The sequence below is a fragment of the Bufo bufo genome, chromosome 8 (genome assembly GCF_905171765.1).
Source record: "Bufo bufo chromosome 8, aBufBuf1.1, whole genome shotgun sequence".
Lineage (NCBI taxonomy): Eukaryota > Metazoa > Chordata > Amphibia > Anura > Bufonidae > Bufo > Bufo bufo.
The window spans coordinates 6,274,255-6,387,964 of NC_053396.1; the positions used below are offsets into that span (position 1 = coordinate 6,274,255).

General features: G+C 47.7%; 7 protein-coding genes across 15 annotated transcripts; 4 read left to right on the top strand and 3 right to left on the bottom strand.

Annotated features, from left to right (window-relative positions):
- Nucleotides 1-7,706: 7,706 nt before the first annotated feature.
- Nucleotides 7,707-11,213, top strand: PHPT1 (phosphohistidine phosphatase 1). The gene is made up of 3 exons (XM_040405720.1): nucleotides 7,707-7,888; nucleotides 8,700-8,827; nucleotides 10,749-11,213. Exons 1-3 carry the CDS (start codon nucleotides 7,741-7,743, stop codon nucleotides 10,839-10,841), a joined length of 369 nt encoding a protein of 122 aa, XP_040261654.1. The 5' UTR covers nucleotides 7,707-7,740; the 3' UTR covers nucleotides 10,842-11,213.
- Nucleotides 11,214-13,887: 2,674 nt separating this feature from the next.
- Nucleotides 13,888-37,876, top strand: MAMDC4 (MAM domain containing 4). 6 transcript variants are annotated; one of them, XM_040405605.1, is made up of 28 exons: nucleotides 13,888-14,262; nucleotides 15,005-15,100; nucleotides 15,290-15,463; nucleotides 16,253-16,378; nucleotides 16,524-16,666; nucleotides 16,760-16,844; nucleotides 19,041-19,160; nucleotides 19,337-19,453; nucleotides 20,672-20,754; nucleotides 21,099-21,254; nucleotides 21,691-21,775; nucleotides 22,874-22,942; nucleotides 23,771-23,842; nucleotides 23,990-24,121; nucleotides 24,225-24,355; nucleotides 24,658-24,760; nucleotides 25,309-25,416; nucleotides 25,493-25,627; nucleotides 30,406-30,527; nucleotides 31,197-31,416; nucleotides 31,753-31,890; nucleotides 32,045-32,181; nucleotides 32,764-32,854; nucleotides 32,957-33,106; nucleotides 33,562-33,696; nucleotides 34,018-34,145; nucleotides 34,221-34,332; nucleotides 37,623-37,876. In XM_040405605.1, exons 1-28 carry the CDS (start codon nucleotides 14,076-14,078, stop codon nucleotides 37,823-37,825), a joined length of 3,558 nt encoding a protein of 1,185 aa, XP_040261539.1. In that variant the 5' UTR covers nucleotides 13,888-14,075; the 3' UTR covers nucleotides 37,826-37,876. The 6 variants fall into 6 exon arrangements, with proteins under 6 accessions (XP_040261539.1, XP_040261541.1, XP_040261542.1 ...); XM_040405607.1 differs by having other exon boundaries at nucleotides 34,221-34,329; XM_040405608.1 differs by having other exon boundaries at nucleotides 34,221-34,329; nucleotides 37,626-37,876.
- Nucleotides 37,877-38,382: 506 nt separating this feature from the next.
- EDF1 (endothelial differentiation related factor 1) lies at nucleotides 38,383-54,690 on the bottom strand. The gene is made up of 5 exons (XM_040442380.1): nucleotides 54,535-54,690; nucleotides 50,226-50,277; nucleotides 49,960-50,120; nucleotides 39,406-39,499; nucleotides 38,383-38,875 (listed from the first exon to the last, which is right to left on the bottom strand). Exons 1-5 carry the CDS (start codon nucleotides 54,610-54,612, stop codon nucleotides 38,814-38,816), a joined length of 447 nt encoding a protein of 148 aa, XP_040298314.1. The 5' UTR covers nucleotides 54,613-54,690; the 3' UTR covers nucleotides 38,383-38,813.
- A 276-nt stretch (nucleotides 54,691-54,966) lies between these two features.
- COQ4 (coenzyme Q4) lies at nucleotides 54,967-59,754 on the top strand. 4 transcript variants are annotated; one of them, XM_040442378.1, is made up of 8 exons: nucleotides 54,967-55,288; nucleotides 55,493-55,669; nucleotides 56,588-56,684; nucleotides 56,883-56,985; nucleotides 57,119-57,248; nucleotides 57,327-57,420; nucleotides 58,364-58,517; nucleotides 59,571-59,754. In XM_040442378.1, exons 1-8 carry the CDS (start codon nucleotides 55,210-55,212, stop codon nucleotides 59,607-59,609), a joined length of 873 nt encoding a protein of 290 aa, XP_040298312.1. In that variant the 5' UTR covers nucleotides 54,967-55,209; the 3' UTR covers nucleotides 59,610-59,754. The 4 variants fall into 4 exon arrangements, 3 of the variants coding, with proteins under 3 accessions (XP_040298312.1, XP_040298311.1, XP_040298313.1); XM_040442377.1 differs by lacking the exon at nucleotides 59,571-59,754 and adding an exon at nucleotides 58,766-59,274; XM_040442379.1 differs by lacking the exon at nucleotides 59,571-59,754 and adding an exon at nucleotides 59,432-59,546 and having other exon boundaries at nucleotides 54,968-55,288.
- LOC121009331 lies at nucleotides 59,684-82,257 on the bottom strand. The gene is made up of 17 exons (XM_040442375.1): nucleotides 82,212-82,257; nucleotides 79,640-79,852; nucleotides 77,869-78,049; nucleotides 71,471-71,702; nucleotides 71,105-71,199; nucleotides 67,579-67,775; nucleotides 66,929-67,007; nucleotides 66,022-66,200; nucleotides 64,063-64,764; nucleotides 63,547-63,738; nucleotides 63,408-63,480; nucleotides 62,515-62,655; nucleotides 61,794-62,014; nucleotides 61,095-61,171; nucleotides 60,832-61,017; nucleotides 60,532-60,616; nucleotides 59,684-59,846 (listed from the first exon to the last, which is right to left on the bottom strand). The coding sequence occupies exons 2-17, from the start codon at nucleotides 79,843-79,845 to the stop codon at nucleotides 59,720-59,722; spliced, it is 2,973 nt and encodes a 990-aa protein (XP_040298309.1). The 5' UTR covers nucleotides 79,846-79,852; nucleotides 82,212-82,257; the 3' UTR covers nucleotides 59,684-59,719.
- A 2,500-nt stretch (nucleotides 82,258-84,757) lies between these two features.
- PAXX (PAXX non-homologous end joining factor) lies at nucleotides 84,758-89,177 on the top strand. The gene is made up of 7 exons (XM_040404857.1): nucleotides 84,758-84,887; nucleotides 86,737-86,797; nucleotides 86,921-86,967; nucleotides 87,224-87,414; nucleotides 88,105-88,179; nucleotides 88,384-88,471; nucleotides 88,741-89,177. Exons 1-7 carry the CDS (start codon nucleotides 84,787-84,789, stop codon nucleotides 88,772-88,774), a joined length of 597 nt encoding a protein of 198 aa, XP_040260791.1. The 5' UTR covers nucleotides 84,758-84,786; the 3' UTR covers nucleotides 88,775-89,177.
- Nucleotides 89,178-92,131: 2,954 nt separating this feature from the next.
- On the bottom strand, nucleotides 92,132-111,161 carry CLIC3 (chloride intracellular channel 3). The gene is made up of 6 exons (XM_040404856.1): nucleotides 111,010-111,161; nucleotides 103,483-103,592; nucleotides 100,955-101,080; nucleotides 100,390-100,496; nucleotides 99,991-100,166; nucleotides 92,132-93,092 (listed from the first exon to the last, which is right to left on the bottom strand). Exons 1-6 carry the CDS (start codon nucleotides 111,043-111,045, stop codon nucleotides 92,931-92,933), a joined length of 717 nt encoding a protein of 238 aa, XP_040260790.1. The 5' UTR covers nucleotides 111,046-111,161; the 3' UTR covers nucleotides 92,132-92,930.
- Between the last annotated feature and the right edge of the window lie 2,549 nt (nucleotides 111,162-113,710).

Sequence of the window (113,710 nt, forward strand, 5' to 3'; positions counted from 1 at the left end):
TTCTTTTTATGCCAGTAGGGGGAGCCCCACTTTTCTTTGTTTTAGACCCTCCCTCCTGACTCTATAGGTCAGATCAGCACAAAAAAATAAATGGCTGCCTCCATTGTACGCAGGCGAAGTGCACTTTAAGTCCATTCTTGACTCTTGGGACCGTAGATAATGGAGGTTTTACTATAATAACCAATCAGCTTAAATTTTGTCAGGACAAAATGGAAGTCGTCAGTCATATTTTATCGCCACGATTCTGAGTTATATCATGTGTTATACTCTAGTCACAGCCGAAGCAAGAATACAAAAAAAAACTTGCAGTGCTGCTCTATATGAATAGGAGCCAGCAGAATTATGGTTACAGCTTTGGCTGTGAGTAGAGTATAAGAGCGTATTCACATATGCGTCATTCACATCTGTTTTTTTACCATCCGAAAAACCATGGCGGGAAACTTTATGTTTTATAACCTTTATGGGTTTTTTTGGCGATCTTGCTTCATATTTTATATCACAGCGATTGACAAGCCTCCCCCCCCCCCACTCCTGCCATTACACCCAGGACCATTGCGTGATGCCGCACCCTTTCACGCCACACTTTTACGCATGAGGCTGGTTTGGAGTGCCGTGGCTGCCATGTACAAGATAGCTTCCACCAGCGATAATTTTATTTCACTACCACTCAGAGAGCGCTGGTAACAGAACATTGCTCCCTTGGGTCACGTTACCACACAAAATGGCTGATCAGCGGCACAGTACATCCGGTAACAGCATTGCGGTAAAACAAACTTCAGACAGGAGACGGACGAATTTCCTCGCCGTCTTAAAGTAGAACGTCCCCTCCCCCGTTCAATATAGATGCCTCTCCAGGGTGTTGTAGAAATGGGGGCAGGAAGCAATGGTGGCAGCGTTAACAGAATATGGAGCAATACTTAAAGGCGATGATGGCTTACACGGCTCCATCATGGGGTTTGTGTGGTGCCTTTCGGTGATGGACACGTCCAGCAGACCGCCATGTGACAACCATTGATAACAGCGCACCAAAGAAACCGAACCTACTTTACCTGACAGATTTGCAATCATCGAAAGAGCACCTGTCCTCTACATACTGGGTGGAGGCAGCCATTTTGTAGCACTGGAGTCCTAGGTCAGAAAGAGGCCATGGAAAGCAAACATGGCTGACCATGTCCTTTTGAGATCCAACGCCGGTCAAAATGGCTGCGACCGCTCTACATAGATGACAGCTGAGGGTCACGTTCATCTTGGACATGCAGTTTCATTCCCGCTTTCTCCATATCGCTGTGGTTTACGTTAGCGCTCCTTTCACGTTGCATTTACCGTATACTGGTTAACCACACCTCCGTGTGCATGAACATTTAGTAGAAAATATACTCATGGCCCGGGAATGATTGGGGGGCTCAGTCACAGAAGTGGGGGCTGCTCTCGTCTCAGGTCAGTGGTTAGATAGCATGCAGAGCTCTGTATTTCTAAGATTTTTCAGCATTACGCGGAAGCACTCGTGTTTCTTCATATTTTGTTGTAGAAAAAAAAAATATTTGACAGAAAAGAAATTGGAAATAAAAGTTTTAATGGATTATAATAAAATATAAACTTGAATGTACCAGGGACTGTTGTCATCATTCCTGTGTGATGTCAGATCCGTTATTCTCTATACCTCCCAAGGCCCATAGTGGTTTATTGGGGGGGGGGGCTTGTCACAGAGTGGGGTTTGCCAGGATATCCATTTGTTTCCGAATATTCCTACCTTCTCTAATTGTAGACATGTTCTTCCCCTTTCTTCTCCATCCAGCCCAGGCTGTTATGATGACTTCTCCTGATTACTGCCGACATCTTTGGCCATTTCCAGCCTCCACAAAGTAAATTCAGCCCCATACAAGAACCTAGATTACATTCAGGCCCCAGACCAGACCCTTAAATGAATTGCAGACTGCAGATCCCTAAAAGTCTGCCAGTACTCAGCAGTGAAGAGGCCTAGAAACTCAAGCTGCAAGTATAAGGAGAGGTGACTGCAGTCTGGTCTTGGGTCTGTATTAGTTTAGGGTCCTCTGGTCTTGGGTGTGTATTAGTTTAGGGGGTCTGGTCTTGGGTATGTATGGGTTTAGGGGTTCTGTATTAGTTCAGTGGGGTCTGGACTTGGGTATGTATGGGTTTAGGGGTTCTTTATTAGTTTAGGGGGGGGGTCTGGTCTTGGCGGAGTATTGGTTTAGGGGTCTGTGTTAGTTTAGGGAGTCTGGTCTTGGGTGTGTATTGGTTTAGGGGGTCTGGTATTGGGTGTGTATTGGTTTAGGGGTCTGTGTTACTTTAGGTGCGGTGTCTGGTCTTTGGTCAGTATTCGTCTGATCTGTACAATTTAAGGGGGTCTGGTCTGGGTACTGTTTAGTTTAGGGCAGGTGGGCACAACCTTTTTTGGTTTGAGGGCCACATTATCACATCGCTGTATTTCAAGGGGCTCCAAATAAAAAAATGTCGATTGGCGCTCATTTGCATCGGCCTATTATACAAGTCAATACGAAGATTCATACTTACCTGCTCCCCACCGCTCCAGTCCTTCGCACTGTCCCTGTGGCCTCCATCTTCCGGTCCCTGTGCTACATAGTCACATACACCTGTGCCCCCTCCATAGTAATAAAGCCCTCTGTACCCCCTCCATAGTAATAAAGTCCTATGTGCCCCCTCCATGGTAATAAAGTCCTCTGTGCCCCCTCCATAGGAATAAAGTTCTCTGTGCCCCCTCCATAGTAATAAAGCCCTCTGTGCCCCCTCCATAGGAATAAAGTCCTTTGTGCCCCCTCCATAGAAATAAAGTCCTCTGTACCCCCTCCATAGTAATAAAGTCTTCTGTGCCCCCTACATAGTGATAAAGACCTCTGTGCCCACTCAATAGTAATAAAGTCCTCTGTGCCCCCTCCATAAAAAAAAAGTCCTCTGTGCCCCCTCCATAGTAATAAAGCCCTCTGTGCCCCCTCCATAGTAATAAAGCCTCTGTGCCCTCTCCATAGGAATAAAGCCCTCTGTGCCCCTCCATAGTAATAAAGTCCTCTGTGCCCCCTCCATAGTAGTAAAGTCCTCTGTGCCCCCTCCATAGTAATAAAGCCCTCTGTGCCCCCTCCATACTAATAAAGCCCTCTGTGCCCCCTCCATAGGAATAAAGTCCTCTGTGCCCCCTCCATAGAAATAAAGCCCTCTGTGCCCCCTCCATAGTAATAAAGTCCTCTGTGCCCCCTCCATAGTAATAAAGTCCTCTGTGCCCCCTCCATAGGAATAAAGTCCTCTGTGCCCCCTCCATAGGAATAAAGGCCTCTGTGCCCCCTCCATAGTAATAAGGCCCTCTGTGCCCCCTCCATAGTAATAAAGCATTCTGTGCCCCCTCCATAGTGATGAAGTCCTCTGTGCCCCCTCCATAGAAATAAAGTCCTCTGTGCCCCCTCCATAGAAATAAAGTCCTCTGTGCCCCCTTCATAGTAATAAAGTCCTCTGTGCCCCCTCCATAGTGATAAAGACCTCTGTGCTCACTCAATAGTAATAAAGTCCTCTGTGCCCCCTCCATAAAAATAAAGTCCTCTGTGCCCCCTCCATAGTAATAAAGCCCTCTGTGCCCCCTCTATAGTAATAAAGCCCTCTGTGCCCTCTCCATAGGAATAAAGCCCTCTGTGCCCCTCCATAGTAATAAAGTCCTCTGTGCCCCCTCCATAGTAATAAAGTCCTCTGTGCCCCCTCCATAGTAATAAAGCCCTCTGTGCCCCCTCCATACTAATAAAGCCCTCTGTGCCCCCTCCATAGGAATAAAGTCCTCTGTGCCCCCTCCATAGAAATAAAGCCCTCTGTGCCCCCTCCATAGTAATAAAGTCCTCTGTGCCCCCTCCATAGTAATAAAGTCCTCTGTGCCCCCTCCATAGTAATAAAGTCCTCTGTGCCCCCTCCATAGTAATAAAGCCCTCTGTGCCCCCTCCATACTAATAAAGCCCTCTGTGCCCCCTCCATAGGAATAAAGTCCTCTGTGCCCCCTCCATAGAAATAAAGCCCTCTGTGCCCCCTCCATAGTAATAAAGTCCTCTGTGCCCCCTCCATAGTAATAAAGTCCTCTGTGCCCCCTCCATAGTAATAAAGTCCTCTGTGCCCCCTCCATAGGAATAAAGGCCTCTGTGCCCCCTCCATAGTAATAAGGCCCTCTGTGCCCCCTCCATAGGAATAAAGATCTCTGTGCCCCCTCCATAGTAATAAAGCATTCTGTGCCCCCTCCATAGTAATAAAGCCCTCTGTGCCCCTCCATAGTAATAAAGTCCTCTGTGCCCCCTCCATAGTAATAAAGTCCTCTGTGCCCCCTCCATACTAATAAAGCCCTCTGTGCCCCTCCATAGGAATAAAGTCCTCTGTGCCCCCTCCATAGAAATAAAGCCCTCTGTGCCCCCTCCATAGTAATAAAGTCCTATGTGCCCCCTCCATAGTAATAAAGTCCTCTGTGCCCCCTCCATAGGAATAAAGTCCTCTGTGCCCCCTCCATAGGAATAAAGGCCTCTGTGCCCCCTCCATAGTAATAAGGCCCTCTGTGCCCACTCAATAGTAATAAAGTCCTCTGTGCCCCCTCCATAAAAATAAAGTCCTCTGTGCCCCCTCCATAGTAATAAAGCCCTCTGTGCCCCCTCCATAGGAATAAAGTCCTCTGTGCCCCTCCATAGTAATAAAGCCCTCTGTGCCCCCTCCATAGGAATAAAGTCCTCTGTGCCCCCTCCATAGGAATAAAGTCCTCTGTGCCCCTCCATAGTAATAAAGCCCTCTGTGCCCCCTCCATAGTAATAAAGTCCTCTGTGCCCCCTCCATAGGAATAAAGTCCTCTGTGCCCCCTCCATAGTAATAAAGCCCTCTGTGCCCCCTCCATAGGAATAAAGCCCTCTGTGCCCCCTCCATAGTAATAAAGTCCTCTGTGCCTCCTCTTTATTAAAAACACAGTAACTACTCACCTTGTCCCGTTCCTGAAGCTCACATACCTCTCTTCCCTGCAGGCATAGATCGCTCTGCAGCACTGTGTGGAGCGGAGCTTATGCAGATTTCCAGGCTACTGGCTCCGCCCACACAGGCCAGCAGCGCGATCCGTGCCTGCAGGCTGAATGGTGGAGCGGGCAGAAGTCGTCCTGCTTCACCATTGTGTGCGCTGCCGGCCTGAGGGAGGGGAGCTGAGCGGTGAGTGACAGGACTGCAGCGCTCCAGGAATGAGCACTTCCATCTGTATTGATGGAAGCGCTCATTGCTTCTGGCCTCTGGCAGCTGTGCTGTGGGCTCCTGCAGGAGCTGTGGGCCAGGGCACTTGCCCGGGTATGCTGGGTGCTGACGCCAGCCTTGAGCGTGTCACTGCTGAAGCCAGCCATTGACTGGAGCGGTGTATGTGACTGCCAGGTGTAAACAGCGCAGTGACCGGAAGATGGAGGCAGTGCGGAGGATCGGAACGGCGTGGAGCAGGTAAGTATGAATCTTCTATTTCAGGGGCCATGATGCAGGAACTTGTTAAAAAATAATTTTAACCGGAAAAACACTTTCAGTGGCGACATTTCCTTCCATCCTGCCTCCTATTCATAAATAAGCGCTTTCCTTCACCGCAGAGGACGGCGCTCACTGGTTATTACCGCCTCCTGCCCTCGGTTATAGGGGCCCTTCAATAACCAGTAAGCACTTTACCTTACCAACGGGGAAAGCGCTTATTGGTTAACACTTTAATGACCAGGCCTGAAAAGGCCTTAACTAGGGATGAGCGAATCGACTTTGGATGCTTCATCTGAAGTCGATTCGCATAAAACTTCGTTTTAATACCGTACAGAGCAGGAGCCCCGTACAGTATTAGAATGTATTGGCTCTGATGAGCCGAAGTTATTACTCATGAGACTTCGTGCAATAACTTCATAAATTAATTTCTACTGTTTTAAACCTTGGTACCGAAGTGGAACCTTGGAACCAAACCCGAGTTCGGTACCAAGGTTTTTTTACAGGACGGGGGCCACAAACCTTGGCTCTGTGGGCCACATGCGGCCCACCTGTTCTGCACCCCTGGTTTAGGGGGTCTGTGTTAGTTTATGGGGTCTCGTCTGGGGTCTGGTTTAGTTTAAGGGGTCTGGTCTAAGGCCTGTATTACTTTATGGGCTCTGTATTAGTTTATGGGGTCTGGTCTAGGGTCTGTATTAATTTAGAGGGTCTGGTCTGGGGTCTGTATAAGTGTAGGAGGTCTGGTATTGGGTCTGCATTATCTTACGGGGTCTGGTCTGGGGTCTGTATTAGTTTATGGGGTCTGGTCTGGGGTCTGTATTAGTTTATGGGGTCTGGTCTGGGGTCTGTATTAGTTTTTGGGGTCTGGTCAAGGTTCTGTATTAGTTTTGTGGGGTCTAGTCTAGGGTCTGTATTAGTTTATGGGGTCTGGTCTGGGGTCTGTATTAGTTTATGGGGTCTGGTCTGGGGTCTGTATTAGTTTATGGGGTCTGGGGTCTGTATTAGTTTATGGGGTCTGGTCTGGGGTCTGTATTAGTTTATGGAGTCTGGTCTGGGGTCTGTATTAGTTTATGGGGTCTGGTATGTGGTCTGTATTAGTTTATGGGGTCTGGTCTGGGGTCTGTATTAGTTTATGGGGTCTGGTCTGGGGTCTGTATTAGTTTTTGGGGTCTGGTCAAGGTTCTTTATTAGTTTTTTGGGGTCTGGTCTGGGGTCTGTATTAGTTTATGGGATCTGATCTAGGGTCTGTATTAATTTAGAGGGTCTGGTCTGTATAAGTGTAGGAGGTCTGGTATGGGGTCTGCATTAGCTTACGGGGTCTGGTCTGGGGTCTGTATTAGTTTATGGGGTCTGGTCTGGGGTCTGTATTAGTTTTTGGGGTCTGGTCAAGGTTCTTTATTAGTTTTGTGGGGTCTGGTCTGGGGTCTGTATTAGTTTATGGGATCTGATCTAGGGTCTGTATTAATTTAGAGGGTCTGGTCTGTATAAGTGTAGGAGGTCTGGTATGGGGTTTGCATTAGCTTACGGGGTCTGGTCTGGGGTCTGTATTAGTTTAGGGGGTCTGGTCTGTATAAGTGTAGGAGGTCTGGTATGGGGTCTGCATTAGCTTACGGGGTCTGGTCTGGGGTCTGTATTAGTTTATGGGGTCTGGTCTGGGGTCTGTATTAGTTTTTGGGGTCTGGTCAAGGTTCTTTATTAGTTTTGTGGGGTCTGGTCTGGGGTCTGTATTAGTTTATGGGATCTGATCTAGGGTCTGTATTAATTTAGAGGGTCTGGTCTGTATAAGTGTAGGAAGTCTGGTATTGGGTCTGCATTAGCTTACGGGGTCTGGTCTGGGGTCTGTATTAGTTTAGGGGGTCTGGTCTGTGATCTATATTTAGTTTTAAAAAAACTTTGTGCGTCAGTTAACCCATCATTTCTCAAAATATCCCTGATGCCGCTTCTAATAAGTTGTCAGGTAGTGCAGTATGTCAAATATTTCACACATTAATATTAAAATGATTTGGTAGACAAAGATTACATTTTATAAACATGAGTTTCAATTGGCCAATGGTCAGATCACAGAACATAATTTACAATAATTATAATTTATTGAAAATCTCCACTTTAGCTGAGAACACGTCTCTATGGTAACGCTGTCAGAGGAAGTGATGTAGCGACGAAAGGGCGTTCCCTCTGTCAGTGTTCTGGATTCTCATTGGCCGAGCGGCAGGCGAGGGCGGGATGATAGCTGATTGGCTGCTGTGCTCTCCCTGAGAGAAGATGGCGGAGCAGGGTCTGGAGAGGGTTCCTGTGGTGGATATAGACGCGGACGGCGTGTTTAAGTACGTGCTGATCCGGGTCAGTGTGCGGGAAGGCTCGGACGAGTACAAGGACATTGTGCGGGGCTACGGCTGGGCGGAGTATCACGGTGAGCTGCCCGCCATGTGTGACTGAGCGCCCCGCCCCCGTCTGACGGGAGACCTGGGGGAGGTTACCTCATAAACTTGGGGTGAGAGACGGGTAGGGGGAGCGTGGTAACGAGAGTACTCCCAGCACTGGGGCAGTATGAGTAACGAGAGTACTCCAAGCACTGGGGGGCAGTATGAGTAACGAGAGTACTCCCAGCACTGGGGCAGTATGAGTAACGAGAGTACTCCAAGCACTGGGGGCAGTATGAGTAACGAGAGTACTCCCAGCACTGGGGGGCAGTATGAGTAACGAGAGTACTCCCAGCACTGGGGGGCAGTATGAGTAACGAGAGTACTCCCAGCACTGGGGCAGTGTGAGTAATGAGAGTACTCCCAGCACTGGTGGAGTGTCAGTAGTGAGAGTACTCCCAGCTCTCGGGCTAGTATCTGTAATGAGAGTACTCCCAGTACTGTGGAGAGTATGTTCAGTGGGGTTACTCTGCTTTCAGAGACAGGAGTACTCCCAGATTTATATGAATCCGTCCTGTACACTGAGGTGCAGTAGTGCCCCGCGGCTCCTCACCATCCCCCCAGTGTATGGCACTGTATTATGGTGGTACCAGTTGTGCCTGGATCAGGCAGAGATCTGTGTGAACCCTGCCTTGGGAGCGTGACTAGGTATGTCGGCACAGGGGCAGGATCCTGGTGAGAGTGTATGTACAGAGGTACTCCCAGCGCTGGAGTATTATGTGTAATGAATGCGTCCAGGGGAGGAGGCCGAGTCCATGATTGTATGTAAAAATAACCTCTGACATTTACTTCTCTTTGCAGCTGATATCTATGATAAGGCGGCTGCAGAGATCGAGAAGGGTCGGGTCTACGACTGCGAGTGTCTGGGAGGAGGCAGAATTAACCACTCCAGCAGCAACAAGAAAATCCACATTTATGGGCACTCCTTGGTAATCAGTCCTCACTGTCCCATGTACAACTCAGTGGTAGAGTTAATGTACACCCGGTATTATACTCCAGAGCTGCACTCACTATTCTGCTGGTGCAGTCACTGTGTACATACATTACTTATCCTGTACTGACCCTGAGTTACATCCTGTATTATACTCCAGAGCTGCACTCACTATTCTGCTGGTGCAGTCACTGTGTACATACATTACTTACCCTGTACTGATCCTGAGTTACATCCTGTATTATACTCCAGAGCTGCACTCACTATTCTGCTGGTGCAGTCACTGTGTACATACATTACTTATCCTGAGTTACATCCTGTAATATACTCCAGAGCTGCACTCACTATTCTGCTGGTGCAGTCACTGTGTACATACATTACTTATCCTGTACTGACCCTGAGTTACATCCTGTATTATACTCCAGAGCTGCACTCACTATTCTGCTGGTGCAGTCACTGTGTACATACATTACTTATCCTGTACTGATCCTGAATTACATCCTGTATTATACTCCAGAGCTGCACTCACTATTCTGCTGGTGCAGTCACCGTGTACATACATTACTTATCCTGTACTGATCCTGAGTTACATCCTGTATTATACTACAGAGCCGCACTCACTATTCTGCTGGTGCAGTCACTGTGTACATACATTACTTATCCTGTACTGATCCTGAGTTACATCCTGTATTATACTCCAGAGCTGCACTCACTATTCTCCTGGTGCAGTCACTGTGTACATACATTACTTATCCTGTACTGACCCTGAGTTACATCCTGTATTATACTCCAGAGCTGCACTCACTATTCTGCTGGTGCAGTCACTGTGTACATACATTACTTATCCTGTACTGATCCTGAGTTACATCCTGTATTATACTCCAGAGCTGCACTCACTATTCTGGTGGTGCAGTCACTGTGTACATACATTACTTATCCTGTACTGATCCTGAGTTACATCCTGTATTATACTCCAGAGCTGCACTCACTATTCTGCTGGTGCAGTCACTGTGTACATACATTACATTACTTATCCTGTACTGATCCTCAGTTACATCCTGTATTATACTCCAGAGCTGCACTCACTGTTCTGCTGGTGCAGTCACTGTGTACATACATTACTGATCCTGAGTTACATCCTGTATTATACTCCACAGCTGCACTCACTATTCTGCTGGTGAAGTCACTGTGTACATACATTACTTATCCTGTACTGATCCTGAGTTACATACTGTATTATACTCCAGAGCTGCACTCACTATTCTGCTGGTGCAGTCACTGTGTACATACATTACTTATCCTGTACTGATCCTGAGTTACATCCTGTATTATACTCCAGAGCTGCACTCACTATTCTGCTGGTGCAGTCACTGTGTACATACATTACTTATCCTGTACTGATCCTGAGTTACATCCTGTATTATACTCCAGAGCTGCACTCACTATTCTGCTGGTGCAGTCACTGTGTACATACATTACTTATCCTGTACTGATCCTGAGTTACATCCTGTATTATACTCCAGAGCTGCACTCACTGTGACATTGTGCAGTTTTTAGGTCTGTAATGATGTGTTGATGGGTGCAGTGCGGTATAATATACTGTGTTATGGAGAGGTCATGACCCTGAGATACTCTATTATATCCTCTTAGGCTAGGTTCACACTTGCAGGCTGTTGCAGCAGACGATGCCAGGTAACTGCACCACACGGCGGTTTGTGTCCGGCTGATTCTCCGCATTGTCTGCCACAATGCGGCCGGATCTCTCCTGGACACCAGTGCCGGATCTGGTGCAGACTGTTCTCTGCCGGCATTCGCACCGCAGATGTGAAACTAGCCTTATAGAACTTAAAGGGGCACTCCAGGTAACTGACTGATCCTCTCGGTCCGGCTCACCTCTGGCTTCTCTGTCTGCTCTGCAGGGTTTCGGCCGGGCTAGACACGCAGTGACCATGGAGTTAGTAAAAGCGAAGTATCCGGACTATGAAGTGACCTGGTCAGATGATGGATACTGAAGAAACCCCGCAGCAACCTACCGCGTGTGGAACCGAGGAGCTGTGCCTCTGCCTTATGTCCACAAGGGGGCAGCGCTGTGTTTGTTATCTAATAGATTTGTTATTACCATGGAACTGTGATCGGGGGTGGTGTGAGTATAGCGGGCGCTGCCGCACCAGGTGGTATGGTGATGGATGAGCGCAGCGCCACCTGTTGGCAGCAACCTAAATACTATTTACACTGCACTGACCGGTCACTTTGTCAACCCCCCCCCCCCCCCCCAGCGACTACTGTGTGCCCCATGTCGCCCCCTATCGCCGGCAGTTCCATATCTGTTGTTTGCCTGATGCTTAAATCCTATGTAAATAAATGAGCGTGTCGGCAATGTACAATGGGGCTCGGCGTCATTACTGCGCGAATTATAGGAGAACGCCACCGGCGAACGGAAAAATCGGAAGCTAAATCCTTATACTGCGAGGAGTCGCTGTTCCGTTCTGCATGGTTTCTCCTCCATTCATATCTAAAGCAAAAGTCGTCATTCTGCTGGTTTGCAGAGAGCAGTGCATTATGGGAGCTCAGATGAGGTCACATGTCTGACAGATGGGATCAGAATGCTGAAAACTGCTTTGGATGTGAGTGGAGAACAAGAAGCAAAATAAACTGCAATCTGTACGAAGCTGGTCAGGGATGCATTATATGTTACTGAAAACTCAGACAATGATTAACTTGCTCACTTTCCTTTAAAGGGCTCGTGTCTGCTCCCCCACCCCCCTCTGCTGGGGGTGGGCAGGTCAGTGACCACCACTCCGAGTGTAAGGCCTGTGTCGGTGTAGAGCGAGCAGATGGTGCCATGTCTGTGGGTATGTGCCGCCCTGTGGTACTGCGACATCAGGCGGTCTGGTAGGAGATCCCCCGTCATGTGGGTGTGAGAAGGCAGTAAGAGACCAGAGGGAGCGTGACGGTTATATACTCGGAGTAGAAGACAGTGAGCCTTATCATACATATCCTGAAATACTCTGTGCTGCTCAGTTGCCCTGCCCTCCAGGTGTCACTTACTGCCCATCCACACCTATTGTCATGACCATATTACCGTACATAAATCCTTGCCCTCCTGAGGGGATCGGTCATCCTTCCTCCTCTTCTGAAATACTCTGTGCTGCTGGACTCCTGCCTTCCACTCGTCTCCTCATGGCGCTGTCCTGGTCACGTTCTGTCCTGTCCTGGTCACGTTCTGTCCTGTCCTCGCGGACTGGTTATTGTCTCTCTCAGGACCTCTGGCTCCTGAAATACTCTGTGCTGCTCTGCTCCTGCCTTCCACTCGTCTCCTCTTTACATCATGGCGTTGCCCTGGTCACATCCAGCCCTGTCCTCACGGCGTGAGCGGACTGGTTATGGTCTCTCTCAGGACCCCTGGCTCCTGAAATACTCTGTGCTGCTGGGGACTCTGCTATGTAACTAAGTCCCCCATTGCCCCTCCACCTCTCCTGAAATACTCTGTGCTGCCTGGAGACCCTGCTCCTGTCACTGCTTGTGCTAATGGGAGCGCTGATCTGTGAGGATGATGGGGGTGTTAGTTCTTGCGATTGTCCGGCTAGCCAGATCATAAATTCTTGGCGCTCGTTTTTATGGCTTAATAGCCTCGATCAGCAGAGTGTGGTGCTAAGGTCAGGTGCTCGCCGAGTCAGCCGTGGCGGGTCGCCCCGTGCGCTGTGTGTGCAGATTTTACCACGTATCGGCTGCCCCGTAATTAACCCTTCACTATCTGAGTCTGCAGTCGCAGCATTACTTGCTGCCAATATACCCCTTCCAATTCCAGAGACCCATTTAGCCTTGTTTATGAACAGCAAGACAGAACTGCAGTGTATACTGACACAGTGCCATCTGTGGTCTGAGTCCAATCAAAAATGTTAATTCTGTTCAACTTCGCGCAGGGACGTCGGTGTTTTTTCTGCAGCAAATCCGCCCTGAGTGAACATAACGTAACTTAATATTTGGGTGACGACCCATATGACCATCGGTTAAGCTCCCCTAGGGGTTGTCGGTCGGATTTCCGAGACTTCTGAGCGTCAGGTCTGTCCAGTTATACACTGATCCGTCCACTTCCCATTGAAGATTATTCTAACCCTCGTTCCTGCACTGATACATTGTAACAAACTGTCAGGACAGGTGAGAGATCTGTACTGCTGATGTGTTCCCTCGACAGAGGAGGAGGGTCTAGACTGGATGCATTGTAACAAACCCTCAGCTGTGAGTCCAGGAAAGCTGTATGTAAATGAGAATGGTTCCTGTTCAGTGACAACAAGCAGAGATCTTGACAACGGTGAGGAATTGTAACCAAGTTGTTACAAAAGTTCTCACTGAACATTGATCAGGCTTAATGGGTCCTGTTAAAAGGGCGGCCACTGTAAAGGATGTGCGCATGCACTGGGTGCCTCCAGCACCTGCGCAGAAGTGGATGAAGCCAGGAATAGTCACCACCGGCGAGGAGACCGCCGGGGTAAGATGGGCATATACATGTCCTAGTATTGTCCGCATAACGGACAAGGATAAGGGCTCATGCACACAACCTTTTTCTTGCGTTTAGTATACTGGCCGTTTTTTGAGTCCAGTATGCGCTACTTATACTGAACCATTCATTTCAATGGGTCAGCAAAAAAATTGAAGTGTCACCGTGTGAATTCCGTTTTTCCGTTCCGTTGAAAGATAGAACATGTCCTATTATAGCCCGCAAATCACCTTCCGTGGCTTCATTCAAGTCAATGGGTCCGCCAAAAAAACAGAACACATATGGAATGTACTCCGTATGTCTTCCGTATCCGTTCCGTTTTTGCGTAACCATCTATTGAAAATTTTATGCCCAGCCCAATTTTTCCTATGTAATTACTGTATACGCCATACGGAAAAACAGAACTGAACCGGAAACACTACTGAAACAGAAAACGGATACGTTAAAAACCGGCCCGCAAAACACTGAAAACGCCATACGGTCGTGTGCATGAGCCCTAAGACTGTTCTATTAGGGGCCAGCTGTTCTGTTCCGCAAAATACAGAATGCACGCGGACGTCATCTGTATTTTTTGCGGACCGCAAAATACATACGGTCGTGTGCTTGAGCCCTTCTAACACTTCATGGCCGTTTATGATTTTTGCTATGGGAACACCTGGTAGAATTTTCCACCATTCTGATCTTCTAGGTGGCGCTCTTGAGTCGCGCTGTAGCGGTGCCAGCGCAGGCGAAGGTTTTGTGCCCTTTAATGCTTCCCCTTAGGTCATGGTTTCTGCTTCTTGCTCAGAGCCTGGGTGCTACATGGCCTGCGTACCTCCAGAGGGGTGAAAGTCCACTTCCCTTTTCCTCAGCACTTTCCTGCGGTATTCGGAGCGCTCTTGGGATCATGCGGAGCTCGCGCCTCTCCCTGCTCCTGCTCGCCTTCTTCAGCTCTGGTAAGTGCAGACGGTCAGGGCCTGGTTTGGGGGGTTAGTGGTCACCTGACGGCCGCTTATCACCATTAGAAATTCTGATTTACGCTGGCAGGTTGTTCCCACGTCTCAGTTCACACTGCGTGACGCTGACGTGATCCAGAACTGCAGCTGTACGGTATGGGGGATGGACCCAGTGATCGGGTCCGTTAATAATATGCTCCTGGTTCTGTACAGGATAGCCATGTTCTAGCCGGCCATAAACCACCACATAATAAGCGGAGGCAGATGAGTGGCTTCCAGGCACCTCTATCGCCGCTTATCCTTAGAAGGCGCAGGGATCAGCAACCTCTGGCACTCCAGCTGTTCTGAAACTACAACTCCCAGAATCCTCCTGTCACAAGAACAGGCGAATAGTTGTGCATGCTGGGAGTTGTAGTTTCACAGCAGCTGAAGTGCCGAAGGTTGCTGATCCCTGTGCTACATTCACAAAACCGTATCATCTGTCCTCGTCCAATCCAAATGTTTTGCGGACCGATTCATTTTGACCGGGATGTCGTCAGTGTGCCGTCCGCATCTGTGCCGCAAATGATAGAACGTGTCGTCTGTTTTACGGATAATAAGAATAGGCTTTTCTACAATGGGGCGTGCGGGATGCACATGGACCGCCTCTGTGATTTGCAGACCTGTTAAGGGATACGGTTGTGTGAATGTAGCCTTATACAGGTCTGATTGTCTTTAGTAATCTGCTTGCTTTGTCTCCTAGCCGTTCGCCCCACCTCCGCGTCCTGCGACGGCTCCACGGAGAGCCGATGTAACTTCATATGTGACTGCTGGGACTGCTCCGACGAACGGGACTGCGGTGAGTCAGAGCCAGCCTCGCACACATGGCAGGAACTGGCTTCTCTTAATTTATTTTATTTCAGCACCTCTGCTTGCTGTCAGTGAAGGGAAGCAGTGCTCCATGTTTCCTGACTATGTATAGATATGGCTTCTCTCCTCGTAGTTCAGGAGTGGGGTGCACATCTGATCGTCTTCTCTCTCCCTGCAGGTTATCACCGAGAGTCTCCAGTTTGGAGGAGACCCTTCAGCTGCGACTTTGAACATGGCGATTGTGGTTGGAAAGACATAAGCACTTCCGACTACCGATGGGTGCGAGACCAGAGGGGCTCTCCTGTTTGGAGGTCACGACCCCATGCCGATCACACCCTGGGGAACCGATGGGGTAAAATCTCAAATTTAGTTTCAGGCAAAAAAAAATACCCAGTAAGGCCTCATGCACACGACTGTATGTATTTTGCGGTCTGAAAAAAACGTATCCGCCAAAAATACGGATGACGTCCGTGTGCATTCTGTATTTTGTGTAACGGAACAGCTGGCACCTAATAGAACAGTCCTATGCGGACAATAATAGGACATGTTCTATTTTTTTTGCAGAACGGAATTACGGACATACGGAAACGGAATGCACACGGGGTAACTTCCGTTTGTTTTTTTGCGGACCCATTGAAATGAATGGTTCCGTATACGGTCCGCAAAACAAACGTAACGGACACGGAAAGAATATACGTTCGTGTGCATGAGGCCTAAGGCGGAGTTTACATCACCGTTCAGCTTTCCGTTCTTCTGATTCGTCAGAAGAGAGAGCGGAAAAAGATCCTGTATTTTTTTTTTCCCCTCTAATGGATCAGAAGAACGGAAAGCTAAACGGTGATGTGAACTCGCCCTAAGGGGGCGTTCACAGAACCGTATTTTCGCTCCTTATCCAATATGCGGACAGCAAAACGGATACAGTTATGTGAATCCCTCTTTAATAGAAGCCATTGGGCTGATGTCACGTTGAGAAGAACTCCATTCAGCTGTATCTAAGCTTCTGGGAAAGCTGGGTGATAAAATGGCTGCCAGCGCAGCCCCCACAGGGGATATAGTCCAGTTTTTCCCAATCCACCGTTATTCACTGATGCAATAGGAAGATTCTGGACGCTTGTGAAAAACGGTCGATTTGTTCTCACAGGTTGGTTCATGATGGCAGAAGGTCAGAGCAGCAAATCTGCTGCATCTGCGCGACTGCGGTCCCCGGTCCTCAGAGACGCCGCTGCTACGTGTGAAATCCACATCCACTACCACATGTATTCCTCAGGTAGGCGTGGGTTAATGACCAGAAACTGAAGGACTCCTAAACCCCCTGATGACTTTGTGTATTCTACCGCACACGTCAGCCTGCAACTTTAATCAAAATGGTTTTCCTATCGGACATTTAAAAAAAATACGGTGTACATTTCTAGATTCTCCTCAGGTGAACGGGAGTCTCTCGGTGCATCTGGCAGACCGTACCCAGACATACAGCTTGTGGGAGAGCACACGGAGCAGCGCAATGTCATGGAGGCGCCTGGTCGTGTTCACTGGCAGGATCCCCGGAGAGTTCCAGGTGAAACCTAGACCCATATAACCCCTGAACCAACCCCCCCCCCCCCACCCCTCTTACACGTTTATTGTGCGTTTACATGTGTGCGTTCTGCAGATCATTGTGACTGCCTCCCGGGATGCTCTCAGCCAGGGAGACTTTGCTGTGGACGACCTGGAGTTCCGTCACTGCGGCCTTCAAGGTATTGTGTTACTTGACGTTCTCTCAAAGCCGTAATCAATTTATGTATATATGACAATCTAAAAATAAAAGGATATCAATAAATGTACTGCCTGCTATGTACAAGAATATAACTACTATAATACTGCTCCTATGTACAAGAATATAACTACTATAATACTGCTCCTATGTACAAGAATATAACTACTATAATACTGCTCCTATGTACAGGAATATAACTACTATAATACTGCTCCTATGTACTAGAATATAACTACTATAATACTGCTCCTATGTACAAGAATATAACTACTATAATACTGCTCCTATGTACAAGAATATAACTACTATAATACTGCTCCTATGTACAAGAATATAACTACTATAATACTGCCTCCTATGTACTAGAATATAACTACTATAATACTGCTCCTATGTACAAGAATATAACTACTATAATACTGCCTCGTATGTACAAGAATATAACTACTATAATACTGCTCCTATGTACAAGAATATAACTACTATAATACTGCTCCTATGTACAGGAATATAACTACTATAATACTGCTCCTATGTACAAGAATATAACTACTATAATACTGCCTCGTATGTACAAGAATATAACTACTATAATACTGCTCCTATGTACAAGAATATAACTACTATAATACTGCCTCCTATGTACTAGAATATAACTACTATAATACTGCTCCTATGTACAAGAATATAACTACTATAATACTGCCTCGTATGTACAAGAATATAACTACTATAATACTGCTCCTATGTACAAGAATATAACTACTATAATACTGCCTCCTATGTACAAGAATATAACTACTATAATACTGCTCCTATGTACAAGAATATAACTACTATAATACTGCTCCTATGTACAAGAATATAACTACTATAATACTGCTCCTATGTACAAGAATATGACTACTATAATACTGCTCCCTATGTACAGGAATATAACTACTATAATACTGCTCCCTATGTACAGGAATATAACTACTATAATACTGCTCCTATGTACAAGAATATAACTACTATAATACTGCTCCTATGTACAAGAATATAACTACTATAATACTGCTCCTATGTACAAGAATATAACTACTATAATACTGCTCCTATGTACAAGTATATAACTACTATAATACTGCTCCTATGTACAAGAATATAACTACTATAATACTGCTCCTATGTACAAGAATATAACTACTATAATACTGCTCCTATGTACAAGAATATAACTACTATAATACTGCTCCTATGTACAAGAATATAGCTACTATAATACTGCTCCTATGTACAAGAATATAGCTACTATAATACTGCCTCCTATGTACAAGAATATAACTACTATAATACTGCTCCTATGTACAAGAATATAACTACTATAATACTGCTCCTATGTACAAGAATATAACTACTATAATACTGCCTCCTATGTACAGGAATATAACTACTATAATACTGCCTCCTATGTACAAGAATATAACTACTATAATACTGCTCCTATGTACAAGAATATAACTACTATAATACTGCTCCTATGTACAAGAATATAACTACTATAATACTGCTCCTATGTACAAGAATATAACTACTATAATACTGCTCCTATGTACAAGAATATAACTACTATAATACTGCTCCTATGTACAAGAATATAACTACTATAATACTGCTCCTATGTACAAGTATATAACTACTATAATACTGCTCCTATGTACAAGAATATAACTACTATAATACTGCTCCTATGTACAAGAATATAACTACTATAATACTGCCTCCTATGTACAAGAATATAACTACTATAATGCTGCCTCCTATGTACAAGAATATAACTACTATAATGCTGCCTCCTATGTACAAGAATATAACTACTATAATACTGCCTCCTATGTACAAGAATATAACTACTATAATACTGCCTCCTATGTACAAGAATATAACTACTATAATACTGCCTCCTATGTACAAGAATATAACTACTATAATACTGCCTCCTATGTACAAGAATATAACTACTATAATACTGCTCCTATGTACAAGAATATAACTACTATAATACTGCCTCCTATGTACAAGAATATAACTACTATAATACTGCTCCTATGTAGAAGAATATAACTACTATAATACTACCCTCTATGGGGGTTACATTCATCCTGTGTACATTGTGTCTCGTCCTGTCTCTCAGGTGTGCAGGCAGAGTGCGGGGCTGATCAGTTTCGCTGTGGCCGTGGCGGTTGTATAGAGGCAGGCGCTCGCTGTGACGGTTCTGATGACTGTGGTGACGGTTCTGATGAGGTCGGCTGTGGTGAGTTCCTGTAGTTCAGCACTTACAGGGTCCCTTGGTTTTGATGTCTCCTCCTTGGACCCCCTTTCAGGGGCCCGTGCAGTGGAGCCGTCCGGCCGGGGTCTCTGTACGCAGCACAGTCGCTGGGGGGGGGATGTACTGATGGTTGATCAGTGTCTTCCTCCGTCTTCTGTCAGACGCCTTCCTCTCTTGTGACTTTGAAAGTGATCGGTGCGCGTGGAATTCTTCATGGGAAGGAGTCACCGGATACGAGTCCAAACCGGAGAGAGACCACACCAAGAACGGCCGGGCAGGTGATGGCACCAGGAGAGAGGTGGTGTGATAATGGGATTAGATACACAGCTCAGCAGACAGTATCACACAGGATAGGATTAGATACACAGCTCAGCAGACAGTATCACACAGGATAGGATTAGATACACAGCTCAGCAGACAGTATCACACAGGATAGGATTAGATACACAGCTCAGCAGACAGTATCACACAGGATTAGATACACAGCTCAGCAGACAGTATCACACAGGATAGGATTAGATACACAGCTCAGCAGACAGTATCACACAGGATAGGATTAGATACACAGCTCAGCAGACAGTATCACACATGATGGGCTTAGATACAGTGACTCAGCAGACAGTATTTGACGGGCTTAGATACACATCTTGGCAGACAGTATCACACAGGATTAGGATTAGATACAAGGCTCAGGAGGCAGTATCGTACATGATCGCCTTAGATAAGACTCTAGAGATTATATTAGGCAGTAACGGCACGTGATTGGGGTTGTAGTGCTGGGTGATTCTCAGATGGGGGTTGTAGTGCTGGGTGATTCTCAGATGGGGGTTGTAGTGCTGGGTGATTCTCAGATGGGGGTTGTAGTGCTGGGTGATTCTCAGAGGGGGGTTGTAGTGCTGGGTGATTCTCAGAGGGGGGTTGTAGTGCTGGGTGATTCTCAGAGGGGGGTTGTAGTGCTGGGTGATTCTCAGATGGGGGTTGTAGTGCTGGGTGACTTTCAGATGGGGGTTGTAGTGCTGGGTGATTCTCAGAGGGGGTTGTAGTGCTGGGTGATTCTCAGATGGGGGTTGTAGTGCTGGGTGATTCTCAGAGGGGGGTTGTAGTGCTGGGTGATTCTCAGATGGGGGTTGTAGTGCTGGATGATTCTCAGATGGGGGTTGTAGTGCTGGGTGATTCTCAGATGGGGGTTGTAGTGCTGGGTGATTCTCAGAGGGGGGTTGTAGTGCTGGGTGATTCTCAGAGGGGGGTTGTAGTGCTGGGTGATTCTCAGAGGGGGGTTGTAGTGCTGGGTGATTCTCAGATGGGGGTTGTAGTGCTGGGTGATTCTCAGATGGGGGTTGTAGTGCTGGGTGATTCTCAGAGGGGGGTTGTAGTGCTGGGTGATTCTCAGAGGGGGGTTGTAGTGCTGGGTGATTCTCAGAGGGGGGTTGTTTGGGGGCAGTTGATCTTATATTTCTTATTTCAGGTTACGATGTGTTTTTTCCTGCACTTTTCAGGGCATTTCGTGCGAGCCTCACAGAACGGCGGCCACAGATTATCGAGTCCCACCCTGAGGGTCGATGAGACGCAGCCGTGCTATGTACGTCACTTACGTATTCTGCCCTCCTGTCACCGCTACGGTCACAACATGGCTGCATCGACTGAACACGGTCTAACATGGCTGCCCCCATATACAGATCCTGCCAGACCGTGACGGCTGATGACAGGACTGACAGATTAGGATCCTGTAAAAGCAGAAGTGTGAACAGCGCCTGATCAGGAAAGTCCTCTGCGGGACCCCCGCCCAGGAGGCTCCTGTCAGATTTATAGCGTATGACCTGTCGGCCATAGGGGTGGTCCATGGCGGTCTACAGATGAGATCTGACTGATGATCGTAGGCCCAGATCTCGTTTCCTTGCCCTGATTGTTCCTTTGTCTCCACAGCTCGTGTTCTATTACTACATGGACGGCTCCGACGCCGGCTCATTGTCTGTGGGCTCATCTAGGAGTGACGTGGCTGCACTAAAGCTGCAGGGCCAGAGGGGCCCCACCTGGCTCCGGGAACGGGTCTTCTTCTCTCAGTCCAACGATTCATTCCAGGTAACGTGCGGTCGGCCAGTAAATGGTGATTACCACACGGGACAAATGGGCCCCAACTGGTGAACGCTCTGATATGTTGCACGCTGTGATATCGGCATGGCGAATTATATAACGCCAGTGTATCACCGCCTGTGTGAATTCCTCCAGCATCCAGTAACTGGAGCAGCGACGTGTCCTGTTTTATGGTTGCAGTTCTGTACAGAGCATGATGGGTGATGTAGTCTTTATCCCCGGCCCCGTACACTAGTCCTGTGTGACGAGTGCACCAGCCTTCCAGTGCTTGTGCCATAGTCAGGGACGTGCACGTACGGCCATGAGATGGCGGCAGAAAGTAATTATAGTTATCATTTTACGTGATGTCACAGGCGCCAGATTTGCGCTGAATTACCTCACTTGCTCTCCGTATGTTCAGTGCCGCTATTTCTCTCCGTCCCAGATTTTCATTGATGGCTCCAGTGGCGGAGTGCCGGGAAGCGTCGCAGTTGATGATCTGATCCTTTCTCCTGGATGCAAAGTGCACAGTAGGTTCTGCTGCTTCCTTATCGGGGAATCTGTTCCTCGCGCTTAAGACGGGCACAGCGCCAGTCCGCATCCCTTCAGAGCCATGACTAGTTCCCAAAATTCTCATCTACAGCTGCCCCTTCCCCACACATGGGACCAGCTTTCCTAACTCTACAGGATGAGGTCTTCTCTCTTTCTTGTCCCTACATTTACAGATCCCGTGCACAGCCATATTCATATTTGCTATGCCGTCTGTGGTGGCTTTTTACATATGTTGAACCAAGGGCGGACACAGACAGGAAAAGGGGCCCCTGTGAAAGATCAGCAAAGGGGCCCCTTGCTCTCAATCCGCTGACTATAGAGCACCTCAATACCTCTCTAGCCATCCACAGATACCGGAGAATGAAATTCCCTAGCTCGGTCCATTACATGCAGCCTAACTTTTAAGGTGACTTTGGCCCCTACCCCCTCGGTCCGCCCCTGTGTTGAACCCCCTGAGACTCAAGAACCCAATGAATGCAAACCATCCGGTATGGACTGATTATAGCACTGCATGCCGGTCCCGATTCACCCCAGTGGTGCCCACGTGCACCTAGTCACCCCAGATAGCCACGGACTACCTCAGCCTGTCTAAATTGGAGCCTGCAGCCCAATCTGTGGCCCCAATGACGAGCAGCCCTGGGGTAAGGCCCATGTTGTGCCCACTGTGGCCTGTAAACCACTGCAAATATGGCGGGGTCACAAATCGCTACATCAAGGGCAAGGTGGGAAACTCGTCTGTCCTATAAGCCCCTTCTTTGCCCGTCCCCGCTCACTCCCTAAGACGCCAACAGCCATGTGGCCAGTGCAATTGTCCCTAACCCACTCCCCACGTCCCAGCATCTGGACGTTACCCCCCCCCCCCCTCTTGTTTAGATTGCACGCTCTTGAGCTCGTCACTTATGTAATTTTACAAATGCTGCAGTTTTTCTGACATGTAATAATGCAGCACAATGGACAGTTAGATTCTGGGGGTGTTTTTGCAGCCCGTGAGGGCACAGACACCCAACCTAATCCCCCCCCAAGCAGAGGATCCTGTAGAGGTGTCGCCCTGTAAAGACGCCATTTTATTTTTGCAGATGGATCTAGAACATTCTCACCCAGACCGGACGGCGTGATCAGAAGTGTGAGAGAAACCTATGCACCAGGTAGGACGAGATATTACTTAGCTACCAGGTTATATACGCTATGCCAGTGATGCCCAAGCTGCGGCCCTCCAGCTGTTGTAAAACTTCAACTCCCAGCATGCCCTGCTGTAGGTTGATAGCTATAGGCTGTCCAAGCATGCTGGGAGTTGTAGTTTTGCAACAGCTGGAGGGCCGCGGGTTGGGCATCCCTGCACTATGCTATAAGATTATCTTTACTTCGCTATCTAGTATTTAAAGGGTTTAAAGCCCCCCCCAAAATGCCCGGGCACCTCACACAGATTATACTTACCTGCTCCCCGGCACCCACGTCGCACCTGATGCCCACACAGCTGCCGCTGCATCTCCCCGTCACACAAATCAAAACATTTTAGGGGGCAATATAGGTGTTGGGTAACCCCTTTAATTTCTTCATTTCTTATACTCCGGTCACAGCAAGAGCTGCACTAAGTATTCTGGTTTCCCGTAAGCTCTGCCCGTTACTACCTGCAGTACAACGCACGCTCGCCTGGGACATGAAGTGTTTATTTGCATCATGAATCTCAGCTAATCTAACGTTGGCATGAGCGCCATGGACTGCCAGAAGTTCCAGGCGGAATTGTGACTGCAGCTCTTGATGTAACTGGAGTGTTAAGCAATGTTCATCAGTAGCCTCATACTGAAGGGTCCCTTGTATAAACCTTGAGCTTCCTGTACTTCTTTTTTTTAGCACATGGTGTTTAGGAGCGGGAGCCCCGCAGCAGGGGCCACAGTGATCAGTGAATGGTTACCCGTCTTCTCTTTCATCCCTTCTTGCAAGGATAACTTTTTTGGTTTTGCTTTTTACTACAGGAAGTGAGACCCCTGTTGGTGACTGGACGGATGTCAGTATTGGGGACTTCAAGTGGGGAAAGCCTCCTACAGGTAGAGTCCTAGCGTCAGTGTCTTCTTGACCGGAGGGGCCTCCAACAAGCAGACGAGACGTTGTGACCCCCCCCCCCCACCGACATCCAGACATTGAGGCAGGTGAATTCTTTACGCTTCATCCAGATGTTTTCGCTCTCATTTCAGGCTCGTCTTTGACTATGCTGAAAGGCGAGGGAAATTTAAAGACGGATGCCGAAGCTCACAGTGGTCTCCTGCGCCCCACTGGACCCTCCTGTGTCCTGAACATGACCTACCACCTTCATACTGGCCTTGCAGGTAGGTTCTGGAGGTGCCCGCACCTGCTCATCCCGGACCTTGCAGCCTGATCTCATCCCATCTTCCCGTGTCCGCTCTGAGCCCTGCTCGCTGTGTGTTTCAGGGTTCCTCTCTCTCCGTGTCTGGGATCCACAGCTCGATGCACACTCGCATGTCTGGCAGAGTCATGGAGAGAGGAGTAATGCATCCAAATCCGTCCTGATCCCACTGGGAGAGCGACCACAAGAGTTCCAGGTACTGAAGGAGAAGCTTCTTAATTACCACATCCCAGGCATTTAAAGGGGTGTAGTCTTCCTTCTGCTTTGTAAGTGGAGCGGCCCCCTTTAAACAGTCAGAGCTACCCTGATAGCTTTTCCAAAGGAACCAGAAAGAGCTGCCGTGTACTGTGAGGCCGCGTCGCACCCTGTAATCCTTCATACGCTTGCTACATGTGACCGGGATGACCTGTATTTCCATACTGAATAATCTGCTGTTCACCACTAGAGGGCGGTAGTGAGCCTCTGATTTTATTTTATTTTTATTTTATCCTGTTTTAGTTGATCTTGGCTGGAGCGGTGGACCCCAGAACTGTAGGGAACTGGACCGCTCAAGTGAGTGAAATACAGTTCATCGACTGTGGGAAGGATTTGGTCAACGAAGGTAGGAAAGCGAGACCTGCTGCTGGTCAGATGGGGGAGAAGATGCTCAGCTGCTGGGACCCGTTTCTGGAAGGATGGGGGCAGCAATGAAGCAGATTATTTTATCTCGAAGACCACCCTATCTCAGATTTTCTTTTAGAGGACCGCCGCTGCCTTGAGGCAAAAATAAAAATGGGGGGCCGTACATGTAAACAGCATGAGCATCCATTAATTTTAATAAGCGTCATGCGTGTAAACGTTAGGGCTGCAATCAAGAGAAGCAGATATGTTTTTTGGGGGGCACAGTAAGAGCCCCTTTACTCCGGCTGATCATCAGGAACGGAAGCATTGCCCCGTGTACACATTTGCGTCTTTGTTGGCGGCACACTGCTCTGTGTAAGCGGGATGTGCTGCTGACGGCATGGGGGATGTCATGTTCCTGCTTGTATATTCCATGTAAAGAGTTTTTGTAGTCGGGAACAGATTTCCTGCCATGTTTCCGAGTCTCGTCGGGGTGCATTGCATAGACACATTACCATTAAGGTTTTTTGTTTTTTCTGGATTTTCCAGGTTCTGTGACTTGTAATTTTGAGACTGGACTTTGTGGCTGGTATCAAGATGTAGCAGACGACATTGACTGGGAGCTGGGCACCGTCTCTGACCACACCACAGGACAGGGTGCGTCCCTCCGCTCGATCGGGCCTGTCCTCCACAGTGTCTGTCTGTGTCCCACTAAGACTTCTGTCTCTCACAGGTCGCTATGTGTTTGTGGCGGGGGAGTCTCGCTCGGATCGCGGTACAAAGGCGCGCCTGCTGTCCTACCCGCAATCTTCCGCATCGGACACCTCCTGCCTCTCCTTCCACCACAGAATGTTTGGCCCAGACACAGGTGAGAACATTAATCCACATCCTGCACCTCAACTCATGTGGGGGGGGGGGGGGGGGGCACATACTGTAAAGCACATCCGCCACCAGAATCAAACCTACTAAACCATGCTGTCTGATAGGGTTGATCCTGCTGATTAAAACAGTACCTCTTTTGTTAAAATCCATGACAAATCATCCATTTTGTAATTATGTTAATGAGGGCTTCTGTGCACCTCAACCCGTCTGCTTTTGCCTTGACTGTCAATGCCGGACATCCTCATTGACCTCTTGCCTGACCCTGTAGTCCTGCACAAGCTCGGTTGATTCTTCATTAGGCGCATGCGCAGTACAGCTGTCGGCTATTGAAGATTCAACTGTGAGGATGTCTCGCGCTGTCAGTCGTGCAGGGAAAGTGTTTTTAACTACATGTGATCATACCCTTGGTTGGCAGACCTGGGCATCAGGTATCATGCCTCCCATCCGTGATGGGAAACTGAAGGCACCCAGGTAGTGCACTGCCAATGTTCTAGGTAGAATCTGCCAAAAGATTGCCCCCGACATCTGCTGATTAAAGAGCTTTCCAGAAGTATGATGGACCCTGGTCAGTGGGGTCCATCAGGTGCTATCGGTGTCATGCGACTGATCCAGCTCAGCGCTGTGGGCTCCATTAGCCTGATGGGTAAAGCAGTGCCCACTACTTGAAGCTTTATCGGGATTGTATCGGCATGTTGTCTGAGAGATTAGGTTACCTGTGCAGTCCGTGTCTGTGGAGATTCTAACCTCATGCTAGGATGTATTCTGTATCCTGTGGAAGTCTCATCACATGGCCGTCTGCAGTGATCGCCCTCTTACAGGGCATGGATCTACATACAGTGCGCTCTGCCCCGTCACATGGCAGTCTGCAGTGATCGCCCTCTTACAGGGCATGGATCTACATACAGTGCGCTCTGCCCCGTCACATGGCAGTCTGCAGTGATCGCCCTCTTACAGGGCATAGATCTACATACAGTGCGTTCTGCCCCCTCACATGGCAGTCTGCAGTGATCGCCCTCTTACAGGGCATAGATCTACATACAGTGCGCTCTGCCCCGTCACATGGCAGTCTGCAGTGATCGCCCTCTTACAGGGCATAGATCTACATACAGTGCGTTCTGCCCCCTCACATGGCAGTCTGCAGTGATCGCCCTCTTACAGGGCATAGATCTACATACAGTGCGCTCTGCCCCATCACATGGCAGTCTGCAGTGATCGCCCTCTTACAGGGCATAGATCTACATACAGTGCGTTCTGCCCCCTCACAAGGCAGTCTGCAGTGATCGCCCTCTTACAGGGCATAGATCTACATACAGTGCGCTCTGCCCCGTCACATGGCAGTCTGCAGTGATCGCCCTCTTACAGGGGATAGATCTACATACAGTGCGCTCTGCCCCATCACATGGCAGTCTGCAGTGATCGCCCTCTTACAGGGCATAGATCTACATACAGTGCGTTCTGCCCCATCACATGGCAGTCTGCAGTGATCGCCCTCTTACAGGGCATAGATCTACATACAGTGCGCTCTGCCCCGTCACATGGCAGTCTGCAGTGATCGCCCTCTTACAGGGGATAGATCTACATACAGTGCGCTCTGCCCCGTCACATGGCAGTCTGCAGTGATCGCCCTCTTACAGGGCATAGATCTACATACAGTGCGCTCTGCCCCGTCACATGGCAGTCTGCAGTGATCGCCCTCTTACAGGGCATAGATCTACATACAGTGCGCTCTGCCCCATCACATGGCAGTCTGCAGTGATCGCCCTCTTACAGGGCATAGATCTACATACAGTGCGTTCTGCCCCATCACATGGCAGTCTGCAGTGATCGCCCTCTTACAGGGCATAGATCTACATACAGTGCGCTCTGCCCCGTCACATGGCAGTCTGCAGTGATCGCCCTCTTACAGGGGATAGATCTACATACAGTGCGCTCTGCCCCATCACATGGCAGTCTGCAGTGATCGCCCTCTTACAGGGCATAGATCTACATACAGTGCGCTCTGCCCCGTCACATGGCCGTCTGCAGTGATCGCCCTCTTACAGGGCATAGCTCTACATACAGTGCGTTCTGCCCCGTCACATGGCAGTCTGCAGTGATCGCCCTCTTACAGGGCATAGATCTACATACAGTGCGTTCTGCCCCATCACATGGCAGTCTGCAGTGATCGCCCTCTTACAGGGCATAGATCTACACACAGTGCGCTCTGCCCCATCACATGGCAGTCTGCAGTGATCGCCCTCTTACAGGGCATAGATCTACATACAGTGCGTTCTGCCCCATCACATGGCAGTCTGCAGTGATCGCCCTCTTACAGGGCATAGATCTACATACAGTGCGTTCTGCCCCCTCACATGGCAGTCTGCAGTGATCGCCCTCTTACAGGGCATAGATCTACATACAGTGCGCTCTGCCCCGTCACATGGCAGTCTGCAGTGATCGCCCTCTTACAGGGGATAGATCTACATACAGTGCGTTCTGCCCCGTCACATGGCAGTCTGTAGTGATCGCCCTCTTACAGGGCATAGATCTACATACAGTGCGTTCTGCCCCATCACATGGCAGTCTGTAGTGATCGCCCTCTTACAGGGCATAGATCTACATACAGTGCGTTCTGCCCCATCACATGGCAGTCTGTAGTGATCGCCCTCTTACAGGGGATAGATCTACATACAGTGCGCTCTGCCCCATCACATGGCAGTCTGCAGTGATCGCCCTCTTACAGGGCATAGATCTACATACAGTGCGCTCTGCCCCGTCACATGGCCGTCTGCAGTGATCGCCCTCTTACAGGGCATAGATCTACATACAGTGCGCTCTGCCCCGTCACATGGCAGTCTGCAGTGATCGCCCTCTTACAGGGCATAGATCTACATACAGTGCGTTCTGCCCCATCACATGGCAGTCTGCAGTGATCGCCCTGTCACAAGGCATAGATCTACATACAGTGCGCTCTGCCCCGTCACATGGCAGTCTGCAGTGATCGCCCTCTTACAGGGGATAGATCTACATACAGTGCGTTCTGCCCCGTCACATGGCAGTCTGTAGTGATCGCCCTCTTACAGGGCATAGATCTACATACAGTGCGTTCTGCCCCATCACATGGCAGTCTGTAGTGATCGCCCTCTTACAGGGCATAGATCTACATACAGTGCGTTCTGCCCCATCACATGGCAGTCTGTAGTGATCGCCCTCTTACAGGGGATAGATCTACATACAGTGCGCTCTGCCCCATCACATGGCAGTCTGCAGTGATCGCCCTCTTACAGGGCATAGATCTACATACAGTGCGCTCTGCCCCGTCACATGGCCGTCTGCAGTGATCGCCCTCTTACAGGGCATAGATCTACATACAGTGCGCTCTGCCCCGTCACATGGCAGTCTGCAGTGATCGCCCTCTTACAGGGCATAGATCTACATACAGTGCGTTCTGCCCCATCACATGGCAGTCTGCAGTGATCGCCCTGTCACAAGGCATAGATCTACATACAGTGCGCTCTGCCCCATCACATGGCAGTCTGCAGTGATCGCCCTGTCACAGGGCATAGATCTACATACAGTGCGCTCTGCCCCATCACATGGCAGTCTGCAGTGATCGCCCTCTTACAGGGCATGGATCTACATACAGTGCGCTCTGCCCCGTCACATGGCAGTCTGTAGTGATCGCCCTCTTACAGGGCATAGATCTACATACAGTGCGTTCTGCCCCATCACATGGCAGTCTGCAGTGATCGCCCTCTTACAGGGCATAGATCTACATACAGTGCGCTCTGCCCCGTCACATGGCAGTCTGTAGTGATCGCCCTCTTACAGGGCATAGATCTACATACAGTGCGTTCTGCCCCATCACATGGCAGTCTGCAGTGATCGCCCTGTCACAGGGCATAGATCTACATACAGTGCGCTCTGCCCCATCACATGGCAGTCTGCAGTGATCGCCCTGTCACAGGGCATAGATCTACATACAGTGCGCTCTGCCCCATCACATGGCAGTCTGCAGTGATCGCCCTCTTACAGGGCATAGATCTACATACAGTGCGCTCTGCCCCATCACATGGCAGTCTGCAGTGATCGCCCTGTCACAGGGCATAGATCTACATACAGTGCGCTCTGCCCCATCACATGGCAGTCTGCAGTAAACGCCCTCTTGCAGGGCATAGATCTACACACAGTGCGCTCTGCCCCATCACATGGCAGTCTGCAGTGATCGCCCTCTTACAGGGCATAGATCTACACACAGTGCGCTCTGCCCCATCACATGGCAGTCTGCAGTGATCGCCCTCTTACAGGGCATAGATCTACACACAGTGCGCTCTGCCCCATCACATGGCAGTCTGCAGTGATCGCCCTCTTACAGGGCATAGATCTACACACAGTGCGCTCTGCCCCATCACATGGCAGTCTGCAGTGATCGCCCTCTTACAGGGCATAGCTCTACACACAGTGCGCTCTGCCCCATCACATGGCAGTCTGCAGTGATCGCCCTCTTACAGGGCATAGATCTACACACAGTGCGCTCTGCCCCATCACATGGCAGTCTGCAGTGATCGCCCTCTTACAGGGCATAGATCTACACACAGTGCGCTCTGCCCCATCACATGGCAGTCTGCAGTGATCGCCCTCTTACAGGGCATAGCTCTACATACAGTGCGTTCTGCCCCATCACATGGCAGTCTGCAGTGATCGCCCTCTTACAGGGCATAGCTCTACATACAGTGCGCTCTGCCCCATCACATGGCAGTCTCTTCTCCTCTCGTTTTCACCCAGGCACATTAAACCTGCTCAGCAAATACGAACAGGGAGAAGAGAAGTTAATTTGGACGGGCACAGGAACCCATGGGAATCGGTGGCATCGGGAAACTGTGACACTCACTAGCAAGAATTACCAGGTATGTGATTGTGTGGAACTTCTACCTGTGAAGGGGGCGCTGTTCTAGGGCAGGAGGCATTGGAGGCATATTCACAGCACAGTGGTAGGACTCTGCATAGACTGATGGCGAGCACCGCTCCGCCTCATTACCCAGATGCATCTTAGTGACTCCTAGCGTTTGCATTATAGATATTTTCTGTTACGGACAGGCTCCTCTGCTGACATGTCGGTTTTGGTGACTATTTGCATTCCTCATGTGGGAGCAATTCTGTGCCATCTACTCTGAAGACCTTGTTGTGCCGTTCCTCTACTATTCCTACTAGAAGTGAATGACTTGTCGGCAGTAAAGGTCCATCTGGGTGTTACCAGTGTGTGTGTCTGCTGGCAAGTGTTTTACGTCTAGTAGGAATAATAGAGGAGCGGAACAACATACAGTCTTAAGAACAGATGCTCCAGAAATGTTATTACATCGAGAATGCAAGTAGTTACTAAGACAGAGGCGACCGGTCCTCTTTTATGTATTTCCTGTGTGCGGGGTTTGTCCGGGATAAGACCTGGCACTATTTCTGAGGAAAGAGAAGTCATTTTGTAGTACTCTTGATTGTGGACACCCACAGGCTGCACTGATCATTTCGGGGGGTGGTACTGGGAAGGTCCCTATATAATGTCCTTATTCATATCTCTATAGCTGATTTTCGAAGCGGTGCGTGACGGCTCCATTGGCCACATTGCCGTTGATGACATCACTGTGATGAGCGAACCCTGTGCACCCCCCACTCGCTGCTCTTTTGAGGCCGGAACCTGCGGCTTTTCCTCCCAGGGAACCTATATGTGGAGTTTACATCAGAACATCCACTTCAACCACCAGGCGGGACCGTCCCATGATCACACCTTACAGAGTTTTACAGGTAAGGGCTCATTCAGACGGCCGTATGCTGTCCGCAAAAATACTGAATGCTATCCGCAAAAAAACGGATATCATTCAGTATTTTTGCGGACCCATAGACTTCAATGGGGCCATGTCCTGATTTTCACAGACAAGTATAGGACATGTTTCATTTGTTTTGCGGAACCGTGGAAAAGAAAAGGGCCCCATAGAAGTGAATGGGTCAGCATCTAATCCGCAAAAAAAAATCCGCATTTTTGCGAATAGCATATGGCCGCCTGAGCCCTAGCGAAGACCCCAGATTGCTGTCTTCTGCACAGACCACATTCGAATGTGACTGTACCGACTGTGTCCACAGGGCATTATATGGTGGCCGACACCAGCTCCAGCAAAGTGCCCAGCGGCTACTCTGCGCTTCTAACATCCGGTGTGTACAGGGCCCAGCCGGATGAGGGCTGCCTGAGCTTCTGGTACCAGATGGGGGGCACCAATCCAGGTGAGTGACACGATTCTGACAGTCCGGCTCCCTACGTGGTGCTGAGCTATCAGATGACTGGAATTTTACTGTAGTTAAATGGGACATTTTTATCTGCAATGTAATTTTGGCAAAATTTGGTCACCCCATTGTTGCTAATCTACATGGAAATCGGCAGGGACGTTGATTGTATTTATTGAGGACGACCTTGGAAATAAGAAAGTGAAGAGAGAAATTCTGAGGATCTCCGATGCAAAACCAGACAGCTGGCGCCACGGGAGCGTGGCCCTCCGGGCTGACCAGCAGTGGAAGGTAACAGATGCCACGTCTAACCATTAGGCTCTGTTCACATGACTTGTTTATTCTACTTTCGGCTTATGGCGCAGACATCAGACATATCCATACATCAGGCTGCATGTGGACAGGGTTGTGAACGTCTCCTCCACATGTGCAGTAAAACATTGCAGATTTTTATGCAGAATACGCTGCCTCTTCTGAACAGACCTGGAGGTATTTGGGGCGTAGAGATTGTGCAGAAGGCCATTTTAAGACCGGTGGATTTCTACATTACAGATCAGAATTGGCGTTAGCTCGCCCTAGTCTACTACAGTCCATAATAATGGCCTAAATAAAAGCACCTTTATTATTGTCCATCCGAAAACCGCCTTAGACACGTGTGCTCTCCAGTTATCTGTGGTAGTTCAGTTCATCCCCATCCAATTCATGGGGGCTGAGCTGTAATACCAGAAATAACCTGGGGACAGGGGTGGCGCTGTGTTTAGAAGAAAGCAGACATGTTTTTCCTAATCCTGGACAACTTGAACTAATAGCCATCAGTAAGGTTTATGGAAAATCCTTTACGTTGCGCTTTGCTTCTACCTGCCCTTCTTGCAGCTGCTGTTTGAAGCTGTCGGTGCCGGCGGGGAGCGCGCGTACATCGCCCTGGATGACGTTCACATCAGCCATCATCGATGTCATGAATCAGGTACCTGACATCTTAGACCACACTGGAGAGGCCTGCTCCCCTCCACTAATGGTATGGTCTGCACAGTTGTAATTAACCCTTAACTGTTCTTCTCACTTGCAGCAACCTGTGACTTTGAATGGGGTTCCTGCTCTTGGACCAATGTTCGCATTCCTCTTACGGACACGTATGACTGGGACTGGACTAATGGAGCAGCTGTAAACAGGCCGAGCTCTGCCCCAGAGAAGGATCGCAGCCTCGGCTCTGCAGAAGGTAGAATACACATTGTGACTGGATTAGATACCCCAGGGCTGTTTGATACAGATAATAAGGAAGAAGCTAAAGGTGCAGATGAGCAGCAGATTCCTTCCCGACAGTCGGCTGCTCGTTAAGTGGAGGTGAAGCACTGGATTTACAGGCAGCGATCACCTCCACAGTATGAAGACAAGTGGTCTCTATTGCGATCACTCGTCCTTAAACCGCACAATCTGCCGCCCAGAAACAATGATGTGGGTGCCTGCACCAATGGCAGGGTCGCTCGTTCATCGGGCGATCTGTGGCACCGTTACACAGGCAGATTGTCGGGAACGAGTGTTCGGTCCGGATAATCTGCCCGATTATTGCAACGTGTAAATCCACCTCGAGTGTCCTATTCCCCGGGCGATCAGATAAAACGTATTCGCCATAGTGTTAACATCTGATCCTACTGCCGCTGTGATCTCCTGCAGGACACTACGCCTTTGTGGACACAGGCGCTCTGCACGTAGAAGGCTCCACCGCCTGGCTCATCAGTGAACACCTCTCAGCGACCACTGGCTCCTGCTTCACCTTCTCCTACCGCACAGACTCCCCAGACCATTTCCGTAAGTCGCTGCGCTGTATGGACTCTACTAGGCAGCTGTAGTACGGAACGGTCCCCGCACTGAGGGCTTAAGGTGCCCATACACATTAGACTAAAGATGATCTGAACGGATTTAACACTGAACGATCGTTTAAGCTGACAGACTATTATTGTCTGAAAAGTTTTTAATGTTTTTGGCCAATAGTCGAAGGATCTTCTGTTTAAAAAAAAAAAGATTGTAAATGGGCAAAAGTACTTTCTTTCATGCTTCACCCCCTCCGGCCCTGCAATAGGTATGGCGTCCGTGTTCCTTTTTACTCTTACCGTCCGCTTTCCTTTCCAGATCTGGCGGAGCTGATTCTGTACGTGACGAGTGCTCAGGGCCTGCACCCAGTCTGGGTGCTACGTGGGTATCACAGCAGTGAGTGGCAGGAAGAGAAACTGCAGCTGAACAGCACTGCGGAGTTTCAGGTAACACAACCTCTTTATGGGCTTGTACCTGATATTTATTGTGTGGGAGTCGCCTCATGTTCTATCATTTTACAGATTGTATTTGAGGCAATGAAGGGCACCCGTCCGCACACCGTCGTCCTGTCCTTGGATGATCTGAAATACACCCCGGACGTGCTGTGTAATACTGTAGAAAAACCGAAAGGTGAGGAAGTGGCCGTTACATATACTGCACAGCGTTACACTTGGTGATGCAGACCTGGGGGTGATCAGTAGTGTTACCGCATCCAGGGGCTCATGCACTATCTATACCTACAGCTGACTAAGGGTCCATTCACATGTCTGCAATTTTGCAGAAAAAAAATAAAAATAGTCATTTCTATCATAGTGCCGGCCATGTGCGGTCCGCAAAATGCGTAACGCACATGGCCGGCGTCAGTTTTTGGATCCGCAATTTGCAGACATGTGAATGGACCCTTATGATCCATGGTAGCGGAATCCATAGCACAGTCCTACACCAAGCCTGCGTTCCCCTAACTCCTACCACACATGGCTGATCACATGACTGTGACATCACCACAGGTCCTGTAACCACAATTTAGTCTGGAGCTGCTCCTGCTGAGAGAGATGTCTGTGAGGGGCGGGGCCTCATGAGTGTCGGACCTGGCAGCTTCTGATACAGCGCCCCTGACTGGGAGGGGGAAGACACTGCGCGCTCCTGTGGCACACTGGAGGAGTTAAAGGGTTTCTATCACTTCGTATGCCATAATTAGCTCTCAGACACTAGCGATCCGCTAGTGTCTGCTCTGGCCAACCATCCTAATATAAGAGCTTTTTGGGCAGCCATTTTGCTAAAAAAATAACTTTTATAAATATGCTAATGAGCCTCTAGGTGCTATGTGGGCGTCACTAGCACCTAGAGGCTCCGTCTACCTTCATACACAGCCACCGCCCAGCGCGTCCCTCCAGCCCGCCCATCTCCTGATGAATGCGATCCTCCGTGTGACGCAACGGACGAATTCTCGCGCATGCGCCGTGCGCGGCTGTATTCGGCGCATGCGCAGAGAATGTCTGACGCTTCCCTGCTCAGATATCTCCACTGCGCCGATGACGTCATAGTGCTCCAAGGAACAGGCGCAGTGGAGATATCTGAGCAGGGAAGTGTCAGACATTCTCTGCGCATGCGCCGAATACAGCCGCGCACGGCGCATGCGCGAGAATTCGTCCGTTGCGTCACACGGAGGATCGCATTCATCAGGAGATGGGCGGGCTGGAGGGACGCGCTGGGCGGTGGCTGTGTATGAAGGTAGACGGAGCCTCTAGGTGCTAATGACGCCCACATAGCACCTAGAGGCTCATTAGCATATTTATAAAAGTTATTTTTTTAGCAAAACGGCTGCCCAAAAAGCTCTTATATTAGGATGGTTGGCCAGAGCAGACACTAGCGGATCGCTAGTGTCTGAGAGCTAATTATGGCATACGAAGTGATAGAAACCCTTTAAAGAAAATCTGGCAGATGACGGATTCTCTGTAATCTCGCTGAGAGCAGCCGCTGTGCATAGGAAGCACCGGAGGCTCTAGAAGGAAAACAAATAAAAGGCCTCATGCACACGGCCTTTGTTTTGGACGGACCCCTTCACTTCAATGGGGCTGCAAAAGATGTGGACAGCACTCTGTGTGCTGTCCGCATCCGTTGCTCCGTTCCGTGGCCCCGCAAAAAAAATAATAATAACCTGTCCTATTCTTGTCCGCGCTTTGTGGACAAGAATAGGCATTTATATTAAAGGCTGTTCCGCAAATTGCAGAACGCACACGGATCCACGATTTTTTATTACAAAGGTGTCCATATCCTTTAAGTGAGTCGAGCAGTGGCACGCTTGCACTTCAGATTATCGGGTGCCATTTGTTCGCAATGTATTTTGTGACACAAAGTGAATGTAGTGATCACAGAACTCATTTTGTATTTTCAGGAATCTTTGTCGCACAGAATGTCATTTTTGTGACAGAATTCTTAAAAAAAAAATAATAATCTATACAAAATGCAGTGTGAACAAATGGTGCCTCATCTCCCATTCATTCCTATGGGACTTCTGGAAATAGCTGCGTGCACCCTTCGGCTCTAGAAATGGAGAGAGGTTGGTCTTGTATGCGTAGTCGGCTCTCCTCCTCGAAATGTGTGGGACCTTCACCTATCGGACATTGGTGGCATATCCTAATATGTGAGATTGGTCATTGCTTCTCTGCCAGTCTAACCTCCCTTGGGCATCTTCTAGCTAATGGTTCTTATTAAAGGGGTACTCTTCCCTTTGGAATATCTGATACAGCTAAAGCACTTACTAATCAAGTACTTGCTGTTTAGTAATGTAACACTTTCTCCAGGAAGGAAGTCCTGTAGCTTCTGAAGCCGCTGCCTCCTGTGCAGGGACAGGAAGAGAGGGACGTGTCGTCTGCCATCACTGCACAGGAGCCTAAGATCACACTGTAAACTCAAAAGCTACAGGACTTGCCTGGGGAAGGGCGGATAAATGGCAAGGATATCACTAAGTGCATTTAAAGGCAGTTTCCCATGATTAATGTAAAACATGAAAATCAGAAATCTTCTCATACATGACAGTGTCTTTATAACAAACCGAGAACCAGCCCTGCACCTCACATGGATCTGGAGATCTCCCCATTCATTGCTCTGCTAGATTTATATCACGCCGACAGCTCAAGGGACTGTCCTTTCTTCCTATGACATCTCAGGAGTCAGTTGAAGGATGAAACTGAGCATGTGCGGCCATCTTAGGGAGCAGGGGGCGCTATACAGATACATTTTAGAGAATAACTCGGTGGCTATACCTCATTTTTATTTCCATGCAATTACAAAAATATTCAGGTGCTGGTTTGAAAACTGAATATTTTGTGGGACAACCCCTTTAACTGCATCATAAGCGAGTTTTAGCTGACCGCCATACCCATTTAAAGCGCTGTAGTGAATGTTAAAACAGTAAATTTACTATAACGGTTATAAAAAAGCCCTTCAGAGAACATCCTGTTCTACCTAGTGTGGAACTGGGGGTGATACAGGGGACCAGAGAGAATCCCAACTCATGTATAGTGCAGGGCGGCAGTACATACCACTACCCGTGCTGCACCACAGTTTGCAAATCTTCTTTATTGTTCCAAGTAAAGCAACTTTGTAATAATAAAAAAAAAAAGTTAAAATTCTACTATTGTGTCTACAGATTCTTTGCAGACTTGCGTCTCCATGGTTACAGACTACAAACATACCCTGTGTAGTCATGTTGCCTGCCTGCGAGCCGTAAAGGACAGATGGAACAGTAAGACTGCAGGACCAGGCTACACCGGGCTTGTTTCCAGTATGTAACTATGGAAGCTGCAGTTTTATCAGTCCATACACACTCTAGATGTAGCCGTCAGGCAGCACCTTTGCTGAAAACATACCTTTAATATATGGATTTGTGAGTCCTTAGAAGCAATATTCTGTTCTTCCAGGTGGTGGTGGTAAAGACAATTCAGGACGGATCTGGGCCATAGTCGTCGGCGTGATCATCGCTCTGCTGTGCTTGGTGCTGCTCTTCTCCGTGTACCGCAGATGGAGGAGAAACAAGGAGAGCGCCTCTTCGCTGACCGAACAAGCCGACCAGATTGACGGTTTTGATAATGTGTCGTACGACATTGATTCTACAGAAGGTTGATTGGTAGAGGTTTTCATGTACTCTTGTAAAATAAATCCACGCTTCACACAGCCTGGAAGTCACTAATAATGTACAGCTATGGGGCCACTACTGCCCTAAAAGCCACTTTCATCTGGTTATTAGATGTACCTACCTGAGGGCGAGGTTACACACGCCATAGCTCAAAGTTGCATCTGCCCCATTGTACAGCAGCAGCTGCCACGTACCATTCAACCCAGATAACCCCCACACGACAACTGTGCATGCACACAGAAGGCGGTCAGTCACCGTGTGGGGGTCATCAGCACGGTCACTCTTGGGTGTCCCGGCAGGATTTACTCTGCTCCAGATCATATTCCTATACAGCACAGAACTCAGCTCCTCTCCCTCCATCATATCTTTCTCTCAGTAACATAAAATCCATTAAACACAACCCCTTGTACCGGCCTCCACATATTACAAGGCCAATCTCTGATCCACTACTACCGCAGGATGAATGAGGGGCAGGAGCCATCTATAGCGGGATATCCAGCACACACTGGGAGAGGGGCAGCACTTATGCAGTTTGCCACACAACATTTCGGTGAAGGCAGATAATTTTATTTTACAATTACATACAAGAAAGGATGGGTGACGTAATATAAACAGTGAAACAGCGCCTCCCAGCTGCAGAAATAATAATAAAAAAAAGAGAAGCAACCCACCTGCATGTGGGGGTAAATCAAATAAAGACAACCCCCCCAAAACTAACTGCTAGCCATCCAGTCCCAGCCCTCAGCTGAGAAAGTGCCGCTCTCGGCAGGAACCTTGCAGTTCAGGTTTGGTGGATCTGGAAGAAACGCGCTAATTCTTATTTTACAGCAGGTAAGAAGACCGACTTCATTCTGTCCCATCTAGATTAGAGTCCAATAACCCCCACGTGTTCTGCTTGGCAATATAAAGAGCCAGTCTGCTCGGGAGAGAGACTGGTCGAGATCAGCTGGGGAGCACTGATTTCGAGGCTTTGTTTTCATTTGGTTTTGGGGACCGCTTCGAGTGGTTTTCCAATATCCCTTCCACGCAGCTTGAGACCTGAAAGACAGGAAGGTCCAATATACAATCAATACGGCAGACACGGCCATGTTAGGAAGGGGAGCCTGTACCCCAAATTGGATCCTGGAATCAGTGTGCATCAACAAGGCTCATTTCAGGGGTGTCCCAGCCCCGGTCATCACTATTAGACAGTTTGTTCCCTGCAGCACCAGAGCTAGCACTCTGAACAGAGACAGAAGCATTGCTCCATACAAGCAAGTGGTAACTCCAGGGAGGGAGCCAGGCGCTGAATCTTGAGCTCGGCTCCGGAATAATCCTCCAGCACACGTGTCTTTAAAACTATTCCTCTTATTGATTATGCATTAAAAACATCCAACAGTAAAAAGATAGAAAAGCTGAAAATGAATTTCAGATGTAACAAAACCTCCTTCCTCCTAGCACTATAGGGTGAGCAATCACATCCAAGCCAGGTGCTGAACGCTCCCTGCTCGGAGATTGATTATCTACCCTGAGGATAGGTCATCAATATGTGGAGCCTGGAAAACCCCTATAAATCCAGATCCACTTACCAATCGCTCTCTCAATCTTCCCCATGACTTGGTTGCTTGGAATCGCTTTTCCACTTTCATAATCGGCAATCACTTGTGGTTTTTCATTTATTTTCTGCAAATAGATTAGGAGATATTAGGGGCAATGGATGAATATTAAAGGGGTCGTCTCACTTCAGCAAGTGGCATTTATTATGTAGAGGAAGTTAATACAAGGCGCTTACTAATGTATTGTTGTTATCCATATTGCTTCCTTTTTCCATCACATTATAGACTGCTTGTTTTAAAGTTTATGACCACCCTGCAATCCATCTGTGGTGGTTGTGCCTGCACATTATAGGAAAAAGCACCGGGACCATTCGAGCTCACATAGGCTTGTGCTTTTTTCTATAGTACACAAGTAAGACCACCGATTGATTGCAGGGTGGTTGTAACCATGGAAACAAGCAGTGTATAATGTCATGGAAAAATGAATCCAGCCAGCAAAGGAAGCAATATGGATAATAACATTAGTAAGTGTGACTTCCTCTGCATAAATATTATTTGCTGAAGTGAGAGGACCCCTTTAATGTCGCCATCTATTAGAATGATAATTTTTATAGTTTCGCACGGGTATATTTCATTTTATGTTTGTGTGTGTTGTTAAAAGATAGACAGTATCCACTAGGGTTGTCCCGATACCACTTTTTTAGGACCGAGTACAAGTACCGATACTTTTTTTCAAGTAGTCACCGATACCGAATACCGATACTTTTTTTAAATGTCATGTGACCGTTTTGGGGATCTGTGGATGACGCACTGTCATGTGGGGGATCTGTGGATGGCACTGTTATGGGGGACCTGTGGATGGCACTGTTATGGGGGATCTGTGGATGGCACTGTTATGGGGGATCTGCGGATGGCACTGTTATGGGGGACCTGCGGATGGCACTGTTATGGGGGACCTGCGGATGGCACTGTTATGGGGGATCTGTGGATGGCACTGTTATGGGGGATCTGTGGATGGCACTGTTATGGGGATCTGTGGATGGCACTGTTATGGGGGATCTGTGGATGGCACTGTTATGGGGGATCTGTGGATGGCACTGTTATGGGGGATCTGTGGATGGCACTGTTATGGGGGATCTGTGGATGGCACTGTTATGGGGGATCTGTGGATGGCACTGTTATGGGGGATCTGTGGATGGCACTGTTATGGGGGATCTGTGGATGGCACTGTTATGGGGGATCTGTGGATGGCACTGTTATGGGGGATCTGTGGATGGCACTGTTATGGGGGATCTGTGGATGGCACTGTTATGGGGGATCTGTGGATGGCACTGTTATGGGGGATCTGTGGATGGCACTGTTATGGGGGATCTGTGGATGGCACTGTTATGGGGGATCTGTGGATGGCACTGTTATGGGGGATCTGTGGATGGCGCTGTTATGGGGATCTGTGGATGGTGCTGTTATGGGGGATCTGTGGATGGTGCTGTTATGGGGGATCTGTGGATGGCACTGTTATGGGGATCTGTGGATGGTGCTGTTATGGGGGATCTGTGGATGGCACTGTTATGGGGATCTGTGGATGGCACTGTTATGGGGGATCTGTGGATGGTACTGCTATGGGGTGGGATATCTGTGGATGGCATTGTTATGGGGTGGGGGGATCTGAGGATGGCATTGTTATTTGGTGGGGGATCTGTGGATGGTGCTGTTATAGGGGATCTGTGGATGGAACTGTTATGGGGAGGATCTGTGGATGACACTGCTATATGTCATCCACAGATCCCCCTCATAACAGTGTCCCCCAATACACCGGGCCCCGCCGCTCACCGAAGTATTTATAAACGTGAATCCTTATCCTGTTGTTAAGTTGAACTAACGCTGCCCTCTCCCATGTTCCCCTGTATCCCCCTGTATCTCCACAGCACTTACTTAAGCTTCCATAGCAGGCAGAGCGGACGGCACCAGTAACGTCACTCACTGACGTCGCGCGCCTGCTCCGCCTGCTTCACTCATAAAGTGGGCGGAGCAGGCGCTCTACGTCAGTGAGTGACGTTACTGCTGCCGTCCGCTCTGCCTGCTATTAAAGCTTAAGTAAGTGCTGTGGGGATACAGGGGAACATGGGAGAGGGCAGCGTTAGTTCAACTTAACAACAGGATAAGGATTCACGTTTATAAATACTTCGGTGAGCGGCGGGGCCCGGTGTAAGAGTACAGTGACTGCACCGGGCCCCGCCCATAGTTACGCCCATAGTATTCTATTTATGTATCGGGGCGGGGTATCGGCGGCTGAGTACCGCCGAGAAAACTCGGAATCGGTCCCGATACTGATACTAGTATCGGTATCGGGACAACCCTAGTATCCACCATAACAGTGACCTCTACAGCGCCCTGCCCCTTTAAAGCTGACCTACAGCAGTGAAGAAAAATGGCTGGGTTGTTATCTGGGTGGATTTGATTTAAATCACTAGTCAGTAGGGCATGATTTAAATCATAGTTTTCTACATAAAGACTAATTCTTGCTGGTATAACTTATAATATGCAAGTAGATGAAGATTTAAACAACTTTTCATATTAGTTTGATTCGGTTGATTCTGCATTCATAGGTTTGTAGAAGTTAGGATTAAGGTATTTTTCTCAACTCTGTTCATGTTATAACATTTTTGCTGTGAAGAGGCGGCATGTGATCTCTGCTGAGTCAAATTCAGTTTTGAGAACTGCAAAAGTAAACCAAGCCTCTGTGATAATATCTTGTAGGCAGAGAAACTGCCCAATAATCTTACAAAAACCTCTGGAAGAGCCGGACATTGTGAATGGATTAATGGAATTTACCAAAAAAATTACACACATAGAAACCTAGAATGTGTCGGCAGATGAGAACCATTTGGCCCATCTAGTCTGCCCAATATACTGAGTACTATGGATAGCCCCCGGCCCTATCTTATATGGAGGATGGCCTTATGCCTATCCCATGCATGCTTAAACCCCTTCACTGTATTTGCAGCTACCACTTCTGCAGGAAGGCTATTCCATGCATCTACTACTCTCTCAGTAAAGTAATACTTCCTGATATTACTTTTAACCCTTTGCCCCTCTAATTTAAAACTATGTCCTCTTGTAGCAGTTTTTCTTAAATCTTCTCTCCTCTTTTACCTTGTTGATTCCCTTTATGTATTTAGCAGTTTCTATCATCTCCCCTCGGTCTCGTCTTTCTTCCAAGCTCTACATGTTAAGGTCCTTTAATGTTTCCTGGTAAGTTTTATCCTGCAATCCATGGACCAGTTTAGTAGCTCTTCTCTGAACTCTCTCTAGAGTATCTATATCCTTCTGGAGATATGGTCTCCAGTACTGCGCACAATACTCCAGATGAGGTCTCACTAGTGCTCTGTAGAGCGGCATGAGCGCCCCCTCTGTCTACTGGTAATGCCTCTCCCTATACACCCCAGCATTCTGCCAGCATCTCCTGCTGCTCTATGACATGGTCTGCCTACCTTTAAGTCTTCTGAAATAATGACCCCTAAATCCCTTTCCTCAGATACTGAGGTTAGGACTGTATCACTGATTGTATATTCTGCTCTTGGGTTTTTACGCCCCAGGTGCATTATCTTGCACTTATCAACATTACATTTTAGTTGCCCGATTTTTGACCATTCCTCTAGTTTTCCTAAATCCTTTTCCATTTGGTGTATCCCTCCAGGAACATCAACCCTGTTACAAATCTTTGTGTCATCAGCAAAAAGACACACCTTACCATCGAGGCCTTCTGCAATTTCACTGATAAAGATATTAAACAATATGGGTCCCAGAACAGATCCCTGAGGTACCCCACTGGTAACAAGACCTTGGTCTGAATATACTCCATTGACTACAACCCTCTGTTGTCTGTCCCTCAGCCACTGCCTAATCCATTCAACAATATGGGAGTCTACGTACAGCCTTATTCTACATAATTAAAAAACTAATCTTTATTTCATGATGGAATAACCTTTGGATGGTAATATATTTTCCTCAAAAAGCATTTTATATAAAAAAAAAATCCGATTTTTTTTTTGTGTTTTTTTTTAAAAAAATCATTGATTTTTATCCACCTTGGTTGTTATGGAAACCTGGTGTAAAACTGTATGTGGAGGCTGGAGGACCTGCGAGCTTCTATTGGCTGATAAGGACCATGTGTAAGAGAGACCTGAAGGCTTCTATTGGCTAATGTAGGTCATGTTCAGTCTCCCTTTAACCACCTGTTCTGCTGGAGCCGAGATCGGACAGAAGTGGTGGGGGCTGTTTTAGCCGCTGATCTCTCCTGAATGGTAGCAGCTAGAAGCAAGGAACTGGCTTTCAGCCCAATGACAGCATTAGTCCAAGCAACAGAGATCCCACTGTTAGAAATCAAGTCGGGAATAATTGCAGGTAAAACCTATGCTAATTTTATTTTTCAGTCCTGTCTGCCGCTGGATTTTTAATAATACCAGACAACCTCTTTACTAAGTGGTGGCTCATCCACAGGATAGGTCCTCACTTACAAGTCAACAAGATAGGGCCACAGCCAAACAGCGCGGGGGGAGGGGGGGGGGGGGGATGTCAGACCCCTGCAAATCAGCTGAGGATAGGCGATCACTTAGTAAAGGCTGAACAACTCAGTCTATGCCTGGTGGAATTGCCGGAGCCGGTCCCAAACTTGGACCCACATCTATCAGACATTTATGGCATAACCCATGGAATGGTCAACCCAGGAAACGGTCGGGGCCCCTCCTGTGAGAGGTGAGAATATCAGATAGACTTGCTGCATGCGAGGCTGACAGGTCTCTATGTTTGGCAGGATCTCGCCTCTCCTCAGGTGCCGCTCGTTATCAGTGATGAGGCTCCATTTAGATCCGCCTCACACTGCTGACCGTGCGGTTGGTAGTTTCTGCTTGGAGTTGCTGGTTTGTCTTGGATCTCCTGCTTCTCCAAACACCTCTAAGCCAAGTACTTGTTGCCTTCGCTGTTTCCTATTATCTGGTGTGTGTTGTTTCTAGGTCTCAGGGAGACGCAGGTTCCTTCATTCTGGAAGGAACCAGCTGTCTCATCCCCTGCTACCTATCCTAGGGCTCGTCAGTTTTAGCAGGGCTTTAGGTATCTGGTGTATGAGTATTTCCACCATCAGGATCTGCTCATACTGGCAGGGGTTAGGGAAAGGCATAAGGATTACTAGGAGGTCACCATCCCTCTTCCTTAGCTTTTGAGGCCTAGATTGTTGTCTATTTGTTGTGACATTATTAACCGCCATAACTGTTATCCTTTATTTTATCAGTGCAGCTATGGATACGGTTTCTGCACTGGTCAATCGTCTTTGGAGGTGGCTGACCTCCGCATGGCCGTTGCACAGTTTCAGGCAGCGGGAACCAGGCCTGCCCTGAACCTAAGGTTGCTCTCCTGGATAGGTTTTCCGGGGAAAGTGACAACTTTGTTCGGTTCAGGGAGTCGTGCAAATTATATTTCAGACTGCGTCCTGGCTCTTCTGGGGACGAGTCAGAGTGGGGATTATTATTTCATTGCTAAAAAGTCTTGGGCTTTCTCTTTGCCGTCTGGTTCACAATCCCTCCGGTCCGTAGATGAGTTTTTCAGAGCTCTGGGACTTATCTACGATGACCCAGATCGGGTTTGCCTGGCCAAATCAACTTAGCGGTGCTTGCGGCAGGGAGAGCGTTCAGCCGAGCCCTATTGCTCTGAATTTAGGAGGTGGGCAACTGATACGGAGTGGAACGACCCAGCTCTCCATAGTACAATTCTGTCAAGGGCTGTCTGAGAACCTGAAGGACGCCTTGGCATATCAAGCAAATCCAGAGTCATTGGAGGCGGCCATGTCTCTGGCGGTGCGTATTGATAGACGCCTGAGGGAGAGATCTAAAGTTCCTCTCGCTCAGGACGTGTTATCATACGGGGAAGCGGTCTCTTCTGACACTCTGGGTAAAGAGACGCTTGAGCTTGTGTCTGGTGATGAGCCAATGCAATTGGGTCAGGTCACACCTGGACCAGGGGATAAAAACTTTATTAGTTTTAAGAAAAGACTTTGCTTTTTCTGTGGTAAAGGAGGACATTTTGTTAACGTATGTCCTTTTGTTAAACATCAAGGTAAAAAAAAAAAAAGTCCTAATGTGTCTAGTCGTCTTCTCACTCTTGGTAGTGTGAATGGGGAAGTAAAGAATGTACTTTTGTCATTTACCGGTAGTACCCGATTTCTCCTGCCTGCCGAGGTGGCGCTAGATTCCAAATCTGTGGAAATGGAAGTATTTATTGGCAGGGGTTAAAGGGATTCTGTCACCTCGTTTTAGCCTATAGAGCTGCGGACATGCACAGCTAGCATGTCCGCAATATACCGGTCCCATAGCAGTGTGCTTTTATGGTGTTTAAAAAATGATTTTATAGATATGTAAATGAGCCTGGTAAGGAGCCCAAGGGGCTGTACGAACCTTCTTGGAGCCCAGCACCGCCTGCGTCCTCCGAATCTCCTCCTTGCTCACAAAGTTAGATCGCCATAATCTTGCGATGCGTGAGATTGCGCATGTGCAGTTTCTTCCCTGAGGCTGATGCCAGCACAGGGAAGGAACACTATGCCGGCACTGCGCATGCACGAGCTCGCACATCGCAAGATTACGGCGATCTAACTGTGAGCAAGGAGGAGATTCGGAGGACGCAGGCGGTGCTGGGCTCCTTCACAGGGGGCAGTGCTGGGCTCCAAGAAGGTTCGTACAGCCCCTTGGGCTCCGTACCAGGCTCATTTACATATCTATAAAATCATTTTTTAAACACAATAAAAGCATAGGCCATGTTTGGACTTCCGTGAGCTTAATCGCATCACTATCCGTGATCCCGTTCCCCTTCCTTTGACCCCAGATTTATTCAATTAGATTGTCGGCACCAAGCTGTTCTCTAAATTTGATTTGAGGGGATATATAATCTGGTAAGAGTCAATGAAGGGGATGAATTTAATACTCCTGAGGGTCATTTTGAGAATCTGGTCATGCCTTTTGGTTTGACTAATGCTCCTGCGGTTTTTCAACACTTCAATGACATCTTTCATCATCTGGTGAGCAGGTTTGTGGTGTGTATCTGGATGATATTTTAAATTTATTCCCCTGATATGGAGACGCATGAGGATCACGTGAGACAGGTCTTACAGATCCTAAGGGAGAATAAATTGTATGCTAAGATGGAGAAGTGTGTATTTGCGGTCCCTGAACAATTCTGGGGTAGCTACTCTCATCTTCGGGTTTTCGTATGGATCCGGAAAAAGTCCCTGCTGTGTTGGACTGGGATCGACCCTTAGATCTGAAGGCACTCATGTTTGGGGTTCACCAACTACTACCGTAAATTTATCTTGAATTACTCAACTGTTAAACCTTAAACTGATATGACTAAGAAAGGCGCGGATTTCTCAGTCTGGTTAGACGAGGCATTACCTGCTTTTTCAGCAATAAAGGAATGTTTTGCTTCTGCTCCTATTCTGGTGCAACCGGATGCGTCACAACCATTCATTGTGGAAGTTGACGCATCAGAGGTAAAGGTTGGAGCAGTCTTGTTGCAGGGTCCTTCTCCTAGCAAATGGCGCCCTTGTGCTTTTTTCTCTAATAAAACTCTTCTGCCAAAAGAAATTATGATGTAGGTAATAGAGAGTTGTTGGCCATTAAATTGGCTTTTGAGGAATGGCGTAATTTGTTGGAAGGAGCGATTCATCCCGTTACGGTAATTATTGATCACAAAAATCTATTGTCCTGGGACTAAAAACGTCAAGGTGGATGCCTTGTTGCGTAGCTTTCTCGGGGGGAATCCTGCTCCGATAATGGCTGATTGGGTGGTTGTATCCGCCCTTTATCCTGAACTTGAGGCAGAGGTGTTGGAGGCCTCTCCCTGGGCCTCCGATTCCGGTCCTCCAGGGAAGTTGTTTGTCCCTTCGGAACATCACGATACTGTTCTTACGGGACACACTAGGAGCAGATCCACTGTGGATCTCATTTCTCGAAGATTCTGGTGGCCAGGGTTATATAAATGTGTTGAGGGTTATGTGGTAGCTTGTGAGACTTGTGTGCGCGCCAAGGTGACACATACTCTGCCTTCAGGATCTCTACTTCCCTTGTCTATCCCATCCCGACCTTGGACTATCTCAGATTTGACATTCTTCTGGGAAAACTGATTCTGGTAGTTGTTCACCGCTTCAGCAAGATGGCGCACTTTATACCATTATCAGGTTTACCTAATGCCAAAACTCTCGCTCAAGGTGTTTGTCGATAACATCGTGAAGCTACATGGTATCCCCTCTGATGTGTTGTCTGATCGGGGGACTCAGTTTGTTTCCAAGTTCTGGAAGGCTGTTCTGTACTCGTCTGGGCGTCCAATTTTTGTCGTTGGCCGAGTTTGCCATAAATAACCGTGGACAGGAATCCACTGATAAGTCGCCGTATTTTGGGGCATATGGGTTCCATCCACAGTTTGGCACATTTTCTGGTACCGAGACATCTGGTGTACCTGAAGAGGAAAGATTCTCCTCTTCGTTGTCATCTCTTTGGTGGAAGATTCAAAACAATTTAAATAAAATGGGCAAAAAGTATAAACGTATGGCTGACGAGACGTGTTAGGGCTCTTTCACACCTGCGTTATTGTCTTCCGGCATAGAGTTCCGTCGTCGGGGCTCTATGCCGGAAGAATCCTGATCAGGATTATCCTAATGCATTCTGAATGGAGAGAAATCCATTCAGGATGTCTTCAGTTCCGGAACGGAACGTTTTTTGGCCGGAGAAAATACCGCAGCATGCTGCGCTTTTTGCTCCGGCCAAAAATCCGGAACACTTGCCGCAAGGCCGGATCCGGAATTAATGCCCATTGGAAGGCATTGATCCGGATCCGGCCTTAAGCTAAACGTCGTTTCGGCGCATTGCCGGAGCCGAAATTTAGCTTTTTCTGAATGGTTACCATGGCTGCCGGGACGCTAAAGTCCTGGCAGCCATGGTAAAGTGCAGTGGGGAGCGGGGGAGCAGTATACTTACCGTCCGTGCGGCTCCCCGGGCGCTCCAGAGTGACGTCAGGGCGCCCCAAGCACATGGATCACGTCATCCATGCGCATGGGGCGCTCTGACGTCATTCTGGAGCGCCCCGGGAGCCGCACGGACAGTAAGTATACCGCTCCCCGCTCCTACTATGGCAGCCAGGACTTTAATAGCGTCCTGGGTGCCATAGTAACACTGAAAGCATTTGGAAGACGGTTCCGTCTTCAAATGCTTTCAGTACACTTGCGTTTTTCCGGATCCGGCGGGCACCTCCGGCAACGGAAGTGCATGCCGGATCCCAACAACGCAAGTGTGAAAGAGGCCTTAGTGGTCCGGACCCTAGAGTGGGCGATTCTGTGTGGCTGACCACAAGAAACATTAAGTTGAAGGTACCTTCTTGGAAGTTGGGGCCAAGGTTTTTTGGACCATAAGATCTGCCATTGTTAATCCAGTTGATTTTTGTCTTGAGCTTCCGCAGGCTTTGAGGATTCATAATGGGTTTCACAAGTCATTGCTGAAAAGATATGCTGAACCGTCCTCCCTGCCGCCACCACCTCCTGTCATGGTGGATGGTAATCTTGAGTTTCAGATCGCCAGGATAGTGAACTCACATATTCTTCGTGGATCTCTTCAGTACCTCGTGCACTGGAAGGTTTACTGTTGCAAACCTAGCCACTTCAGTATATCAAAGACTGGATTCATGTGTTAATTTTACACTCTACAAGACTGAGGGCATTCATATGCTAGTTTCACTAACAGATGTGCAGGCCACACATCCCCTCCCCTCAGCCTGGGAGATAACCCCATTAACATTGTATCCATACTGAACAGACAGACAGGGGCTCAGCAGGTCACTGATTAGATTTTGTCTTACAAGTAACGAACCATAAGTAAATAACATTGCAGGTTAAGTCCACCAGGGGAAAACCCCTGAAATGTCATTATGGAAACCCCTTGCATGGGGACTTGTATATAAACGGCTACATTACAATAAAAGTGGTTGTTGACTCCCAAACTGGCCAGTTCTTGGGACAAAGGGATTATACTTACGCTACCCATATCTTGTATGCTGGATAGGACTACCAGCGGAGATGCCGCGGATTATACTATTACTCCGCTACAGTTGCGGTCCAGAGGAAAGAATGTGGGTTCCTGAGACAGACGTTAATGCCAATCGCCTTGTGAGGGCGCATCCCGATAGAGTCGGTCCTGGGTGTCCGGAGGCCACCCGTAGAAGGGGGTTACTGTCACGGTCCCTCCTTTGCGGAACGGCACGGACAGCCTTTAATACAACTGCCTATTCTTGTCCACAAAGCGCAGACAAGAATAGGACATGTTATATTTTTTTGCGGACTACAGAACGGAGCAACGGATGCAGACAGCACATGGAGTACTGTCCGCATCTTTTGCGGCCCTATTAAAGTGAATGGGTCCGCATCCGAGCCGCCAAAACTGCACCTCGGATGCGGACGAAAACAACGGCCGTGTGAATGAGGCCCTAACTTGTGAGAGAAACACTTATAGGAGCCGTCACCTGGAAACCAAACACTAGCGTTCTCTAAGTGCTTACCGTGGCCAGGTCCTTCTGAGTGAAGCCCTTGGATTGTCGGCCCTGCTGGATGACTTTGCCCACCTCTAGCGTCACCCTGTCGTGATGCAGCTCTTCTGTCTCTCTGTCCAGCTTGGCTGTGTTCTTTGTGATGACGTGCTGCTTGTTCTGTCCGGCAGACCCTGGTGACACAGTAAGGACAGCACGTAAGGAGGGGCTCTACATCTGAAGTGTTCACACAGAGTACACCGCACATTCAGACCCCTGAGCTCCTTGGTTAAGCTTACATTTTTTGGACGTCTCCAGCTCTTCTCCTCTTCTCTGAGCTGCAGTCACTGCCTGCAAGACACGAGAAACAAGAAATCATCCTTTCATGTTCTTAATAATACTATGGTGCCTCAGAAGACACAGGGTGGAGCACTGAACCCAATGAGGTCACCATCTCACAGAAACCAACCAAACCCGGTACCCGCTTCTCACAGGCCTAATCCAGAACAGATCCAAGCTTCTGTGTAACAGCAAGGAGCACCCGGTGTACGGTAACGGCTGCTTACCTATTACTTCCCCTGTAACCCTGCTTACAGAGCAGCTCTGTCCTCCGGATTATAGAGGTAGGTACTGAGGGGAGGCTCACCCTCTATTAAAGGACCATACGCCCAGGGCTTCTATATGTAAAGTGTCGTCTCTGGTAACGGCACATTATACAGTCAGTGGCGTGAGACCGACAAGCAGTGAAACTGCAACGAAGTGACGAGGCAGCACAATGAGCAAGCTGCCATCACAAGAGACCTCCGCCATATGGCACCGGTGCCTGCCGAACAAAGGATCTTAAAAGGGGTCCTCTCACTTCAGCAAATGGCATTTATCAAGCAGATAGGTAGAAAAATTAATCAATCACATTATACACTGCCCGTATCCAGGGGTTACGACCACCTTACAATCCAGCAGTGGTGGTCGTGCTCGCTGTGGGAGCTCACAGACACGCATGCGAAGCAGCTCTCGTCCACCTCGTATCTGCGCTGCCGCGGTGGACCTAACCCCTGGATACCAGTGGTGTATGATGCGATGGAGCCAGCACAGGCTGTTACACACCTGGTGACGCTTATCTCCAGAGGATCATCCAGCCTGACGGACCCTTCATCTCCTAGGCATCTACACAGGGCATAAGGGACAGTAAACACTGCAGTCCGCAGGGTAACTGACAGCAACAGCCCCCGTAAGCCATGAGCCAGGTAAATATCTCCTCGCCGTCTCACCGCCCTTCCTGGGGTACTGTCTCTGAATAATGACCATGTGCCCTTCCCACACACCGTCCGTTATACCCACTGCCAGCATGTGCCTCGCAAACAATAGTGCAGCTCTCTAGCTGTTAGAACACTACAACTCCCAATATGTCCTCGCAACCATAGACAGGCCGGGTATGCAGGGCTGTGGAGTCAGAAGAAATGTACTGAATCCAGCTAAGGCTCCTCTCACATCAGCGCCACCTGTTTCCATTAGAAGCAGAAGAACGAAAATAAAGGCGGTGCCCACTATATACTGACTATAAAGGGAGCCGGAAGGTGATAGATAATCAGTTCTCACCTCTCCTTATACTATATACAGTGATAAGCAGGGTGTTCTAGGGATGATAATCAGTACTCACCTCTCCTTATACTATATACAGTGATAAGCAGGGTGTTCTAGGGATGATAATCAGTTCTCACCTCTCCTTATACTATATACAGTGATAAGCAGGGTGTTCTAGGGATGATAATCAGTTCTCACCTCTCCTTATACTATATACAGTGATAAGCAGGGTGTTCTAGGGATGATAATCAGTACTCACCTCTCCTTATACTATATACAGTGATAAGCAGGGTGTTCTAGGGATGATAGATAATCAGTACTCACCTCTCCTTATACTATATACAGTGATAAGCAGGGTGTTCTAGGGATGATAATCAGTTCTCACCTCTCCTTATACTATATACAGTGATAAGCAGGGTGTTCTAGGGATGATAATCAGTACTCACCTCTCCTTATACTATATACAGTGATAAGCAGGGTGTTCTAGGGATGATAATCAGTTCTCTCCTGTCCTTATACTATATACAGTGATAAGCAGGGTGTTCTAGGGATGATAATCAGTACTCACCTCTCCTTATACTATATACAGTGATAAGCAGGGTGTTCTAGGGATGATAATCAGTACTCACCTCTCCTTATACTATATACAGTGATAAGCAGGGTGTTCTAGGGATGATAATCAGTACTCACCTCTCCTTATACTATATACAGTGATAAGCAGGGTGTTCTAGGGATGATAATCAGTTCTCACCTCTCCTTATACTATATACAGTGATAAGCAGGGTGTTCTAGGGATGATAATCAGTTCTCACCTCTCCTTATACTATATACAGTGATAAGCAGGGTGTTCTAGGGATGATAATCAGTTCTCACCTCTCCTTATACTATATACAGTAATAAGCAGGGTGTTCTAGGGATGATAATCAGTACTCACCTCTCCTTATACTATATACAGTGATAAGCAGGGTGTTCTAGGGATGATAATCAGTTCTCTCCTGTCCTTATACTATATACAGTGATAAGCAGGGTGTTCTAGGGATGATAATCAGTACTCACCTCTCCTTATACTATATACAGTGATAAGCAGGGTGTTCTAGGGATGATAATCAGTACTCACCTCTCCTTATACTATATACAGTGATAAGCAGGGTGTTCTAGGGATGATAATCAGTTCTCTCCTGTCCTTATACTATATACAGTGATAAGCAGGGTGTTCTAGGGATGATAATCAGTTCTCTCCTGTCCTTATACTATATACAGTGATAAGCAGGGTGTTCTAGGGATGATAATCAGTTCTCTCCTGTCCTTATACTATATACAGTGATAAGCAGGGTGTTCTAGGGATGATAATCAGTACTCACCTCTCCTTATACTATATACAGTGATAAGCAGGGTGTTCTAGGGATGATAATCAGTACTCACCTCTCCTTATACTATATACAGTGATAAGCAGGGTGTTCTAGGGATGATAATCAGTTCTCTCCTGTCCTTATACTATATACAGTGATAAGCAGGGTGTTCTAGGGATGATAATCAGTACTCACCTCTCCTTATACTATATACAGTGATAAGCAGGGTGTTCTAGGGATGATAATCAGTACTCACCTCTCCTTATACTATATACAGTGATAAGCAGGGTGTTCTAGGGATGATAATCAGTACTCACCTCTCCTTATACTATATACAGTGATAAGCAGGGTGTTCTAGGGATGATAATCAGTTCTCTCCTGTCCTTATACTATATACAGTGATAAGCAGGGTGTTCTAGGGATGATAATCAGTTCTCTCCTGTCCTTATACTATATACAGTGATAAGCAGGGTGTTCTAGGGATGATAATCAGTACTCACCTCTCCTTATACTATATACAGTGATAAGCAGGGTGTTCTAGGGATGATAATCAGTACTCACCTCTCCTTATACTATATACAGTGATAAGCAGGGTGTTCTAGGGATGATAATCAGTTCTCTCCTGTCCTTATACTATATACAGTGATAAGCAGGGTGTTCTAGGGATGATAATCAGTACTCACCTCTCCTTATACTATATACAGTGATAAGCAGGGTGTTCTAGGGATGATAATCAGTACTCACCTCTCCTTATACTATATACAGTGATAAGCAGGGTGTTCTAGGGATGATAATCAGTACTCACCTCTCCTTATACTATATACAGTGATAAGCAGGGTGTTCTAGGGATGATGTATCTTCATGTTTCTCCAAGGTTCTTAGTTACAATGCCTGAACCTATGCTGCACCGCGTTGGTCCTGTGTGTCCATCTGATCCGCAGCTTGTTTAATTTGTGTCCTGGCATGGGCTCGTCTGCTCCGCTGCAGCCAATGACTGGCTTCAGCAGTGATGTGTCTCTTGTGGACACCAGTGATCGGCTGCAGCGGGGCAGACGATCATGCCCATGGCAGACAGGAAGCCACGGACCGGTATTTGGGCGCACAGGAGCAGCTGTTATTACTGTCCCTTTAGGAGTCAGGACTGCATAGCCCAGCGGGTACATGGGGGCAGCAGGTACAGGGTGTGCCCTCAACACATCAGAACCACGTAACACGTCCACGAGGGTGGCGCCGACCAGAATCCCACCCTCCGAGCCTGGAGACCCGAGTCTGTGCACCAACTAGGCTGCCCCCCCCCCCCTACACTGTAACAAACCCTCAGCTGTGAGAATTTCTAGGCCCCGTGTTCCTCATTAGGCCCTGTATATAAACAAGAATGTTTCCATTCACTGACAGCAAGCAGATATCTTTCAACATGTATTAGAAAGCCGCAGAACCTGGTCTTTGGGCCATCATGAGGCTGGGTGCAGATAAGCGGCCACTAGACATACCCGGCGCCGCTTATCTCCAGGTATCTAGAGCCACCCTGTTACCGCGGCCTCCTGCTGTACTACACACGTGACCCTCCAGCTGCCGCCGATACCTGCTGGGAGTCGTAGTCTCTCACTCTCGCTCCATACACCCACCCCCCGCGCCGGTGCCGCCCCCTCCCGGGTCACTGAGGGAACGTCTCGCCCACCTGTTTGGACTTTGACTGCGCTGCGGTCGGGCCCTTCTTCCTGAGCACGGTCACGGTGTCCCAGTCGCTCTCCGCCATGTTTCGCCTTCTACCTCAGCAGACGTTTCACTAATACCACAAGACGGTGGCCAAAACCTACAAGCCCCGCCTCCCCTGCGTTCTTATTCGTCAAAATAACCATCGCTCAGCCAAATACAAGCGCTGATTGGTGGGGCAACTCCGGGCTTCCCCATTGGCTAAAGTCTGAGGAAAGATCTGGAAGGCTGGGGTTTGGTACGAAGAAGCACGCTGATTGGCTCTACGGGTCCAGGACGCTAAGCGTTGATTGGTTATCTGTTCTCAACTCTCGATTGGATGAAAAGTAACGTTCTGCCCGGACAGTGCTGACTTCTCATTGGCTGGGGACACTGTCCTCGTCAAAGCTGATGTAAGAGGCACATAAACAACATATTAACCCTTGGCTCTTCGTGACTTATGACTGATGTAATAACCCGGAGCAATCAGTGGGAGAGGCCTGCTGTAATGTTGGGCGAACATGGGTGCAGTTCCTGGAGTGACCGCAAGGTGGCTACCTGAAGTTCTGTTGACCCTCGTCGGTAGCCGTAGCCAGGCTGTGTAATTGCTGCTGTTGCTGTATTACAATTCCCAGTGTGCCCTGGAAGTTGTAGTGAGGGAATGGGGCTGCTGGTGAGGGGGCTGCTGCTGGCCCCTGCATGGAGGACCCTGGGGGCTGCTGCTCCTGCCCTCTGCCAAGGCAAGTCTCCATGACCTTCAGCCTGACCTCAGCAGAGTGCTTCATTATGAATGGCCGGGGAGAAGCTGCGACCGCACGCTTGTTGCACGCTTATCGTGTCCCCCCCCCCCCCCCCCCCCCCCCATCCATTAAATTGACTTGATCTGATCTCCTGGTGGAGAGCGTTGTATATTCAGCCTCTGATATCGATGTCTTTTCTGACAGGTGTCCGGTTCGCCTCGGTCCAGGCCGATGACATCCCAGCGGAGGACCATGAACCCGTTCTACAGATCAGTGATCCACAAGGCCTGTACCCGCACCACATCCCCACCAACACCCTCCAGAAGCTGCTGCTGTCCGCCGGCTCTGCCTTCATGTCCTTGTATGACCCCTACAGACACGGTAAGACTCCCCCCGACACCTCGAGCCCTACAGACCATGCATCTAAAACAACAACGTAAAACTCTCCAACCGGTTTGCATCTACAGCTCCAACGCCTCTCTGTGTATCCATGGTAACAGACTACAAGCAAACTCTGTGTAGTCTGATCCTGCCCTGGTGGAGGGGAGTATGACTGCAGGATTAGGCTACTTTCACACTTGCGGCAAAACGTACGCCAACTGATGGCATTTTTCAGACTGATCAGGATCCTGATCAGTCAGAAAAATGCATAGGAATGCCGGATCCGTCTTCATCCGGAAAAACGGATCCGGCATTTATTCTTTTTCACCTTTTTTTCGGTCTGCGCATGGACGGATCCGGCATTCCCGTATTTTGAATACCGGCACTAATACATTCCTATGGAAAAAATGCCGGATCCGGCATTCAGGCAAGTGTTCAGTTTTTTTGGCCGGAGATAAAGCTGTAGCACGCTGCGTTATTATCTCCGTCCTAATCAGTCAAAAAGACTGAACTGAAGACGTCCTGATGCCTCCTGAACGGATCGCTCTCCATTCAGAATGCATGGGGATAAAACTGATCCGTTCTTTTCCGGTATTGAGCCCCTAGGACGGAACTCAGCGCCGGAAAAGAAAAACGCTAGTGTGAAAGTAGCCTTTAGACAACACAGGGTTTGTTTGTGTTTGTAATCTGTAACCATGGCGACACATAGTTCTGCATGGGAGCTGCAGGATACTCTATCAGTGCCGTTTGCATTAAGCCTCATGCAATAAGAATTTTTTTTTGCAAAAGTGTACACGCCCTTTAAATATGCATACATTTTGAGGCCTGTTGTTGCCCCTCTTCAGGGTAATTCATCCTTTCCAAATCAGCTCTGCCCTTAGAGTGAATTATAAGGAGATTTCTGTCTCTGATCTTCAGATATGATCGCGGTTCTCGGGGAAACCACCGGCGCCCTGGCCCTGCAGAAGCTGCGCGAGACAATGAGCAAAGACCCAGAGGGGGTGCAGATCCTGCAGTGAGTTATCTGTATGCAGCATGCCCAATAACTGGAGTTACATCCCGTCTTATACTCCAGTCACATCCAGAGCTGCATTCACGCCTTGTTAAAAGGGTTTTCCAGGATTTTGATCAGTATCTGATCAGTTGGGGTCCGGCGCCCCCGCCGATCAGCTGCTTGAGAAGGCACCGCCGCTGACTCTGCTCCTTCCCGCAGGGAGCGCCCCCGTATCCGGATGTCTAACCTGGATATTGAGAGGTTTAGAGAGTTGCCCGATGGGACGTTCGGCAGAGAATATGTCAGGTTCCTGGATGTCAATGTAAGTGTACCGTCCCCTTTACCATATTTCATAGGGCGAATGTTGTGTCTTCTTCTCCAGTCACATTCAAAGTGCATCATGCAGCCTGCGGATCCCTTCCTTAGGGTTTGACGGATATTGTGTCTTTCCGCAGCACGTCACGCCCGACACCCGCATGCCGGTGAAGTTTGTTGATGACGAGGAGCTGGCCTATGTGGCCCAGCGATACCGAGAAGTCCATGACCTCATGCACACCCTGCTGGGGATGCCGACTAACATGCTAGGTGAGGGTCAGACTGGGGAGGTCAGCAGGGGGCAGATGAGATACTGATGCCGCTTATCCTATTGTGTTCTTCCTTCAGGGGAAGTCGTAGTCAAGTGGTTTGAAGCGGTGCAGACCGGACTGCCCATGTGCATGCTGGGAGCTGTGTTTGGGCCGCTGCGCCTCAGCGCCAGGTAGGAGCGTACAGGACGGAGGAGGAATCTCTGCTGCCGTGCACTATTGATGATAGTCTGCCATCATCTCAGTGCCTTAAAGGGACTGTTCCTAAACCCCACGCCCAGCATGGAAATCATACTTCCCTGATTCCCACTGCTGGGTTCTAGCTCCATCGCTCACAGGTCTCCCTGCGTCATCATCCAGTGGTTACGTGTGATCCCATATCCAACCGGATGTTGACCTGGGGCGCCTGAGGGGAGGCGATGGAGCCAGAAGCCAGCCGTGGGGGTCAGGTAAGTATGATTGCCACCGCGGACCTGCAGAAAAGGTCCCCGGGGTAGAACAACCTCTTTAATGCAATAAGTCATCTCAATACTGGCGATCTCTGCTTGCTGTCAGGGAATTGGAATATTCTCGTTTATATCCAGAGGGGGGAAAAGTCCTTTCCCTTGCAGCTGAGGGTTTGTTACAATTTGTCCAGTCCAGATAATTCTCTGAGATGGCAGCACCAATCTCTCTCCTGTCCTGATAGCTTGTTACAATGTATCAGTCTGGAGTCCTGGTTGTTTAGCTGACAGAGGATTGTCTAGACAGGATACATTGTAACAATCCCCCAGCTGTGAGAAGTATCGGACCTGTAGAGCCTCTGCCTGTATGAATTACAACTGAAAGTATATTGAAACCCTATGATCTGGTGCTGGATTGTCAGATATTCCACCGAGGGTCAAGAACCTACTTGAGCCTAAAAAGCAAAGTGTTAACCCATCATCTGCCACTGTCACTTATCTTTCTCATTATGAGGAGGCTTCTGCTTTAGCTCTTGTGACATTCTCCATTATTTTAAACTTCTGTACTGGATTATGGGATTTTTTTTGGGATTAGCAGATGCTGGATTATTCGTGTCCTGTCAGGTACCTGACGCATCAAGGTTAAGTTTTTCTCGTATTTATTTCTTTGAAGGAGGAAGAAGAAATTGATGGAGCTGGTTCCCTGGGCGGTGCAGACCGGGCGTAACGCCCGCTGCGTTCTTAACTTCTACTATGAGAAGCGATGGGAGCAGACGGTGGAGTCCTTGAGGGAAGAGATTGGGGTCCTGCCCCCTCCCACCATCAAGGTGTGAACGATTGCATTCTTATAACTGGACGCCCCTAATCGGGGGGCCCTTGGGCGACTACAGTGCAGCCTGGGAAATATAGGACAAGCGCTCCGAGCTGTAAGTGACTGACCCGCTCTTGTTTCCTGACATCAGGAAGTTGACTGTTTGAATCTTATTGTATAATGTGTTTCATTTTTATGAAATCAAATTCTTTAATTAAAAAAATAAATATTTTTTCTATGAACTTTTCTGTGTGTTTTTAATAGGGGACTACAGTATTTCCTGTACATCAGCGGCGCCACCTGGTGGCCTGACACAGACACGACACCTTCTGTCTCCTCAGCTGGAGGTGGTAGTTCACCGCTGTGAAATCCTGCGCTTCTCAGCCAAGTATCCTGCCCCATGATCTGTGCCCAGGTGCCGGCAGCGTCACCTCTGCCAGGCGTAGCGGATGCCATCTGTTCTGATCGGTGGCGTCAGATAATATTTTGTGAGTGCCAGAGAGATTGTTCACAAATGGAATGAAAGGATATATGGAGACAACCAGGATGTCATCAGGGTAAGCAATGGGACCTCCTCCGATCATGAGAACGGGGATCCTGTGGCCCCTGACTGAGTGGAGTTGCAGTTGAGCATGCGCAGTACCCCTATAGGACTGGCGGAGATAGCGAAGTATGCGCCACCATTAAAACGGAGCAACGGGATCCCTGTTCACTTGATCGGTGGAGGAGCAGGGGGTCAAACCCCCACCGCTCAGAAACCTGTAACTTCAATAACTATGCCCTGGCATGTGGTACATCACTTGCTCTCATTCTGGGAAAGCTGGGTGACCACTCTGAGTGAGCTGAAATGGCAGCCATATTGTTTGTCCGACTATTTTAATGCGACAGAAGAGAAAGAGTCAAGATTTATATTTGGGTTCTTGATTTTAGGATGAAATATACAAGTAATTGTGTCGGTTCCTGTGGAAAGCGCCTTTGGTTTCCGCGTTGCAGCCCTCCTTCTCCGCACATATGGAACGTCCTGTTACAGCCGTTACCTCCTGAGTCGCCTTTGTTCCTGTAATAACAGGTTGCAGCAGCTTGTGGCGCCAAACGTGACCCCGGCTGAACTCCCGGATCCCTTTCATGGTGGGGCGGGGGCTGAGTGTTGGGTTACAGTGACGCCCTGTGAAATTCTAGGGGCGCCACCCCGAGGTGCGCACGATGCTGCTCCTACAGTCAGTGGTGGGGACGGACCCTGTGCGGAATTCTGATGGGGGCGGGCGGAAGTCGGAATGTCACCCCCGAGTCTCCAATTAGGACATGAACATCCTTCTGGACACTTCCAGATAAGAATCCTTTGCTCCTGAAAAGACAAAAAAAAAAAATCCCCTTTTTTGTTACAGGGGCTTATTTTTAACCCTTGTGTGTTTGGTTACTATTTTCTGCAGGTGCTACGGAGCTCAACCCTAACCTCTGGAGGTTGCCATCAAAGCCACGAATCCACATCGCTCGGCTCCAGCTTTGTATTTTAGGGAAAGTCACGAAAATGGTATAACAGATGTCCGCTCCTAACTTCTACCCCGCGGCGAATTTCACATGCTAGAGCAGGGATCCGCAACCTTCGGCCGTGAAACCACAACTCCCAGATTCCTCCTCTCACTTCTGTGGCAGTTAGCATGCTGGGAGTTGTAGTTTCACAGCAGCTGGAGTGCCGAAGGTTGTTGATCCCAGAGATCTGCTGCAGAACCTTCTCTAGGCTCCTTCAAGGGGAAGTCCATCTTCATTAAGGTGTATTCACAGGTGGCAGATTTGAGGCAGAAATGTCTTGGACTGTCCCGTTCATTTGAATAAGGCTTTTACAGAAATCCTGGCGAATGCTGCAGGAACGTCCCTATTCAGATGCATGGACGTGATCTCTAATTGCGGAAATTTCTGCAACAAATATGTTGTGTGTGAACATGACCTAAGAAACTAAAAAGGTCCAAAAGCTCGTGGTACCGGCGAGAAGAATTGCTCCAGGCCTCTGTCCTGGAAGGGATTCCACTGACCTTGCTTCTGTGCTTTTTAGGCTCTGGAGAGAGGACAGTTCTGAACGGAGGTGGGACCAGGAGTGACGTCTGCCATCTTGGTGACCTGTAGTGAGAGCAGGGAGATGTTAGACCAGACCTGTGGCTCGCCAAAACCACAACGCGCCCCCTTCTGACCTCTGCCAGGTGCGTCGTCAAATATGGCTGTGTACATGGGAGCATCACGGGTCAGAATTTCTTAGTAGTGCAGCCTCAGGCTTTGGGCCTCTGACGATGAGATCTCAGCATGTCTCCCACACGGAACCAGACATGGCGTCTCACCTGGGCCGCGGGACAGGAGGCTGTCTCGGCGTACGAGGCTCTTGGACACGGTCAAGGCTTCTTCAGTTGGAGTCAAGGGACAAGTGGTGGAAAATGTGCACAATTTTTTCTCTCCGCTCGTCAGCGCTTCTGTGAAGTCCCAAGCGTTGATCTTCAGGCCTCTGTGCTTGTACCGGATGATGGGATCTGCCATGATTAACAATGGAGGTCACTGCTTCCAGTCGATCAGCGCTACACACAAGTGAAAGGTGCGGACGCCTCACCTCGCACGGGCTGCAGGGTCTTCTTCTGGGCGGCACATTTGTCTTTATCCAATGCCCTGGGACATTCCTGGAGGAGGCTGCGGATCAGGCAGACATTTTGGGAAAAGTTTTGTGTCTATGTACCTTTAAGAGTAGCTGGAGAACTACAGCTCCCAGTATGTTCTTTCGTCTACAGCGCAAATTACAGAAATGCAAGTCACTGAATATCCTGCCTGTCCAAGGAATAAGTCGCCCGAGAAGTGGAACTACAACTCTCAGGATGTAAGCTGTCAGTGCATGCTGGGGGTCTTATGGACCACACGTTGCAAGCTGAGGTCTAGTTATTATATGAGATTAAACAGGGGAGCAGTTTGGGCCTCCCATATTATAGATAATGACCCCCAGGACCCCCTTAGCTCCCATACATAGTGTCCTACAAGATATCTCCGGATTAGACCAGTGTAGCCCGACTTCTCCTGATCTTGCTATCCATGTGGCTGAATAGACACCGGGGGTCTGGTTGCAATGGCTGCTTCTGCAGTCCCTAGAGCAGGGGTCAGCAACCTTCAGTGAAACTACAACTCCCAGCATGCTCCTTTCTCTTCTGCGGGAGTTCAGAGAACAGCCAAGCAAGTGTGCATGATGGGAGATGTAGTTCGTGCCAGAGGTTGCTGACCCCTGCCCTAGAGTTACACACGTTATACTAGAGTTCAGGCTTACATTGGCTGTGAGGGCCCCTCCTGGTTGGGCGGCGGCGGCCTGAGATGTTCATTGTCCGTCTTGGCTCTGCTGTTCATCATCAGATATTCTGGCTCCAGGCTGCAGAGGGAGGCAATAGGCGTCAGACGAAAAGCCAACGCGCTTTGCCGATTTCTGGTGTCAAGGGATAGGCTGGATTGTGCCGACCTGTCGGGTGTCTTTAACGGAACCTGCTTTGCAGGCTAGAATAACAAAAAAAGTCAAGTGAATGGCGAGGACCAAAATCCTGCAAAACTGCAGCGTCTCCTGCGTGTCTATGGGCGTGCTTTATTCAAGTCAGTCCGGTCCCGTAACTAGGCAAATATCTTGCTCTCCTTGCTTGATTTATAAATCAGGTTTTAGATTCCAGTCACATCTAAAGCTGCATTAACACTAAGTTTGTTGCTGCACTTCACTGTTGCTGGTGAAGAGACCCTCCCAGAATACAGACCGCGGCAGCAGAATTGTGAATACAGCTCTGGAGTGTGACATTATAGGTAGAGGATGGATGTAGATCAGGCATCCTCAAACTGCGGCCCTCCAGCTGTTGCAAAACTACAACTCCCAGCATGCCCGAACAGTCTACAGCAGGGCATTGTGGGAGTTGTAGTTTTACAACAGCTGGAGGGCCGCAGGTTGAGCGTGCCTGCTGTAGATGGATGATGGGTACTTGGTGGGTGTTTGGGTTGAGCCAATACTCTACCTTTGGGGAGATGTCGGCAGGATTCCTCAGCTCTGGCTTCTTTTCATGGCGGTTTTCAGTCTGTTCGGGGCATTTACTGCTTTCTTTTTGCAGAGGTTTTTTGCTCGTCTGTCCTGGGGTTATGTCGCTGGGGGAGGGGGGCTGGTGAAAGCAAATAAATGAATGGGTGAGAGGGGGGACCCTGCTCTATAATATTATAGGGCATATGGATGGGACATCTCCAGTTGGGATAACCCCCTTAAGGGCTCATGCACACGATTGTATGTCGTGCAAAAAATACGGATGACGTCAGTGTGACATCCGTATTGCATCCACTTTTTTTTATTTGCAGATCCATTGTAACTAGTGTCGAACGAAGTGAGCTTCAGATGCTTCATCCGAAGTCGCTTCGTTCAAAACTTCGGAATAATACTGTACAGCAATCCGTCTCCGTACAGCATTAGAATGTATGGGCTCCGATGAGCCGAGGTAAGTTATTTGTGAAGTCGCGCGTGACTTTGTTGAATAACTTCGGTAGTTGATTTTCGTACAGTATTATTCCGAAGTTTTGAACAAAGCGACTTCGCATGAAGCATCCGAAGTTCGCTTTGCTCAACCCTGATTGTAACCATGCTTATCCTTGTCCGCAAAACGGACATGTTCTATTTTCTTGAGGAATGGCCATGCAGATATACGGAAATGGAATGCACACAGAGTCACTTCTGTTTTTTTTAAGGTTAACGGGCCGCCAAAAAAACGGACACAGAAAAAAAATATGTTCTTACTCATAAGCCCTAAGGCTGGATTTACACACGGCATAAAAAATATTGCGCTGGATGGCTGCAGGTTTTGCGGTAGCTTTTTCCAGCGTCCGCATTTCCTTTGCAGGTGTCTAGCGGGGTCTGCACCTTTACCTTGGATGGAGAGGATTGATTTGTCGTTGGGCCGTCATTGGATTCTGCAGTCCAGGATATAACGGAGTCTCTCCTAGACACAGAGCGGAATACGTCAGACCCCAGTACTTTCACTGGCGCTCCCACAACGGTCACATACCGGGTTCTGGTACAGAGGACTTTGTTGTCTCGTTTCGACTTGCCAGTCTGTCTGCTTATGACCAGCCGCACGCTCTGGCTTTTAGTCAGAGAACTTCTCCGGGGTGGCTCCGTCCGCGGCGACTTCTCGCTTTGATCCGTTGTCTCTGCGGTAGGGGAACTGGCCGTGTGGCGAATGCCCCAAGTTTGGTTTCTATCAAAGAAGATAGACATTAAGAGGTTAAACCAAAAACTTATTAAAATAATCCTAATCATTGTGTAATGAAAAGAACTCTAAGTCTCTAATAGACTTTGTATTCCAATCCCTTGCTGCTTTCATACCTCTGCTTGCTGCCAGTGAATGGAAGCATTCTAATCTACACCCAGAGGCTGTTTTGATCCTGCCCTGCTGACACAGGTGCAGGGCTGGTTGGAAGAAGAGAGTGCTCTGACACACTGTAACGAGCCATGCTGCTGTGTCAGATGGGCACGAACAGGATGGGGTTTTGACTCTTCCCATGCGCGGAGGGATACGTACTTGTTTAGGTTGCTATATTCATCCCTGGCGGTGCGCTTGGTGACAGGGCGGCTTTCGAAGCGTCCTTCGCTGGTGATGGCGCAGACTGTGCAGGTATACTCAGTGCTGGGTGTCAGGCGGCGGGCCGTGTACGAGCGCTCAGTCCCCAGATACACAGATTTTCCATTCATGCTGAGTTCATAATTGAAAAACCTGCCGACCGGATCTTTGGGCCCTTCCCAAGTGATGAACATTTCGCTTCGACCAATGACGTAGACCGTAAGTCTGTCCGGAGCGTGGTCCCCTCCGTCCATGGTTCTGGAGACCAAAGAGACTCTTGGGCTGTGGCCCCTTGAGTTACAGGAACATACACTGAAGGTGTAGCTGGTGGAAGGGGCCAGGCCGCCCACGATACAGCTCAGGTCGGACGTGGTCTCCACAAGGATATCCTCCCTGTACACCACGTATCTAACACCTGCGCTGGATGCTGCTGGCGGGCTCCAGGATAGTTTCACCTTCGTGGCCGTACGTCCTACCACCTGGAAGTCTGTGGGGCAGCTGGGCAGCGGCTCCTCCACAGTCACTGGGGTGAGGGGACTGGCCGGGCTGCAGTCTCCTTCAGTTTCCATGACCACTTTGAGACGATGACGACCTGGTTTGCAGTGAGGTATGACATACGAGAAGGACGGTCCGCGGTACAGGAGCTGGTCGCCGTCATACAGGCTGCAGAAAGGGGAGCGGATGTAAACCGTGAGCGGAACTTGCACAGTAAACGGTCTTAGGCCTCATGCACACGACCGTTGTTCGGGGCCGCATCCGAGCCGCAGTTTTTACGGCTCGGGTGCGGACCCATTCACTTCAATGGGGCCGCAAAAGATGCGGACAGCACTTAGTGTGCTGTCGGCATCCGTTGCTTCGTTCCAAGGCCCCGCAAAAAAAATATATAACTAGTCCTATTCTTGTCCGTTTTGCGGACAAGCATAGGCATTTCTACAATGGGCCGCCCATTCTGTTCTGCAAATTGCGGATGGCACACGGGCAGCTTCCGTTTTTTGCGGATCCGCGGTTTGCAGACTGCAAAAAATGGAACGGTCGTGTGCATGAGGCCTTATTCTATGAAGTGCTGGATACGCTCCTGCTTTTTGCAATGTTTTGCTCCACAAAAAAAGTTTAAATCACTTTGCAAAAGTTTTTTTTACTAACTTTGGAATACGGTATATCTTATACTCCAGTCGCCTCCAAAGCTGCATTCAAATCTGCTCTGGTCTCCTGTTGCAGTGCATGTTGACAGTTCCTAATATTTACTTTACTTTGGCTTATTATATGACTGACGTGCAAGAATGATATAAAAATCGGTGCAAAGTAAGAAAAGCACCGACTGTGATCATGTTCTTCTCTGGTTACCTCCGAAGAGAATGTAAAGATTCCATTAGCTGCTGCCTAGACTGGGTCTTCGGTTTATCTGGGCTCTAAACATGTAAGAGCTCATGCACACGACTATATGTATTTTGCAGTCTGCAAAAAACCGATCCGCAAAAAAAATACGGATGATGTCCGCGCATTCCGTATTTTGCGGAACGGAGCAGCTGGCCCCTAATAGAACAGTCCTATCCTTCTCCGGAATGCGGACAATAATAGGACATGTTTTATCTTTCTTTGCAGAACGGTCATACGGAAACAGAATGCACATGGAGCGATTTCGTTTTTTATTTTTTTTTGCGGACCCCTTGAAATGAATGGTTCTGCATACGGTCCGCAAAGAAATGGAAACGGACACAAAAGGAAAATACGTTTGTGTGCATGAGCCCTGACTCAGTACCTTAACTCTATCATATAACCTCATGGAATGCACTGCAGTAAATAGAAAGCTGCCGTTGCAGCTCTAGATGTGACCGGAGTATATAAATGATCAAACCAATATGTTTGCAAACGTACTGGGCATACAGAATTCCGTGAGTTTACCTTGAAGGAGACACTGACCTGTAAGTGACAGCAAGGCCGCTGGGCGGTCGGTATTCCTTCCAGGCCACCATCACGGACCCGGACTCCAGGATCTTCGCTGTGGGAGGACCAGGTTGCGGGAGACGCTGGAGGCTCCGTAACGTCCCTTCCACCTCTTGCAGCAGCTCGTCCCCAGCTGTGGGCGATGCTGCGACTTTCTGTTAGAGAGGTGACACAACGACATGAGAAGACTATGCTGCCATATCAGAACGCAGGCGCTTACATAGCAATTCCTCGACATATTACAGATCAGTGCAGGGAATACAAATTTGCCATGTCTTCCCTGCAACCCGACGACACATTTGCAAGTAAATTTCGACAAATTTGACGTACCTGCTGCTTCAAGAACCCCCGTGAGCCCCCCCCAATTACAAGCCGCCATTGTTATTGTTCTGGTCGCTAGAATTGCGTCCTCCGGTGACACCATTGTTTTAAATAACCATGACAATCGTCTCCATGGTAACTAGTCCACCATCAATCTCAATGCTGTCCTATCAAGAATTCCTGCCGTTACCAGTAAAGTATTTACGGGCGTTCTCCATGGAGACGAGTGATACTGAGAGATGACACTGGACGCGGGGGCAGGGGGCCATTTCATCTTGTTATATGTCATCATGTGATTAATTCACGGATGACACTCGTTATTTCTGCTCGGAACCGTGTGACATGATTCAAGGGGGCATCTAAGGTCATTTCAACGGATGAGGTCCCTTTAAATCTTAAAGGGAATGTCCAGGATTAGAAAAAAACACGGCTGCTTTCTTCCAAAACAGCGCCACGCCTGCCCACAGGTTGCATGTGGTATTGAGGACTTCAAGGCTGTAATACCTGACACAACCTGTGAACAGGGGTAGCACTGGACACCCACACAAACCCCACGACTTACTTTTAGGATTGACTCAAGTGTAGGATGCTGCCGTAGTCTCAGGACGCCTGAAGGAAACTTGGATATTCCCTTAACAGTTCTATAAAAAAAAAAGGTTGTCAGTTGTCAGTGCACTGAATCTATGCGCATGTCCAACGGGCGCTGGTGACCAAGTGGCATTGGTATCAATGGCAACGTGCTGAACATGTCCAAAAAGGAGGTATTCAAAGCAACGGTACAGTCACACTGTTGCTAGGGATAAAACACCTAGCAACCAGTCTTATCTAAACGGTTGTCATGCATTGTGTACCTAGCAACCAGTCTGTCTTAGATTATACAGGCAGAATTGCCACAGAAGGGTTAATGAGGCTGGACAGGACTGCACCCGTCTCTGCCATTATACCAAGATTGATTTCAGTGGAGAGCCCCTTTAATTCCTGGTCTGATTATATGGTAGTGATTTAAAGGGCTAAGGTTTCCTATTGACCTGCGTCACTTTCGCTCTAATTGCAGTCTTTGGGGTGGTAATTATACATTGTAGGGCGGTGTAGTGATTCGGGCCAAGGCCTCGTCGCGGCTCCTCGTTATGGATCGGTCATTGCCTATGTCAAGTGAAGCGTTAACCATTGGACAAACCCCCAGCAACGCAAAGGGGAAACCGAGGGACTTACATGGCAGCGAACCAGCAGGAGTCCTGCTCCGGGGACTGCAGGAGGTGGCAGAGCGTCTCGAGGACCTGAGGGAAGTGCTGGCTCTTCAGGACATGGTGGTGGCCGGCTTGGCTAGTCGCTAGGCACGTGAGGGCGAAGCAAGCATTTCTGCTTCCACCTGCATCTCCTCCAGACATCATGGCCTCCAGTGCAGAGATCTAGACTTATCAGGGAAAGACACGACTTGTAGAATAACCCCACCAGTGGGAACAGCGGCCAAACTACCCCGGAGGGTGCAAGCAGCATGGAGACCCTGAGTGATCCAGGACTATGGAAACCTGACACTCGGGGTACAGGATAATGACACTGACACTCGGGGTACAGGATAATGATGGTGACATTCGGGGTACAGGATAATGACGGTGACACTGGGGGTACAGGATAATGACACTGACACTCGGGGTACAGGATAATGACACCGACACTCGGGGTACAGGATAATGACGGTGACACTCGGGGTACAGGATAATGACGGTGACACTGGGGGTACAGGATAATGTCACTGACACTCGGGGTACAGGATAATGACACGCTGACACTCGGGGTACAGGATAATGACACTGACACTCGGGGTACAGGATAATGTCACTGACACTCGGGGTACAGGATAATGACGGTGACACTCGGGGTACAGGATAATGACACTGACACTCGGGGTACAGGATAATGACGCTGACACTCGGGGTACAGGACTATGACACATGGGGTACAGGACTATGACACATGGGGTACAGGACTATGACACTCGGGGTACAGGACTATGACACTCGGGGTACAGGACTATGACACTCGGGGTACAGGACTATGACACTCGGGGTACAGGACAATGTCACTCAGGGTACAGGACAATGTCACCGACACTCGGGGTACAGGATAATGACACTGACACTCGGGGTACAGGATAATGACACCGACACTCGGGGTATAGGATAATGACACCGACACTCGGGGTACAGGATAATGACACTGACACTCGGGGTACAGGATAATGACACTGACACTCGGGGTACAGGATAATGACACTGACACTCGGGGTACAGGATAATGACACATGGGGTACAGGACTATGACACTCGGGGTACAGGACTATGACACTCGGGGTACAGGACTATGACACTCGGGGTACAGGACTATGACACTCGGGGTACAGGACAATGTCACTCGGGGTACAGGACAATGTCACTCGGGGTACAGGACAATGTCACTCGGGGTACAGGACTATGACACTCGGGGTACAGGACAATGTCACTCGGGGTACAGGACTATGACACTCGGGGTACAGGACTATGACACTCGGGGTACAGGACTATGACACATGGGGTACAGGACTATGACACATGGGGTACAGGACTATGACACTCGGGGTACAGGACTATGACACTCGGGGTACAGGACTATGACACTCGGGGTACAGGACAATGTCACTCGGGGTACAGGACTATGACACTCGGGGTACAGGACAATGTCACTCAGGGTACAGGACAATGTCACCGACACTCGGGGTACAGGATAATGTCACCGACACTCGGGGTACAGGATAATGACACCGACACTCGGGGTACAGGATAATGACACCGACACTCGGGGTACAGGATAATGACACTGACACTCGGGGTACAGGACAATGACACTCGGGGTACAGGACAATGACACTCGGGGTACAGGACTATGACACTCGGGGTACAGGACTATGACACTCGGGGTACAGGACTATGACACTCGGGGTACAGGACAATGTCACTCGGGGTACAGGACTATGACACTCGGGGTACAGGACTATGACACGGGGTACAGGACGATGACACGGGGTACAGGACGATGACACTCGGGGTACAGGACGATGACACTTGGGGTACAGGACAATGACACTCGGGGTACAGGACAATGACACTCGGGGTACAGGACAATGACACTCGGGGTACAGGACAATGACACTTGGGGTACAGGACAATGACACTCGGGGTACAGGACTATGACACTCGGGGTACAGGACTATGACACTTGGGGTACAGGACGATGACACTTGGGGTACAGGATGATGACACTGACATTTGGGTACAGGACAATGACACTTGGGGTACAGGACTATGACACTCGGGGTACAGGACTATGACACTCGGGGTACAGGACTATGACACTCGGGGTACAGGACTATGACACTCGGGGTACAGGACTATGACACGGGGTACAGGACGATGACACGGGGTACAGGACGATGACACTTGGGGTACAGGACGATGACACTTGGGGTACAGGACAATGACACTCGGGGTACAGGACAATGACACTCGGGGTACAGGACAATGACACTCGGGGTACAGGACTATGACACTCGGGGTACAGGACAATGACACTTGGGGTACAGGACAATGACACTCGGGGTACAGGACTATGACACTCGGGGTACAGGACTATGACACTCGGGGTACAGGACTATGACACTCGGGGTACAGGACAATGTCACTCGGGGTACAGGACAATGTCACTCGGGGTACAGGACAATGTCACTCGGGGTACAGGACAATGTCACTCGGGGTACAGGACTATGACACTCGGGGTACAGGACAATGTCACTCGGGGTACAGGACTATGACACTCGGGGTACAGGACTATGACACTCGGGGTACAGGACAATGACACTCGGGGTACAGGACAATGACACTTGGGGTACAGGACAATGACACTCGGGGTACAGGACTATGACACTCGGGGTACAGGACTATGACACTTGGGGTACAGGACGATGACACTTGGGGTACAGGATGATGACACTGACATTTGGGTACAGGACAATGACACTTGGGGTACAGGACTATGACACTCGGGGTACAGGACTATGACACTCGGGGTACAGGACTATGACACTCGGGGTACAGGACTATGACACTCGGGGTACAGGACTATGACACGGGGTACAGGACGATGACACGGGGTACAGGACGATGACACTTGGGGTACAGGACGATGACACTTGGGGTACAGGACAATGACACTCGGGGTACAGGACAATGACACTCGGGGTACAGGACAATGACACTCGGGGTACAGGACTATGACACTCGGGGTACAGGACAATGACACTCGGGGTACAGGACTATGACACTCGGGGTACAGGACTATGACACTCGGGGTACAGGACGATGACACTCGGGGTACAGGACGATGACACTCGGGGTACAGGACTATGACACTCGGGGTACAGGACTATGACACTCGGGGTACAGGACGATGACACTCGGGGTACAGGACGATGACACTCGGGGTACAGGACGATGACACTCGGGGTACAGGACTATGACACTCGGGGTACAGGACGATGACACTCGGGGTACAGGACGATGACACTCGGGGTACAGGACTATGACACTCGGGGTACAGGACTATGACACTCGGGGTACAGGACTATGACACTCGGGGTACAGGACTATGACACTTGGGGGCAGTCTACAAGAACCCGAGCTGGTCCAGGTGTGGTGGGAGCACTCACCATGTTTTCGGCCTCCTCCAGCGCCAGCACTCGTCTCCTCCCTGTGTCTGTGTCGCACAGACGTCCGAGAGTAAAAGCCGCGTTCAGACCGCAGCCTGAGAAGAGACAGAGATTGCTCACCTGGAAGCCATGTCTGGAGGGGACGTCTGCCCTCACTGTCCAGGATGTGGCAGACTCTAAGGCTTATAGGTAAAACATGGCTTCCACCCCATAGAGGAGGATGGGAGTCATTCAGGAGCCCCACATCACAGGCAGCAGTGATCGGTCTATGAATGGAGGCCATTACATTGGGGAACACTGATGGGAAGGAGCACTATTTGGGATGAGAGACTGTACCCCTCGTCTCTTGAGGAGCCCCCTGCTCACCTGCTTCATCCACGTGGAGTGATGAGATGATCTTCTGTAATATCATGTCAGATTTCGGGTGCTCCAGGAGCCGTGCGCACCCCTCCTGGCACATTGAGATGCGGGCGAGCACCAGGGCGCAGTTACTGGCGGTCCAGTCACTTGGGGAATCCAAAAGGTTTGTGATGTTCTCAATGATGAAGTCCGAATCCGGAGACGAGAGAATCCAGCGTCGACCATGACTGTTCTCTGCCTGCAGGAATGAATGGGAAGGGTTAATGGTCACATCTGGATCAGTCATACGACATCTATGGCACAGAGTCATACATAGTGAGTGCAGCTCTGGAGTATAATGCAGGATGCAACTCAGGATCAGTACAGGATAAGTAATGTATGTACACAGTGACTGCACCAGCAGAATAGTGAGTGCAGCTCTGGAGTATAATGCAGGATGCAACTCAGGATCAGTACAGGATAAGTAATGTATGTACACAGTGACTGCACCAGCAGAATAGTGAGTGCAGCTCTGGAGTATAATACAGGATGTAACTCAGGATCAGTACAGGATAAGTAATGTATGTACACAGTGACTGCACCAGCAGAATAGTGAGTGCAGCTCTGGAGTATAATACAGGATGTAACTCAGGATCAGTACAGGATAAGTAATGTATGTACACAGTGACTGCACCAGCAGAATAGTGAGTGCAGCTCTGGAGTATAATACAGGATGTAACTCAGGATCAGTACAGGATAAGTAATGTAATGTATGTACACAGTGACTGCACCAGCAGAATAGTGAGTGCAGCTCTGGAGTATAATACAGGATGTAACTCAGGATAAGTACAGGATAAGTAATGTATGTACACGGTGACTGCACCAGCAGAATAGTGAGTGCAGCTCTGGAGTATAATACAGGATGTAACTCAGGATCAGTACAGGATAAGTAATGTATGTACACAGTGACTGCACCCGCAGAATAGTGAGTGCAGCTCTGGAGTATAATACGGGATGTAACTCCGGATCAGTACAGGATAAGTAATGTATGTACACAGTGACTGCACCAGCAGAATAGTGAGTGCAGCTCTGGAGTATAGTACAGGATAATGACACCGACACTCGGGGTACAGGATAATGACACTGACACTCGGGGTACAGGATAATGACACTGACACTCGGGGTACAGGATAATGACACTGACACTCGGGGTACAGGATAATGACACATGGGGTACAGGACTATGACACTCGGGGTACAGGACTATGACACTCGGGGTACAGGACTATGACACTCGGGGTACAGGACAATGTCACTCGGGGTACAGGACAATGTCACTCGGGGTACAGGACAATGTCACTCGGGGTACAGGACAATGTCACTCGGGGTACAGGACTATGACACTCGGGGTACAGGACAATGTCACTCGGGGTACAGGACTATGACACTCGGGGTACAGGACTATGACACTCGGGGTACAGGACAATGACACTCGGGGTACAGGACAATGACACTTGGGGTACAGGACAATGACACTCGGGGTACAGGACTATGACACTCGGGGTACAGGACTATGACACTCGGGGTACAGGACTATGACACTCGGGGTACAGGACAATGTCACTCGGGGTACAGGACAATGTCACTCGGGGTACAGGACAATGTCACTCGGGGTACAGGACAATGTCACTCGGGGTACAGGACTATGACACTCGGGGTACAGGACAATGTCACTCGGGGTACAGGACTATGACACTCGGGGTACAGGACTATGACACTCGGGGTACAGGACAATGACACTCGGGGTACAGGACAATGACACTTGGGGTACAGGACAATGACACTCGGGGTACAGGACTATGACACTCGGGGTACAGGACTATGACACTCGGGAGTATAATACAGGATGTAACTCAGGATCAGTACAGGATAAGTAATGTATGTACACAGTGACTGCACCAGCAGAATAGTGAGTGCAGCTCTGGAGTATAATACAGGATGTAACTCAGGATCAGTACAGGATAAGTAATGTATGTACACAGTGACTGCACCAGCAGAATAGTGAGTGCAGCTCTGGAGTATAATACAGGATGTAACTCAGGATCAGTACAGGATAAGTAATGTAATGTATGTACACAGTGACTGCACCAGCAGAATAGTGAGTGCAGCTCTGGAGTATAATACAGGATGTAACTCAGGATAAGTACAGGATAAGTAATGTATGTACACGGTGACTGCACCAGCAGAATAGTGAGTGCAGCTCTGGAGTATAATACAGGATGTAACTCAGGATCAGTACAGGATAAGTAATGTATGTACACAGTGACTGCACCCGCAGAATAGTGAGTGCAGCTCTGGAGTATAATACGGGATGTAACTCCGGATCAGTACAGGATAAGTAATGTATGTACACAGTGACTGCACCAGCAGAATAGTGAGTGCAGCTCTGGAGTATAATACAGGATGTAACTCAGGATCAGTACAGGATAAGTAATGTATGTACACAGTGACTGCACCAGCAGAATAGTGAGTGCAGCTCTGGAGTATAATACAGGATGTAACTCAGGAAAGGTACAGGATAAGTAATGTATGTACACAGTGACTTCACCAGCAGAATAGTGAGTGCAGGTCTGGAGTATAATACAGGATGTAACTCAGGATCAGTACAGGATAAGTAATGTATGTACACAGTGACTGCACCAGCAGAATAGTGAGTGCAGCTCTGGGGTATAATACAGGATGTAACTCAGGATCAGTACAGGATAAGTAATGTATGTACACAGTGACTGCACCAGCAGAATAGTGAGTGCAGCTCTGGAGTATAATACAGGATGTAACTCAGGATCAGTACAGGATAAGTAATGTATGTACACAGTGACTGCACCAGCAGAATAGTGAGTGCAGCTCTGGAGTATAATACAGGATGTAACTCAGGATCAGTACAGGATAAGTAATGTATGTACACAGTGACTGCACCAGCAGAATAGTGAGTGCAGCTCTGGAGTATAATACAGGATGTAACTCAGGAAAGGTACAGGATAAGTAATGTATGTACACAGTGACTTCACCAGCAGAATAGTGAGTGCAGCTCTGGAGTATAATACAGGATGTAACTCAGGATCAGTACAGGATAAGTAATGTATGTACACAGTGACTGCACCAGCAGAATAGTGAGTGCAGCTCTGGGGTATAATACAGGATGTAACTCAGGATCAGTACAGGATAAGTAATGTATGTACACAGTGACTGCACCAGCAGAATAGTGAGTGCAGCTCTGGAGTATAATACAGGATGTAACTCAGGAAAGGTACAGGATAAGTAATGTATGTACACAGTGACTTCACCAGCAGAATAGTGAGTGCAGCTCTGGAGTATAATACAGGATGTAACTCAGGATCAGTACAGGATAAGTAATGTATGTACACAGTGACTGCACCAGCAGAATAGTGAGTGCAGCTCTGGAGTATAATACAGGATGTAACTCAGGATCAGTACAGGATAAGTAATGTATGTACACAGTGACTGCACCAGCAGAATAGTGAGTGCAGCTCTGGAGTATAATACAGGATGTAACTCAGGATCAGTACAGGATAAGTAATGTATGTACACAGTGACTGCACCAGCAGAATAGTGAGTGCAGCTCTGGGGTATAATACAGGATGTAACTCAGGATCAGTACAGGATAAGTAATGTGTGTACACAGTGACTCCACCAGCAGAATAGTGAGTGCAGCTCTGGAGTATAATACAGGATGTAACTCAGGATCAGTACAGGATAAGTAATGTATGTACACAGTGACTGCACCGGCAGAATAGTGAGTGCAGCTCTGGAGTATAATACAGGATGTAACTCAGGATCAGTACAGGATAAGTAATGTATGTACACAGTGACTGCACCGGCAGAATAGTGAGTGCAGCTCTGGAGTATAATACAGGATGTAACTCAGGATCAGTACAGGATAAGTAATGTATGTACACAGTGACTTCACCAGCAGAATAGTGAGTGCAGCTCTGGAGTATAATACAGGATGTAACTCAGGATCAGTACAGGATAAGTAATGTATGTACACAGTGACTGCACCAGCAGAATAGTGAGTGCAGCTCTGGAGTATAATACAGGATGTAACTCAGGATCAGTACAGGATAAGTAATGTATATACACAGTGACTGCACCAGCAGAATAGTGAGTGCAGCTCTGGAGTATAATACAGGATGTAATTCAGGATCAGTACAGGATAAGTAATGTATGTACACAGTGACTGCACCAGCAGAATAGTGAGTGCAGCTCTGGAGTATAATACAGGATGTAACTCAGGATCAGTACAGGATAAGTAATGTATGTACACAGTGACTGCACCAGCAGAATAGTGAGTGTAGCTCTGGGGTATAATACAGGAGGTAACTCAGGATCAGTACAGGATAAGTAATGTATGTACACAGTGACTGCACCAGCAGAATAGTGAGTGCAGCTCTGGAGTATAATACAGGATGTAACTCAGGATCAGTACAGGATAAGTAATGTGTGTACACAGTGACTCCACCAGCAGAATAGTGAGTGCAGCTCTGGAGTATAATACAGGATGTAACTCAGGATCAGTACAGGATAAGTAATGTATGTACACAGTGACTGCACCGGCAGAATAGTGAGTGCAGCTCTGGAGTATAATACAGGATGTAACTCAGGATCAGTACAGGATAAGTAATGTATGTACACAGTGACTGCACCAGCAGAATAGTGAGTGCAGCTCTGGAGTATAATACAGGATGTAACTCAGGATCAGTACAGGATAAGTAATGTATGTACACAGTGACTGCACCAGCAGAATAGTGAGTGCAGCTCTGGAGTATAATACAGGATGTAACTCAGGATCAGTACAGGATAAGTAATGTATATACACAGTGACTGCACCAGCAGAATAGTGAGTGCAGCTCTGGAGTATAATACAGGATGTAATTCAGGATCAGTACAGGATAAGTAATGTATGTACACAGTGACTGCACCAGCAGAATAGTGAGTGCAGCTCTGGAGTATAATACAGGATGTAACTCAGGATCAGTACAGGATAAGTAATGTATGTACACAGTGACTGCACCAGCAGAATAGTGAGTGTAGCTCTGGGGTATAATACAGGAGGTAACTCAGGATCAGTACAGGATAAGTAATGTATGTACACAGTGACTGCACCAGCAGAATAGTGAGTGCAGCTCTGGAGTATAATACAGGATGTAACTCAGGATCAGTACAGGATAAGTAATGTGTGTACACAGTGACTCCACCAGCAGAATAGTGAGTGCAGCTCTGGAGTATAATACAGGATGTAACTCAGGATCAGTACAGGATAAGTAATGTATGTACACAGTGACTGCACCGGCAGAATAGTGAGTGCAGCTCTGGAGTATAATACAGGATGTAACTCAGGATCAGTACAGGATAAGTAATGTATGTACACAGTGACTGCACCAGCAGAATAGTGAGTGCAGCTCTGGAGTATAATACAGGATGTAACTCAGGATCAGTACAGGATAAGTAATGTGTGTACACAGTGACTCCACCAGCAGAATAGTGAGTGCAGCTCTGGAGTATAATACAGGATGTAACTCAGGATCAGTACAGGATAAGTAATGTATGTACACAGTGACTGCACCGGCAGAATAGTGAGTGCAGCTCTGGAGTATAATACAGGATGTAACTCAGGATCAGTACAGGATAAGTAATGTATGTACACAGTGACTGCACCGGCAGAATAGTGAGTGCAGCTCTGGAGTATAATACAGGATGTAACTCAGGATCAGTACAGGATAAGTAATGTATGTACACAGTGACTTCACCAGCAGAATAGTGAGTGCAGCTCTGGAGTATAATACAGGATGTAACTCAGGATCAGTACAGGATAAGTAATGTATGTACACAGTGACTGCACCAGCAGAATAGTGAGTGCAGCTCTGGAGTATAATACAGGATGTAACTCAGGATCAGTACAGGATAAGTAATGTATGTACACAGTGACTGCACCTGCAGAATAGTGAGTGCAGCTCTGGAGTATAATACAGGATGTAACTCAGGATCAGTACAGGATAAGTAATGTATATACACAGTGACTGCACCAGCAGAATAGTGAGTGCAGCTCTGGAGTATAATACAGGATGTAATTCAGGATCAGTACAGGATAAGTAATGTATGTACACAGTGACTGCACCAGCAGAATAGTGAGTGCAGCTCTGGAGTATAATACAGGATGTAACTCAGGATCAGTACAGGATAAGTAATGTATGTACACAGTGACTGCACCAGCAGAATAGTGAGTGTAGCTCTGGGGTATAATACAGGAGGTAACTCAGGATCAGTACAGGATAAGTAATGTATGTACACAGTGACTGCACCAGCAGAATAGTGAGTGCAGCTCTGGGGTATAATACATCTCTCACCAGTGTTCCTAGGGCACCAGCAGCGTTCATTACAGATTCTGCATCGTCCCACAGAAGCATTGCTCCCAGTCTCCCCAGCAGGTCCCAGTCTGTTGAGTTTTCTGCCAGGTTCACTAACATGACGGCGACTCCTGGATCTTCCGCTACTGTACCGAGAATGTAGGCAACATTACTGCAGAGCCTGCAATGACAGGAGTCATATAATATTAGATAGAATCGGTTCCATAACATTGATGAAATAATATACTGTGCCCACATATAGGATGCTCTGCAGGATGGCAGAAGACAGGGGGTACTTCTCGGTTGGGGCCCACTTTCTGCCAGTATTATGCCGGGGCCACAGAAGCAGGTGCACAGTCTGCTCATCTCAGGGGCTGGAGCAGGGAGGAGAGGCTCCTGGTAAACAACACCAACCCAGCTCCGCTCGCCAGTTACTGGGGAAACACTACTGTAAGCAAACGGAGGCCGGCATGGCGAGGTGCCAGCGGATCTGCGGAGCGCGCGGACTACACGCAGGGCCGGACGTGTAAACAGGCAGCTAAGCAGAGGGTTTTCCAGCACAATCACTGGGAATTTACAGAGACCGCCGGCTAATCCCTGGCCTAATGCATAGTAAAACATAATGAGAGTGCTTGGGACACATAGTAACACGGCTGCTAATGACGGCTCAATCGTCAGGTCCCAGGATGACAGGAAAACCGGCACCGACAGAATGAGCATCAGGGTTACGGAAATTATTCTGTGATCAAAATAATCCATTTTGGCTTCAATGTAACCAATTTGTCGTGAAATGCTACAATTGTTTCCAACATTCAGTTGTTTGATCCGCAACCTCCCAGCAGTCCTAACATGCAGGTGCTGACAGACAGCTTACTGGCATTGAGCGCGTGCTTATCGATGACTTAGCCGGAGATCACTGCCATAGGCCTCTCGCGCATGTCCGTATTTTTGGTCCGTGTCAGATCTGCATATTTTGCGGATCGCACACAAAACCATTTGTTTCTATAAGTCGATGTCATCCGCGTGCCGCCTGCATCTGTTCGGCCAGGCCGCAAACTGTAAAACTTGTCCCATTCTTGGCCATTTTTTACTGCATCCATATTTTGCAGATCCGCGATTTGCGGACTGTAAAATGGATACGGTGGAGTGCAGGAGGCCATAGAAACATGGCCGCCATCAAGGACGTCTTGTGAAGAAGGCTAGAAGATCACCGTTAAAAAAAAAAAGGCGCCGAATAAAAAATGGGCAATCGATGTAAACGCGTACACCCTTCCGCCTATCATTTCTTAGGTTTAAGCCGCCATGACGCGCGGTGTCCTGGTTGGCATACTCCCCATTGGCTAGGCGTGTTTAGTGTTACTTAACCTAGCATTTATCTTGGGCTCGGTTGCTGAGGATCTGTCATGCTTCTCAGGGGACATGTTTACCCTGTGGATACATTACGCTCAGCCTCGCTATTATGCTATGATCCCCAACGAAAGGTCGGGGCCCCACCTCGGCCTGTCTCCACCTTCAGTACACTTGTTTGATGTGCCTGCCCGCAGTGCAATCCCCGCTAATGCCGCTAATGTCCTCTCTAAGGCTTGTCTAATGGGTTTAAGTGGACATGATCGGGGTGATGTCACCCTGCAACAAGAGCCCTTATGTTAACGTTTGCACAAACATGCAGGCGCTGGCAGGCAGCTCCCTGGCACTGAGCTTTACAGCAAGGTTTTGTGCTCTCGTAGTCAATATGGCGGCATTAATGCGGGCATGTGATGGTAACACTTACCGGACATTAGCCGTGTGTAGGAATCTACACATGGCCGCCAAGTACTGATCACGCTGGGGGTCCTTTATCAGAGCGTCCACCAGCTCCTCACATTGATTCTGCACCTCGCTCATCAACAGGGCCACGCAATCCCGCACCTCGCCCGGCGATGGCGAGAGAAGCCGGGGCAGCAGGGTGTCCATGACGGGTAGCCCTTCTGTCACCATGAGGAGCCTGTCAGAACAAACAGAGCATACAGTTCTAGATGTTAAAGGGGAACACCGCCCTGAATACACAACCTCCGATGTGACTAGACTATACTACAGCGGGTGGCGGCCCCTCGTATGGTCCAGGATAGATACGGGGTCTTGTACTCCGCCTAGGCGCCACTTATCATATTGCGTTACAATTCCTCAATGTCACGTGAAGCCGCTCATTTATGATTTTTGGGATTTCATTACAACACGGAAATTGGCACAGTTAGGCCCCCTTGCTGAAGGAGAGTGTCCGGATTAGGTCCGGATGCGGTTGCGAATGTGTTCAGTGAAAAATGCGCGATTTCGCAGGCAAAGTCATTCCGTTCTGCCTGCGATCGCGTTCAGTTGTTCAGTTTTGATGCGTTTTGCACGCGCGTGATAAAAAACTGAATGTATACAAACAACATCTCTTAGCAACCATCCGTGAAAAACGTATTCGCATCCACACTCGAATGCGATTTTCACGCAGCCCCATTCACTTCTATGGGGCCGTGAAAATCACAGAATATAAAACATGCTGCGCTGCTTTTCATGCAACGCACAAGTGATGCGTGAAAACCAACGCTCGTGTGCACAGCCCCATTGAAATGAATGGGTCAGGATTCCGTGCGGGCGCATTGCACCCGCAGGGAATAATCGCTCGTGTGAAAGGGGGCATAGCATCCGCACTAAATCCTGACCCATTCATTTCAATGGGTCTGTGTATATTTTAAAGTTTTTTTTTTCACCCATCAGTTCTGCATTGCGTAAAAAACGTAGCATGTTCTATATTCTGCGTTTTTCACGCAGCCCTGGCCCCATGAAAGTGAATGGGGCTTCAGTGAAAAACGCATCGCATCCGGAAGCAAGTGCGGATACAATGTGTTTTTCACTGATGGTTGCTAGGAGATGTTGTTTGTAAACCTTCCGTTTTTTTATCACGCGCGTGCAAAACGCATTGCAGCCGCTTGATAAAAACTGAACAACTGAACTCAATCGCAGACAAAACTGACTGAACTTACTTGCAAAATGATGCGGGTTTCCCTGAACGCATCCGGACCTAATCCGTCACGCTCGTGTGAATGAGGCCTTAGGGCGTCAGTGGCTCCCTTAGGACGAGTCGGGCCACCCCCATACACATTGGATGTCTCAATGTTAATCTAAGGGCTCCCGGATATGCGCAGTCCATGGACGGCCCACGTACCTATAGATTTTGATGTGTTTGTTCACACATTAGTGGTTTTCCACCGACATGCGCCACTTTGTCCGTGGTGCAGATCAAACATGCCCATTGAAGTCTATGGGTCCGTGAAAAACTGCCCAACCGTGTTCTGTCACTGACCATTAGGGCTCATGCACAAGAAAGTATTTTTTTCCGTCTTCGTTCCGTTGTTTTTTTTTCCCGCCATATGCGTAACCTTTCACTTCAATGGGTCTCCGTATTCATTCCGTTTCCGCATGTCGACATGGCCGTTCTGCAAAAAAGATAGAACAGGTCCTTTTCTTGTCCATTTTGCGGACAAGGAAAAGCATTGCTACAATGGGTCCGCAGAAAAAAAAACACGAATTCAATACGGATATTACATGGGCGTCATCTGTATTTTTTGCGGATCCGTGTTTTTTCGCGGACTGCAAAATACATACGGTCGTGTGCATGAGCCCTTAGTAGGAGATGCTCTGGAAGTGAATTTTTAGCTGAGCAGTGTCTATGGAATGCAGAGGACACACGGGTGGCAAAAAAACGGACACACAGACCAAACACGGATGGAAGAAACATAGACGGATTTTCCACGGGCGCCAAAAGGACACGGAAATGTGAACAAGGCCTGAAGGGGCAGATATGCTGCAGGGACAGAAGTGTCTGGAGAAATAGAGGTGTCTGGCCGCAGCTTGCACCATTTTTCCCATTCAGAACACATGCATGCTCAGCTGAGCCAAGCATGCATGTGTATCGGGAGGGCGGGAAATGTAATGTCTGAGTGTCTGATCAGTGGAGACCCCACAAGGCCACGTCCACCACCGCTCTGCTCTGTACATGGAGTTGAACGGAGTGGCAGTGGTTAAGAGCTACCGCCGCTCCTTCAAATGGGCGAACATGGGACCCCCGTCCTCATGATCTCAGCAGTCAGATCCTCACCCATCAGACACATCCTGCGGATAGGGGATGTGTTCAACCCCTTTAAGTACAATAAAATTCCTTTAATCCGGCATTGGGGGGGGACAAGTGACAGATCATCAAGTGTCCTGACTTTCTGGTCCCAGATAAATCTATAGAGGCAGGGGAAAGGGATGTCCCTGTGCCTGGAGGACAGCAGATGACTGTCTCATAAGGGGCAGGAGACCTGCAGGCGTCTTACCTGTCCTCCTTCCCTGCAGCTGAAGACGTCTTGTGGCTCCAGCGCAGCTTCTCTGAGTGTTTGTTTTGAGTTTTCTGTGAGTCTCTCCAATCAGTGGCGAGGCCCGTCCTCCAGGAGGCAGGGAGCAGCCGGCGGTTACTGTTTACTCCACTACACCCCCCCCAAATAATGGAGCCCCCCACCGCAGCCATAACCCCCACCGACCCCCTGTGTATTACCATTTACCCGCACAATCCAAGCCTTCCTCTGTTAAAATGTTATTTCACCTGGGAAAGCTGGGTGATAGACAACATGGCCTCTCTTACAGCTCCTGCAGAAGCTGTCACCCAGCTTTCCCAGACTCCTGAAAGGTAAATCTGCCTAGCTGCACGGAGAAACAGAGGCAGGGGATGTGTCAGTACATAACTAGGCGGATCAGCCAGTCGGGAGTCTAGGAAAGCTGGGTGACAACCTTTATGGGAGCAATGATGGATTTACTGGTTGTCACCCAGCTTTCCCAGACTCCTGAAAGGTAAATCTGCCTAGTTGTACAGAAATATAGAAGCAGGGGATGTGTCAGTACATAACTAGGCAGATCAGCCAGTCAGGAGTCTGGGAAAGCTGGGTGACAACCTTTATGAGAGCAATGATGGCGGCTATACTGGTTGTCACCCAGCTTTCCCAGACTCCTGAATGGTAAATCTGCCTAGTTGTACAGAAACATAGAAGCAGGGGATGTGTCAGTACATAACTAGGCAGATCAGCCAGTCAGGAGTCTGGGAAAGCTGGGTGACAACCTTTATGGGAGCAATGATGGAGGCTATACTGGTTGTCACCCAGCTTTCCCAGACTCCTGAAAGGTAAATCTGCCTAGTTGTACAGAAATATAGAAGCAGGGGATGTGTCAGTACATAACTAGGCAGATCAGCCAGTCAGGAGTCTGGGAAAGCTGGGTGACAACCTTTATGGGAGCAATGATGGATTTACTGGTTGTCACCCAGCTTTCCCAGACTCCTGAGTGGTAAATCTGCCTAGTTGTACAGAAATATAGAAGCAGGGGATGTGTCAGTACATAACTAGGCGGATCAGCCATTCGGGAGTCTAGGAAAGCTGGGTGACAACCTTTATGGGAGCAATGATGGAGGCTATACTGGTTGTCACCCAGCTTTCCCAGACTCCTGAATGGTAAATCTGCCTAGTTGTACAGAAATATAGAAGCAGGGGATGTGTCAGTACATAACTAGGCAGATCAGCCAGTCAGGAGTCTAGGAAAGCTGGGTGACAACCTTTATGGGAGCAATGATGGAGGCTATACTGGTTGTCACCCAGCTTTCCCAGACTCCTGAAAGGTAAATCTGCCTAGTTGTACAGAAATATAGAAGCAGGGGATGTGTCAGTACATAACTAGGCAGATCAGCCAGTCAGGAGTCTGGGAAAGCTGGGTGACAACCTTTATGGGAGCAATGATGGATTTACTGGTTGTCACCCAGCTTTCCCAGACTCCTGAGTGGTAAATCTGCCTAGTTGTACAGAAATATAGAAGCAGGGGATGTGTCAGTACATAACTAGGCGGATCAGCCATTCGGGAGTCTAGGAAAGCTGGGTGACAACCTTTATGGGAGCAATGATGGAGGCTATACTGGTTGTCACCCAGCTTTCCCAGACTCCTGAATGGTAAATCTGCCTAGTTGTACAGAAATATAGAAGCAGGGGATGTGTCAGTACATAACTAGGCGGATCAGCCATTCGGGAGTGTAGGAAAGCTGGGTGACAACCTTTATGGGAGCAATGATGGAGGCTATACTGGTTGTCACCCAGCTTTCCCAGACTCCTGAAAGGTAAATCTGCCTTGTTGCACAGAAATATAGAAGCAGGGGATGTGTCAGTACATAACTAGGCGGATCAGCCAGTCAGGAGTCTAGGAAAGCTGGGTGACAACCTTTATGGGAGCAATGAGGGAGGCTATACTGGTTGTCACCCAGCTTTCCCAGACTCCTGAAAGGTAAATCTGCCTTGTTGCACAGAAATATAGAAGCAGGGGATGTGTCAGTACATAACTAGGCGGATTAGCCATTCAGGAGTCTAGGAAAGCTGGGTGACAACCTTTATGGGAGCAATGATGGATTTACTGGTTGTCACCCAGCTTTCCTAGACTCCTGAAAGGTAAATCTGCCTTGTTGCACAGAAATATAGAAGCAGGGGATGTGTCAGTACATAACTAGGCAGATCAGCCAGTCAGGAGTCTAGGAAAGCTGGGTGACAGCCATTCTATGACAGCAATGAGGGAGGCTATACTGGTTGTCACCCAGCTTTCCCAGACTCCAGAACATGAATGGTATGTCTGTCTATTCGTAAAGTCGAGGTTGCACTTGGTGACTTTACGCCGTAGGTTTTGTTTCCGTTTTTGTCTGCGGGTGGCCAGTGTCAGTGACAATGATGGAGGTCATCCTTCTACAATTATAAGAGAAACACGGTGCCTTAAGGGTTAATCCCCGCAGCCTCCTCCCATGGCCCTGGCTTTTGGTGTGCAGATCACTCCCATCATGGTCTCAGCTCCTCCTGTTGCAGGAAGTGAAGTTTGAATTTACTACTGACAATGGAGGCTGAGCCCTGGTCCACCCTGTGCACGGTCAGCCATGCCAGCCAGCGGTACCTGTGCCTCTGCAGAGTCCAGACTGGCACCGACCTCAGGATACAGTGAGTAATGGCCACCACTAGGCTCCTGGAGGTGGGCATGGTGCATGGGGATGATTAACTCTTGCTGTCAGAAGTATCTGCAAAAAAGAACAAAAAGATATAAAAGGCGTAAAATCCCAAACCGCCCAACTTTTTGGACGGTCAAAGAGGAACACTCGTGGTTTATTGGGTGAAAGATCCCATTTTCCTGCATATTTATATATGTCGATAGTTTTTCTTTTACACAATAGCAGAACAATTAGCTGAATATAAAAATTTGTAAAATCCCAAAAGACGGGCTTTAATATATATATATATATATACCAGAGAAACACATTCTGGATCAATATTGTAAATGTACAAATCTGCACCTCAGACCTAAAAGAGGGACATTTAATGAGCAAAGAGGGACTTGGGTCAAAAAGAGGGACCCTTGGGACGGGAGGTCTGTAATCCTGACGGCTACACTATAATGTATACACGTTTCAGCCCTAAAAATACCTTTAAATGTAGAGGGTGCCTGTCATGATGCCTAGAGGGGGTTAAAGGGGCAGTGCGGTTTGGACCAAGGACATATTTTGAGCATGTATGGCACTACTTGGGCACCATCTGTTGGCATCTGCAGTGGAGGGTCTGGGGTGTGAAAAAGGGTAGTTTGAGGTCTAGTCTGGGGTGTGAAAAAGGGTAGTTTGAGGTCTGGTCTGGGGTCTGTAAAGGGGTAGTTTGAGGTCTAGTCTGTAAAGGGGTAGTTTGAGGTCTGGTCTGTAAAGGGGTAGTTTGAGGTCTGGTCTGTAAAGGGGTAGTTTGAGGTCTGGTCTGTAAAGGGGTAGTTTGAGGTCTGGTCTGTAAAGGGGTAGTTTGAGGTCTGGTCTGTAAAGGGGTAGTTTGAGGTCTGGTCTGTAAAGGGGTAGTTTGAGGTCTGGGGTCTGTAAAGGGGTAGTTTGAGGTCTGGTCTGTAAAGGGGTAGTTTGAGGTCTGGTCTGGGGTCTGTAAAGGGGTAGTTTGAGGTCTGGTCTGGGGTCTGTAAAGGGGTAGTTTGAGGTCTGGTCTGGGGTCTGTAAAGGGGTAGTTTGAGGTCTGGTCTGGGGTCTGTAAAGGGGTAGTTTGAGGTCTGGTCTGGGGTCTGTAAAGGGGTAGTTTGAGGTCTGGTCTGGGGTCTGTAAAGGGGTAGTTTGAGGTCTGGTCTGGGGTCTGTAAAGGGGTAGTTTGAGGTCTGGTCTGGGGTCTGTAAAGGGGTAGTTTGAGGTCTGGTCTGTAAAGGGGTAGTTTGAGGTCTGGTCTGTAAAGGGGTAGTTTGAGGTCTGGTCTGGGGTCTGTAAAGGGGTAGTTTGAGGTCTGGTCTGTGGTTTGGAAAAGGAATAGTTTGAGGGCTCAGGTTTATAAAGGGGTGGTTTGAGGTCTGGTCTGGGGTCTGTAAAGGGGTAGTTTGTGGTCTGTTGTGGGGTCTGTAAAGGGGTAGTTTGAGGTCCGGTCTGGGGTCTGTATATTTTTGGGAGTGGAGTATATATTATATGTTTTTGTTTGTTTGTTTGTTTATTTAGGGGGTCTGTATTTTAAGGTCGTGGTGTGTTTTTTTTTTTTGTTTGTTTTTTAGGGAGTCTGGACTATCTTTATTCAGGATCATTTTTAGGGGGTCTGGTCTTGGTTCTCTGTTTAGGAGGGGAGCCGAATCTGCCTTTATTTGTTTAGGGGGTCTGGCCTGGGGGCTGTATTTTCAGGGTGTGCTGAAAGGAGTCACAGGTACTATTTGTGATTCAAACGCTGTATATTAAGGTCGTGTTCTATAAAAATGGGTGGTGCATAAAGCTGGCCGGTATGGATCCCTATATTTACTACTCTATGGTCACTCCATCTCCTTGTTTCTGTCTAGTGTGACTAACAGCAATGAAGTGTGGAGGACGGACCCCATAGAGGAGGCCCTGGAGGAATGGGTAAGGGGGCTGTGTGACTCTGATTGGGCAGGGTGACTTCCTGTAGGCCCATCTCATTACCTCATGTTATAGTCATGTGACATCATCACCCACCGTTCTTTACCCGTGACTTCTGTATTTTAGGACGCGGTTCGTAATGTGACCTCACGTGATCTGGTGAGCAAATTGCGGTAAGTTCTCAGTGGTGGTGGCACCATTTTTTTGGAGGGCAAAGCAAGGGGGTCAGTGGTGGTGGCCATGTTGTGGGGTATCGTGTGGTTTTAGCGGTGAGCCAAATACATGGAGGGAGGTTCACGGCTCCATGTTCTCTTAGTCCACCCAGTGGCCAGCTTGTCTACGACCATTTCTTACAAAGGGGCCCCAACGTGTGGCCCTAAATACATGTCCTGCTAATGAATTCCCCCCAAAACTTGTGTCTTTCTACAGGGAACACTTCCAGAGCAGCCCCCCGCTTCTAGAGGTGCAGGGCAGCATTGCGAGCTTGTCTTTCCAGGTGGATTCTGGGAAGTTTTCCCTGGACCTTTTAAAGGTTCCCATCTCTGAGGCGCGAGCGCAGGTGCAAGATGTGTTATTCCACTTGTCAGATCGAGTGAGGAGTTTAGAGGCGCTTCTTAAAGGTACAGTCAACATTTGCGGTAATGTGTAATAATCGATCAATTGCATTGAAATATATGGAAAATCAGTGCTGCCAACGGTGGTAAAAAACAGTATTGCAAGCAACAGACTTGCAATACGACTGTATGTATTTTGCTATACGCAAAAAATACGGATGACGTCCGTGTGCATTCCGTATTTTGCGGAACGTAACAGTTGGCCCCTAATAGAACAGTCCTATCCTTGTCTGTAATGCAGACAATAATAGGACGTATTCAATTTTTTTTTGCGGAATGGAAATACGGACATACGGAAACGGAATGAATTTTTTGCGGAACCACTGAAATGAATGGTTCCACATACCTTCTGCAAAAAAACCCAGAACAGCCACGAAAAGAAAATACGTTTGTGTGCATGAGCCCTTACCTGTAAACTACTGTGGACTGGTAATCCAGGGCATTTTAAAGGCACCATAGAGTAGAACTGCGCATTTGGAGTAACTTTGTATATTGACTTCTTATACTCCAGTCACATGCAAAGCTGCATTCAGAATTCTGCGATTTTTCCTGCTAAGCAGCAAATATCCAGAGTGCTGGCCCCTGCTGGTTCGGAGTCTGGCTAGAGAAGGAATAGCTTTGTTTTCTAGGAGATGCAGCTTTGGATGTGACTGGAGTAAAGGACGCCATATTAAATAGTATTAAACATCTTTTTAGATAGGGAGGACAGCGCCGCTCCGTCCGTCAGTCCAGCGAAGCAATCGCAGAGGAACCAGCTGCTCCTTATTCCAGGTGGGTGAATGTCTGCACAAATGGGTTTTGGGGGAAACCTGTACAAAATTTTTATTTTTATTTTTTTTTCTCCGTCAGGGAAAGCTGGATGACCGCCATTACAGCTCCTATAGATGTCACCCAGCTTTCCCTGGCACAGTTAGAACTAAGAAATGGCTGCACAGAGGAGATTGGAGATCCCTTCAATTTTCTTTTTGTTCTCAGATGTTAGAAAGAAAGGTTTTGGGGGGTCGTCCTCACAGGTGAAGAAGAGGCTCCCCGGGGAATCGCTTATTAATCCTGGCTGTAAGAGGTAACGTGATGTCTCGTACTTCATAGACACCTTCAGTGTAAAGCATGGAGGTTTTTCCTTCTGGTTGTCATGGCTATGTCTAGGTGTATACCAGTGACTACACTTTCTCCTCTAGTCTATACTATATACCGTATATGGATATATTATATAATATATATATTATACATGTTGATGAGCTGTCACAGCCAGAATAGAAACCACTGTACTTTACACTACAGGCTGCATCCCTTTATACTGAACACTAACATGAACCTGATCTTTCCTTGTAGTAAAAAAGCAGCCAAGGGGGTCGATTTTGAATAATCATGAGGACGTGCAGGAAGGTAACGTCATCTTAAACCGGCGGTGGCCATTTTGTGATCTTAAGCAGGAGGTGGCCTCTATGTACAAGGAACCTGCAACTCACGAAAGTAGAAAATGCATATTATTACATTAGGGAAGAGCTTTGTGGCGTTACCACAACCTCAATATTTCCCTATGGGGATAAATTCACGGATCGATAGCAAAAATTCCAATATGGCCGCCAGTACTTTTTATTGTATCTTGCATTTGCGACCGCATTGGCATTTATTGCTTGCAATGTCGCAATTCGACCTTGTTGTCACGCCCTAACTATGAAGCAGAACATTAAGGAAGTGATATTGACGCCAAAAGTGGCCATGGAGGTTCCGACGGATGGAACTCTACCCCATCAGTTGAAATTCTCTTTAGGCCTCATGCACACGACCGTTGTGTGCACCCGTGGCCGTTGTGCCGTTTTCCGTTTTTTTTCGCGGACCCATTGACTTTCAATGGGTCCGTGGAAAAATAGGAAAATGCACCGTTTTGCAGCCGCATCCGTGATCCGTGTTTCCTGGCCGTGAAAAAAATATGACCTGTCCTATTTTTTTCACGGCCAACGGTTCACGGACCCATTCAAGTCAATGGGTCCGTGAAAGAACACGGATGCACACAAGATTGGCATCCGTGTCCGTGATCCGTGGCCGTAGTTTAGTTTTTATACAGACGGATCCGAAGATCCGTCTGCATAAAGCTTTTTCAAAGCTGAGTTTTCACTTCGTGAAAACTCAGAACCGACAGTATATTCTAACACAGAAGCGTTCCCATGGTGATGGGGACGCTTCTAGTTAGAATACACTACAAACTGTGTACAAGACTGCCCCCTGCTGCCTGGCAGCCCTGATCTCTTACAGGGGGCCGTGATCAGCACAATTAACCCCTTCAGGTGCGGCACCTGAAAGGGTTAATTGTACTATCATATCCCCCTGTAAGAGATCAGGGCTGCCAGGCAGCAGGGGGCAGACCCTCCCCAGTTTGAATATCATTGGTGGCCAGTGCGGCCCCCCCCCCCCCCTCCCTCTATTGTAATAATTCGTTGGTGGCACAGTGTGCGCCCCCCCCCCCTCCCTCCCTCCATTGTAATAATTCGTTGGTGGCACAGTGTGCGCCCCCCCCCCCCCTTCCTCCCTCTATTGTAATAAATCGTTGGTGGCACAGTGTGCGCCCCCCATTGCCCCCCCCCCCTCCCTCTATAGCATTAACAACGTTGGTGGCCAGTGTGCGGCCTCCCATCCCCCCCCCCCCCCCCCCCATCATTGGTGGCAGCGGAGTTCCGATCGGAGTCCCAGTTTAATCGCTGGGGCTCCGATCGGTAACCATGGCAACCAGGACGCTACTACAGTCCTCGTTGCCATGGTTACTTAGCAATAGTACAATAGTTGAAGAGTCATACTTACCTGCTGCTGCGATGTTCGTGTCCGGCCGGGAGCTCCACCTACTGGTAAGTGACAGTGACAGGTCTGTGCGGCGCATTGCTAAATGAACCGTCACTTACCAGTAGGAGGAGCTCCCGGCCGGACACGAACATCACAGCTCCCAGGTAAGTATGAATCTGGTACTATTGCTAGTAATCCGCTGCCACCAATGATCGGGGGGGGGGGGGGCGCAAGATGGGAGGCCGCACACTGGCCACCAATGTTGTTAATGCTATAGAGGGAGGGGGGCGCACACTGTGCCACCAACGAATTATTACAATAGAGGGAGGAAGGGGGGGCGGGGAGGGGGCACACTGTGCCACCAACGAATTATTACAATGGAGGGAGGGAGGGGGGGGGCGCACACTGTGCCACCAACGATTTATTACAATGGAGGGAGGAAGGGGGGGGGGGGGGGGGGCCGCACTGGCCACCAATGATATTCAAACTGGGGAGGGGGGGGGGTCTGCCCCCTGCTGCCTGGCAGCCCTGATCTCTTACAGGGGGATATGATAGTACAATTAACCCCTTCAGGTGCGGCACCTGAGGGGTTAATTGTGCTGATCACGGCCCCCTGTAAGAGATCGGATGCTGCTAGGCAGCAGGGGGCAGTCATGTACACAGTTTGTAGTATATTTTAACTAGAAGCGTCCCCATCACCATGGGAACGCCTCTGTGTTAGAATATACTGTCGGAAATGAGGTTTCACGATCTAACTCATATCCGACAGTATATTCTAACATAGAGGCGTTCCCATGGTGATGGGGACGCTTCAAGTTAAAATATACCATCGGATTGGAGAAAACTCCGATCCGATGGTATAAAAGGGACTCCAGACTTTACATTGAAAGTCAATGGGGACGGATCCGTTTAAAATGGCACCATATTGTGTCAACGTCAAACGGATCCGTCCCTATTGACTTGCATTGTAATTCAGGACGGATCCGTTTGGCTCCGCACGGCCAGGCGGACACCAAAATGACTTTTTTTTTCATGTCCGTGGATCCGCCAAAAATCAAGGAAGACCCACGGACGAAAAAACGGTCACGGATCACGGACCTACGGACCCTGTTTTTGCGGACCGTGAAAAAAAACGTTCGTGTGCATGAGGCCTTAGGGTGAAGACTGCGATTGTAAATATGGAGGCAGCACTACGTTATCACATGACTATCGCAAGATCATGGCGATGGAGACACTGCGCCTAGAAGGGGAATGTAATGCAGTTACCATGGTAACGGCTTGAGAACTGTAGGCAGACAGTTATCTGAGGCTTTCGTCGTGGCTAAATTTTCCACATTTACTATAAAACATGGCAGAACTGGAAGAAACAGCGAATGGATTAAAAGAATCCTTCATGGGAACACAAGGTTATATACAAAATGGCTGCCAACTTTCCTGTGAGGAAACGAGGACTGCAGACATAAAATGGAGGGGGATGTCCTGAGCAGCCAATCACATTGCTTCTTTCATTCTCTAACTTGTGCTGGACAAAATTATAGCTGGATCCTGATTGGTTGCCATGGGCAGCCCTAGCAACTACATGTTCTGTGGCCTAGTTAGGACGTCTGCAGTTACCAATTTGAACACTGCCACCTCCGGGTGACTCTGCGCCACTACAATAGGATTCCACGTCTCCACATCCATCTTCATGTCATTTGGTCGTTCCGTGGCACGGTCACATGACTTTGTTTTAAAACGTATTTATTTACAATTGGACTTTTCAGCAAGTTAAATACATTTTACATCAATGCACAATGTGAAGAAAAATATATAAATATTTTTTAAAGGCCCTGGCGACTTCCATAATACTGTTCGCCATAGTGACATGTTTACGACAGCGGATCTTTGCAAAGCCTAAAAACCGCCCATGTGGTTCAGGTCTTCCATTTTTTTTTTATATATGAAGCCCCTATTAAATGGCTTTAAATGTCCAGGGTGAATCGGAATCGGTGTGGTTTAGCGACAGCGGCCATCTTGTAATGCAGTAAATTTGCTGGTCCGTATTTCAGTGCCCGGTGACTTCTTTTCAACGTAAAGGAACAAAACGGCTGCTGTCACAGCGCTTAAGGTGTGGACGGAAAGGCTCAGATAATGAATGACCTTTTAATGTGCCTGCTGGCAGCCATTCTGAGAAGTAGGTCTGATGACCACAAAATGGCCGTCGTCAAGCGTGAAAAATATTAATGTTTTCATATTTTGTTTAATGGAACTGTATTTAATGAATTAATATTTTTCAATAAAATAAATGACTTTTTTTTACGTTTTTTTTTATTTTTTATTATGCATTGTTCTTCTGTCACTCCTCCTGGATATTTATGAATAAATCGATAACCAGGGCGTTACCATTCCCCTTGTCAATTGGGTGTGTCCTTGTAATGGCAGCATCAGACAGTGTATGGGCTTGCCATGTGGATAGTCGCAATAATACTCAATTCATTCATATATTTCCAGGAGGAATAATAGAGGGGCAAAGCAATACAGAGTTCTAAAATTAGAATACACTTGTTTCACTAGAACGGTAGAATAGATGGGTTCTTGTAAAAGCAGGGCGGGTACCCCCGGAGTGCACATACCCCAGGCTAACAGTTCATCTGACGGGTGTGTCCTGTGAGCTGTCACACTGTTTTCACTCAAGTCTCAATGGTGGTGTATTTTGTGCAGATTCCGCACAGAAGGAAGGCTCACATGGCGTCATACTGCAGGGCCTAGGGCATTTTCCGGACCACATCCCGGTAGAAGAGGATGATCTCGCTGGGGTTGGGGCAGGTGTACTTGAAAGCCTTCAGATCCTCAGCATGCTGGAGGTAGCGGGAGACGCCCTGCAGGTCTTTGGGGATCTCAAATTTGCGGTAGTGTCTGCATACAACCTGCGGTAGAAAAAATAAAATAAAATCTGCTGCCATTAAAGGGTTTGTCCAGGTTCAGAAAAACATGGCTGCTGTCTTCCAAACACGGCGCCTCACCTGTCCACAGGTTGTGTGTGCTATTACAGCTCACCCTCCATTCACTTCAATGGAGTTGAGTAGTAATACCAGACACAACCTGTGGACAGGTGTGGCGCTGTCCCTGGAACAACCCGCCTTTATCTTTCCTAGACTCCTGAAAGGCAAATCTGCCTAGTTTCATTGCACAAGTATAGGCAAACATACTGTTCAGGACTCCAGGAAAGCCGAGTGACTACCTATCCGGGAGCAGGGTTGCCATCTTTCCCAACAAAAAAATACCAGCCCTATTAGTGCCCCTCAGTAATATTAATGCCTCCATTAGTGCCCACTAGTGTTGATCGAGCACCGAAGTGCTCTGCTGCTCGAGTAGAACACATCGGGGGCTCTACAGAGCACAATGGAAGTCACTGGGAGACCCCAAGCATTAAACCAGGCAGCCCCTGCTCTGAGGAGGGGAGGGCGTCTGATTTACACGAAAAGGTCAGACAGTGATGGAAACACCACCGGAATGGTTCGGGGACAGCATGGGGAGGATGTCTGGATGCATCTTGGACTCCCAGGTCGCTGCTGGGAACGATGTTGTCTGAGTAGTACGCCATTATTACAGACTGACACTAATACGCACAAAACCGAAGATAAAATCGATTTTAGAGGAAAAATTGTTAGGAAACATTCTTTCCTGTATATTTACTTGTATATAAAGTGCAAGTGCTGCCAAAAATGACAAGGAAGAGGCACTCCGATACAACCTGTATATCAAATAAAGGAGGGGCTCATTCACATTGTGGTACAATGGTTCAGGTAGTGGAACTCCTGCACTCATAAAGCCTATGCACTAAGGGAAAGGGCTGCCAAAAATTACAAGGAACCGGCGCTCCAATACACCCTTTATTACACATAAAGGAGGGCATCATATGCAGCCTTGAAAAATTATGATTGATGGCCTGCTGGTGACCCTCTAAAACATTAGGGGCGAGGGCCTGCTGCTGGTGACCCTCAAAAACATTAGGGGCGAGGGCCTGCTGGTGACCCTCTAAAACATTAGGGGTGACGGTCTGCTGCTGGTGACCCTCTAAAACATTAGGAGCGAGGGCCTGCTGGTGACCCTCTAAAACATTAGGAGCGAGGGCCTGCTGGTGACCCTCTAAAACATTAGGAGCGAGGGCCTGCTGGTGACCCTCTAAAACATTAGGAGTGAGGGCCTGCTGGTGACCCTCTAAAACATTAGGAGTGAGGGCCTGCTGGTGACCCTCTAAAACATTAGGAGCGAGGGCCTGCTGGTGACCCTCTAAAACATTAGGAGTGAGGGCCTGCTGGTGACCCTCTAAAACATTAGGAGTGAGGGCCTGCTGGTGACCCTCTAAAACATTAGGAGCGAGGGCCTGCTGCTGGTGACCCTCTAAAACATTAGGAGCGAGGGCCTGCTGCTGGTGACCCTCTAAAACATTAGGAGCGAGGGCCTGCTGGTGACCCTCTAAAACATTAGGAGTGAGGGCCTGCTGGTGACCCTCTAAAACATTAGGGGTGACGGTCTGCTGCTGGTGACCCTCTAAAACATTAGGAGCGAGGGCCTGCTGGTGACCCTCTAAAACATTAGGAGCGAGGGCCTGCTGGTGACCCTCTAAAACATTAGGAGTGAGGGCCTGCTGGTGACCCTCTAAAACATTAGGAGTGAGGGCCTGCTGGTGACCCTCAAACATTAGGAGCGAGGGCCTGCTGCTGGTGACCCTCTAAAACATTAGGAGCGAGGGCCTGCTGCTGGTGACCCTCTAAAACATTAGGAGCGAGGGCCTGCTGGTGACCCTCTAAAACATTAGGAGTGAGGGCCTGCTGGTGACCCTCTAAAACATTAGGGGTGACGGTCTGCTGCTGGTGACCCTCTAAAACATTAGGAGCGAGGGCCTGCTGGTGACCCTCTAAAACATTAGGAGCGAGGGCCTGCTGGTGACCCTCTAAAACATTAGGGGCGAGGGCAGCCTAATAAGCATGTTGATATGATTGAGGAGGAGGACGAGAAAAGGGAGATTGAACCATATACCCTTGTTTGTGGTGGAAGGGGTGCAGGGAATACAGTGTATTCAGTACATTAAACAACACATGTAAAGTGCCTTTATGTTCGGCTGCTTTCCTCTGGTGGAGTAGAGAAGTCAGGGGCAATCCAGGCCTTGTTCATTTTGATAAGAGTCAACCTGTCAGCATTTTCAGTTGACAGGCGGATGCGCTTATCAGTTATAATGCCCCCAGCAGCACTAAATACCCGCTCAGACATAATGCTGGTGGCAGGGCAGGAAAGCACCTCCAAGGCGTAGAGCGCCAGTTCGTGCCACGTGTCCAGCTTGGACACCCAGTAGTTGTAAGGCACTGAGGGATCACTGAGGATGCTGACATGGTCTGCTACGTACTCCTTCACCATCTTCCAAAACTTTTCTCTCCTTGTGACACTAGGCCGCGCATCAGGGTGAGGGTGCTGGCGGGGTGTCATGAAACTGTCCCAGGAACTGCTGTGTGTTCCCCTCGTCTCCCCTCCTCGGTTGCCCAAGGAACTACAGACTCTGCCGCCAGCGTTGTCAGCTGGAAATTTTGGTGCAATTTTTCCACAAGGACCTTCTGGTATTGCACCATTTTGCTCGTCCTCTTCACCACAGGAATGAGAGATGAGAAGTTCTCTTTGTAGCGGGGGTCGAGAAGGGTGAACACCCATCGGTGTTGACCAAAATGCGTATAACGCGAGGGTCACGGGAAAGGCAGCCTGACAAAGTCAGCCATGTGTGCCAGAGTCCCAACAGGCAAGACTTCACTGTCCTCATCAGGAGGATGACTCTCAATCTCCTCATCCTCTTTGGCCCATCCACGTTGAACAGATGGAATAAACCTGCTGTGGGTACTACCCTCTGTAGCGGAGGCAATCGTCTCCTGCTCCTCCTCATCATCATCCAATTCGGGCTGAGAAGATGAACTGAGGGTGGTCTGGCTATCACCCTGTGTACTGTCTTCCCCCATTTCCACCCCTTCCACATGCAAAGCGTCCGCCTTCATTGTGAGCAGTGAGCGTTTCAGTAGACACAGAAGTGGGATGGTGACGCTGATAATCGCGTTATCGCCGCTCATCATCTGTGTTGATTCCTCAAAGTTGCGTAAAACCTCACAGAGGTCAGACATCCATGCCCACTCCTCGCTTGTGAATAGCGGAAGCTGACTGGAAAGGTGACGACCATGTTGCAGCTGGTATTCCACTACTGCCCTCTGCTGCTCACAAAGCCTGGCCAACATGTGGAACGTGGAGTTCCAGCGTGTGCTCACGTCGCACAACAGTCGGTGAGCTGGCAATTGCAAGCGCTGCTGCAGCGTTGTCAGACCGGCGGCAGCTGTAGATGACTTTCGGAAATGGGCACACACACGGCGCACCTTCACCAGTAGCTCAGGCAAATTGGGGTAGGTTTCGAGAAACCACTGAACCACTAAGTTGAACACGTGGGCTAGGCATGGTATGTGTGTGAGCTTGCCGAGCTCCAAAGCCGCCACCAAGTTATGGCCATTATCAGACACAACCATGCCTGGTTCTAGGTTGAGTGGAGAGAGCCACAGCTCAGTCCGGTCCCTTATACCCTGCCACAGCTCTGCGGCGGTGTGCTCTTTGTCACCTAAGTTTGTCACATTAGTTTCAGCACGGCCTGTTGCCGCTTCCCCACTGCAGTGCTACACTGCTTCCAGCTACTGACTGATGGCTGACTAGTGCTGTAAGATGAGAATTCAGAAGTGGAGAAGGGGGAGGGGGGGGAGGTTTGTAGCCACTAGTGTACGTGGCGGCGGAAATCCTGATGGAAGTAGGGAGCGCAATCTTTGTCATCGGTAGCACCTGTGCCATCCCAGGGTACGACTCGCTCACGGCCTCCCCAACGTTAACCCAGTGTGCCGTCAGGGAAATGTAGCGTCCCTGGCCAAAAGCACTTGTCCATGTGTCCGTGGTTAAGTGGACCTTCCCAATAACTGCGTTGGTCAGGGCACGTGTGATGTTACGGGACACATGCTGGTGTAAGGCGGGGACGGCACACCGGGAAAAATAGTGGCGGCTGGGGACTGCGTAACGAGGGACGGCCACCGACATCAGGCTGCGGAAGGCCTCAGTGTCCACAAGCCTAAATGGCAACATTTCCAGGGCCAGCAATTTGGAAAGGTGCGCATTTAGTGCTATGGCCTGTTTGGCTATTTGCGCTTTCGTTCAAAGGCCTGGGGTATGGACATCTTTACCCTGCGCTGGGACACAGAAGTGGATGTGGTCGCTGATGGTGCTCGCGAAGGTCCAGGTGCAGGGCGGGAGGCATCCGGGCCTGCGTCTTGGACATGGGATTCGCCAGCATGCAACACAGGGGAAGAAGGAGGCAGTGGTGTGACCCACAGACACTGGTTGTGGACCCAGGCGTTTGGCCCACCTATTTGGATACTTTGATGCCATGTAGCGGATCATGCTGGTGGTGGTGAGGTTGCTATTGTTCACACCCCGGCTCATTTTGGTACGGCACAGGTTGAAAATGACAATTCTTTTATCGTCCGCACTTTCCTCAAAAAAGCGCCAGACTGCGGAACACCTATGCCTTGGCAAGGGAGATTGCCGCAAGGGTGTGCTCCGGGGAACAGTTGCAGGCCTGTTTGGTGTGGCTCGCCTGCTCCCTTTTTGCCACCCCACTGCCTCTTCCAGCGCTGCGGATCCCTCCCCCTCTGTACTGCTGTCCTCGCTCGACTTGCCACCTTCCCAGGTTGGGTCAGTGATTTCATTGTCCACCACCTCCTCTACCACTTCCTCACTCTGCTCATCCTCCTGACTTGTTGACCTAACAAGAACCTCACTTATTGACAACTGTGTCTCATCATCATCATCCACCTCTTGAGACACTAATTGGCATTGATTTATTGGCAACTGTGTCTCATCATCCTCATCATCCACCTCGTGAAACACTAATTGCCGTTCCCCACCGTCATCTTTTTCTGACTGTGGATGCTCAAGAGTTTGGGAATCAGCGCACAAGATCTCCTCATGTCCCTCTTTAAGCGGGCTTAGCGAGAGGCCCAAATCAAGGAATGGCGATGAGAAGAGCTCCTTGGAATATCAGCGTGTGGGATCACTTGTTTGCCAAGACTCTCCATGGTGGGAGGAAGGAGGATCAGGGTGAGGATTCTGTTAACCAGACTCTTGGCTACTGAGACTGGACTTTGTGGAAGACAGGATGGTGCTTAACCGACTGGAAGCATTATCTGCTGCAATCCAACCGACCACCTGGTCGCACTGGTCTGACTTCCAGAGTAGTGTCCTGCGCCGCCCTGCAGACTGGGACATGAAGCTAGGTATTGTGGATGAGTGTGTTTCTTGTGTTCTGGCAGCGGGCACAGTTTCACCGCGCCAAGGGCCACGGCCTCTGCGTGCACCATCAGCAGCACGGCCACTTCCCCGTCCCTTACTGCTCACCTTGAGCATATTAAATGGTATATATGCTTGCAAGTATGTCACACGTACAGTAGCGCAGGTTTTGTAAGTGTATGCGCAAATAAATGACACTGAATGTCACAGATATTTAGGATGCGCAAACATTATACAAGAGATGTAGCGCTGGTGATGTCGCTGTCAGCAGCGGCCAAACAATTGCGCTCAATGTCACAGATATTTAGGATTTGCAAATGTAACACAACAGATGTAGAAGAGGTTGCGTCACTGTCAGCAGCGGGCCAAACAATTGCACGCAATTTAGCGCAGGTTGCGATAATAATATACATTGCAGCCAGATAAAACAATAGTCCTTAAAAGGACTTCTGGGTCTCTAACACCTTTCAACACTAAACAATTCCTGTCCCTACACTCTCTGTCCATCTGCTGCAGCTCTCCCTGAATAAGACTGAGCCGAACCAGGTGTCATTGGGTGCTATATAGCACCCGATGACATGTTCCAGCTAGCCAATCACTGTAATGCCAGTAACCAACATGGCTACGGCATTACAGTGACTGCCAGTACTTCCCTGCACAGTTATTGGCTGCGTAGCAGGCAACAAACGTGCGGGGAGGAGACGCGAGCATCGCGCTCGAGCACACGCGGTGTTCGGCCGAATATGTGCCGAGCATCGCAATGATCAAGTCAAAATGGTGTTCGGCCGAGCATGCTCCCCCAACACTAGTGCCCACCAGAATTAATAATGCCCCCATTAGTGCCCTCCAGAATTAAGTGCCCCCATAAGAGACCCCCAGTAATATTAATGCTCCCATTAGTGCCCCCTATTAATATTAATGCCCTAATTAGTCCCCCCATTAATATTAATGCCCCAATTAGTGCTCCCCAGAATTAATGCTCCCATTAGTGCCCCCAGAATTATTAATTCCCCCATTAGCGCCCCCATTAATATTAATGCCCCAATTAGTGCTCCCCAGAATTAATAATGCCCCCATTATACTGCGCTATTTAGTAACAGTCCTTACAGGAAAATACTTGCAATTATTATTGGGGCAGTAAATTACCGGCTTGGCCGTTGAGTTACTGGCCGGGTGGCAAGCAGAGCTGCATTTAATATGCTACAATCTTGTAGGATTTGTGCTTGCTCAGGGGGGTTACCGTGGCAACAACTAGGGACTAACCACTACAGGTACTTCCTGCCAAGTGACCTCAGCTCTTGTGACCTATACTTGTTCATATGACAAGAAGCCCATGAAGACTTCACTCTGGAGTTGCCAATGATAGCATCAACATATTAACTGGGCCTGCACTTCCTGTCATGTTGCCATGGGAACCCCAGAGCAAGCACAAGTTGTCCATGGTCTCAACCAGGGATTATAGCTTACATTGATGATGTGGAGTTTGGGCAGGAGGTTGCAGTCGGGCAGCGTCAGGTTGTCTCCATCCAGGAACTTCCTTTTTGAGACGGCCATTTTGGGGTCAGCGGCAAGCTCGTGGGGTAGGGGGTTCTTCATATAAAAGTCTAACTTCAGTAGCGACCGCAGCAAATTCTTCTGTAGGTCTGGAAAGAATGGAAGATAACTCCTTAAAGGGATATTTCATGGCATTCGGATCATTAGCGTGGGTGTGACCACATGAACGACAGTGGCAGTGTGTGAAATACAACCATCAAGCTGAGGCGGGCCCCAGCTCCATTACTTCTGGTAATCATGGACCAAACGTGATAATGTGGACAGCCCCTTTAAGGGTGGGATCATTCAGTGTTCTACATGCTTAGTACTCACTGTCCTCCTGGGCTGCAGATTGGTTCTTGATGTATGCAGAGAACTTTTGGAAGACGTCGTTCCCAGCCGTGTTGGATTCCTTGTATTTGGTAGTCATACTGGGATAACTGGGAAGAGAAAGCCCATCAGCATCTCGTGTATATAGAGGAAGAGCCCCCTAGTGGTCAACACACTGTACTGGACAATAATCCCCAACATTTATCCTAAGGGTCCATTTACACATCCGCAAAATGGGTCCGCATCCGTTCCGCACCCATTCATTTTCAATGGGGCCGCAAAAGATGCGGACAGCATACTGTGGTGCAGTCCGCATCTGCACTTCCGGTCCACGGCCCCACAAAAAAAAATAGAACATGTTCTATTCTTGTCCGTGTCTGCGGACAAGAAAAGGCATTTCTATTATAGTGCTGGCCATGTGCGGTCTGCAAAAGGCGGAACGCACATGGCCGGTGTCCGAGTTTTGCAGATCCGCAATTTGCGGACGTGTGAATGGACCCTAACCCACAGACTGACAAACTAGAACTCCCATCGTCACAGCCCTAATATCAGACCCCGTCCGTCTCACCGCGGAGGAGTCAATGTCTCCTCCAGAAACTCTTCAATCTTGTTCACGTCTGTTTTCACTTCATTATTGTGAATAAGAAATGGAGGTTGTGTCCCCGGAGCCAAGGTCTTCAAGACATCAGGGGCCCTGAGCGTAGAAAAGAGCAACGGTGACTGTCAGCTGCATTCTACTCCATAGCGGGTGGTATTATAGTAGTTATATTCTTGCACATAGGAGCAGTATTATAGTAGTTATATTCTTGTACATAGGAGGCAGTATTATAGTAGTTATATTCTTGTACATAGGAGGCAGTATTATAGTAGTTATATTCTTGTACATAGGAGGCAGTATTATAGTAGTTATATTCTTGTACATAGGAGGCAGTATTATAGTAGTTATATTCTTGTACATAGGAGCAGTATTATAGTAGTTATATTCTTGTACATAGGAGCAGTATTATAGTAGTTATATTCTTGTACATAGGAGCAGTATTATAGTAGTTATATTCTTGTACATAGGAGCAGTATTATAGTAGTTATATTCTTGTACATAGGAGCAGTATTATAGTAGTTATATTCTTGTACATAGGAGCAGTATTATAGTAGTTGTATTCTTGTACATAGGAGCAGTATTATAGTAGTTATATTCTTGTACATAGAAGCAGTATTATAGTAGTTATATTCCTGTACATAGGAGCAGTATTATAGTAGTTATATTCTTGTACATAGGAGGCAGTATTATAGTAGTTATATTCTTGTACATAGGAGGCAGTATTATAGTAGTTATATTCTTGTATATGGGTGGGGCAGTATTATAGTAAGGAGGTTACTGCAGCAGGGTTTTGGTACCTGGAGTTGCTTTATTGTTAAATATACAGTAGCAAGAAAAAGTATGTGAACCCTTTGGAATGATATGGATTTCTGCACAAATTGGTCATAAAATGTGATCTGATCTTCATCTAAGTCACAACAATAGACGATCACAGTCGGCTTAAACTAATAACACACAAAGAATTAAATGTTACCATGTTTTTATTAAACACACCATGTAAACATTCACAGTGCAGGTGGAAAAAGTATGTGAACCCCTAGACTAATGACATCTCCAAGAGCTAATTGGAGTGAGGTGTCAGCCAACTTGAGTCCAATCAATCAGATGAGATTGGAGGTGTTGGTTACAGCTGCCCTATAAAAACACACTCCAATTCTGGGTTTGCTTTTCACAAGAAGCATTGCCTGATGTGAATGATGCCTCACACAAAAGAGCTCTTAGAAGACCTACGATTAAGAATTGTTGACTTGCATAAAGCTGGAAAGGGTTATAAAAGTATCTCCAAAAGCCTTGCTGTCCATCAGTCCACGGTAAGACAAATTGTCTATAAATGGAGGACGTTCAGCACTGCTGCTACTCTCCCTAGGAGTGGCCGTCCTGTAAAGATGACTGCAAGAGCACAGCGCAGACTGCTCAATGAGGTGAAGAAGAATCCTAGCGTGTCAGCTAAAGACTTACAAAAGTCTCTGGCATATGCTAACATCCCTGTTAGCGAATCTACGATACGTAAAGCACTAAACAAGAATGGATTTCATGGGAGGATACCACAGAGGAAGCCACTGCTGTCCAAAAAAACATTGCTGCACGTTTACAGTTTGCACAAGAGCACCTGGATGTTCCACAGCAGTACTGGCAAAATATTCTGTGGACAGATGAAACCAAAGTGGAGTTGTTTGGAGGAAACACACAACACTATGTGTGGAGAAAAAGAGGCACAGCACACCGACATCAAAACCTCATCCCAACTGTGAAGTATGGTGGTGGGGGCATCATGGTTTGGGGCTGCTTTGCTGCGTCAGGGCCTGGACGGATTGCTATCATCGAAGGAAAAATGAATTCCTAAGTTTTATCAAGACATTTTGCAGGAGAACTTAAGGCCATCTGTCCACCAGCTGAAGCTCAACAGAAGATGGGTGTTGCAACAGGACAACTACCCAAAGCATAGAAGTAAATCAACAACAGAATGGCTTAAACAGAAGAAAATCCGCCTTCTGGAGTGGCCCAGTCAGAGTCCTGACCTCAACCCGATGGAGATGCTGTGGCATGACCTCAAGAAAGAGATTCACACCAGACATCCCAAGAATATTGCTGAACTGAAACAGTTCTGTAAAGAGGAATGGTGAAGAATTACTCCTGACCGTTGTGTCTGATCTGCAACTACAGGAAACGTTTGGGTGAAGTTATTGCTGCCAAAGGAGGTTCAACCAGTTATTAAATCCAAGGGTTCACATACTTTTTCCACCTGCTCTGTGAACGTTTACATGGTGTGTTCAATAAAAACATGGTAACATTTAACTCTTTGTGTGTTATTAGGTTAAGCAGACTGTGATTGTCTATTGTTATGACTTAGATGAAGATCAGATCACATTTTATGACCAATTTGTGCAGAAATCCAGATCATTCCAAAGGGGTCACATACTTTTTCTTGCTACTGTATGTCCTAAAACAATATAATTTTTGCACTCCTTCCCTGCTCCTTACTTCTTTGCTGCACTCACCTCTTCATGTCCACAGTGTTCAGTGTAAATGTGCATCCTTTAGACATCAAGATCATGGCCAGTCGTTGCGAGAATGGATTTGATCCAATACTTTCACCATCTTCACTGGACTAGAATACAACAATATATAAGGGTTCGATAATTATAAAAGTAAGATTTTTTATTTTAAAGAACACACTATACAAAAGTAATATTAGGAGTTATGCCTTGCACAGGGCCTGGGGGGGCGGAGCATAAGACAGGGATTCTCTAGTGTCATACTCCGCCCTCTCAAGTCCGTTTTAGCAGTACCGCGAGGGACCACAATTTCTAGTGAAGGTATATTACATGTCTTTAGTGTATATTGTATACATTTCAATGCATCTCTGACTAGCGTCTACCTGCAGGCAGAATGGAAACTGAAGAATCTCCTGTCAGGGAGCGGAGGAATTACAAGTATTCGGGGGGCGGCGGAATATTTGGGGTGTAGACATTGTGTAATTGTTTACCCACAAGATAAATAACTTCCGTCCGCCATATAGAAACTAGTTCACACCTATTTGTCCCACCCATGGGTGTTGGTCCTTCTGAGAAGACTATTGAGAAAATACTGATGGGTTAGAAGCAGGATTTACTAGACAAACCAGATGGGTTTGTATCCGCCTCGCTCGCCCATACAGTGGAAGCGCAATAGAGTGTTTGTAGAGCAGCTATGTGGTCTCAAAAGATGCTGATCTGTAGGTTTTCTGAGGCCGGTATGTAGGCCCTGGGGTTAGAGTCGACCCTAGACGGTACGCTTTACCTTAGGTAAGCTAACCTGCCGATAAGATTCTGAGTGCCTGCAGCCACCACCAGGGGGAGCTGAGGAGCTTACAGTATATGCAGTGAGCTCCCCCTAGTGGTAGCACCTCATCTTTGGAATCTGTGGCTATACAAGGCTTTTGGAGCTCTGCATCTGGAAAAGAAAAGCTCCGACTGGTTAAATATTCAGCTTGAAGCGCAATGACCATCCTGACATTTCACTGTATAAATCGGCATAAAAAGAAGAGTACATTTACAATTTTTTTTATTTTATTTTGCCCTCCCATTTTCCCTGCATTAATACACATTGGTGGTTTCAAACTTCTGCTGGTTGCCCGTAGAAACAGACATCAGTTTGTCTCCACCCCGCTGCCAGTCATGTGACCTAATCAGTCAGCCGCCACTGTGTACCGGTCATCTGATCTCCCACAATGCACTGGGTGCCCCTAGCCTTTCTGCTGCCCGGGGCGAATACTGAAATGGCGGTGTTTCTGCAGTATAGTATTGGGAAGCACAGTGGGCACAGTATGTGGCGGTGTATTACCTTGTATGTTTTGTAGCGCCTTATGAAATGTTTTCCAAGTATGTATTTAACAGTAGGGCTGGAGGGAAGGAGTTAGGTTAAGAAATTGGCATAGAGGGTTGGCAAGAGAAGGGCGCGGTGCCCCCCTGAGCCCATGCTTTAGGGCCAATCAAATTAGGAGTCTGGGCTCCTATGGTGGAAAGCGGGGTCTGTACAGTGGTGCTTTTTTAGGAATCCCAGCTCGTTACATTGAGGACAATGAGTTTCTGTTTGCCAAAGATGACTCATTTAATTAGAGGCGTCATTTTTAATTACTACCGCCACACCCTGCGCCTGCACCAGACTGCCCAGGAGCCCAATATACTAAATCCACGTTACAAACGTCCCTCTGTCTTCATGTTCTATACAAGAGAACCCGCCCCAACCTATTCGCCATACGTAATCGCCAAGAAAACCGCATTGTGCCGCGAAAAAATACCTACTCTGCACCTGATGGGAAGATCTTCCGTGCCTATGACAACTCTTCCATCATTGTGCTCCGCAGGGATATTGTGAGGATCCATACTGATATCTATCGGCACCAAGGGCATTTAGATTGATTTAGTTTGAGATCCAGAGGATATCCCTATGACAACACTGAATGTCGGAGCAAAAGAAGAGGAAGGGTTGTCATAGATTTTTTAGCTTTGGTTGAAAAAGTGGTCAAGGAGGGCAGCTCATGTATGTACAGAGCCATGTCCTCCATATGTTGTTCAACGGGTTATATCTGGGGCCCCAAAGGCAATTAGTAAGAAGTATGACTATGCAATATACACCCGTCATCCCTCTGCCTCAGGGCTGAAGAGGAGCTATAGAGCAGCACAAGGTCCGCTCCTGAGTATGACATACAGGGTTCTGCACGCACAAGATGTCTACAGCAGTGTGTCTGAACCTGGGGGGACGCGGGACTGTCCTAGCACCTAGCAATGTTTCGTTGCAGGGGGCCAGGGCCTCTCCACATTATCGCCTTCTTCAGGACAGTGATCGAGGTCCACCATCTATCTTAGTGGACACTCTAGCTAGTGGCTTCCACTCCACCGAGGCCGGGTACCTTGGTGGCACGTCTCAGGTACCACCATAAGCATCTCCTTAATAGAGGGTGCATGCATTAGTACTACTGTGGGCACTACAGTAAGGTATTATTACTTCTGGGGCATATTATGGGATCTTTATTACTACTGGGAGCACTATAGCGGGCATAAGTACTACTGCAGCACCATAAGGGGGCATTTTTACTATTGGGCACACTATAGGGGCTTTCATACTACTGGTCGCATCATGATGAGCTTTATTACTACTGGGGGTACTGTGGTGTGCTTTATTACTACTGGGGGTACTGTGGTGTGCTTTATTACTACTGGGGGTACTGTGGTGTGCTTTATTACTACTGGGGGTACTGTGGTGTGCTTTATTACTACTGGGGGTACTGTGGTGTGCCTTATTACTACTGGGGGTACTGTGGTGTGCTTTATTACTACTGGGGGTACTGTGGTGTGCTTTATTACTACTGGGGGTACTGTGGTGTGCTTTATTACTACTGGGGGTACTGTGGTGTGCCTTATTACTACTGGGGGTACTGTGGTGTGCTTTATTACTACTGGGGGTACTGTGGTGTGCTTTATTACTACTGGGGGCATTATGATGGGCTTTATTACTGGGAGACTATGTGGAACATAATGACTACTGTGGGCACTATGGTGGCAGTATTACCTCTGGAGCATACTGGGGGGCATTATCACTATTGGGGGCACTATTACTACTAAGGACACTCTGGGAAAGAATTATTACTTTTGGTGGGACTTTTAGGAGCATTATTGCTGTGGGCACCCTGGCACAGTATCAGCTTAGCACAATTATTTTTGGCAATGTTTATGGCACTACTACTGTTAGGGGCGCTATTTTCTGGGCACAGTTATTTTTGAGGGCACTGTAGTAATAATTATTGAAGGAGGCACTATCCATGTGGTAAAAGTATTTTCAGCGGGACTATCTGTTTCTGCAGTAGATTATTTGGTTGCATTCGGGAGCACAGCGGGCACAGTATGGGAGATGGCAGCAGATCTGTGGGGGCACCAGGATGGGATGTTGGAATTGTGAGAAACCTCGACATGTCTGTGCGACAATCTCTGTGGAGACGAGGCTGAAAGAAGTCATCATGGGGGTCCGGCTTGAATGGAGAAGGTGAGGAAGGAAAACGTGAACATCAGAGGAGACGTCACTGGGTGTAATAGGTATGTGGTGCTGTATTCTCCTGTATGTTTGGTAGTGCAGAATGTAATAGTCATGAATCGGGAGTCCTAGTTTGGCAGGAAATTTTACTGCTGCATGCTGCCCTATTGACCTCCTGACTAGGGGATATTTTTGGATTTATCAGAAGTGCTGCAGCCCCCCTTGACTGTTGCTTTTGGGGCACTAATTTATTAATTGTACAGGTCCTTTTTAAGAGCATTAAATGAAGCAGTTATCACGTTCACAGCTGATCTTATTGTCTACTAAAGACAATACCCAGCGCGACGTTACCCTGAGCAGGTCTGCAGGTGACTGAAGCTTATAATTAGTCAAGGTATGTTACCGAAACTTTGAAGTTAAGGAGGTCTAAGTGCACCTACCAATTATCACCGGACGAAAGGGACGAGGGGCGACATTTGCAGGATCAGAACTACAATTATCTATAAGACACTAAAAACACAACATCCAGAACTGGGGCCCCAGGAAGTTCTGGCCCAGAGAGACCGTCCCTATATTCTGCCCCTAATGAAATACAATTGTCTTCATAACGATTTCTACATGTTCATATTACAGAGGGCAGTATTATAGCAGTTATATTCCTGTACATAGGAGCAGTATTATAGCAGTTATATTCCTGTACATAGGAGGCAGTATTATAGTAGTTATATTATTGTACATAGGAGGCAGTATTATAGTAGGTATATTCTTGTACATAGGAGGCAGTATTATAGTAGTTATATTCTTGTACATAGGAGCAGTATTATAGTAGTTATATTCTTGTACATAGGAGCAGTATTATAGTAGTTATATTCTTGTACATAGGAGCAGTATTATAGTAGGTATATTCTTGTACATAGGAGCAGTATTATAGTAGTTATATTCTTGTACATAGGAGGCAGTATTATAGTAGTTATATTCTTGTACATGGGAGCAGTATTATAGTAGTTATATTCTTGCACATAGGAGGCAGTATTATAGTAGTTATATTCTTGCACATAGGAGGCAGTATTATAGTAGTTATATTCTTGTACATAGGAGCAGTATTATAGTAGTTATATTCTTGTACATAGGAGGCAGTATTATAGTAGTTATATTCTTGTACATAGGAGGCAGTATTATAGTAGTTATATTCTTGTACATAGCAGTATTATAGTAGTTATATTCTTGTACATAGGAGCAGTATTATAGTAGTTATATTCCTGTACATAGGAGGCAGTATTATAGTAGTTATATTCTTGTACATAGGAGCAGTATTATAGTAGTTATATTCTTGTACATAGGAGCAGTATTATAGCAGTTATATTCTTGTACATAGGAGCAGTATTATAGTAGTTATATTCTTGTACATAGGAGCAGTATTATAGCAGTTATATTCTTGTACATAGGGGGCAGTATTATACTTTTCTGAATATTTCCAGTGGAGATTAAAACAATTTTGGTAAAACCTTGTAACACTGAAAAGTTTGCTAAAATTAATGTTGTTATAAATAAAAGATATAAAAGAATGGAAGTGGGGCACTTTCTTAAAGTATAGGGATCTTTAATTACACATATCGCAATACACTAGTAAAATAATCACAGTATAATATCAGCAGTAAAAGAGCAGAAAAGAATATTGATAAAAAAATATAGGTATTAACAATAGTATATAAAATAGTATAAATAATGAAATGATGAAATAAACGGATAAAAATATATTAAATTCAAAAGTATCAATATAGATAAGATCCCAATAAATGTATGGATTTTCTTGGGATAGGTTAATGTTCAGTAATATTCATCCATACACGGTACTCACTCCGGTACCAGTCCTTATAACAGGTATTTGAAAGTTTAAAGTCCCAGGCGTATACAGCTATAGAAGTTTGTTTAAACAAACTTCTATAGCTGTATACGCCTGGGACTTTAAAGGGAACCTGTCACCGGGATTTTGTGTATAAAGCTGAGGACATGGGTTGCTAGATGGCCGCTAGCACATCCGCAATACCCATTCCCATAGCTCTGTGTGCTTTTATTATGTAAAAAAAAACGATTTGATACATATGCAAATTAACCTGAGATGAGTCCTGTATGTGAGATGAGTCAGGGACAGGACTCCTCTCAGGTTAATCTGCATATGTATCAAATTGTTTTTTTTTACACAATAAAAGCACACAGAGCTATGGGAATGGGTATTGCGGATGTGCTAGCGGCCATCTAGCAACCCATTTCCTCAGCTCTATACCCCAAATCCCGGTGACAGGTTCCCTTTAAACTTTCAAATACCTGTTATAAGGACTGGTACCGGAGTGAGTACCGTGTATGGATGAATATTACTGAACATTAACCTATCCCAAGAAAATCCATACATTTATTGGGATCTTATCTATATTGATACTTTTTAATTTAATATATTTTTATCCGTTTATTTCATCATTTATACTATTGTTAATACCTATATTTTTTTATCAATATTCTTTTCTGCTCTTTTACTGCTGATATTATACTGTGATTGTTTTACTAGTTTATTGCGATATGTGTAATTAAAGATCCCTATACTTTAAGAGAGTGCCCCACTTCCATTCTTTTATATATTTATTCTTATCAGACTGGGTGTTGTCTGTTAGTGGGCGCACCTCTGCCGAATCCCCATCTCATTCTAGTGCGACATTTTCTATATTTATAAATAAAAGATATATTAGAGTAATGATGATGAGAATAAGAATACTACCACATGAATTAACATGTTGCTACATTTTAGAATTATTTGTATCTAATAAACCTGGACAGAATATCACCCTGCACACAGACAAATCTGGATATAGTCTTAAAAGAGCTTTCCAGTACCTTTTACACTTTTTTTATGAAAAGTTTAGAATGCTATAAAATAATAAACCGATACGAAGACTTACTTTACCCATCCACGCCGCTCATGTCCCACTGCTACTCGGGTCCCTTGCCAGTCTCTTTACCGTGGCCTCCAGCGGTAATCTCAGAGTTGTCCGCTGCATTGGTGGACACGATCATACTTGTAGTATGAGATATTTTGAGGGACTGGATGACCCCTTTTAAGGGAAAGCTCAATTTTAAACTGCAGACTGGAGCTTAATGGTATGGCTACAATAAGTCGCCTGACAAAAGGGTACAACGTGTTGCACAACATTCTTGGTAATGGTAGTCTATGGTGCGATTGTCGCGGTGTGACACACAGACGGTCATTATAACAACCGTCGCTGTGTAGCCCCAGACTAAATCCCGCATCTTTGTCATTTATCTTAATCACCTTTATTTAATATTTACTTATTTTTTGTTGGTTTTTACTCTGCATAGAGCATGAAAAAGGGTTATTGAATGGAAACCATCAATAAGTAGACAATGTGCTGCTAACAGATCTCACCACGACTTACCAGGGTCAGTCTGATTTATTATCACACAACCAGCCTATGAACACTTACCTACCCGCATTGTGCATTAATGTATCCGTAAGTCAGGCTGCAGGAGGTATTGAAAGAATTAATGAGCCAAATTAGACCTACAGCACTAAATACAGACATGTACGGCAATGCTCAGATCCATCAACAGCCACTTGTTGACAGTTTCCACGGGTAACTGGATATTATTTTCTGCTGATTTGCAATAGCCTTATGTTTAATGTAATCATCAAGATGACTTCTGGCTGGGTCAGAGGCAAGCCCAAGTTGTAGGACGCCGCTCACAAGCAAACTGCAATCCTCTAGAACAGGCATCCTCAAACTGCGACCCTCCAGCTGTTGCAAAACTACAACTCCCAGCATGCCCGAACAGCCTACAGCAGGGCATTGTGGGAGTTGTAGTTTTACAACAGCTGGAGAGCCGCAGTTTAAAGGATGCCTGCTCTAGAATAATACTGCAAGTCTGCATGCTCGGTGCTGTGATCCTATGGGGGTGCGGGCGTCTGCATGTACTGTGCTCTGCAGAGAATGAGGTCAATGCTTTACCTTGACGAAGAGCTCAATTTTGGGTTCATCCACCATTGTGCTGCTTGGTGACGGCGTGGAGGGTCCCCTCTGTGGTGGGCGCAGTTCGTCAGGTCCTTATCTTGACTCCGACTGTGCAGGTGTGATCCTCGCCTCTGGTTTTCTTTGCTGTTTAGAACTAAAGGACACTCCCTTTCCCATTAAAGCTGCACAAACCACATTCCGACATGTCACGCATCAGTCAGATATGCTCTTCCTGATCATTCATGTTCTATTATTACACATGTGACCCTCCTGATCATTCATTTCAGTCATACATGTCCTGACCACCCAAATACTGGTCAACCTGGGAGACATTCCTACCCCTAAAACCTGCTCCTGTCATAGTGATCTGCAAGATCAGAGAAAGCTACATGTTTGTGTGTACATTGTATGTCCTCTGTGAGCAGCGCAGAACAGTTCAGGTCGCGGGAACGGAAGGCGTGCAGAAAGCATTGATCAGCATATATAGAGGTAGTATTATAGCAGTTATATTCTTGTACATAGGAGGCAGTATTATAGTAGTTATATTCTTGTACATAGGAGGCAGTATTATAGTAGTTATATTCTTGTACACAGGAGGCAGTATTATAGTAGTTATATTCTTGTACATAGGAGCAGTATTATAGTAGTTATATTCCTGTACATAGGAGGCAGTATTATAGTAGTTATATTCTTGTACATAGGGGGCAGTATTATAGTAGTTATATTCTTGTACATAGGAGCGGTATTATAGTAGTTATATTCTTGTACATAGGAGCAGTATTATAGTAGTTATATTCTTGTACATAGAAGCAGTATTATAGTAGTTATATTCTTGTACATAGGAGCAGTATTATAGTAGTTATATTCTTGTACATAGGAGCAGTATTATAGTAGTTATATTCTTGTACATAGGAGGCAGTATTATAGTAGTTATATTCTTGTACATAGGAGCAGTATTATAGCAGTTATATTCCTGTACATAGGAGGCAGTATTATAGTAGTTATATTCTTGTACATAGGAGCAGTATTATAGTAGTTATATTCTTGTACATAGGAGGCAGTATTATAGTAGTTATATTCTTGTACATAGGAGCAGTATTATAGTAGTTATATTCTTGTACATAGGAGCAGTATTATAGTAGTTATATTCTTGTACATAGGAGGCAGTATTATGTAGTTATATTCTTGTACATAGGAGGCAGTATTATAGTAGTTATATTCTTGTACATAGGAGGCAGTATTATAGTAGTTATATTCTTGCACATAGGAGGCAGTATTATAGTAGTTATATTCTTGCACATAGGAGGCAGTATTATAGTAGTTATATTCTTGCACATTTACCACATAACTTAACAGTTACTATACAATTCAGGTTCTTATTGTTTGCAGTGACTAGAGCTGCTCTGTAATGCCTTCTCTTCCAAACTGGTAAAATGAAAGACAATAATGTATTGCACTTTAATAGGTACAAAAACTTGTAAAACCTTCCTCACTTTGAATACAGGAGATCAAAGTTCACTAAGAAAAAACCCTGAGTTGGGCGTGGAGGGTTCTAGTCCCGATGTGTTTTATATCTCTCTTTTATTCTATTCTAAGAACCACAATATAAGACAGAAGGGAATAGTGTTTCATCCAGAGACACATTAACACTGTTCTCTATGGGTTGTGCTGACATTCACTTGACTGGAGCTCAGCTGCAATACCACAGTCAGGCTATGACGACACGGGTGGCGCTGTTTGTGGGCAAAAGTAAAAACAGATCATTTTTCTAATTTGTGAAGGCTGTATCATTTATTGCTAGTGTTAGGATTGTCAGCTTGCCTGACCAGAACAGAACGCACTATGTCCGGTGTGGTGACATTTCTCAGTTACAGCTTCTCCTAGCTTCTTGGGGACGCTCTGGGCTAAGCCCCTGACTAGGTAACATGCCTGCATGATATAGGGCTGGAAACTGACAATAATTCTCACACTAAGGGCCTATTCATATGGCCGTAGTGCTTTGCGGATCCGCAAATTACAGATACCAGCTGTGTGCGTTCCGCAATTTGCGGACCTCACATAGCCGCAACTATAATAGAAAATGCCTATTCTTGTCCACGATTACGGAGCCGTGGAACGGAACCACAGATGCGGACAGCACAGCATCTTTTGCGGCCCCATTGAAATGAATGGGTCCGCACCCGTTCCGCAAAATTATGGTTGTCTGAATGAGCCCTAAAGGATATGAGGTTATGTAGGACATTGCTTCTATGGTGGAGTCAATGTATCTGCATTCTGCATCTCTGTAAATGACGTCTCATACTCCAATCACATCCAGAGCTGCGTGATCATTAACATTCAAATTTCAAAGTTGAGGTCAATACAGGCAACAAGAAAACAATCTGCGCCGAGAAAATGAAGCTTCATTACTATGTAATGAAAAATCCTGCAACTTTCTATCCGTCGTGATTCAAAATATTCAATATCTCTGCTTGCTGTCAGAATATGCAATTATAGGAATTGTTTGCTCCATAACTTCAACAGATATTTGATTTTAAGAGGTCCATAGTCTATCCCTAAAGATCAGCAACTGGTTCTTACCCAGTGGAGTAACTAGAAATGACTGGGCCCCACTTTTGAACAGGGCCCCCCCGACTGGCTAGTCAAGATGGCTCTCTCAGACCAGGCCCTCAGCCTCTCCGTTCATTTCCTACACGTG

Excerpts from the sequence above, each read along its gene's own strand:
- PHPT1 (XM_040405720.1), top strand. The coding sequence starts at position 7,741 with ATGGCGGAGCAGGGTCTGGAGAGGGTTCCTGTGGTGGATATAGACGCG. Across the intron at positions 7,889-8,699 it reads CGGCTGGGCGGAGTATCACG|CTGATATCTATGATAAGGCG; the intron begins GTGAGCTGCCCG and ends TTCTCTTTGCAG. Across the intron at positions 8,828-10,748 it reads ACATTTATGGGCACTCCTTG|GGTTTCGGCCGGGCTAGACA; the intron begins GTAATCAGTCCT and ends TCTGCTCTGCAG.
- MAMDC4 (XM_040405605.1), top strand. The coding sequence starts at position 14,076 with ATGCTTCCCCTTAGGTCATGGTTTCTGCTTCTTGCTCAGAGCCTGGGT. Across the intron at positions 15,464-16,252 it reads CACCCTGGGGAACCGATGGG|GTTGGTTCATGATGGCAGAA; the intron begins GTAAAATCTCAA and ends TTGTTCTCACAG. Across the intron at positions 24,761-25,308 it reads GAAGGATTTGGTCAACGAAG|GTTCTGTGACTTGTAATTTT; the intron begins GTAGGAAAGCGA and ends TGGATTTTCCAG.
- EDF1 (XM_040442380.1), bottom strand. The coding sequence starts at position 54,612 with ATGGCGGAGAGCGACTGGGACACCGTGACCGTGCTCAGGAAGAAGGGC. Across the intron at positions 50,278-54,534 it reads CGCAGTCAAAGTCCAAACAG|GCAGTGACTGCAGCTCAGAG; the intron begins GTGGGCGAGACG and ends CGTGTCTTGCAG. Across the intron at positions 38,876-39,405 it reads GAAGATTGAGAGAGCGATTG|GTCTCAAGCTGCGTGGAAGG; the intron begins GTAAGTGGATCT and ends CCTGTCTTTCAG.
- COQ4 (XM_040442377.1), top strand. The coding sequence starts at position 55,210 with ATGGGGCTGCTGGTGAGGGGGCTGCTGCTGGCCCCTGCATGGAGGACC. Across the intron at positions 56,685-56,882 it reads GAGGGGGTGCAGATCCTGCA|GGAGCGCCCCCGTATCCGGA; the intron begins GTGAGTTATCTG and ends TCCTTCCCGCAG. Across the intron at positions 57,249-57,326 it reads GATGCCGACTAACATGCTAG|GGGAAGTCGTAGTCAAGTGG; the intron begins GTGAGGGTCAGA and ends TTCTTCCTTCAG.
- LOC121009331 (XM_040442375.1), bottom strand. The coding sequence starts at position 79,845 with ATGGTGACAGAAGGGCTACCCGTCATGGACACCCTGCTGCCCCGGCTT. Across the intron at positions 67,776-71,104 it reads TGGAGGAGGCCGAAAACATG|ATCTCTGCACTGGAGGCCAT; the intron begins GTGAGTGCTCCC and ends TGATAAGTCTAG. Across the intron at positions 62,015-62,514 it reads CTGCCGACATCTCCCCAAAG|CCTGCAAAGCAGGTTCCGTT; the intron begins GTAGAGTATTGG and ends TTGTTATTCTAG.
- PAXX (XM_040404857.1), top strand. The coding sequence starts at position 84,787 with ATGGAGGCTGAGCCCTGGTCCACCCTGTGCACGGTCAGCCATGCCAGC. Across the intron at positions 86,798-86,920 it reads AGGAGGCCCTGGAGGAATGG|GACGCGGTTCGTAATGTGAC; the intron begins GTAAGGGGGCTG and ends TCTGTATTTTAG. Across the intron at positions 88,472-88,740 it reads ATTAATCCTGGCTGTAAGAG|TAAAAAAGCAGCCAAGGGGG; the intron begins GTAACGTGATGT and ends CTTTCCTTGTAG.
- CLIC3 (XM_040404856.1), bottom strand. The coding sequence starts at position 111,045 with ATGGTGGATGAACCCAAAATTGAGCTCTTCGTCAAG. Across the intron at positions 100,497-100,954 it reads GAGACATTGACTCCTCCGCG|TTATCCCAGTATGACTACCA; the intron begins GTGAGACGGACG and ends TTCTCTTCCCAG. Across the intron at positions 93,093-99,990 it reads CCAAACTCCACATCATCAAT|GTTGTATGCAGACACTACCG; the intron begins GTAAGCTATAAT and ends TTTCTACCGCAG.